The following is a 144179-nucleotide window of genomic DNA, read 5'->3' on the forward strand; positions in this document are numbered from 1 at the left end:
ACTAAAGACCAGGTCCTTCTCCAAAGGAAGAAAAAATAATGTTTAAGATAGGAAATAATTTAACTTGAAATCTTTAAGAGAGCATGTTCTCAGTTCTTTAATACATAAAGACAAAAGTAGAAAGAATGTTATTTAAAATGAATAGATATTTTCATGCAAAGTTGCCTGAACAATTCATCCAGAACCCAGGATCATCACTACCTTGGCAGTGAATACTGATGAAAGACAGAATACGTATAGAGAGTTCTTCTTTCACAAGCTATCCAGTCACTTAGAATCCAATTACAAATTTATATCCTAATTCTGGAGGCTGTTCTTCAGTGCATTTTATTGTAAAATAAACTTATGCATCACATAACATCCCATAACAGTGGGAAAATGAAGCAGCCTTGGGTAAATACCATTTCTATTATTTCAAGTAGACAGCATATTTGGGCCCTTTACCTTATCACCACCTATAAGAAATCTACACTACACAAAACTCTTTCTTCCATATCAACTCAGTAACTTGCAACATAGGCACCAATGTAAATGTAAGAGGAAAAGATATGAAAGGAAATAATCCCCAGGGACAGAGATAGGCACACACACACACACACACACACACACGCAGATGTCCTCAGAAAGGAAAGGAACACATTTCCAATGTCAACAGAAAAGTAAAAATATGTCTATCTATTAAACATTGCCTTCCATTTCTTCATATATTCATTCAATGGGCATTTGGGGGAAGGGCACTAAGCACAGTTCTGAGAATACAAAGATGAGTAAGGCACAGCCCTTCAAGGACATGGTCTAGTGGGAGAGGCAGACAGACAATTACAAGGCAATATTTTTACTGCTGTAAGCAGGGATATGTGAAGAAGTATGAGGGGGCATAGATAGAGGAGACTGTAACTACATTTGAGAAATCAGAAAATAAATACATAAACATTTGAGCTCAGTTTTAAAATTCCACATTATGCAATAGCATTAGTTAAAGCTCCAGAATTATGCAGTAGAATTTCTATTATGTCTGACATAGGAATATTAGCCATCAAAAGCAATAGCTGAAGGCACCAAACTAAAGATATGAATAGAAAGTAAGAAAGGTCTTGTAAGGTACACACATTTGAGGAAATGAGAAGAGCTAACAAGCTCAGAACAAAGCAAGAATATCCACTCTTGCCAATTCTGTTCAACATTACAATAAGAACAATGAAATAAAAAGGCAAAAATTGGAAAGGAAGAAATAAAATTATCTTTGTTCACAGATGACACAATTGTGTACATAGAAAATCCTAAGGAAACTACCAAAAATACTAGATGCCAGGCACAGTGGCTCATGCCTGTAATCCCAACACTTTGGGAGGCTGAGGTGGGAGGATTGCTTGAACTTAGGAGTCTAAGACCAGCCTAGACAACATGGCAAGACCCTGTCCCTACAAAAAAATTTAAAACTTAGCCCAGTGCAGTGGTGCGTGCCTGCAGTCCCAGCTGTCAGCAGGCAGAGGTGGGAGGATCGCACAAGTGCAGGAATCCTAGGCTGCAGTGAGCCATGAGCATGCCACTGCACTCCAGCCTGAGCAACAGAGTGAAACACTGTCTCAAAAATATAGATATACATATATACTAGAATAAGTAAATTTAGGTCAGTGTACATAAATTAATTGTACTTTTATATAGCTACAACAAACAATTGAAAAATTAAGCAAAACAAATTTACAATAGCATCCAAAATTTTAAATAATTATGAATAAATTTGACAAAGGTTGTCTAAGACTTCATGTTGAAACTACAAAATATTGCTGAGAGATATTAAAGACTTCCCAAATCAATGAAAATATATACCATGTTCATGGATCAGAAGACTTGACATTGTTAAGATGTCAATTCTCCCCGAATTGATCTATATATTTACTGCAATCCAAATTAAAATCCAAAAGTGCTTTATAGAAATCAACAATTTGATTCTATAAGAATATGAATGACACAGAATACTCAATACAACAATGAAAAGGAAGAATGATGTTGGAGGATTTGCACTACTTCGTTTTAAGATTTCCTATAAAGCTACAATAATCAAAACACTGGTATTTATGTGGTATTGATTGCCTCTGGATTGACTGGAAAGACATTTAAGGGAAATTTCTGGGACAAAGTAAATGTTCTATATCTTAATCGATGTGGTGACTTCACAGGTGTATAGTTTGTCAGTATAAACATTTGGATAACCATAACGTACCAGTTTGTCTTAACCACTTGAGATGCATCAGTAAAGAACAACAAAGAAGGAAAAGACAGAGATGTTGTCATGGAACATACATCTTAGCAGGGGTTAGGGAAGAAAGAGAGACATGTAATAAAGAAAACATATAATATAGAACATATATGGCTTTTTAGAGGGTAACAGTACTGTGGAAAAAGAAAAAGTCCAGTAGGTTAAAGGGCTGGGAGAACGCAATTTTATACTACGCTGTCAGAAAAGACCTCACTGGGAAGGTAACAGTAAAGCCAAGACTTGACAGAATAGAATGAGTTAGACATGCTCTTACTCCTTAGGGGAAGGAGTGTTCCTAGGAACTGCAAAGAGACCAGTGTACCTGCAGAAGAGCAGCACCACTCAAATCGAACTGTTCTCTAAAGATATGGCAAGCACCTCCCTGACTGGCTCCACTCGAACTTAGCACAGTGAGATTTACATTCATCAAATCTCATTCCATGTACTTTTGACTTACTATATTGAAGCTGCATGCATGAAGCAGGAGGTAAATTCCCTCACTGTTGAGTTCTGGTCAGCAACCTAGGATGGAAGGACATTGGTACATCCTCAATATGTCTGATTTTGTTTCTGAAAGGTAAAAACCAAAACCAAACCAAACAAATACAAACAGTGCTCATTTCCCAGTGGCTCTTGGGTCCTGCATTGGAGGCAGAGAGAGGGCAATTGGGGATAAATAAGAATGCTCTAATTTCTTGAGAGCTCTCCAGGGAGAAGTAGGCTGCTCCTGAAAGAAAACAGTAGGACAGGACCATAGCCAGGATCTACACAATTTTGAAAAGAGTTGACACTTACTGAGGTCCCAGAATATTAGTGCTGTGTGGTCATGCAAAGTGGGAATTTATTATGTTGTTTTTCAGGGTATTCTGGGAGACAGTCTATTTATCTTGTTTTGTCCAAAAGGGGCAGCAGTGTTATGACTACACACATTATTTGTCTACCCAGTTTGAACAGCTTCCCTTAGGACATAATTCAGATGACACAGTGGGTGATACCAGCCTTTATCCCCCTGACACAAGACAGAATATATAGATAGCTATCCACAACCAGAATAGCCCTGAAAGAGCTCAAAGGCCCATTAAAGATCTTTTATGTGTGAATATTCTTTTTGTTTTGTTCCACTGTGTTCCATCTATAGGAAGACAGCATGCATCTCTGCTGAGATGAGGGCATCTCTGAGGCTGCACTCCTCTCAGCCACATCTTAGACACCACGGCCATCACCATAATGAGCTAGTTCACACTTTGGACCCTGGAGCTAAGCTCTTACTACACACACCCAAACTCTGGACTTCAGCTCAGCCACCACAGAAAGGTAGGCTCCAAGCTAACCTTGGAGCCACTGTAACTCCGTCTCAGTCTGTGCTCCTATTCTGGTTCCCTGGCTACTTCACAAGCCTCCACACCTTACATGCTATTGGCAATGTGGCAGCAGGAGTGCTTGAACCCTAAGGACCAGTGCCATAGCTGCCCCATATCCCAGAGCTGTAGTCTCTTCACATATGGCCATGCTTCAGGCCTCAGCCATGTAACTACTCCATGGGCAACACACTTAAGACACTGGTGCCACTGCCACTTCAGGTGGGCCTGCAAACCAGACCCAGTGCCAACAGGAATCCCTTTAGCCAAATGGAAAAAAAATAGATCAGGAGAACTTTAGTAATCATCACCATCATAGACTCCAACAATCTTCATCACCACTGCAGACATCCACAACATTGAGTGTTGAGGATCTCTGCAATAATTGTCAACACTAACCTTGGCTGACAGAGCTGCACAACGACTACACAACTGTTTCCTCATTGGTGTCAGAATCACTGCACCCTACCCAGCAAGCACCTCACACCCTTTCCCCAGAAGAAAGTATTTTCATAGCAAAATTAGCCTTTAAAGTCTGCAATAGGTTACTGCTCCACCAAACAGGCAGATATCAACATAAGAAAAGAAGAAACATGACAAGTCAAAAAGACATAACACAACCAAAAGAACACAACAATTTCCGAGTAGCAAGCCTCAAATAAATGGAGACATACAAACTGCATGACAAAATATTCAAAATAATTGTTTTAAGGAAGCTCAGTGAACTTCAAGAAAATACAGAATAATACTTCAGTGAAAGTAGGAAAACAATAAATGACCAAAAATAGAAATCTGGCAAAAAGATTAACATTATTTTTAAAATTAAATAGAAATTCTGTAGCTGAAAAAATACAATGAATGACATGAAAAAAATGAATGTGATAGTGTCAACAGCAGAATTGATCAAGCAGAAGAAACAATCTGTGAACTCAAAAATAAGTTATTTGAAAACATACAGTCAGAGCCAGGAAAAGAAAAAAAATGAAAAGGAATGAAGAAAGCATACAGGATTGAGGGGACTGCATCAAAGAGTGAATATTCAAGTTACCGGTGTTAAAAGAAGAAGACAGGAAAAAAGCAGAAAGAATACTTAAAGAAATAATAGCAAAAAACTTTCCAAATCTGGGGGGAGATAGAAATAGCCAGGGATAAGGAGATCAAAGGTCTCCGATCAGATTCAATAAGACTACACCAAGACACATTATAACCAAACTGTAAAAATCAAAGACAAAGGGGGAATTCTGAAAGCAGCAAGAGAAAAGAAACAAATCATATATAAGGGAGTTCCACTAAGGCTAGCAGCAGAATTCTCAGCAGAAATGTTACAAGTCAGGAGAGAGTGGGATGATATATTCAAAGTGCTGAAGAAAAAAAAAAGTAAGAATAAGTAAACCAAGAATATTTTATCCAGCAAATCTGTCTTTCAGAAATGAAGGAAAGGTAAAGATTGTCCCAGATAAGCAAAAGCTGAGGGAGTTCATTACCACCAGAACTGTCTACAGGAAATGCTACAGGGAATTATTCAAAATAAAAAAGATGCTAATTAGTAACATAAAAACATAGAAAAGTATGAAACTCACTTGTAAAAGTATGTACACACTCAAATTCAGAATATGCTAATATTGTAATGATGGTGTGTAAATCACTTATATCATTACTATGACAGGTTAAAAGACAAAACTGTTAAAAATAGTAATAGCTACAATAATTTGTTAAGTAATATACAATACAAAAAGATGTACATTGTGACAACAAAAACATAAAATGTGTGTGAGAAGAGTAAAAGTGTAGAGTTATTTTATGCAATCAAAGTTAAGTGTTACCAGCTTAAAATAGTTTGTTATAACTACAAGATGTTTTATGTTAGCCTTATAAGGCTAACCACAAAATAAAAACCTATAGTAAGTGCACAAAATGTAAAAAGTAGGGAATCAAAACACACCAGTAGAGAAAAATCATCTAATAACAGAGGAGGAAGACAGGAAGAAAGAAACAACAAAAGAGGAAAAAAAGAAACAAAGGATCTACCAAACAACCAGAAAACAATGAACAAAATGGCAGTAGTAAGTCCTTACCTATGAATAATTATCTTGACTATAAATGGATTAAATTCTCCAATTAAAGACAAGGAGTAGACGAATGGATAAAGAAAAAAAAAAGACAACTCTTTGTTACCTACAAGAGAATCACATCACCTTTAAGGACACATATAGATTGATAGTGAAAGGATGGGAAAAGATGTTCCACGGGAACAGAAAACAAAAAGAGCAGGGGTATCTATGCTTATATCAGATCAAATAGATGTAAGTCAAAATATGTAAAACAAGACAAAGAAGGTCATTATATAATGACAAAGGAATCGATTTATCAAGAGGCCATAACAGTTATAAATATATATGCATCCAACATCAGAGCGCCTAAATGCATAAAACATTATTAATAGATCTGAAGAGAGAGATACTGCAATACAATAATAGTAGGGGAATTCAATACCCCACTTTCAGCAATGGACAGACCATCCAGACAGGAAATCAATGAGGAAACATTGGACTTAAACTACATATTAAACTAAATGTACCTAATAGACATGTATAGAACATTCCATCCAACAGCAGCAGAATACACATTCTTCTCACGCACATCCAGGATAGTCTCTAGGATAGATCATATGTTAGACAGATCAGTCTTAATACATTTGAGAAGACTGAAATCACATCAAGCCTACATCAAAAAGAAAGATCCAAAATAACCAACTAATGTTACACCTCAAAGAACTAGAAACAGAAAAACAAACTAAGCCCAATGTTAGTAAAACGAATGACATAATAAAGATTAGAGCAGGCCAGCGTAAGGTTCATGCCTGTATCCCAACCCTTTGGGATGCTGAGGCAGGATTGCTTGAGCCCGAAGTATGAGACCAGCCTGGGCAACATAAGGACACCCTGTCTCTACAAAATAAAATAAATCAGCCAGGCTTCGTAGCATGCACTTATGGTCCCACTACTTGGGAGGCTGAAGTTGAAAGATCAGCTGAGCCCAGGAATTCGAGGCTGCAGTGAGCCATGATCATACTACTGCACTCCAGCCTGGGTGACAGAGTGAGACCCTATCTCAAAAAAAAAAAAAAAATCAGAACAGAAATAAATGAAATAGAGAGTAGACAAGCAATAGAAAATAGAAACATAATTAAGAGTTGGTTTTTTGAAATAATAAATTCAGATACATTAAGAAAAAGAGAGGAGACAAATAAAATCAGAAACAAAATAAGAGATATAACTGATGCCACAGAAATACAAAGGATCATAAGAAACTACTAAGAAAAATTATACACCAACAAATTGGATAACCTAGAGAAATGAATAAATTTCTAGAAATAGAAAATCTGAACAGACCAATAACAAGTAAGGAAATTGAATCAATAATTTAAAATCTCCCATTGAAGAAAAGCCCAGGACCATCAGGCTTCGCTGTTGAATTCTACCAAACATTTAAAGAACTAATGCTAATTCTTCTCAAATTCTTCCAAAAAAATTGAGGAGGAGGGACTACTTCCAAACTCATTTTTTGAGGCTGGTATTACCCTGATAGCACCCAGACAAGGACAGTACAAGAAAATAAAATTACAGGCCAACATCCCACATAAACATAGATGCAAAAATCCTCAACAAAATACTATAAAACCAAATTCAACATTGCATTAAAGAATCATTCACCATGCAAACCTGTCCAACTCACCTTATTTTGTTGTTGTCCTTCTGCTTCGTTTCATGTCAGGTTTTTAGCAGCCTGAAGCCATGGTTTTCACTTTCTGTCTCTAGTGATAAGCAGAAAAGAGAAATGAGAAAGGGGCTTTACCAGCCCTGCCAGAAGCAGAAGCTAAGAACCCATGACAGGGACACCTTTGGACATCCCTGTAAGGGATTTAATCCTGGGGTACAAAGATACTTCAATGGATGCAAATCAATAAAATGTAACACATCACATTAAAAAAAGAAGGATGAAAACCATGTGATCATCCCAATAAATGCAGAAAAGGCATTCTAAAAATTCAACATTCTTTCATGATAAAAACTCTCAAGAAATTATGTATAGAAAAAATGTACCTCAACCCAATAAAAAGTCATATAAGACAAATTCATAGCTAACATTATACTGAATGGTGGAAGATTGAAAGCTTTTCCTCTAAGATTAAGACAAGGGAGCTAGGCACGGTGGCATGTGCCAGTAATCCCAGCTACTCAGGATGCTGAAGCAGGAGCATTGCTTGAGCCCAGGAGTACAAGACTAGCCTGGGCAACATAGTGACATCCCAACTCTGAAAAAAAAACAAAAAGAACAAAATAAGGATGCCCATTCTCAACACTATTCACATAGTACTGGAAGTTCCTAACCAGAGCAATTAGGCAGGAGAAAGAAATAAATGTCATCCAGATCAAAAAGGAAGAAATTAAATTGTCTCTTTGCAGATAACATGGTCTTATATACAGAAAAATCCTAAAAATCTCACCAAAAATTTGTTAAGACTAATAAATGAATTGAGTAAAGTTGCAGGATATAAAATCCACATAAAAAAAATCAGTAGCATTTCTATACATCAATAATGAGCTAGCTGAAAAGGAAATCAAAACAATCACATTTATGATAGCTACCAAAAAAAAAAAGAACTTCAGAATAAATTTAACCAAGGAAGTAAAAAACCTGTACACTGAAAACTATAAAACTTTGATGAAAGAAATAGCAGAAATGAATTAATGAAAATATTATTTTGTTCATCCATCAGAAGAATCAATATTGTTACAATGTCCTTACTCCCCAAAACTACAGATTCAATGCAATCTCTATCAAAATTCCAATGACATTTTTCACAGAAATAGAAAAGATAGTCCTTAAATTTGTATGGAACTACAAATGACCTTAAATAACCAAAGCAATCTTGAGCAAAAAGAACAAGGCTGAGGGCATTACACTACCTGATTTCGAAATATACTACAAAGCTATAGTAATCAATACAGTATGGTACTGGCATAAAAACAGGCACATAGACCAATGGAACAGAATAAAGAGCCCAAAAATAAGTCCATGCATTTATGGTCAACTGATTTTTGACCAAGATGCCAAGAATATACAATGAGTAAAGAACAGTCTTTTCAATAAATAGTGCTATGAAAACTGGATATCCACATGCAGAAGAATGAAATTGGACCCATATCTCACCTCATATACAAAAAGTAACTCAAAATAGATTTAAGACAGAAACACAAGACCTGAAACTATAAAACTAATAGAAGAAAATGTGGGGAAAAGTTTCTTGACACTTGTCTGGGCAAAGATTTTTTTGGTTATGACCCCAAAAGCACAGGCAACAAAAGCAAAAATTGACGAATAGATTACATCAAACTAAAAAGCTTCTAAACAGCGAAGGAAAACAATCAACAGAGTGAAGAGGCAACCGAGGAATGGAAAAATAAATTTGCAAACCATACAACTATATGAGCTAGCTGAAATATGAGTTCACTGAAAAAGAAATTAAGTAAGGGGTTAATATCCAAAATGTATAAAGAATTCATATACTCAATAGCAAAAAACAATCTGATTAAAAAATGGACAAAAGATCTGAAGAGACTTTTCTCAAAAGAAGAAATACAGATGGCAAATAAATAGGTATATGAAAAAAAATGCTCAACATCATCCTCAGGGAAATGCAAATTAAAACCACAAGGTATCACCTTACACCTACTAGAAAAGCTATTATCAAAAAGATGAAAGGTGTAAGTGTTAGCAAGGATGTGGAGAAAAGTAAATCCTCGTACACTGTTGGTGGGAATGTAAATTAGTACAACCATTATGAAACAGTATGGCGTTTCCTCAAAATATCAAAAATGGAACTGCCATACTATCCAGCAATATCACTACTGGGTACAGATCCCATGGATAAGAAATCAGTATGTTGAAGAGATATCCCACATGCTATGTTCATTACAGCATTATTCACAATAGCTAAAACATGGAATCAACCCATGTGTCCAATGACAGATGACTGGATAGAGAAAATGTGGTATATATACACAACAGAATATTATTCAGCCTTAAAAAAGAAGGAAATGCTGTCATTTGAGACAACATGGATAAACCTATAGGACATTATGTTAAATGAAATAAGCCAGGCACGGAAAGACAAATACCACATGAGGTCGCTTATATGTGGAATGTAAAAAAAGTAAAATACTGCATAGAAGCAAAGTAAAATACTGGTAATAGGCTGGGGCCAGGAGGAGGGAGATAGGGAGATGTTGGTCAAAGGATACAAAATTTCAGCTGGATGGAATGAATAAGCTCAAGAGAGCTATTGTACATTCTAGTGACTACAGTTAATAACAATACATTGTATACTTGAAAACTGCTCAGAGCAGATTTTTAAATGTCCTCACCACACACACCAGAATGATACGCCAGGTAATGCATAGGTTAAGTAGCTTGATTCAGCCATTCTAAAATGTATACATACATCAAAACATCACACTTCACACCATAAATATATACAATGTTTATTTGTCAATTAAAAAAATTTTTTAACAGTTTCCCTAAGCAATGCCTTTCCTTTTTTTTTTTTTTTTTTTTTTTAGCTTGGGCCTTCCACCTTCCTAAAGGCAGACAAAGAGTAGTTGGAAATAACTGAACTGACACTATGAAGTATCCCACAGATCCCTAAGTAGTTCAACATCAATGCCAAAAACAAAAGAAAGCACAAATATTAGACACCAACTCCTATTTTCAGAGACTGAGCCCCACCTAAGAAAGACATGTCCAGAAATCACAGCAGTAGTGGCGCCTGTGTGTGGAGGTAGGAAGTGAGAGGGAAATTTGGCTACTATTTTATAGTTCAGCCCTGTTATACATTATACACTTGAGTCTAGTTTTAGCCAATTCCTGTCAAATTGTCCTGACCCGTCATAGCAAATTTAATATCAAGCTACTGATGGAGTTTAATTACTTGGTAAGAAATACAGATCCATCTATTTCATGGCAGCTGAGCTGCAGTTCTATTGCTTTAAGGAAACATTTGGTATTGACTTAACATGATGCTTATTAAATCTAAATCAAATGTGAATTAATCAACTTGAAAATACTGTCTAATTTCCTTATTGGTGTTAATGCTGATACCCCATAACAAATGCTTTGTAGTGAAAACACTTAACCTACATATATCGCCCCAAGTTTCCTGTATTCGATTTTAATTTAACTATATTCAGTTTTAATTTGCGTGACAAGTTTCACCTCACAAGGTGCTTCCTCCTGTTTAACTATTTCTAAGTGCACATGGAGGTCTATTTACGTATTAATTTCTGCTGGAATTACAGATATATCCACCTTCATTTCTCCTCCCCAAAGGACCAAAAAGGCCTCTTGAGTGGCTATAAATGTCTCATTATAAACACTTAATTTAAAACTGCGTCACAGTTAGAGTCAATCTGGCCTACACTCTCATGCCAAAAAGCAAAACCTTTCAAGCTGTGCATTTTTACTATTAAATTTCCACTGTGACTTTAGAATCTCAATCATTTCTTTAAGAAATGCAAATGCTCTTTTTTCTTTGGCTTAGCAGTAGCCACTGGGAAATACATTTGTATAATTCCTTCCTGGCCATGCACAGGCTGTAACAATAATCAAAGCTACCAGGGCAGAGACGATATTCCAGAACATACTCAACTTTTTCCAACTTACTGTCAGAAGCCATTGAACTTTCAGCTTTCCACTTGGCCCAGCCAGGAAGATAGTGAAAGTGCCTCTGTCCAAATCCAAATGCAGGCTGTCTACAGGATTATTATTTTTTATTATTTTTTATTTTTTTAGATGGGGTTTCACACTTGTTGCCCAGGCTGGAGTGCAATGGCATAATCTCGGCTCACTGCAACCTTCACCTCCCGAGTTCAAATGATTCTCCTGTCTCAGCCTCCCAAGTAGCTGGGATTACAGGCCTGCGCCACCATGCCCAACTAATTTTGTATTTTCAGTAGAGATGGGGTTTCACCATGTTGGCAGGCTGGTCTCGAACTCCTGACTTCAGGTGATCTGACCACCTCGGCCTCCCAAAGTGCTGGGATTACAGGCGTGAGCCACTGCACCCAGCCCAGGGTTAATCTTAATCTGTTTGTCCAATTATATTTCCACTCATGCTACTGAACCCTTGCCCTCCAATCCACCCTCTCCTCTCTTGTTAGGGTGCTTTGGGGCCCTTCATGTGCTGACCCAGACAGCTTCTCCAGGCTCCTCATCTGCACTCTCCCCACATACCTAAGCTCATAACCCCAGTAACCCACTTGCGCTCTACTCACGGTATCACAAACAGTTCCCAAACTCATCACGGTGTTGGTGCCTCCCTGCCTTTTACACATGTTCCTTCTGCCAGCAATGTCCTCGTGCTCCTGGCCATCTCCCACCCAGCCTTTCAAACTCAGTTCAAAAGCCCTCTCCTCTGTGAATTCTTCACTGATCGCACTCCCCAGCCCTACCACAGTTGAGCATTTTCTCCTCCGGTTCCCGTAGCACTGTGGGACCTTCTCTATCCTAACATGTAGCATATCATATTTGATTATGTATTTACATGGCTGTCTCCCACTGGGCTGTGAGCCCATTAAAAGTGGGATCGGCTTTTATCCTTGTATCCCCAGCCGCTTGTACCATGCCTGGTATCTGGCAAATAATCAAGAAATCTTTATGGAATAAACAGAAGAAGGTGATATAAATGTAAGAGGTATAAATTTCTCAGCACTCCCATGCATGTGAAGGAGGCAGGTGAATTCCACATTTATGGAGATGGGTGACCTCTGCTTAGAGTGGACCTCAATCTCTGACCAAGAAAAGAAGTTTGGAAATGACACCATTATTTGCAGATCCCCTCTCACTAGTTGTTATGTCTGTGCCTCATGGGATGTGGGCAAGGATCATGGAAGAATTTACACACACACACACACACATATATATGTGTATGTATGTATATATTTGTACTTGTGTGCTTGTGTGTATATGTGTGTATGTGACTATATATAATACACAGAGCACAAAGAGGAATAAGTTCTCTCCTATTAGCTGTTTGGCTTCCTGGTGGCTGGATCTCAGGATAAGGGGATTGAAAGCTAAAAACACCAAAACAAATATGGAAAATAACAGAACAAAAAAAAATGACCGAATGGGGAAAAAAAGCCCTCGACCTTAACACAGTTCCTGATTCTCTGTGGTTATTGGATTGGCAGAACTTGGATAAACTAAATCAGTGGAAAATCCCCATATCTTATTTCCGTTTCCAGCCTCCTACCAAAAAGGCTTTTTCCTAGCTAATAGCACCGACCTTCCCTGTCAACCTTCATGTAAAGATGCTAACGAGCAATAAAAAATGCAACAAAAGGGAGAAAGAGAATCAAAAGGAACAGAGCTTTCCATAGCTGGGCCATTTCCTCCCATGAAAATGCCTCAATGTCTGATTTCTGCTCCTAAGCCACAGGGACCATGATGCTGGTCCAGACCAGTCGTTTCAAAGTGGGTTCTCTCAAGTCTGTGAGGTGATTCCCAGTAGCACTGGGGGTGACAAAGGCTTTCCACTCCTCACCTTCAACCAGAAAGTGCCAGCTTTTTTTCCGTTTCAAAGTTGGGCTTATATGGAAGTTTCTGTGTGAAGGGAGAGTTCTGTAGCTAAAACAAACAAAAACAAAAACACCAGTCCAGAAAAGGAGGCCGTTTGCTCTGATAAGATTCCATCTGGGTTTTATATAGTTAAAAGGGCCTCAGACTGCAGTCCAGCAGGCTGGGAGGTAACCTGTAGCTCCCCCTCTGCATAGTATAAGAGAAGGAACCCCAAAATCAGAGACAAGAGACCAGGACCTCAGCCCTAGATGTGATTCACTCACTACATGTGAACATTTTCCCTGCAAGAGTTCCAGGCTCCATGAGGGCAGCAAGCCTGTGTTGGACCCCATGGGACTCTCAGGTCCTACTGCAGTATGTGGGAGATGTTAGCTACTCAAAAGCTAGCTGTTGAGCTATTGAGAACTAGCTCAAATAACAAAGTTTCCTATGCTTGTTTCTGAAATTCTAGATTCTCAACTTGCTGTAGTAACCTTTCTAAGCTTTAGTATCTTCACTGAGAAAACAGCCACAATAATAATACTTATGCCAGAGAGTTGTTGTAAGGATTAAGATAATTCATGTAAAATGTACGAGCCCAATGCTAACATAAAATTGTTTATTATTGTTGACAAAAAGAATAAAACTCTGTAAAATATTTGAAGAGATTTATTCTGAGCCAAATGTGAGTGACCAATGGCCCATGACATAACCCTAAGGAGATCCTGAGAACATGTGGCCAGGGCGGTCGGCATACAGTTTAGTCTTATACATTTTAGGGAGACATGAGACATCAATCAAATACATGTAAGAGGTACATTTGTTTGGTCTGGAAAGGCAGGACAATGCAAGCAGAGGCTTCCAGGTCATAGGTAGATTCAAAGGTTTTCTGTTACGCTGAGTTACATTATTGCCTAAAGACTTAGGAATGACTGGGGTAAGATAAGGGGTTGTGGAGACCAAGGTTTTATCATGCAGGTGAAGCCTCCAGGTAGCAGGCTTTGGAGAGAATCGATTGTAAATCTTTCTTATGAGACTTAAATAGTCTGTTCTATCAGTAATTCTAAAAAGGAAGAGGGTATAATGAGACATGTCCAACTCCTGCTTCCCATCATGGCCTGAATTCATTTTTCAGGTTAGCTTTGAAATGCCCTTGTCAAGAAGAGGTGTCCATTCAGATGATCTAGGGACTTAGAATTTTATTTTTGGTTTACATTATTTTTACAATGAATATTACTATTAGTACCTCCTAAGCAGGACTGAAGTTCCTCCTTAAAGCACTTTCTTTTTAACCTCTTAAAAGCAAGGCAGATGGAGGCTGGGAATCCTAAGCAAATTCCTTAACTTCTCTGAGCCTATCGTTCCTTACCTTAAACAGCATGGTACTGGCAAAAAACAGACACTTACAGCAATGGAACAGAATAGAGAGCCCAGGAACAAATACACACACCTACAACCATCTGATCTTCAACAAAGCTGACAAAAACAAGCAATGAGAAAAGGAGTCCCTATTCAATAAATGATGCTGGGATAACTGGATAGCCATATGCAGAAGACTGAAACTGGACGCCTTCTTTACACTGTATACAAAAATAGACTCAAGATGGATTAAAGACTTAAATATAAAACCCAAAACTATAAAAACCCTGGAAGACAACCAAGACAATACCATCCTAGATGTAGGAATGGGCAAAGATTTCATGAGAATAACATAAAAGCAACTGCAACAAAAGCAAAAATTGACAAATCAGATCTAATTAAACTTAAGAACTTCTTCACAACAAAATAAACTATTAACAGAGTAAACAGACAAACTACAGAATGGGATAAAATTTTTGCAAACTATGCATCTGAAAGGCTTAATATCCAGCATCTATAAGGAACTTAAACAAATTTACAGGAAAAAAACAAACAACCCCATTAAAAAGTGGACAAAGAACATGAACAGACACTTTTCAAATGAAGATATACATGCAGCCAACAAGCATATGATTAAAAGCTGAACATCACCGATCATTAGAGAAATGCACATCAAGACCACAATGGGATGCCATCTCATACCAGTCAGAGTGGCTATTATTAAAAAGTCAAAAAATAACAGATGCTGGTGAGGTTGTGGAGAAAAGGGAACACTTATGCACTGTTGGTGGGAGTGTAAATTAGTTCAACCATTGTGGAAAGCAGTGTGGCAATTCCTCAAAGAGCTAAAAAGAGAACTACAATTAAACCCAACAATCCCATTACTGGGTATATATCCAAAGGAACATAAATCATTCTGCCATGAAGATACATGCACGCAAATGTTCATTGCAGCACTATTCACAAAAGCAAAGACATGGAATCAACCTAAATGCCCATCAGTGATAGACTGGATAAAGAGAATGTGGTGCATATACACACATTTTATGGAATGTTGTGCAGCCATAAAAAAGAACAAGATCATGTCTTTTGTGGGAACATGAAGGGAGCTGGAGGCTATGATCCTCAGCAAATTAATGGAGGAACAGAAAACCAAATACCGCATGTTCTCACTTTTAAGGAGTTAAATGATGAGAACCCTTGAACATATAGAAAGGAATAACAGATGCTAAGGCCTACTTGAGGCTGGAGGCTGGGAGAAGGGAGAGGACCAGAAAAAGTAACATTGAGTACTAGGTTTAGTGCCTGAGTGATGAAATAATCTGTAAAACAAACCACTGTGATGTGAGTTTATCTACATAATGAACCTGCACGTGTACCCCCCAAACCTAAAATAAAAGTTAAAAACAAACAAGCAAAAAGGGTAATAATGCCTTCCTTTCAAGGTTGTTGTGGGAATAAACAAGTTAGCATAGTGCAATGGTTAATTTTATGTCAACCTGACTGGGGTAGGAGACATTGAGATAGTTGGAGAAACTATTTCTTGGTGTGTCTACGAGGTGTTTCAGAAGAGATTAGCATTTGAATCAGTGAACTCAGTAAAGATGATCCCTCACCATGGTGGGTGGACATCATCCAAACACCACAGTGGGTGGGCATCAACCAAACTGTTGAAGGCCTGAACAGAACAAAAAGGCAGAGGAAGGACACATTCTCTCTCTGCTTGAACTGGGACATCTTCTTCTGCCCTTGGACATTGGAGCTCCTGCTTCTTAAGCCTTCAGACTCCAGGACTATACCAGCACCCTATCCTTACCCTCACCCCTCGTTCTCAGGCCTTCAGACTCAAACCCAATTACACCACTGGCTTTCCTGGTTCTTCAACTTGCAGACAGCATATGGTGGGAATTCTCAGCTTCCATAATCACATGAGTCAATTCCCATAATAGATCTCCTCATCTATATCTAGATCTGTATCCATATTCATATCTTTATCTATATCTATGTATCTATATATATCCTATTGGTTCTGTTTCTCTAGGGAACTCTGAAAAATACACAGATATTAATATAGTTGGCTTTCAAGAATGATTAGTCAATTGTCAATCAATAAACTTATCTCAATGGTGACAATGCTGAAGGCTGCACTCTTGAAGTCTATTCTGAGTCAACATAGATCTTTCCATTCTCACCAGCTAAGCATAATTGGCCTAATTTTATGATGAAGAAGCTAAGGCTCAGAAAGGTTAAGAAACTTGTTTGACATCAGCAGCTACTAAGCAGAGTAACGGGATCAACACTGAACGGCACCTCAGCCCAGGCACGCACAACCTCTTCCCTACTTCAATCCTAGCACTCCTGGAAGCCCAGCCCTGCCTACACCTGCCCAGCCCCATCTGTACTGCCCCCAGGAGGGATGTGTGTGTGAACAGGAGCCTTGCCCAGCACGCTGAGGTTGGGACCCAGAGCACCTGTGCCCTTCATGAATCCCTCAGCGTGGAGACTGACATGAATGCCACAGCAGGCAGGGGGAGGAGCGCCCCTTAGGTTGCCTGTGAGAGAGGCGTATGTGTCATCCACCCATAAGCAAGCATGAAGATCATACCATCTGCATTTTAAATTGGCCTCATTTCTACACTCTTTTGTTTCCACTTTTACTTCTCCTCTTTCTTTCTCAACTTTTTCCAATCCATATTTTATGCATGTTTGTTAGATACTTTAAATTATATTAGGAATAAGTTAGGAGTGACATAAACAAGCTGGCAAACAAGCTCTGCACAAGGTCCACTTGAATGCGCCAGGAAAACCGAAACAGACCAGGGTAGAAGCTGCCCTCCCTTCTGACAGATCCCCATGCAGCCCTGCTAGAGCCAGGTGAGTCACCCAGGAGAGCCCCGCATCCCACCTGCCTCACAGAGCCTGGAGAAACTGAACGAGCTACCAGCTGTCCCGGACGTGGGGCCTCCAGGCAAACAGAAGACAGGGGAACCAAGGCTTGGCCACCTAACCTTGTAAAACAGAACAATTCAGGTAAAAGATGGAATCCAGGAGGCAGGGCAAGGAGGAGCTAGGAAGAAGGTACTGGGGGGTGTCCACAAAGCCCTCCCCTGCCTGACAGCCACCGGCACCCTCCAGACGGCAGAGGGGTGGGAACACAGGAGGCTTGTACCTAGTGCCCTGTCCCAGGGAACAGGACTTAGGCATTGTTTACAGAATGAGGCGGAGGAAGTGTCTACCTCAAATCTTGCTAACTGTTCAAGGGCCAGTGTCATCAGTGCATGGCCAAATTTGAAATTTTGTCTGAAACCAGCGTAAGCTTCAGGTTTGGGTGGATGCTGGTGATATTTTATTGCACAAGGTGGGAGGGGGTGTATTTTTAATATGTAAATTGAATCATGTATCTCCCTTGCCTAAAAGTCTCCAACAGCTTGCTATGTCACTTAAAACAAAACCCCAAGACCCACAGCTTGGTCTGGTCATGCCTGTCTCTGGGAGCCACCCTGTCAGCCTCACCCCTTTCTCACTGCACTCAAGTGAGCACCCTGTTTGCCTCTCATTCTGGGTCATCGCCCACCACGCTGATCTTCTCCAGGATGGCTGCCAGGACTCAGCTGAGCCAGAACCTCCTCCATGGGGTCACCCTAAAGGAGTTCAGGACACACCACCCCAAAATATGCTGCTTTGGTATATTGATTACTTTATACCAGGAGAGGATGCTAGAAGTCCACACCGCACCCAGACAAACTGGCCCAAACTGTCATTTCTCCCGCCTACTCTTCCAAGGTCTCGTCTGTCTTTCCTAAAAACCATTTAATCTGCCCTAAGTGGCTTACCTCCCCTTCCCCTTCCCCTAGGGAAACAAGCTCTCACATCTCACTGCTTTTTGGGGTATTCAGTTATTATCCTGGGATGCTCCTGTGCACGTACTATTTTAAATTACTAAATGTGTTGATTTTTTTCTCCTGTTAATCTGCCTGTTATTCGTTTGTTTCATAGGCCCAGCTATGGAACCCAGCGGGGGAGACGGGAAGTCTTTGCTTCCCCTAACACCCACCCTCAGCCCCAGGAGTCACTGTCCCGTCAGCTCCTGGGTTATTTTTTCATGGCAGTGTCAGCATCCGAACTTATCCTGTCTTCACTGGGCTCTTCCCTCCGGAATATGAGCTCTATGAGCGCCAGGCCTTGCCCCTTCGCCTTTTCAAGCTGTCACAGTGTCCAGCCCAGAGTCCACTCGCACTTCACAGGTCCTGCTCATGCCACCCTCTCCCCTTGGAGAAGCCTCATCCAGCAGAGGAACTCACCCAGCACCACGCTGCCCACATGGGGCACTCAAACTGAGCAACCTGGCCCCACAGCAGGTGCTTGGTCTCCATAAAGTGCTGCCTCTGCAAATATTTGTCTCAGAAAGGCAAAAAAAAAGAAAAAGAAAAAAAAAAACAAAAAACAAGAAATCCAGAAGTGTCAGGGTTTATTTTTGTTGTTGTTTTTTGTTTTTGTTTTTGAGACAGGGTCTCACTCTCACCCAGGCTGGAGTGCAGTGGTGCGATCTCTGCTAACTGCAACCTCCACGTCCAGGGGTCAAGCAATTATCCTGCCTCAGCCTCCCAAGTAGCTGGGACTACAGGTGCACACCACCATGCCCAGCTAAGTTTTGTATTTTCAGTAGAGACAGGGTTTTGCCATGTTGGCCAGGCTGGTCTCGAACTCCTGACCTCAGGTGATCTGGCCGCCTCAGCCTCCCAAAGTGCTGGAATTACAGGCATGAGCTATTACACCCAGCCTGTCTCCTCCTATTTCTACAGCTGTCCACATTTCTAGCCATACAGACTCTGTCCCCCACCTGCAGGCCTCCCGGCCTTCCCTGATTCGGCTGAGGAGCCTTGGCAAGGTGCCCACAGAGGATGCTGGGTCTCTTGGAGCTTGGACCATGTTCTTCCTGCTCATCTGCACATCGGCCAGGGTGCATCGAGCACATGGCATGGCATCTGGCCTGCAGCCAGCCCTCAGTAAAATTCTTGTTGAATGAATGAATACGAGTGAGCCTGGAGGAAGATGGGTAAGCATGATCAAATGCCTCTGATGCCTGATAGGACAGTACATCACGGCCCCACTCAGGACCACTTCAGCAGTCCCCAAACTTAAACATGCCCCCAAGTCTCCCCAGGGAGCTTCTTAAAAATGCACATTCCTCACCCTGCAGATTGTGGAGCTGAGGCACAGCCAGGTTTGGGAATCATGGCATCCAGTATTAGGGGCTGATAGATGATTGGACACTATATGCTTGGCCCAGTGCAGGCAGGAGGATAACTTGTGTCCAGGAGTTTGAGACCAGCCTGGGCAATATGGTGAGACCTCATAAGAAGGAAGGAGAGAAAGAAAAGAAAGAAAGAGAGAAAGAGAGAGACAGAAGGAGGAGGAGGAGGAGGAGGAAGAGGAAAAGGAGAAGGAGAAGAAAGAGAAAGAGAGAGAAAGAAAAAAATTATATACTTATTATCTCCCTTTAATTGGCTCTGAATTTCTGCATCGTGATGAGGCTGTGTCACTTTCTGTGCTGTATGGAGCCAGTGCCCTCTTAGGCACTTGGTAAATTGTGAATGTATATTAATAGTCATAAAGCTTTTCCCTTTATCCTTCCAAGCTTCTTCTAAGGGGGAATCCAGTTCTTCCTTCTCACTGTGCATGGTGGGCTTACAGGTCTTGAAAAGAGCATAAAGGAATTAGCCTGGTGATGACAGGAAAGTGAGGCATGCTTCCTCAATGCAGCCAGCAGCTGCTGGGAGAGACTCCAGGAGACCAGCTCGGGCTCAGAGGAAAGTGAGTGTGTTCTTCAATCAAACCATATCAAGTGCTGCAAGAGTCACTTGAAAAGGAGGTGACAGAAAAACACCAAGGGAAAACTGGTCCTAAGGTAATGTGGGCCTGAAATCGAGTCTTAAAAGAGAGCCAGTTTGGGAAAAGGTGAGGTATGAATGGAGAGAAATCAAACACTGAGCATGACCTCCCAGCAGAGAGTTGAAAACAATACAGCAGGCTTTCCAGCAGGGAAGAGTTTATTAATAACACTAACAATATAATGAAATGTACAGCTGTGAGGCACTTCTCCTTCAGAGAGGTCAAAGCATTTTCCCGTGTAGCCAAATCCCTCTGCAATCTGATTCGATGGTTACTGTGGCTGGGACGGAAGGAAGGAAACTGAGGCATGGGGAGACAGGGTGAAATTAAGCTGCCTGTACCATTCACAAAAGATCAGACCCATGTGACCGATCTGCATTCGAAGCCCAGGAGTCTTTCCACCAACACCTGCTGACATCTCATAATCACAGTGATGACACGCGAAGATCAGTAAAATCAGAAAAATAGAAAACTTGGATTAGGAGCCACTCAGACTGGCAAAGCAGCTCAGATCTCCAGGGTGGACTCCCCAAATGCCGCCCCATGAACAAACACGTCCATCTCTCAGCTCAGCCCTGGGTCAGTGGGACTGGGCAGCCGGGGGTGGTCCATCTGGTGTGACCCCTGGATCCCTATCAGGGCCTCAGCCATGGGAAGGTGGTGACACAGCCAGGTCTCTCTCAGCCCTGTCTTTGCTCCACACTTCACACAGGTGACTCTGTCCACACCAGCGAGGAGTCTGAGTAAGTCCCCTAAGTCCTTCTCATGGATCCAGGTCCCTGCAGGATATCTCTATGGAGAGGTTTCATCAGTTCCTCAAATGCAGCAGGTTCCAAACACCACACGACCTTCTCTACCTCCCCTTCCTGCCTTCCCTTTTGCAGTGAACACTGCCAGGATTCAGCTATTACAGTTCCCCAGGCCATTCAGCTCCCCTGCCCACCCTCATCACCTTCTCCTCAACAGCGCCTCCTCCTGGCCTGTCTCCCTATTCCTCAGCCACAGCCCTGATTCTGGGGCTCCTTGAGCCCAGACTGAGTAGGGTGGTAGCCTGTGCAGAACATCGGTGCCTCCCTCCCTGAGCTTCTCCCCTTGCAGCAGTCTCTGCTAGGCTGCCAAGGGGGCAAGTGGGCTGTACTGATGTTCCTTTGTACTGGCATTGCTCTTAGAATAAAACCCACACTCCTTAGTATGGCATCAGGCCGAGGTCTTCATGATTAAGCAACACCCTCCTCTCCAACCTTTGTTATAGCAGCAACTAGGAAACTAATACCTGACTCAGGGGTCATCCAGGGGTAGAGAAAGAGTGTCCTAGTCATTTCCTGCAGCAATAACAAAATACCTGAGATTGGGTAACTTATAAAGAACATAAACTTTTTGTTTCTCACAGTTCTGGAGGCTGGAAAGCCCAGGACCTGGGCACTGGCAGATTCCATGTGTGTCTGGGGAGGGCTGCTCTCTGCTTCCAAGTTGGTGTCTTGTTGCTGCATCCTCCAGAGGGGAGGAGTGCTGTGTCCTCACATAGCAGATGGGACAGGAAGGATGAAGTTGCCCCTTCAAGCCCTTTTATAAGGCACTAATCCATTCATGAGGGCCAAGCCCCCATGGCCTACTCACCTCCTAAAGGCCTCACCTCGCAACACAGTTGCATTGGGAATTAAGTTTCAACAGGAATTTTGGAGAGGACACAAACATTTAAACCATAGCAGAAGGAAAGGGTCTCCCTTCTCTCCAGCCCCTTCAGCCTCAACTACTACCATGGCCCCCCCTGCCTGTTCCCGTTTTTCAGTTATACCAACAAGTGCACCAGGGTCCCCGTCTCCACACCAGGGTTGGGAGTGTCTGGCCCTCTTTCTCCACCTGGATAGACCCTGAGTCCTTGTATTCATTTCCTAGTTACTTTCTAAAAATATACCTCAAATTGGGTGTATTAAAGCAACAGAAATGTATGGTCTCAGTTCTGGAGACCAGAAGTCTGAAATCAAGATGCTCGCCAGGGCTATGCTCCCTCCGAAGGTGTGAGGGCCTCTCTCCTAGCCTCTGGTGGGTCCCTGGTTTGTGGTGGCATAACTCCAATTATCACCTGGCATTCCCCTTGTGTGCAGTTGTTCCTGTGCCCAAACCTTCCCCTTTTTATAAGGACACCAGTCATATTGGGTCGGAGCCCATTCTAATGACTTCATTTTAACTTGATCATCCCTGTAAAGAACCTAACTCCAAATAATGGCACATTCTGAGGTACTGGGGCTCAGGATTCCCACATATCTTTCTTGGAGGGAACACTGTTCCACTCATAATGGTCCTAAAAGCCATAATTTGAGCATCATCCCTAGGCCGGGCTGGGCTGAGTGCCCTTCCCCTGCACCTCTCTGGTGTCCTGCCTGGTCCTCATCACACCATACTATGAAGCCCACTTGTCTGTGCTACCCACTTGCCTGTGACTCTGAGAGAAGAAATGGAGGCTTCTCTCAGATCCTACTCAGGTGGGTACATTGTGGGCATCAAACATGTTCCAGTGAATGAACAAAGATGGTGATGCATCTTGCCAATGGTGGTGCTGGCTCCAATACCCGCCATCACCACAGGAGTACAGGTGGACACGTGGTCAGCAGGCTTGAATGACCTCTGTCCCGACTCCGGCCCTCAAGGACAACGAGGTGAGCTGGTAAATTTAATCCATTTGTCTCATGCCAGCCTGGTCCCGAAAGCTGGAGACTTCAGCAAAGACGGGAACCCACAGGATGGCATTTCAGGAGCTCCAAACCATTGTCCTGAATGTCATCTTTCAAGCTGTGGTCATGAATGGTTGCCAAGATGAAGAGAATTTTTTTTTTCCTAGTTGTTTTTCTCCTTGATCTTTCTCAGCACCCCATGGACCCATTCTTCTAGATGAGAGCCCTTGAAGGGGAACAATAGCAGAAACTCAAAGCTGCTGCTAAAATGTGCAGCTTGCTTCTGTCCCAACACGCAGAGCAGTTGCAGGGCCGCTATGCACCCATTACTTTCTCATATTCACACTGCTGCAAGTCTAAGGCCCACTCGGGGCTGGCTCAGGTCCCTGTTGTGGCTGGACCAGTCAGGACACTGCTCAGTGCTGGGTTTCTGACTGTAGCATCTGGCCTGTTCAAAGCAAGTTTTGAAATTAAAACCACTATCTTTCTATCCAGCTGCGGTAAAAATGCTGAAGATTAATTTGGAAGCATAAGTCACAGCTGTTCTTCAATAACTGGCACGTCTGCGTGGACCCTCTCACTTCTGTCTTAGTTCTTTCCTACTGCTCTAACAACATACCTTAGACTGGGTAATGTATAAATCACAGAAATTTATTGCTCACAGATCTGGGCATTGGGAGGTTCAAGATCAAGGAGCTGGCAGGTTTGGTGTCCGGTGATGGCCCATTTCTCACGATAGTGCCTTCTAGCTATGTCCTCACATGATGGAAGGAGTATGCAAGCTTTCTCAAGCCTCTCGTATGCGAATACTAATGCTATCTACTGGGCCTTTACCCTCATGACTTAATCACATCCTAAAGGCCCTGGCTCTTAACACTATTATATTGGAGATTAGGCTTCAACATATGAATTTGGGGAGGACACAAACATTCAAACCACAGCAAACTCCAGTTTAATGAGCTATAAGATAAAGCTGTTTTCTCCAAGCTGGGCTGCTCACTCAGCGGTAGAACATCCATGAGCGTCGCATTTTGTTCCCTGCGTGCTCTGGTGGGTTTGTGGTGGCATAACTCCAAGCTGTCTTATCTATGTCTTTTTGCTGTGCTAAGATCCTTCCCAGGGAATACAAAATACGTGAGCAGGGTGTGGCTGGAAGTGCCAGCACAGGTGGGAAGGATCCAGCCACTTCCTTTCTCCAGCAGTTCCTTCATGTTCTCAGGGATATGAGTTTCCCATCCCTAGAGTACAGCCTTTGCTTTCCATCGCTGGTTGTTACACTAATAATTAACAATAATAGCAATCATTTACTGAGCAACTTCACAGCACCCTCTGAACTAGGCCCCCTTGTCCACACTCTATTAGAGAAGAAGCCAAGGGGTTATTTGCCAAACACCGACATGGTCAGTAAGTGGCAGATCTAGGAGTCTGGCCCCAGGTGGTTCAATTGAGGGCCTATATTGTTGGCTGAGTCACCATCAATTCCTACAGGTCTTGAGAAATCAGAGTCAGAAACCAAACTTTGAATTGAATGAGATGTAACCCTGTCCTCTGCACATCCGGCACAAAGCACATGAGCTGATCTTACTGACATAACTGGACTGAATCTTCCTCAATTGTTTTTCCCATTCCTGTCCTCCAATCATTGACGCAGATGGTGGGATGAGGCAAGAAATCCACCTGAGTAGAAGCACAGACTGAAGCAGCACCAAAGAGAAGAAAATAACCTCCTTGTACCCAAGTAAGCCTCCAGCAGATTGGGCCCTGTGGGGATCCTTGCACAGTCTCATTGTAACAGCTGTGCCCTGGGTTCTTGTTTCTGCACTATCTATAGACTGTGCACAAATGACACTGGTTCCTGTATGCCTCACAGGGAAAGTAACTCAGCTCCTACCAGGCGAGCAGAGACGAAAATATGTCATAGGCTTCTATAGAAGTCATTCCTATGCCAAGGCCAGAGGACAGGCTAGATAGAAGACCAGGCTTTGTAGGAACTCTATATATGGAGAGAGGAAGTGAGAAATGGCCTCAACTGACTCCAGAGACCAGACATGTGAATGTTTTTCATTTTAATCGACTTCTAATTCACACACATGGACCCAGGAATGTTTATAAAACCCCAATTCTGACGTGGACTTAAAGCCTCAGTGACCCTGCCGGAGGAGCTGGAAGTGCTAAGGAAGGGTGAACCCCCTCCACTGCCTAAAGCCTTCCAGTGGTTCCCATTGCCTTTGGGAGGAAGTTCAAGCTCTTTGACCAGTCATGAGGTCTGCACAGTGTGACTTCTGCACCAGTCCAGGTCACTGCCACACCTGTGCTCTTGGGCTTCTGTAGATTCTCTAACACATCTTTCCTCTCTCCAAAGTAGCCATTCCCTATGCCAAGCACCCTCCTTGCCTGCTGACACCTGCTTATCCTTTACATTTCTCCTGCTGAGGTTGTCTGAGCTCCCCAGAAACCCAGGTCAGTACATTTCCTAGGTTCCCTCCTAGCCCCTCTGCTCCCCTATTGAAGCACTCATCAGGATGCTGGAAACTGCTTGTTCCTCAACAGAAAGCTCCCTGGAGGCAGGGTCCAGATCACTGTACCATTACTGTACACAGAGTGGACAATAGCATAGAGAAAACATTAACTGAAAAATGGATGGAGTAAATGAGCACAGGGGTAAAGCTTGATTTTTTCCTTCTGTCCCTGAGAGGCCTCTTCCACTCACTGTTTTCTTGTTGACAGGGTCCATCCAAGAAGGGAACGCCAAGGATCCACCCAGGTTCTCTGGGTTTTGACTGTATCATATCAAAAAATATAATCTGGCTACTATAAAAAAGACAAAAGAGAACAATTTTTAGTGAGGGTGTGGAGAAAAGGGTACATTGTTGGTGGGAATGTAGATTGGTAGAGCAATTATGGAAAATAGCATGGAGATTTCTAAAGAAATTAAAAATAGAACTACCATATGGCCTAGCAATTCCTCTTCTGAGTATATACCCAATGGAGATGAAATCTACCTTGTAAAGATATCTGCACTACCGTGTTCATTTTAACTTTATTTACAATAGCCAAGACATGGAGTCAACCTATATGTCTGTCGATGGATGGATAAAGAAAATGTGGGTCTGGGGCCGGTGACTCATGCCTGTAACTCCAGCACTTTGGAAGGCCAAGGCAGGAGGATTGCCTGAGCCCAGGAATTCAAGATCAGCCTGGGCAACATAGTGAGACCTCATCTCTACTAAAAATACCAAAAAAAATTGGCTGAGTGTGATGGTGCATGCCAGTAGTCCCAGCAACTCAGGAGAGGCTGCAGTGATTGCACCACTGCACTCCAGCTGGGCAACAGAGCAAGACCATGTCTCAAAAAAGAAAAGAAAAAAAAGTGACATATATACACATATATATGTGTGTGTGGGTATATATATATATATATATATATATTTTACTGAGCAACTTCACAGCACAGCATTCAATGATAGACTATCATTCAGCCTTAAAACAAAAAGAGATTTTGTGATTTGCCACAACATAGATGGACCTGGTGGACATTATCCTAAGTGAAACAAATCAAACACAGAAAGAAAAATATGATCTGACTTAAAAGAGCTCAAAAACACAGAGATAGAGAATGAAACAGTGGTTACCACAGTCGGTGGAGAATAAATGGTGGAGATATAGGTCAAAGTGTACGAAATAGCAGACGTGTAGGATGAACAAGTCTAGAGATCTAATGTACAACATCCTCATGTTAATAAAATTGTAGTGCATTAGGGCTGTTTGTTAAATAAATAGATCTAAGCTACTCTTGTCACAAAAGAGTAACTATGTGAGATGACAGATCCCTTCATTTGTTTCACTACAGAAACCCATATGTCTATATGTATCCCACAACATCAAGTTGTAAACCTCAAATATACACAATAACGTTTACTTTAAAAACAAAACATTGTTAGCAAATTAAAAAAAAGGAAAAAGAAAATACAATCCATAAATCTGGGCCCAGGCCCCATCCATCAGACACCAAAGGCCACACCTGCCATCATCAATCATGGGGCTAATCCTGCCATCAGCACCAGGAAGTGAGGACAGGGATGCAGGCCCAGCAACTCAGGGACACAAGCTTTGGCAGCTTGCCTTTGGATACTCAAATAGAGTGTCTAAGAAACAAAGAGGGCTGGGTGTGGTGGCTCATGCCCGTAATCGCAGCACTTTAGGAGTCCGAGGCCAGAGGATTAGTTGAGCCCAGGAGTTTGAGACCAGCCTGTGCAACACAGGGAGACCTCATCTTTACAAAAATGAAAGTAAAATAGCTGGGGGTGGTGGTGTGCACCTGTAGTCCCAGCTACTCAGAGGCTAAGGGGAGAGGATCACTTGAGCCTGGGAGGTCGAAGCTTCAGTAAACTATGATTCTGCCACTGCACTCCAGACTGAGCAACAGAGCAAGACCTCCTCTCAAAAAAAAAAAAAGGAAAGAAAAGAAACAAAGCCGACTTCTGTATATAGTGGATGGAGAGATCATAACAAATGTTACTTTGTCATTTAGACATATATGAATTTTTCATCTGGTTTAAAGATATACTAAATTTTCTTTATGAATAAAAACATGCTGCCAATTAACATTGACCTGCTGAGAAGAAGGAAAGCCAACTCTGATTCTTTTTAACATCTGAGTAAGGTGGCAAATCGGTCTCTTTATTATTATGGTTAATGCGATCAGGCCAGAGGCTATTTCAGCATTTTCTTGCCTTTGGAGTTGTCTGATTAGGACTTTGGGGGAATAGCAGCAACATGCCTGTGAGTCCTAACTGCAGCGTCCGCCCTCATAATAACTACACTGGAGGACTCACACCCTTGACATCCTCCAGAAGACAGGCCCAGGGAAGACACCTTTGAGGCTGTCCACCCATTTCTCAACAATCTCTCTTCTCGGAAAGCTAAGTGTCCCAGACATGTTCACACTCTGTGACCACCCCTCCTGGTACTGGGCAACTAGATTGGGCTAGAGCTGGAAATTTGGAATCAGGTCTATGAGCATCCAGTCTCAATCTGGGCTGGTCCTGTGAACACAAGAGATTTAAAAATACACACACACACACACACACACACACAGAAGAAGAAGAAGAACAGGGGCTCTGAGGACAGCCAGCTTCTACTGAGTGGACCAAGCAGCAGAGAAAGTCCATGTGGAGAAATGGAGCAAGAGGCAGCTGTGAAGGAAGCAACAAGGAAGGAGAGAGAGGAGGACTTCCTGGGTTCCCTCACTGCTCCCTCCCTGACAACGCTTTCCACTCTAACCCCTGGAGCCCTGTCCATGGCAAACCAATCACTCCACACCCTCAAACTCTATAGACTTCTGCCTCCTGCTGACTGACATCCCTTGACGTGATTGACAGCGGCTCATAAAGTCACTGACCTTGGTACTGCACCATGTTTATCTCCCAGATCATAACTGCACGGAAACATTGCTTTCCCAGCACCCAGCTCAGGATTTAGTGCAGCAGATGTGCTCAATAAATATTTATTGAGTGAGTATCAAAATAACTTTCCTTGAAGGCCTCTCAAGTGGAGGTTGTTCATTCACTCCCCTCCCACACACCATGAAGACAGATGGACATTCTTCCTACTTCTAGACATCACTCCTCCCCTCTTATTTAAAAAAAAAAAAAAAAAAAAAAGTATTAACAAAAAACCAACAACTACTCCTCTCTGAAGTTTCTGACATCACAGTCATCCACCCATCTCAACTTTATTCCCCAAATCAAGTTCTCCCCATCCTGCCAGGCACCTCACAGCCTGTGGTTTGATTCCTTCCCCAACAATTCCTCCTCAAGGTTTCACAGAACCCATTTCAGAACAACACTTGGGAATGGCCTGGTGAGAAACGATGTGCCAAATCTCAGGGTTACTCCGCGACTGGGACTAGGTATGCCAAAGAAGAGGAGAGGTGAGTCCATTGTGTGAGTGTGGCTCATGCAAGCAGCTAAAGTGGAAAATCAGCTTTGAAAAAAGGCTGTTTCTTTTAATAATAAGTAGAGTTCTTAGTTCTCTATTAAAATTGAACTGGGTAAACATTACAGCTGTTAGCACTTCTCTAAGACAAGTACTCATTCAGCACCGTGGACCGTGGATAATACTGTGGACCGTGGATAATACCCTGGACTTTTTTTTTTTTTTTTTTTTTTTTAGACAGAGTCTTGCTCTGTTGCCAGGTTGGAGTGTAGTGGCATGATCTTGGCTCACTGCAACCTCCCCCTCCCGGGTTCAAGAGATTCTCGTGCCTCAGCCACTGGAATAACTAAATACCCTGAATTTTTATATTCCATCAAGTACCAAGACAGAACTACAGCATCTATTTATCTCCCTTTTCACACTGTACAAAACAAAGATAAGGGAGATGCCTCTGGAATGATGATAGGTGTGTTGGTTCATTGATCTAGTCTCCTTTTATAAGGCTCTGATTAGTTCTGTGTGGCTCAGTTAGTGCAGTTACATCCAAAGGGAGAAGTCCTACAAAGAAAACTACAATTAAACACAGTAGAGCTACCTTTGCCTCTCTTTGAACCCCTTGCATTTTTTGGTTTCTGCATAACTGACAGCTGTGCATATGGAGAACTTAGCACAGAGAGCAATGTTAGCAATTGCTAACTAACATTGCTAAGGAGGACTTAGCAGTGTAAGTGCCAGAGAGCTTCTTCTTGTAGAATCAGAGAGCAGGTCAGCTGTACGATCCCCTGCTTGCAGCAGAGGCTGTGAAGGAAGAAGCCTCACATGCCCAGCCTGGCAAGCAGGGTGCAACTGCCCCCTCTCCCAACAAAAGACACCTGGCTATCACCAAATCACAACATCCCTGATTCCAACCAACTTGATAATTCAGACCTAAGCTATTTCTAGGAAGCTTGAGGTAAATTTATCAGACTGTTGCCAAAGTCTATGCTTTACTTATAGGCAGGAACATATGGGCTGATTGAACCATTTCCAGAAAGACAGTCTGGTCATTGGGAAATCTGACTGATGAGGGCTGGATGGGAGAAGTGACATCGTTGACAGGAAAAAGGAGAAACTTAAAGGAGCAGCAAGACTCTCCTCCTCATGGAGGAGAGTGATGGATCAGAGAGAGGCATCCCAAGAGTGACTGGAAACTTTCAGGAATGTCAGTGCCTTTAGAGTCATGGCTTTGTTTTTTAATTTTTAAATGCAAATTACAATTGCGATATATTTATGGGGTACAAGGTGATGTTTTGATATATGTGTACAATGTGGAATGACTAAATCAAGCTAATTAGTATCTCCATCACATCACATCCTTATTTTTAATGGTGAGAACGTTTGAAATTTACTGTCTTAGCAATTTTGAAATATGCAATACATTATTATTAACTTTAGCACCACGCTGTGCAATAGATCTCAAAAACTTATTCCTTCTGTCTACCTAAAACTTTGTGCTCTTTGACCATCTCCCCATGGATATAGATGCAAAAATTCTCCACAAAATACTAGCAAACCAAATTCAACAGCCATTAAAAGAATCACCCACCACGATCAAGTGGAATTTATTCTTAGGATGCAAGGATGGTGTTTTAAAGCCCTAGGCCTTGCTGAAGAGCACTTGAACTTGTTTTGATAGAAACCGTATCTTCTTAGTTTTAGATTAAAATAATCTGCACAGTGATATTCATCTTATTCTGTTTATAACAGGGAAAAGTTGGCATTCTACATATGAGAGAACATAATTAAATAAAATAAGGTAACTTCACTCAATGGAATATTATGATGTAATCAAGCCAAGGATTGGAAAAGGAACATTATACAATGGAAAATGCTTAAGATGCAATGCTAAGTCAAAACGCGGAGGGAATCAAAGTGTGCATAATGTTTATTATGATTTCTCATTTTTAAATAAAATTTAAGCCAAAAAGATATGGCCTGGGACAGTTCATGGCCTGGCAGTTCACCAAAGTACCAAATGGTAGATATGTTTAGATGGTAGGATTATAGACTTTTTTCTTCCTTCTGCATATCTGCATGTTTCAAATTTAATGAGCATGCACAGTTTTTAACGGATATATTCTATAAAAAATAATTACTTGAAAATATTAGTAAACTATCTCAATGGCCACACTATAAAAATCACAGGGAATCAAAATATGAAGGTAAGGAAACCACTCTATGAAACTAAACTATTCACCTGTTGGAAGGTGAAGGAAAGCAGAAAAGACTTACAAGTTAGCAGGGCAATTCCTCTCTGGAAGAAAAGAAAAACATGAGACTGATGCTTCAGACAGTACTCCTCTTCTGCTTTGCCACAAGGAAAAGAAGGAGCAAACAATGCTTCTCTTCTGAGAACTAGAATCAGGTGAAAAGACTGTCCTTCGCCTGGTGCGTTTTTTATTTTGATTCCCCTGGACTTACAAAGGTTTTCATACCCTTCCTGTTCTGAAACTCCCAGGAACTAGAGTCGGAACCCAGGCAGCACATATATCCTGAAACAACTGCAATTTCAAAAGAGGTTTGCAGTTCATTGGGAGAGTGTGTTACTGCAGATGTGAGCTCTCTGAGGTCAACTTTGTCTTATTCACTATAGCAAACCCAATGCCTAGCATGATGCTTGATTCCAAAGGATGTCTCAAAGCACGTTTGTTGAATGAATGTTTTTTTTCCCCAATATTTTCTCAGAATCAGGATTTGCCTAAGCAGAGACCGAAGTTCAAGGTTAGTGGAAAATTATATTTTATCCTACTTACGTATTTCGTTTTATTTTTTTAATATGCTATGGCAACATGTTATTTAGACAGATAATTTTACTATTTTAATTAGTTTAAAAATTGCTCCAATTAACATGTGGTGTTACCTTCAACCTAGTTATTCACCCGTAGGAGAAAGAAGTTGAACCCCGTCAGCGCCATCCACCTAGTGCAATTTATCTGGATTATAGACAGGCTGCAAAGAAGGACATCAACAGCCTCTGGGATACTACACTTGTAAACCCCAGCCTACCTCGTGATAACAATCGTTCCATTAACCCTAACCATTTCTGGGAAAGATGCCTGTGGGACTGCTGTTTGGCACTAGCGCTGGGAGGAAAACAGGAGCCGCCATGTTTAAACCTCAGAGACGGTAGGTGGACCAGGAGATCTGGTGCCAGACAGCATCTCCCATGATGCCCTGCTCTGGGACTCTTCCCACAGGCACCACTGGAAGCCCAATTCAGTCAAAATTGCTTTTGTGTTAAACTGCTTTTGCTATCACCAGTTTACAACACGTCACTGGTTCTTGTGCTACACAAATTCAAAGATTTCACTGGCTTTTTCCTGTCCTGTCAGCTATCCAACTGTCTACCATCTCCACAGTGAAGGGCTCTGCAGCTCCTCGGAATGACTATAATAGTAAAAATGCTTTAAGTAAGTAAGGTCCTGTCAGGGTTCAAGGGCTTCCTCATTCAGTATCAGACCTTCACGTTAACCTTCACAGGGTCAGAATTGAGAAATGAAACAGAAAAACTTCTAAGGAAATGGATTGTTGAGTTTAGCAAGAAGAGCCACGTTAACAAAGTCAAGTGTGGCTTTTACACTGTGAAGAACTAATTCTTATCTCCTCTAAACCAAGAACAAGAAGAGCCTTGTTCAAGAGCAGTGCATCATGGGAGACACTGGCTGGCACCAGTTCTCCTAGTCCAGCCACCAGCCCTGAGATTTAAACAACTGAAACAAGAAGAGTTTCAGTTGAAACTTGAGGGATTTCATGTAGATTTCACTAGCCTTTGGTTCTGTGACGTTCTTTCCCTAGGATTCTCATCTTTATGAGAAGTTTTTAAACAATTCAGTCTGAATGCAGAAGATGGAGCCGATGGCCTTTAAGGACCTTCATCTTTAATATGATGGACAATTAAAGAGCTTCAAGAGGAAACTGTATCCTGTCTTTTGATGGTCATTTCAATTCTAACAAACATTTCTAAAACACCAGGCACATATTCTCATACAGATGATGGCCTGGCAGCATTCTCAACCATTTCAACCTACTGATTGATTTCTTCTCTTCCTTATTGATTACTGTCCACTTTTCCTCCAACTGGGGCTCTGGCCCTTTCATCCTATTCAGGTCCCTGTGCACTCACACTATTCCCTCTGCAATAAAGGAGGGTCTATTCTCGTTAAATTATACAGTCCCCTTAAAAAGGAAGATTATTAACCACTATGTCTTGGTCAACGTCTAACATGGGAAATTATTTTGTCTCCCTACAATTTCCCCTGTCTTTCTAATTAGAAATTCTATTTAATATCCCACTCAAAATAAAACCTGTTACAGAGGGGGCTGCCTCAGAGGGACCTGCCTTTTCCAGCACAGGGGAGGCAACATTTCCGAGATGCATGACTAATACTCCTGGGGCAGAGGCTGAGTACATTGGGATCCTTTGGGAGCAAAGGTACCTCCAAAAGATCAAATTAGTTTTCATTATATGCCTGAGGGAGGCAATCCCACAAGACAGACTTTTTTTCCCCTCCAGCATTTTGCAGCATCTTCTCAGATTAAGAATCAAGACAAGAACTGCTTGGTAATATTGTGTGGATGACGCATTACACGGGGCTGACTCTGTGACATCACGTCATCTTGTTCTGTTAGAGCAACTCGATGTGCCTTCCCTGTGCACCCAAGCTCTGTGAGTCACCGCGTGATATATGTCCAGGAAATGCAAAACGGTGCTGAAGACTAAAACGGTGCTAAAAACTCAGGATTAAAAAATTGAGGCTTCCGGCCTGGAAATGGAGAGTGAAAAAAGTAAACTCTGAGGCGGGGAGCAGGTCTTCATTTCCGTTTTTCTTTTCATTTGCCTCCCTCCTTATTTTTGGTGTTATTTAAGTATAGGATCCTCAAGGGATCATAGTTTATTAATAAGCACTGTAGATAGTAACTGTTTTTGAAGTTTTATTTGCCTCAAAAATGAAGTTTATTTTCACCCCACATCCTAAGAAGATTTGTTATCATAAAATGACTGAATATCTATGTGTAGATTATAGGATGAATGCTAAATACCATTGGCTAAATAAGCTCCATTCATGCCTGGAGAGTCCTGTAATACAAAACAATCTCCATATATACAAATTTACAGCATATTTGAATGATGATAGAATGAACAAACTATCAAAAATAATCTAACAAAGACCTAATATAAATTTCGTCTTATCCGAATACTTTTAATAGAAAAAAATTATGTGCTGAACCCCAAACAGTGAAAATTCAAAGTTTAAAATCTTAGACCAAGCCAGGAGGATGACCTGAGCTCAGGAGTTTGAGACCAGCGTGGGCAACATCGTGAGACCTTGTCTCTATTAAAAAAAAAAAAAAAAAAAAAGAGTTTACAATATTTTCTTCTTCTGCCTCTGTCTTCTAAATTTCAGTAAGTAAAAGAATTGGTGAACCTAAGATCCGGTGAGCCAAACTTGCAGAAAAAGACAGAAACAGTAGAGATTAATCAAGCCAAGATGTTAACAAGGATAGAATCTCTTTCTGTCACAGTTGACCTTTCCAACCTAGTGCATAATACTTCTCACTCCAGGATCTTAAGGCACTAGGACAGCCACACAAATTAGCAGGAGCCCAGACCTGTAGGGTTGAAAAGCAATCAGACAGAGTACATGATAAATACCACCCACTCCTCAAAACCACCATCCTTCTCCTGTTCGAAATATACTTTAATGGGCAGGGCAGCATCCTTCTGGGCTTTGAATGCTACAGGCCTGATTTAGACCAAAGTCTAAATCCAAAGAGATTTGGATTTATATTTGGATTTTGGTTAAATCCAAAGAGGTCTGCCCATTAAGCTGCCACTGTGTTCCATGGAGAGTGAATTACTCAGGGTAGTCACTTCAGCAGGCAAAACACACTGGAACCATTATCGGGTTTGGAAGTCAGCAGACTGGGCAGAACCTGAAGGATCCTCTGTACCCAAACACTCTAATACACCCCAGAGGAACTTCCATTCTCTCTGCCCCACACTCCACTTGTCTGACAACATGGAGCAATGACCGTCACTCAGGTACCCTGTACTGGGCTGGGGCTGAGCACCCAGTGGGGTTGCCAAAGAAACGTCATGTTATGAATGCACATGTGCCTTTACAACGCATTTTCTTTGGCTTGGCAGCTGAAGTGTGGTATGCACAGGTGGCAGGTGGTGGATGGCAGGTGGGAAACTAAGAACCAAATTTGCTTTTTCCCAATTTTCAGGGCCAGCCATGGGAAACATCACTAGTAGTCCCATATGAGTTCAAAGTGAGTGCCCTGGAGGAAATAGTAACTATTACAACTATAAAATAGGTTCTTAACATTTGGGAGTTATAATGATGTTCATCCAAGAGCTTAGACATCATGGCAATGGCATGGCCTAAAAATCAATGTACAAGACTAAATGATATGTGAAAAAGTCTGAGACAAGATGACTCCCAGGCCTGCAGGTTTAATTATAGCTTGATTGAAAGTAATTATTGTCTTAAAAAGCCATGTCAATCACAAAGATTGGTCAGTCATGGAAGGTATTGATGGTATTGATATTTATAAAAGGTAATTTAATCATTGCATAGATAGACATCACAGATACCTGGAAATGGAATGCCATAAACCCATGTTTTCTAAATGACCCTTGGCTAGAAAAGGTAACTGAAATCAGAGGCAATGATTCTTCCTTAGCTATTTTTTTCTTAATTTTGAGATAACTATAGATTCACATGAAGCAGTAAGAAACAATAGAGAATAATCCCACATACCCTCTACCCAGTGTCCCCCAATAGTAACATCATGCAAAACCATGGTGCAATATCATAACCAGAATATTGACACTGACAGGGTCAAGATAACGTCTTCACTACAAGGATCGCTCATGTTGCCCTCTTACAATCACATCCACTTCCTTCTCCCTTGTACCCTCCCTTAGCCCCTCCCACAGCCCCTCCCACCTCTGCCTCATTTACCCCTGGCAACCACACATCAGTTCTCCAGTTCTATAATTCTCTCATTTCAAAAATGTATATAAATAGAATCACACAGTATGTAATCCTTTGGATTTTTTTTCCACTCACAATAATTCACTGGACATTTATCCAAGTTGCTGCCTGTACCAGTAATTTGTTCTTTTTTACTGTGTAATAGTATGGATATACCACAGTTTGTTTAACTGCTCACCCATTGAAAGACATTTTTTATTATTTCCAATTTGGGGATATTATGAGTAAAGCTGCTATGCACAAACATTAAGAAGTTTTCATTTCTCTGGGGTAAATGCCCAAGTGTACAATTGCTGGGTCATAGGTAATTGCATGTTTAAGAAACTGCCAAACTTTTCCATAGGTTCTGTACCAGCTTACATTTTCACCAGCAATAGAATCCGGTTCTTTTCATCTTCTCCAGCATCTGGTATTGTCACTATTTTTTATTTTAGCCATTGTGATAGGTGTGTAGCAGTATCTAATTTTGGCTTTAATTTGCATTTCCCTAATACCTAATGACGTTGAACACATTTTTATGCATTTATTTTCCATCTGTATATCACTTCAGAGAAATGTCTTTTCATGTCTTTTGACTACTTTCTAGTAAGATTATTTGTTCTTTTATTATGCTATTGAGTTTTGACAGTTGTTTATTTATTCTAATACTAGTGTTTTGTTGGATATATGGCTTGCAAATATATTCTCTCAGTCTGTAGCTTTTCTGTTATTGGCTTAACAGGGTCTTTCACAGAACAGAAGTTTCACATTTTAATCAAGTGCAATATATCAATTTTCATTTTATGGACCATGCTTTGGTGTCCAGCCTAAGAACACTTGGCCTACCCCTAGATTCTGAAAATCTTATCCTGTGTTTTTTCTATAAAAATCTTATCCTGTGTTTTTTTCTATAAGTTTTCTATAAGTTTTATAGTTTTGCATTTTACATTTAAGTTCACAATCCATTTTGAGTTAAATTTTGTATAAGCTATGAGGTTTAGATGGGGTTAATTTTACCTTTTGTCATAAAGTGTATTCTCCCTGCATTGAATTGCTGTGGTACCTTGGTCAAAACCAGTTGGGCATATTTGAATGCATCTTTTTCTGGGTCTTCTATTCTGTTCCATTGACCTATGGGTCTACTCCTCCCCTTCTGTTCCTCCATGAATACCAAGCAATCTTGATTACTGTTGTTACATAATTAGCCTTGAAGTTGGATAGCGATTTCTTTCACCTTATTCTTCTTTTTCAAAATTGTTTCAGCTATTCTAGTTCCTTTGTCTTTCCATATAAAGTTTAGAATAATTTTGTCTATATATTTTATGAAAAGTCTTGTAAGGATTTTGATAGGAACTGCATTAAACATGCACAGCAAATTGGAGAAGATTGACATGCTTTCCATGCTGAATTTTCTAATTCATGAACATGATATGTCCATTTATTTTGAGCTTTGATTTATCAGTGTTTTGTTTGTAGTTTGTGGAATAAAGTCCTGTTTATGTTTTGTTATATTTATGCTATTTTTTATTTGAGCAGTTGTAAATGACATTTTTCTTTTAATTTCAGCATACTTTTAGTGTTCATTACTAATATATAGAAAAATAATTAACTTTTCTATGTTGATCTTGTATCCTGTGACCTTGCTGAATTCAATTAATTGTTCTGTTCTATGAGTTGAGGCCTCCTCCTCCTCCTCCTCGTCCTCCTCCTCCTCCTCCTCCTTCTTCTTCTCCTTCTCCTCCTCCTCCTGCTTCTTACGTAGGTTCATTGGGATTTTCCACATAAACTTTCATGTCATCTGCAAATAGGGACAGACATATTTCCTCATTTCCAGTATGTGTGTTTATTATTTCTTTTTCTTGCTTTGTTGCACCAGCTAGAACTTCCAACACTATGCTAAATAAGTGGTTAGAGCAGACATCTTTGCCTTGTTCCCATTTTTAAAGGGAGGCTTGTAGTCTTTTACCATTAAGCATGATATTAACTTTAGGATTTTGGTCAATTTACTTTATCAAGTTGAAGTTCTTTATTCTTATTTTTCTGAGAGATTTTTTGAACAAAAAATGGGTGCTGAATTTTTTCAAAAAACATTTTGCATTGATTGATATGATTATGTGATTTTTCTTCTTTAGCCTGATTCTATGGTGGATTACATTGTTTGACTTTCAAATGTTGAACCAGGTACGCATTCTTGAAATAGACCTTATTTGGTCATAGAGTATGATAATTCTTTTTATAGAATTCCAAATTATATTTGCCAATACTTTGTTAAGATTTTTGTTTCTATATCCACAAGGGATGTTGTATTCATCTGCAGTTTTTTCTTTTTTGTACTGTCTTTATCTGGTTTTGGTATCAAAGCAATATTGGTTTTTCATAAAATGTTAGAAGTGTTCCCTTCTCTTCTATTTTCTTGAAAAGATTGTGTAAAGTGGTGTTAGTTCTTCTTTAAACACTTGTTAGTAGTCTCTGATGAAAATTTCTAAGTCTGGAGATTTACTTAGGACTTTTTAAATGAATTTGAATTCCTGAATAATTACAGGGATACTCAAATTGTCTATTTAATTTGGGTGAGTTATGGTAGTTTGTGTTTTTCAAGGAATCGATCCATTTAATCTAAATTGTCAAATCATGCAGAGTTGCTCATAATATTCCCTTATTATCTATTTGATACCTGCAGGGTCTTTAGTGGTATCCCCTGTTTCATTCCTTATGTTGGTAATTTGCATATTATCTGTTTTTTTCTTCATCACAGTTGCTAGAAATTTGTCAATTTTGTTGAGCTTTTCAAAGAACTTTCTTTTTGTTCAATTGGTTTTCTCTATTTTTATTTTTAATTTCATTGATTTCTGCTCTTTATTATTTATTCTATTTTGTTTGTTTTGGATTTATTTTGCTCTTCATTTTCTAGATCCTTGAGGTGATAGCTTAGATTACTGATTTCAGACTTTTTCTCTTTTCTAATGAAAGCATTTAGTGCTATAAATTTCCCTCTCAACACTAATTTTTTATGTCCTACAAATTTTTATACATTGTACATTAATTTTCATGCAGTTCAATTGTTTTATTTCAATATAATATTTGACCCATGGATTATTTAGAAGTGTGTTATTTAGTTTCCAAGTGTTTAGAGATTTTGCTGTTGTCTTTCTTTTGGTGATTTCTGGTTTAATTTTATTGTGGTCAGAGAACACATACTATAGAAGTTCTATTCTTTTAAATTTGTAAGTTCGTTTTATGGCCTAGCATATGGTCTATCTTGGTATATGTTTCAGATGCATTTAAAAAAATGTGTGTACTCCTGTGGTTGGGTGGAGCTTTCTGTAAATATCAATTAGATTCTGTTGGCCAATGATACTGTTGAGTTCTTCTATGTCCTTGCTAATTTTTTGTCTAGTTGTTCTATCAATGTTAATAGAGAAATATTGAAATCTTCAACTATAACTATGAATTTGTCTATTTCTCTTTTCAGTTCTATCAGTTTTCACTTCACATATTTTGCAGTTCTGTTGCTTGGTGTCTACATCTTCAGGATTACTATCTTTTCTTGGTAGATTGACCTTTTGTTATTATGTAATGTTCCTTCTCTGTAATTTTCTTTGCTCTGAAATCTACTTTATATGCTCTTAATATAGCCACTCCTGATTTATGTTGGTTAACATTTGCATGACATTATCTTTTTCCATCTTTTTACTTTCAACCTTTCTATATTATATGTGAGGTGTATTTCTTATAGACAGCATATAGTTGGGTTGTTTCTTAATATACTCTGCCAATCTCTGTCTTTTAGTTGGTATATTTAAATGATTTACATTTAATGCAATTATTGATATGTTATGGTTTAAGTCTGCCATTTTATTTTTTGTTTTCATTTCAGTTTTTCATTTCTCTTTCTTTTTCCCATTTTCCTGTGGGTTACTTGAACATTTTTTAGAATTCCATTTAGATGTATCTATATATATATTATCTCTGTGTGTGTGTGTGTCTGTGTGTGTATAGTTAAATGTATCTTTTTGTATAGTTTTTTTAGTGGTTGATTAGGTTTTACATTATATATTCATAATATATACCTCTACTGACACCATGGGGTTCAGAGATGTGGTCTCATCACCACTGAGGGTGATGAAAGTCCTGACTGTCTTCTAGGTTTCTTCTGACACCTGCCCAGGTGAAGTTCTCCTTGTTACAATCTGGTGAGGATGAGAGTCTTTGTCATAGTTTTTCTGTGGTGTTTAACTGGAATAGAGTAGTTTCCTAAAAGTTTTTTGTCTTGCTAAGATGCCCTGTTCCTGGTCCTTTGGCTAAAGAAAGCAGTTTTGTGTGTTGGGGCGTGTGTGTGTGTGTGTGTGTGTGTGTCAGAGAGAGAGAGAGAGAGAGAGTGCACGCATGTGCACATGGTGTTTCCAGGTTGCCAGCTTGTTAAAGTCTGAGACTTAGGCCAAAAAAAAAATCCAAAGAACCCACCGCTATGTTGTTTCTTGGGTTCTGAGATCTCTAACTGATCTGCCTTCTTCTTCCATATTTCAGAATCTTCTTATGTTAATTTTATGAACACTGTCTAGGGTTTTTCAGTTGTATTTAGCAGAAAGAATAGGGAAAAGTATGTCAACTCCATCTTCCCAGAAGAAGAAATGCTTCTCCTTTAGCTACTTCATGAAGAATATTTAAAGAAATAGAAAGACGATTGGCACAGGTGTTTTAAAAAGACAAAGCACCACTTAGTCATTATATTGGCAGGTGAATAATATACTAATTATCATAAAATTCAAGTTTAATCTGTATTTATTCTGATATGTAGCATCAGGAAATTGGGTTTCTTTTTAAGGCAAAGACAAGCTTTCTTGTTGAATAGTTTGTTTCAATATTTAAAAACTTGTTGAATTCTAATCCTGACATCATAAATATTGTTATATGAAAGTCCATTTGCACTAGCTTGCTAGTAAATGCTTATATTTGTGGCAAGTTACAGATAAAACAAGTCTCAGATTAAATTTTGCCACAAATATAAGCATTTATTAGCAGCTAGCACAAAGCGATTGTTTTTTAGCTGGAAGAAGTCCTAGGCTCCGTCTTTTTAAGTGTTCCGACTATACCTTGCAATTTTTAAAATATCAATAAAAATGTGAATTCCAGAAGCAAAATTTGGTTAACCTCTCAGTCAGTATCAAGTGACCAGAATCTTCTAAATGTGGGAATTTAAGAGCATGTCGTATTCAAATCTCAAGCACCAACGCCATATGTAAAGGGAGATGGGCTTCCTAGCTTCTTACTCTCTTTTGTGCAGAGTGGGAAAGCATCTTTAAAATATTTTGGTCAGTCCATATATCTTAAACACCAATAATTTTAGGGAAAGATAAACAATTTCTAAAAGCCATTGTACAAAATAGCAAACCACTAATTATTACCCCATTTACAATGTTAACAAAATGTCTGGTCCCAGAAGTAAGTTCAAGAGATCTGTTGTACACGATGATGACTACAGTTAACAACATGAATATTGTTTACGTGGCAATTTCTGAAAGTAGATTTTAAGTGTTCTGACTACATAAAGTGTTACGTAAGGTAATACATATGTTAATTAGCATAATTTAGCCATTCTACAATATCTACATATGTCAAAATATCATGTTATACATAGTAAACATATACCATTTTTGTTTTCAATGAAAAAAATTAAAAATAATAAGATAAAATAAAAATGTCTGTAGAGTATGTTGTCTGCTTAAATATAAACTAACCATCCCTGGAAACACACATTTTACTTGGGGCGAATGACTGCCCAAATTTGAGTGGAGTCCAAACAATTCAAATGCATGTACATATATAACATGTATATGTTGAGGTATTTAAAACATAATTATTGACCCCCTAATTCAACATTGTTTTAAATAACTTATTATTCTTGTTTTCAACAACCCACTTGGAAGAAGCAACATATTCACATGAGGAATGATCCATACGACTCCTCCACACCAAAAATTGTGAAGCACATTACTATCATATTTGTATGCTATTGAAAATCTTTCTGCCCTCTCTCTCTCTCTCTCCCCCACACACACCATTTTTGTTTTGTTTTGTTTTAAGACACGGTCTCGCTCTGTTGCCCAGGCTGGTAACAATCATAGTTGCCCAGGTGGCACAATCATAGCTCAAGGTAATTTCAAACTCCTGAGCTCAAGTGATGAGCCTGCCTCAGTAGCTGGGACTACAAGTAGTGAGGACTACAGGTGCATGCCATCATACATGGCTAATTTTTGCATATTTTGCAGTGACGGGGTTTCACCATGTTGCCCAGGCTGGTCTCGAACTCCTGGTCTCCAGCAATCCTCCTGTCTCAGTCTCCCAAAGCACTGGGATTACAGGCGTGAGCCACTGCACCCTGCACCCAGTCCCTTTTCTCATTTTTTCATAAAAACATCCACTAGCATCACTCTAAGCGCTAAACTGACTCATAGACTGCAGAGTCAATCTCAGAGGTGGGAAAGGACAAGAGGAAGGTAGTAGTGAACAAAGCATTTTACCCTTTCCAGCAACGCAGTAGCTGGTGGCCACCTTGTGTTATAGAGTCACCTCTTATAAGCCCCTGGTTCTCTGTAAGCTTCTGAAAGTCAGTGCTTTTCTGAAGCTTATGTTAGGGTGGAATACACAGAGCATTCTTTAGAATGGCTATTTTCAGACTTAAAAAAAATTCTATTCTAATAGAATAGAGAAAGGGGTTGTTAAAGCCCACCCATAAGCCTACCACTATCCAGGCCCCTCCCCATGTGCTATAGGCTAAACAGTTGTATTTCCCCCAAATTCATAAGTTGAAACCTAATCACACAATGTGACGCTATTTGGAGGTGGGGCTTTCGGGGGTTGAGTAGGGCATGAGGGTAGAGCCCTTGTCAGTGGGATTAGTGCCCTTATGATAAAGAGATCCCAGAGAGCTCTCTCACCTCTTCCACCACATGAAGTTAAAGCGAGATGACAGCCATCTATGAACCAGAGCAGGCCCTCCCCAGACACTGAAAATGCACCTTGATCATAGATATCCCAGCCTTCAGAACTGTGAAAAATAAATTTCTGCTATTTATAAGCCACTCAGTTTATGGTATTCTGTTATAGGAGCCCAAATGCACTAAGACACCAGGAAAGTGGTCCTTAAAATGTGGGTGCTGTCACACATTTACCAAGTCAAAATCTCTAGATTTAAGATCTAGAGCCAGCATATTTGTCAAGTTTCCAGGTCACTTGAGAAACCTCACCCTTCAGGTCTGTGGATCATGGTTTGAAAATCACTGTTACAAAATTAGTTTAATAATTAATACAACACAGAGAAAAAAATCAAATCTTTATGGGAAATATTAAATAGAAGCAGAACAACCAAAAGTTCCAGTCACAGTGAACAATTAAACGGCAGCCACCACAGACAGCATCCTTGGAGCCCAGAGCAGCCCCAAGCCCAGCCCCAGGTGCCTTCCTGACACTTGCTTCGCTGAGTTAAGAAGTGAATAGTAATACAGGAAATGGTAGGAGTATTTGTCCTTTCAAACTCCTTTCTTTACGAAATAACCTTTTTTAAAAAAAAAGTAACTAACAAAGTCTTATTGAAATATTTTATTATGGATACTTGGCATTTAAAGGGAAATCTATTAGTCAAGCAATGGCATTAATAAAAGGCATTCCTTCTGAAGTTGACAACAATTATTCAATGGATCAGCACCATCAGCTAACATCGATCACTGCCAGGACATGGATAGCATTCCAATCAGAGCACAGAAAGGGGGGTGTTTGGAGGAGTGTACTGTGTAAACCAAATACAAGTAAACAATTACCTATGTTCTCGCACCTGTAATCCCTGTGCTTTGGGAGGCTGAGGTGGGCAGATCATGAAGTCAGGAGATTGAGACCATCCTGGCCAAGATGCTGAAACCCTGTCTCTACTAAAAATACAAAAATTAGCTGGGTATGGTGGTGCACACTGTAATCTCAGCTACTCGGGAGGCTGAGGCAGGAGAATGGCTTGAACTTAGGAGGCGGAGGTTGCAGTGAGCCGAGATGGCGCCACTGCACTCCAACCTGACGAAAGAGTGAGACTCCATCTAAAACAAACAAAAACAAAGCAGTGTGTCACCTCCATTTTACAGATGAGTAAAGCACCGTACAGGGAAGTTAATGCTAAAGTATTGTCAACAGGTAATGTTAACGTTAAGTCGATTTTACATAAACTAGCCATGTCTTCAATAAGTTTTCCTCCTTTTTGCATCACTTTGCTTGTATGCAGGGATTTAACAATTTGGCATATAAAAACATAGGAATATTTAATCATACACTTAATTCTAAAAATAAACCAGAATGTCCAGGAAAGGAATAAATTTTAAAATATACATTTTCAAAGAATATTTAGTGGAATGAGGAAATTTCTTGACACAAGCATAAGTAACAAAAAAGCAAAGATTATAAAACTATATTTTCAATTTCAGCATAATTCATTTGATCCCAATTTTGTAAAAATGAGCACATGTTTATGTAGCAACATGTTGAAAAAAGACTGGTAGGAAATATACCAAAACTGTTAACAGTACTTGATTTGGGGTATTGAGAGTAGGGTTTTTTCTTCACACATTTTTTGTTTCAAAATTATCTATAATAAATGGATATTCATTGTATAATTAGAAAAAATGTAATGTGTTTTAAATGACCAAGCTTCTATTCTTTGAAATAATTCTAGTATCCTGTCCACTTATTTATACATGATTCATGTCCCATGCCGCAATAAAACTACCCCCAACCCATTTCAAAATTTCCTCCAAGCACAAGGACATTAACCCCAAAATTAAACAAATTGAAGCTTTAAAATTCTATAATCCTTAGCCTCTATATGTATTGCCACATTTACTTCATACATAGTGAAGATACAGAAAAATACGGAGTTTTACCACAGACTGGTGTATCTGCCATGTTGTCATTCACATTCTGTTGTATTAACTTTAGGCTTTATAAAGGAATATTTCAAATATTGACTATTGAGATTTCACCTGTTAGAGAGGCATTACTTGGGGATATAAATCATACATACATCCTGTTCCTAATTAAGGAGGAAGACTGTCACATGTCATTGGAGACAACAGAATGAACAGCTGCTTCTGCAATGTCAGCTCTTGTATCAGTCAAAATGTTGCTTAGAAACGCTTGTGAGGATTAAGATGAAGTTATATATACTGTTATATATACCTCAGTCTCTGGGGCTGAGGACAGCCGCCAGACATACCTGTACAAGACAAGGAAGTTTGTGACATTAAATCTTTATTTCAATGGCACACTGTCCATGGAGGATAGACATATGCAAACCTACCCCCAAAGTCCAAGAAAACTGAGAGGCTAAAGAAAGAAGCTGGTAAGTCCAGTTTCTCCAAAAGAAACTTTTAATAAGGACTTACAAACAGAAGCCCTGTCTGTGTCTTCAGCAGTCGCAAGACAAGAGGGTGGTTTGTTTTTTGTTGTTTTTGTTTTTTGTTTTTGTTTTTGTTTTTTTTGAGACTGAGTTTCACACCTGTTGCCCAGGCTGGAGTGCAATGGCATGATCTCAGCTCACTGCAACCTCCACCTCCCAGGTTCAAGCAATTCTGTTGCCTCAGCCTCCCAAGTAGCTGGGATTATAGGCATGTGCCACTATGCCCAGCTAATTTTGTATTTTTAGTAGAGATGGGGTTTCACCATATTGGTCAGTCTGATCTCGAACTCCTGACCTCAGGTGATCCCCCTGCCTCAGCCTCCCAAAGTGCTAGGATTACAGGTGTGAGCCACTGCGCCCGGCAAGAGGATGGATTCCAGTGCCATTACCTCCCAGACACAGAGCTTATATACCACAGGGAAAGGGTGCATATGATTCAGAAGGGATGTGTCGGACAACTGAAGTATGATAATCTCAAGGTTGTTTAGACTTAAGGACAGGATTCGTGGCAAGTACGTGCTCTTACACAAGGGACAATAGATAAACCAGAAATCTTAGAGGGCTTCCTAGAACAGGGTTAATCAGGGTTAATCAGGTGGGTTAGCAACCAAGATGGAATTGTTTTAGCTTCCACAAATATATAGCAAAGAGAGGGCTTGGACTTCGTGAAGGGAAATGAAAAAGTAATTCAAGTTCCAGAATTGCTGTATAGGAGAGGTTTGTGGGTGGGAATCTCATCAGGACCAAAAGCACCTTGTCCTGAAGCTACAGTCAAACAGTCCTGGTTTAAGTTCCAATTATCGCACTACTTACCTCTGTAACTATTGATGAACCATGTAACTTCTTTGATCCTTGTTTTCTTCATTTGTGGAAGGAGAATTGAAATATCCAAATAAATAGGATTAGTATGGATTTATGTCATTATTGCAGGAGTGGGTTTGTTTAAAAAGTGAGTTTGGCCCCTTTTTGTCCTCTCACACATTCTCTCACCATGTAATGTCTTCTGCCATGTTACAACACAGTACAAAGGCCAGATGTAGCCCCTCGATCTTGGACTTCCCAGCCTCCAGAACCATAAATCATGTACTTTTTTTTGTTCCTGTGGAATACCACAACATACCAGTCTGTGATATTCTGTTACAACAGCATAAAATGGATCAAGACAACTGATTAGTGGGATGCATATCAATTTAGTGTGTTGTGATTAGCATTTTTAAAGTGAAAAGTAATGGACTAATTAGAGTTCATCAAATGCAGTAAAGGTAAATTTCATGAAATTCTTGTTTCAATGTTATACATAGGCATACATTGGTATATGTATACTGGATTGTGATGTAAAATGTGTTTCTTCCTGAGTCAAGGTCAAAAAACTATGAAAACTTCTTTAGAGAAAACTAGATTTCAAAGTCCCCATCCAAAGGCTCACATCACAATGATTCAGAGTTTGAAGGGAATAGAATAAGAACTCATTAGAAATAGTAAGGACAGGATCTCAAGTGATTGCTGGGCCAGCCTTGAGTGTGTCCACACTCCGCTGGACCTGCTGATAATTTGTAGTGAGCCAGGTTGGCTTATCACTGGCAAAACAAACCCTCAGATTGAAGAGATTTGGTTTCCAGGAATCTGGGTGATAGTGGCTTCCTTCATATTTTCCAGGAAAACCACTAGCCCCCTCAACTGGGGTGCCCCACATTTTGTTCACCTCTTGCTCTGTGGCACTCTTCACCTGGGACCTGATTTCTTACCTCCCTCCTGCCATAACACACCCGGTGTTGGGCCTTGTTCTCACTCTTCCCTGCCTGAGCTCACTCAGTTCTGTAGACTTGGCTGCTCTGCCTCCAGCTTCCCCATAGTTTCTACTCTGTGCCTCCAAGTCCCCAACCCCATTACATTCTCTGGCCCAGGCCCAACACTTTGCCACCCCCTCACATCCCATAATCTGCCCCAAAATGAAATTGATTTTCCCAGCTCAACTCACGGAATGAGAAAAGATGAAACTCCTCTCCAACATGAAAACCTTTCAATAGTTTCCTCATGTTTACATTTAACTTAGCTTGTGTGTCTTCACTTATCACCAGAACAGACCAACAAGATGGAGCATTACCAGAAACCCGCTTCTTGTGGCACTGGCCTTCTAATATTGCCACCAGCAGCAGACCAGGAGTTCCACTCTTTGTAGTACCTCCCAGCTTATCTGTGCCCACCAGAATCTTAGGCATGATTGGGCAGGGCCTTGCTGAGGTCCCAACAGCCTGTGTCTACCACTGTCATGTGGGAAATTATCTGGATGTATTATAGGCTCCAAATATACTACCAGGATATCATGGGATTGTTTATGAAAATTAATTTATAACACACAGTGAGAAAGAAGGGGAAAGAGACCACAATAAGTTAACACACTCAGGGATGGGTATTAGAGAGGATAGGATGACCTTACTGCTTGAATCCTGGAGGTTAGCAGTGTTCATTTGTTGTCTCTCTCTCTCTCTCTCCTCTCTCTCTCTCTCTCTCTCTCTCTCTCACACACACACACACACACACACACACACCCCACATATACATCATTAGCCTTTCCTACTGATGGCATGGTTACAAGGACTAGAATGGAGATCTGAGCAGGAGGACTCATGGATGGAAGTTTCCCTGGGCCAATGACACACAATTGGCTGCATTAAAGAGATTCAGCTGCTGCTCACCATTTAGCTGATGAACCAACCTAGGTTTATTTGTGTTTCTTGGGCAAATGGCACATGGGCAGAATGGGTGCTAAGAATTAGGACCTCATGAATATTAAGTGTTCATCAAATGTAACCTGAATACATGTGCTTTTTTATATTTAGAATCTCATATGTCACACATATGTAGTGTATAATGAATATTTAGAGTCTGTAGCCTCATGAATATTAGGGATCTTTTGGTCTTTTTAGCCCTTCTTATCTCGGTTTAGCCCACACATGCTCTACCGACTGACTGCTAATCTATGTCTAACATCCCGTAAGATGTGTCACCTATGGTTTATAAACATATTCGTCTTTTACAATAGAATTGAATATTGTCAAAAGCAAATACACATTGTAACCACATTGCCCCTAATTGCCACCTAGTAATTCTGATCAAAGAAAGAAATGAGTTTAAGCCAACAGCATTTATCTGCATAGACACAGCGAACTGGCCTGGCATCCAGGGCAAGTCAGCTGGGTTTAAACCTCTATGAGCTGTGTGACATAAGTCAAGTCACTTAACCTCCATATGTTTCAGTTTTCTCAGTCATAAAATGAAGATAAGAATGCTAGCTACCACCTAGGGCTGTTATGAAAATTAAATGAAATAATCTCGGTGAAGTACTTAAAATAGTGCCCACAACATAGTAAATGTCATTTAAGGGATACTATTATTGTTTTCCATAGATCCCTCACATAGTCACCTGAGAATATCCCTTCCCCTAAGCCATCATCTCGACTTGATGTCATCTCTAGGTCTGGAATCTACTTCCATCCCCTTTAAGAAAGTTAGGATGGTGCTTGTCTTATCTCGGGTTGTGTTTATAAGGCAAGATAAATGTAAATACGACACAATTGTAGTACAATGAGGTCAGCCAATGAAAGGACAATGCAGTGTTATAATTTCCAGATTCCTCCCCTATTGTTTCTCCTGTGACACACTACAAATTTCCACAACTGTACCCTTCTCTATAGAACTCACAATTTCCATTTTCTATAGAACTGATTTCACTGATTTCTCTGTAGTTTTCTGTTCTTTTCCTTTCCCTATTCAGTTTAAAGCTGTTAGCTAGCTTCTGAGCAAATGAAATTCACCCCTCCATCCACTCTCTACTCTCAGGCAAAAATGCATCATCCTGGTGTCTTAAACTAGGGTTCACACATCCAAACCCTACTTGTCAACACTACCTGCATAGCCAGTCACTTCCCTCTGAGATCTTCCTCTATCATCCAAGTCTCTTCCAAAGGTAAAAAGGATGACTAATTATAGTAGTCACTATCTTAGTCCATTTTGTGCTGCTATAACAGAATACCACAGACTGGGTAATTTACAAGCAGTAGAAATGTATTTCTTATTATTCTAGAGGCGGGGAAGTCCAATAACATGGTGCTGACATCTGGCGAGGTCTTCTTGCTGCATCATAACATGGCAGGAGGCATCACACAGTGGAAGGGCAAAGAGGGCAAGAGGGAGCAAGAGATAGAATTTGCAGCCTCATGCCCCTTTATAATTGCTATTAATCCACTAATCAGAATGGAGCCATCATGACCTAATTGGCTGTTAATGGTCTCACCTCTTAATACTGTTACAATGACAATTAAATTTCAACATGAGTTTTGGAGGGGACATTTAAACCATAGCAGTAACTATTTGCTGAATGCTTGCTATGTGACAGAGAATATGTTCAGGACTTTCCACTCTTGATCTCTGATCCTGGCACCACAGGCATTATTGTTAGCCCCTATGGGCTTTCTGAATAAGTGTCCCTCATAAACTCAGAGACAGGAAAAACTAAAATATATTCAGAATTGAACTGTAAAATCAATACATAATAAATCAGAGATATGCTGTCACCTTCAAAACCCAGAAAGTGAGGAGTCTTGCATTAATTGATTAAAATCATATAAAATGTGCAAAGTTATCTAATGAAAGAATGTGGCACAAAAGTTGTAGTAAAAAGAAGTCAGCCTCTGTTGATTGTCTCAACTCCCTACTCCCTTGTCACTTTTCACTATATGGGATAGAAACGCCAAACACTTGCCTTCCCAGCTTTCCTTGCAGCTGGTGGAGGGGATATAAGGAGCCATATAAGAGGGTCGCCTAAGGGGTCCTCGTAATACAATTCTGGTCAGTGGGAAACAAGCGGAAGTCTGCTGGGGTTGTCCAAGGTAGTTTTTTCTTTTCTCATAAAAGGGACAGATAAGTATGGTGCTACTCCCATCTTTTACTGCCTTGAATGAGGGATGTAAAGGCTGCAGCCAAAAGAATATGACATTCAGATTCAAACTAATCTTAGTTCAAATCTCAGTTCTCCCAGTTACTGGATATATGATATTGGGCAAATTCCCTAATATGCTTCATGTGTCAAACGGGTTTAAAAATACCTATAGGTGTTCCAATGAGTAGGGAATGGTACATCACATGTTCATATGCTTGAGTCCTCAGCTGACACAGTAACTTCAAGTGGCACTTCCTTTCCCTTTATGTCTGTTGATGACCTATAAATTACCAAGAAAGTGCCCTAGTCTCCCTCTGGAACATCATCTGTCTGCCTCAGGGACAGGTAGTCCCACCTGTCCCACCCCCATCCATCCCAACCTAAAAAAGAAAAGGAAGGAGCATCCAGGCAGGGTTGATAGCTGCATTAAACTGTCAAAGGAGTAAGGAAAGAGCAGAAAAAGCCTGAAACAAGTTAAATTCCATCTAATATCATGTTATAGGCCTAAAGCCTAGGATAGTGCAGTCACTGGGCTCAATAAACGTTTGTTCAATAAATCAATCAATCATACATGGAAAGGACTTCTTCTGTACACATTTTCACACCAGCCCAGGAGAAGAGGAAAATCAGAAGTGAAGAAGAAAGTTCTCCCTTAAAAGTGTGCTGGAGAGAAGAAGGATGGGCCAATAATTATTAGGTAATCCTAACATTCTGGAATAATCTTCTGTTACATGTCAGCATGCATGCCCTTCACTAATTTTTATCAGTTTACCAAAATCTTGAATTTCCTTATTTCCATTTGATATTACTCCCCTTATTTTATCTTGTATTTCTTCAGAATTCTGACACACTGAGCTACTAAGAAGCAACTTTCCTCAAGGTTAGTGGCATCCATTCAACTTTTAACAAGAAGATTAATGCAGCAGAGTCCCAGTGTCTGCTGGAATCATGCTCTCTGTTTCCCTACCTCTTAGTGGCCTTGGGTTTCCAAATGAGGTTTTCCTTCTGGGCTCCCCTTGCCAAGTGGCTTGTTAGGCTGCCTTGGCAATCTGGGCTTCTCATCCAGGCATCCCAGCACCACTTACAGCTTTCCATCCCTGCTTCTGCTATCTTGGGATATGCCATTGCTGCTGCCAGGACAGCCAGTTGCTATTGCCAGCAATTTACCAGCAATCAGCAGCAATTAGCAGCAGTGTAAGTTAGCACTTACATTAGAAACCACTCCACAAACTCAGAGAGAAAAACGTCTGAGATTTAGAGAATGGCTTACCTCTTCCCATCCTCCAGTAGCAGAGAAAAACCTCACACCTACCTCCCCAGAATAAAGAGCCTGCCTGTGTATGCTAGATCTTGCAAACTCACAAGAAGTCATACCTTCTTGGGGGCTTGCAATATATCTTTCTGGAGCTCCCTTCTTTATATGTGGTTTAGCATATTAGGTATAGCCAGGTGGCAAGTGGCTAGTTTCATGCTGTCCTCGGTGGTGAAGGCTCAGAAGCCATTCCCTCTGAGCTCTTTCCATTAGGAAAGTAGCACTCAGGGGCTTTCCAGGAGCTGTGAAAGGAAAGACAGTGTCATCTCTTGGAAATAACTATATCAGCAATCTATCTACATATCATTAAACAAACATCTATTGAGCCTCTTCAGAGTTGAGGAGCTCACAGCCTGGAAAAAGAGAGATCTTAGTAGACAGTTACAATACAGTGCAATAAACACTGTGATAGCAGGAGGCATTGGGTGCTGGGGAAGCTTATAAGACAGCATCCAAGAAAATCTTCAGAAGTTGATGCTCAAATTGAGCCTTAAAAATAATAGGATTTATCAGGGTAAAGAGAGCAGGGGGCACATCATGTGCAGATGATCTCAGACAAAAAAAAAAAAAGAACCTGGGGTATTTGGGGAATTGTGCTTTCAGTTCAGCCAGTAGGTCAGGAAATAGGATGGGCAGAAAGAGGCAAGAGGTGACACAAAAGGAGAGTCAATGGAAGCAAAGGACGAGGATTTTGGTGAGTTCTAAGGTTCTTTCAACCACTATCTCTATTATCTTGAAAATGAGCTATGGAAGAGTAAGTAAGCTAAAGCCCAGGGAGATCAAATGACTAGGTCAATGTCACACTAATAGTAAGTTAGGATAAGAGACAGCACAATGAGATGATGGGATGATAGTAGTTCATATATGTGTAATATTTTACAGTCACCAAGCTCCTTCACTCATCACATTTCAACAACATAGAAGAATGTAAACAAATCAAAAGACCTAGGTTGTAAACATGTCGGAACCACTGCCTGACTGTAAGTCCTTCACGGCTCTGGCTCTCACTTCTATCAGTATATGATGAAGAGGCTGGCTCACTAATTCTCCTTCTGGTGCTAACAGTTTATATTTTTAGAATCTGATACTAAAGAGCTTTTCCTGCCACGTTCCTGCCACCTATCAAAAGGTGACTTCTCCTACAAGGACCTAAAGTTACGATTTTCTGAAGGTTTTCAGGACAAAGCTAATTCACATTTCTAATCAAAATCCATTTCCCACTTAAACCCACCGGTCACAATCTAACATCATTGTGATGGCTAATTTTAATGTGTCGACTTGACTAGGCCAGAGGGTGCCCAGATATTTGGTTTGGCATTATTCTGGATGTGTCTGTGAGGGTGTTTCTGGATGAGATTGACATTTAAACTGGTAGACGGAGTAAAGCAGACTGCCTTCCCCGGTGTGGATGGGCCTTACCCAGTTTGTTGGAGGCCTGAATGGAACAAAGTTGAAGGAAGAGAGAATTTTTGTCTCTATTCCTGTCTCCCAGCAGGGATATTTGTCTTCTCCTGACTTCAGACTCAGACTCAGACTAGAACTTACACCATTGACTCTACTGGTTCTCAGGCCTTCAGACTCAAACTGGAACCCAGGTTATCCTGGGTTTCCAGCTTGCAAGCTATAGATCTTTGAACTTCTCCACCTCCATAACCACATGAGCCAATTCCTTATAATAGAGGGACAGATCAAGAGATGGAGATGAAGATACTAGAGACAGAGATTAGACATAGAGACAGAGTTATATTGCCTATTATTTCTATGTCTCTGGAAAGCTCTTGCTAATACAATCACCCTTATCAAAACTTTCTGCAATTAAGCCAAAAAACAAGGTGCATTCATAATTTCCAGAAGCTCCTCTGATCCCAAAGGAAGCATTATCTCACTCCAAACAAATTACTTCATGATATGAAACCAAAGGCCCAAAATGATGCTTTTCTTTTTTAGTTTAGATTTGGGCACTGAACATCTACAAGGACTTTCCATAATAAAGAAATAAAAACATTGTGCTTTTGCCTTTCTTATCATTTATTATTAAAAACATTTACAAGAGAGCAGGCTCACATTCCTTAGGAATCCATCCAGTCCTGCTGGTAATTCTCATTATGAGGTCAGGAGCACGATACTAGAGGCCCTTCATCTTGCCCTGAATGGAACAAAGGCTATCACCTCCGTAGGATTAAAGATGCAGGCAGGAACTACTCAGCAGGAGCAAAAGGATTCCTCAGCAGCCGAGACTATGTTTCATGCAAATGTTTTGAGACACAGGGGAAAAGAAAAACAGAAAATGTAACTAGCTAAGTTTTCAACACTGGTATTCATTTTAAAAATAAGGGTTATGTGCTTCAAGGGACTGTACTCCAGGGTGGGATCTAAACATGAAAAAACTCAGCCCTTGTCCTCAAGGAGGGTATTAGTCCATTTTCACAGTGCTATAAAGAACTGCCCAAGATTGGATAATATATAAAGGAAAGAGGTTTCATTGACTCACAGTTCAGCATGACTGGGGAGGCCTTAGAAAACTTACAATCATGGTGGAAGGCGAAGGGGAAGCAAGGCACTTTCTTCACAAGGCAGCAGGAAGGAGAATGAATGCAGGACGAACTACCAAATACTTATAAAACCACTGGATCTCGTGAGATCTCACTCACTAGCATGAGAACAGCATGGGGGAAACTACCCCCATGATCCAATTACCTCCACCTGGTCTCTCCCTTGACACACGGGGATTATGGGGATTATAAATCAAGATGAGATTTGGGTGGGGACACAAAGCCTAACCATATCAAGGAACTTGCAGTTGAACAGGGAAGATTAACAACAAAAATAGAAGCCAGAAGGAGAGAGGTGCCACAAAATCAGAGTGAGCTGAGTTCAGAGAGGAGAGAAATCCCATCAGCCTGTGTGATCAGTGACAGCTGCTGCAAATGGGGCAGGGCAGGACTTCAGCAGGAGGTGAGGGTACAGCATCTGCTCTCCAGGTTGCCTGTTCCCTCCACCACAGCCATCAGTTATATAACTCTCACACCAAACTCTCCTCGACTTAGTTATTTCTATCATAGCACTTGCAGGCACACCTCGTTTTACTGTGCTTTGCTTTCATGCATTTTGCAGTTAACTGTGTTTTTTGCAAATTGAAGGTTTGTACTGAAAGGACACAAAGATAGATGTGTACCCGCCCCCCACCCGCTACACCCTTGTTCTGCTCTCTAATCTTTGCACATACCAGAGATTTCGTAAGTTCTGTGAGTACCTGGTTTTCTGCACATACCAGAGATTTTGTTTTGCACATAACAGAGATTTTGTAAGTTCTGAGGCAAGGTCACAAGACGTGTTTAAGTAAGATAAACTCTTGCTGCCATAAACCTGCTCTCCCGCCTCAAAGTTTGAACCAAAATATCAGAAATGGCGGGAACCAATCATAGTTAGCCAAATCGCCTTGTTCAAACACTAGCCAATCATATATCTGATTTGTATAATAACTCTATGCCCACTTTTCTTAGACTATATAACACTGCTCGGAGCTCAGTGGGGGAGCTCTCCTGCCCGTCTCATTTCACGAGCGAGGGAGAGTTCCAGGTTCGAACCTGTAATAAAGATCCTTGCTGCTTAGCTTTGACTCTGGACTCTGGTGGTCTTCTTCGGGGAATAAACGGTCTGGGCATAACAGTACCAACCCTGTATTGAGCAAGTCTACAGGCACCATTTCTCCAACAACATGTGCTCATCTGTTTGTATTTTTTAGCAAGAATATATTTTTTAAGTTAAGGATTTTTTTTTAGTCATAACGCTATTGCACACTTAATAGACTACAATACCGTATAGTGTAAACATAACTTTTATATGCACTGGCAAACCAAAAAATTCATGTGACTCACTTTATTGTGATATTCATTTTTTTGTAGTTATCTGGAACAGAACCCATCATCTCTTCAAGGTATGCCTGTATTACCCTCTAGACTTTCTTTTTTCCTTTCTTCCCTCCTTCATTCCTCTCCTACTTTCTTTGTTTATTGTATGTCTCCTCCACTAGAATGCAAGCTCTATGACAGCAGGACTTTGCCTTGTTCTCCTCAGCACCTAGAACAGTGTCTGGCACAGAATAGGTGCTCAATAAATGTGGAAAGGCAGAAAGACAAGTTAGACACACAGGAAAGAAGTAAGAGAGCGTAGGCAGGAGATAATCCACGGAAATTGATTCACGTCCCTACTCATCTTTAACTTAGATTCTCTTGTCTTGCCATTCCAAAATTTGATGTGTATTACTTCCACTGAGGGATCTGCCCTGTCTTCAGCTCACCTAATTCTGGACCTGGCCCTAAATTCTTTTACCTCTTTATGTCTGGCCATTCCCCACCAAAATACACAATTGCTTGCATGTCATTCCAGCTCTCCATGCCTGTGCTCCTGGTGCTCCCTGTGCCTGGAATATCATCCCTCTTCACACCTGTCCCTGCCAAACAAACTCCAGCTCATTCTTCAAATTCTAGAACAGTGTCTCTGGCAGAGAATAGGTGCTCAATAAATGTGGAAAGGCAGGAAGACAAGTTAGACATTGCTCTACAATGTAGCAACTTGAAAGGATCTAACAAAATGTGAAACATGCATTCCCTTAGACCCAGCAGCAGCTCTACTTCTATAAATGTATCCTTTGCATTTTCTCCTGGCACAGAGCAAATGTTACCGCCCCAGGGAAGTCCTCTCTGCTCTCTGAAGCACACAGAGCCTCGCTTTTGGGTGTCATTTATAAAGTAAGTATTTCATTTGTTTAGAAGGTCCACTTTTCATACTGAACCTGAAATCTCATGGAACTTACATTCTTGTGGGGAGACAGACGAGAATGTAAGTAAGAGCAAATAAATATTTAAATGCACACTTAGAGCTATGAGGAAAATAAAAGAGGGTAATGCCATCTCTAAGGAAGGAATAAGAATCTCTCTTTCCTAACTTATTATGTGTTTACTGTGGGTGGATCATGGTTGCTGTCTTTTAAAATCTGAACTCTCCTCTAAGTGTCTGCACAACGCACTTTGATATTCTGTAGTATCTTGCAATAACCTGTCTGCCGAAGTACACTGTGAGATTTCAGAGGGCAGAATGCATATCCTCCACATCTTTGATCTGCTCCCATGTCACCCAGAACAGGTCACACAGCAAGATTTCAATTACTATCTGGTTGACAGGTCATAAAAATAACTTAGAGCACATGCGCTACTGACAACCAGTCAGAAGCATCGTCTGTGAATAAAAAGATCACACATAGAGAGTGATGAATCCAAAAATGAAAATGCTGACTATCAAATTTAACAGAGATCTGTGCCTGGCCCTTGAGTGGTTCAAATAAAAACCTATGAGGCTATAGAGCAGTATCATTCTTATATGTAATTTGAATGTATTGTCTTTAAAGTACACATGTGACTTAATAAGAATCTTAATTTTCAAAGACTATGGAAACCTATAGAAAGTGAATTATGTACAACCTCTGATTTTATAATTTCCATTTTCCGTTTCATTATGGCCTTATATAAGGGAGATAATAATTGCTATCATTAAGAAAAGCATATTTTTAAAAATAAAATGTTAATAAATTCCCTTACAATATTAGAAAACGTATTTTTAAAATATTTATTTAGGTTATCTTTGATTTTTCTTTTTTCATCAGCATTTTATAATTTTAAGTATACAGATGTGGCCATGTTTTGTTAGATTTATACGTAAGTATTTCATTTTCTCTGGAATAATTATAAATGGTATTTTACAAGAATTTTCGGTTTTACATAGTCATATGGTATATAGAAATACAAGTTATTAAAATAACAATAGATTATGTTACTACATGTTTTGTATTAATATTACAGGTTAAGATTAGGACAATAATTTTTCTTTTTTAAGAGACTTTGTTAGCCATGCATGGTGGCTCAATCATGTAATCCCAATACCTGGGAAGGCCAAAGGTGAGACCATCACTTGAGGCCAGGAGTTTGAGATCAGCCAGGGCAACATAGTTAGACTTTGTCCCTACACAAGGTAAAATAAAATAAAATAATAATTTTAAAAAGAGATTTTAAAGTGCACAAGATGGCCCAAATCTTACTCATTTAGTAACATCAATTTCCTGCATTATTCACAACTAGCATTCTGGAAGAAGCCAGTCACAAAAGTCTACATATAGAGGGAATAGCTAAGGGTACAAAGTTTTCCTGCGTTGATGAAGATGTTCTATAATTGACCGTGGTGATGGCTGCACATATGTGCGGATGTATGGAAAACCATTAAATTGTACATTTTAAATAAGTGAACCATGTGGTATGTGAACTGAATCTTAATAAAGCTATTTTTTTTAAGTTTGCTCTGTAAAAGACCCTGTAAAGAGGACTGAAAACGCACAGACTGGGAGAAAATATTTGCAAACCACGTAACCAACAAAGGACTTGTACCTAGAGTACATAAGAGCTCTCAAAAGTCAACAGCTTTTTAAAAAGCCAGTTTGAAAAGACATTAAGAGACATATTTCACCGAAGAGAATATTCAGATGGCAAATAAGCACAGGAAAAATGTTCAACATCATTAGGCCCTAGGCAAATACAAGTTAAACTACATGAGATGTCACTACACATCTACCAGAATTCATTTTTAACAGTGATAATCCTAAGTGATAGCAAGAATGCAGAGAAGCGGGATCACTGATACACTGCTGATAGGAAGGTAAAATGGTACAGCTGCTCTGAAAAACAGTTTGGTAGCTGCTTACATAACCAAACAAGTGCCTACCATATGACTCAGCAGTTTCACTCTTGGACATTTATTCCAGAGAGATGAAAGCTAATGTTCACATAAAAATCTGTACACATCTTCAAAAAGCTAAATATGGAATTACCATATGACCTAGAAATTCCACTTCGAGGTATACACCCAAAAGAATTGAAAATAGGGATTTAAACAGATACTTGTACAACAATATTCATTGGAACATTATTCATAATAACCAAAAGGTGAAAACCTACATTTCCATCAACAGATGAATAGCTAAACAAAATGTGGAATGTACATAAATGGAATTTTAGTCATCAAAAGGAATAAAGTTCTGATAAATGCTACAACATGGGTGAATCTTGAAAATATGCTAAGTGAAATAAGCTAGACACAAAAGAACAAACATTGTATGATTTCACTTACATGAAATATGTAGAATAGGCAAATTCAAAAAGACAGCAAGATTAGAAGTTACCAGGTACAGTGGGGAGTGAAAAGTAGAGAGTTATTGCTTAATAATTACAGAGTTTGTATTGGGGTGACGAAAAGGTTTTGAAATAGATAGTGGCGGTGGTTGCATAGATTATAATTAGTGCCATTAAACTGTACACTTTAAAATGGTTTAAATGGGCTGGGCGTGGTGGCTCACGCCTGTAATCCTAGCAATTTGGGAGGTTGAGGCAGGCAGATCACAAGGTCAGGAGTTCGAGACTAGCCTGGCCAACATGGTGAAACCGCCCCCCCCCCGGTCCCTACTAAAAATACAAAAAAAGTTAGCTGGGCATGGTAGCAGGTGCCTGTGATCCCAGCTACTTGGGAGGCTGATACAAGGAGAATTGCCTGAACCTGGGAGGTGGAGGTTGCAGTGAGCCGAGATAGCGCCACTGCACTGCAGCCCGGAAGACAATGCCAGACTCCATCTCAAAAAAAAAAAAAAAAGGTTTAAATGGCAAATGTAATATTTTATCATAATACAAAAATGTAAAACAAAGCAAACAAACACACAAAACTAAATATCTCCCTACCATATGACCTATCAATTTAACACTTGGGTATTTATCCCAGAGAAATGAAGACTTACATTCACACAAAAAAGTGTATATGACTATCCATTGCAGCTCTACTCAATAGCCCCAAACTGGAAACAACCGAAGTGTCTTTCAAAGGGTGAGTTGTTTAAACAAAGTAGAACAAACACACCATGGAATACTACTCAGCAATAAAGAACTACTGATACACACAACGTCCTGGAATAACCTCTAGAGAATTATGCTGAGTGAGAAAAGCCAGTCCCAGAAGGTTACATTCTGTATGATCTCATTTACATAACATTCTCAAACAGCAGAATTATAGAGATGGAGAAAAGATTCATGGTTGCCAAGGGTTGTGGGGGAAGGAGGGAAGTGGCTATGTCTATAAAAGGGTAGTACAGGCCAGGTGCAGTGGCTCAGCCCTGTAATCCCAGCACTTTGGGAGGCCGATGCAGGCAGATCACCTGAGGTCAGGAGTTCATGACCAGCCTGGCCAATATGGTGAAACCCCGTCTCTACTAAAAATTCTAAAGTTAGCCAGGCATGATGGTGGCAGGCACCTGTAATTCCAGCTATTTGGGAGGCTGAGGCGGGAGAATCACTTGAACCTAGGAGGCGGAGGTTGCAGTGAGCACAGACTGCGCCATTGCACTCCAGCCTGGGCGACAAGAGAGAAACGTCGTCTCAAAAAATAATAATAATTCTTAAAAAAGAGTCCTTGTGGTGGAAGTATGCTGCATCTTGACTGGTGCTGATCACATGAATCTACATATGTGATTAAATTGCCTAGAACTAAACAGAGGCACACACAAACACATGCAAATTAGTGCATGTAAAACTAGTAGAATCTGAATAAAGTGGGTGGATTCTATCAGCATCAATTTCCTGGTTGTGATAGTGTACAATAGTTAGGTGGGATGAAAACATTGGGGAAAACTGGCTGAAAGGTGTACTGAATCTCTCTATTATTTCTTACAACTATGAATCTACAATTATTCTAAAATAAAAAGTGTCTTCAAAAAGCATACATACAGTATGAGTTCACTTGTGTAAGATTCTTGAAAGGGCAAAACTAATCTATGGGAAAAACACAGAATAGCGGCTGTCTCTGAGGGGGTCACAGGAAATGGCTGAGAAGGAGCCCGAGGGAAATGTCTAAGGTGATGGTTAATGCTCTTCTGTTGATACAGATGGGGTGCATACGTTAATCAAAAGTCATTGCATGTTACATTGAAATTTTGTGAATGTCAAAGAATATAAAATTTACCTCAAGAATGACTAAGAAATATGGAATCTACAGTGAGAAATAACTGAATAAATATTGAACTCTAATGATAGGCATACTGAATGAAGTACTTAGGGGAGAACTGCACTACTGTCTGCAATTTACTCTGAAATGCATAAAAAATTACAATGAATATACAGACAGGTAAATGGTTAGGTGGTAAAGCAAATTTTAAAATATTAAATATGGAATCTAGGTAGTGGGTATATTAGTATTTGCTATAAAATTCCTTCCATCTTTATGCATCTATATGCAATTTTGTATGATACAGTGATGGGGGAGGTTAGCTGATACTCAATAAACATTAGTTAAATTGGATAATAAAAATGGCATGGTATCAGAGACATCTGGTGGTAATTAATTAATTTTTTCCAGCTCCCCGCCAAAAAAGTTATTTTCATCTACTGGAAACTTTTCTGACACTGACAAGCACCTTAAAAACAATGACTTGTCTATATTGCTTTTATTTATAATAGAATGCTTCAGGAATGTTCAGGCAATAGCCAGAAGACAGTGAGGCAGTGATTATTCTTAATTCCACCAGGAAATAATGATTTTTGACTAAAATTTTTCCAAAAATGAGACATAGTAATAATTATTGGACAAGGCCCAGGATAAGAATGAATTCCCATACTAAGGGCCATACATTTTAGCCAGATAATTGACACTTAGGCCTAGAAATAATTTATCAACCTTTTTGAAAGTGCAGAACCATATTCTCTCAAATTACAGAATAGTATACTTAATAAGTAGTCAGCTCAAACATAAAGCCAATCTTAGTTTTTCTTTTGGAGCAGGTGGACTTTGACTATTTTACCTCATTTGGTAACTGTACTTAACATTCTACAAGTCAGGAAATTTTATTCTATTAGATTTATGAATCAGGCACCTAGCAAAAGCAAAAATAAATCTTCTCCAGAGAAATATAACTTTATCTTGTACCTCAAAGAATTATTTTAAAAAATAAATATATTCATACTTATATACATATACAGATTACAATCAAAAAACACAAAGCACAGAGGGAAAAAATAATCAAAATTCACCAGAAAATGTAGACATTAAAAAACAGATCTATAAACACTTCAGCTAAAGGAATTATCTGAAGAATTTTTTTAAAAACTCTGCTTGTTTTGTTTAAAGAAATGGAAGTCAAACTTGAAAACATTTACAAGAAATAGGAAAATGTGTTAAAAGGTACCAAGCAAATGTGAAAAAGAACAGAATGAAACTTCTAGAAAATTGTAGCAATTGAACTTCAAAACAAAAGGGATGGGTTTAAAATTAGAGTACAGAGAGCTGAAGAATAATTAGTAAACTGGAAGACAGAGCAGAAGAAATTACCCAGAATGCAGAATGAGGAGAGAGACAAGAAAAATAAGAAAGACTAAAAGACATAGAAGCTATAGTGGGAAAGTCCAGCAAACATTTAGTCAGAGTCCCAGAAGAACAAAACTGTCATTATTGGATGATATAATTGGTTTTGTGGAAAATCCACAATCACCTAAATTAGATTTTTAATAATCAGAGAATTAATAGCAGGGTTGCTGGATATAAAATAAATAAGCAATTACATTTCTACATTCCAACCAAAAAAATTACAAAAAGTAAGCATAGAAACATCATGTACAATAGCATCAAATGTATGAGGTAATTAAGTCTGTCACAAGTTATACAAGACCTTTATAAAGGAAATTACACATTTTATTGAAGAACACTAAAGAAGATCCATATAAATAAGGCATATACCATGGATTTGAAAACTAAGTAAAGATTTCAACTACTCTTGATTTTAATCTGAAATCCACAAGTGAAAAATCACAATCACAATCCCAAGAGTTTATTTTTGTGAAAATCTATAAAGAGATCTAAAATTTTTGTAGAAATGCAAAGGTGCAAAGGACCCAAAATAGCCAAAATAATTTTTCAGAAAAAGAACAAAGTTGGAAGTCTTACATACAATACTTACTATAAAGCTACAGTAATTAAGATGATGTGGTATCAGGGCAAGGATAGACAAATAGACCAATGGGGTACAATAGAGTCCCAAAACAAGCCAAAACACATATGGACATTTGATTTATGACAAAGGTAACACTGTACAACAGTAAGGGAAATAGTCTTTTCAATAAATGGTTCTGTGTCAACTGATTACTCATACAGGTGCAAGGGGAGGGGAGAATCTTGATCTTAAGCAAAAATCTGTCCCTGATGAATTGTCGATCTAAATAGGAAAGGTAAAGTGTAGAAAAATATCTTCATAGTATTTTGATAGGAAAGAATTTCTTAAACAAGACACAATAAGCATGAACATAAGGAGAATGATCAATAAATTCTATTAAATTAAATGACAAGTTGAAAATCTATACTTACCAAAAGCCACCATAAAGAAAGTGAAAAAAAAAAATCACGAGGGGCGGAGTAAGATGGCCAAAGGAGCGGCTCCAGTCTCCAACTCCCAGCGTGAGCGACACAGAAGACAGGTGATTTCTGCATTTTCAACTGAGGTACTGGGTTCATCTCACTAGAGAGTGCGGGACAATCGGTGCTGATCAGCTGCTGCAGCCCGTCCAGCGAGAGCTGAAGCAGGGCAAGGCATTGCCTCACCTGGGAAACTCAAGGGGGAAGGGAATCCCTTTTCCTAGCCAGGGGAACTGAGACACACAACACCTGGAAAATCGGGTAACTCCCACCCCAATACTGCGCTTTACCAAGGATCTTAGCAAACGGGCACACCAGAAGATTATATCCCACACCTGGCCAGGAGGGTCCCACACCCACAGAGCCTCCCTCATTGCTAGCACAGCAGTCTGCGATCTAACGCCAGGGCAGCAGCGAGGCTGGTTGCTGAGGCTTAAGTAGGTAAACAAAGCCGCTGGGAAGCTGGAACTGGGTGGAGCTCACAGCAGCTCAAGGAGTCCTGCCTGTCTCTGTAGACTCCACCTCTGGGGACAGGGCACAGCTAAACAACAACAACAACAACAAAAAAGCAGCTGAAACCTCTGCAGACGCAAACAACTCTGTCTGACAGCTTGAAGAGAGCAGTGGATCTCCCAACACGGAGGTTGAGATCTGAGAATGGACAGACTGCCTGCTCAAGTGGATCCCTGACCCCTGCGTAGCCTAAATGGGAGACATCCCCCACTAGGGGCAGACCGACACCCCACACCTCACACGGTGGAGTACACCCCTGAGAGGAAGCTTCCAAAGCAAGAATCACACAGGTACACTTGCTGTTCAGCAACATTCTATCTTCTGCAGCCTCTGCTGCTGATACCCAGGCAAACAGGGTCTGGAGTGGACTTCAAGCAATCTCCAACAGACCTACAGCTGAGGGTCCTGACTGTTAGAAGGAAAACTAACAAACAGGAAGGACACCCACACCAAAACCCCATCAGTACGTCACCATCATCAAAGATCAGAGGCAGATAAAACCACAAAGATGGGGGAAAAGCAGGGCAGAAAAGCTAGAAATTCAAAAAATAAGAGCGCATCTCCCCCTGCAAAAGAACGCAGCTCATCGCCAGCAACGGATCAAAGCTGGATGGAGAATGACTTTGACTAGATGAGAGAAGAAGCCTCCAGTCCATCAAACTTCTCAGAGCTAAAGGAGGAATTACGTACCCAGCACAAAGAAACTAAAAATCTTGAAAAAAGAGTGGAAGAATTGATAACTAGAATAATTAATGCAGAAAAGGCCATAAACGAACTGACAGAGATGAAAACCATGACATGAGAAATACGTGACAAATGCACAAGCTTCAGTAACCGACTCGATCAACTGGAAGAAAGAGTATCAACGATTGAGGATCAAATGAATGAAATGAAGCAAGAAGAGAAATCTAAAGAAAAAAGAAGAAAAAGAAATGAACAAAGCCTGCAAGAGGTATGGGATTATGTAAAAAGACCAAATCTACGTCTGACTGGGGTGCCTGAAAGTGAGGGGGAAAATGGAACCAAGTTGGAAAACACTCTTCAGGATATCATCCAGGAGAACTTCCCCAAACTAGTAGGGCAGGCCAACATTCAAATTCAGGAAATACAGAGAACACCAAAAAGATACTCCTCGAGAAGAGCAACTCCAAGACACACAATTGCCAGATTCACCAAAGTTGAAATGAAGGGAAAAATCATAGGGGCAGCCAGAGAGAAAGGTCAGGTTACCCACAAAGGGAAGCCCATCAGACTAACAGCATATCTCTCAGCAGAAACTCTACAAGCCAGAAGAGAGTGGGGGCCAATATTCAACATTCTTAAAGAAAAGAATTTTAAACCGAGAATTTCATATCCAGCCAAACTAAGTTTCATAAGTGAAGGAGAAATAAAATCCTTTACAGATAAGCAAATGCTTAGAGATTTTTGTCACCACCAGGCCTGCCTTACAAGAGACCCTGAAGGAAGCACTAAACATGGAAAGGAACAACTGGTACCAGCCATTGCAAAAACATGCCAAAATGTAAAGACCATCGAGGCTAGGAAGAAACTGCATCGACTAACGAGCAAAATAACTAGTTAATATCATAATGGCAGGATCAAGTTCACACATAACAATCTTAACCTTAAATGTAAATGGACTAAATGCTCCAATTAAAAGACACAGACTAGCAAACTGGATAAAGAGTCAAGACCCATCAGTTTGCTGTATTCAGGAGACCCATCTCACATGCAGAGACATACATAGGCTCAAAATAAAAGGTTGGAGGAAGATCTACCAAGCAAATGGAGAACAAAAAAAAGCAGGGGTCGCAATACTAGTCTCTGATAAAACAGACTTTAAACCATCAAAGATCAAAAGAGACAAAGAAGGCCATTACATAATGGTAAAGGGATCAATTCAACAGGAAGAGCTAACTATCCTAAATATATATGCACCCAATACAGGAGCACCCAGATTCATAAAGCAAGTCCTTATACACTTACAAAGAGACTTAGACTCCCATACAATAATAATGGGAGACTTCAACACCCCACTGTCAACATTAGACAGATCAACGAGACAGAAAGTTAACAAGGATATCCAGGAATTGAACTCATCTCTGCAGCAAGCAGACCTAATAGACATCTACAGAACTCTCCACCCCAAATCAACAGAATATACATTCTACTCAGCACCACATCACACTTATTCCAAAATTGACCACATAATTGGAAGTAAAGCACTCCTCAGCAAATGTAAAAGAACAGAAATTATAACAAACTGTCTCTCAGACCACAGTGCAATCAAACTAGAACTCAGGACTAAGAAACACAATCAAAACTGCTCAGCTACATGGAAACTGCATAACCTACTCCTGAATGACTACTGGGTACATAACAAAATGAAGGCAGAAATAAAGATGTTCTTTGAAACCAATGAGAACAAAGATACAACATGCCAGAGTCTCTGGGACACATTTAAAGCAGTGTGTAGCAGGAAATTTATAGCACTAAATGCTCACAAGAGAAAACTGGAAAGATCTAAAATTGACACTCTAACATCACAATTAAAAGAACTAGAGAAGCAAGAGCAAACACATTCAAAAGCTAGCAGAAGACAAGAAATACCTAAGATCAGAGCAGAACTGAAGGAGATAAAGACACGAAAAACCCTCCAAAAAATCAATGAATCCAGGAGTTGGTTTTTTGAAAAGATCAACAAAATTGATAGACCGCTAGCAAGACTAATAAAGAAGAAAAGAGAGAAGAATCAAATAGACGCAATAAAAAATGATAAAGGGGATATCACCACCGACCCCACAGAAATACAAACTACCGTCAGAGAATACTATAAACACCTCTATGCAAATAAACAAGAAAATCTAGAAGAAATGGATAATTTCCTGGACACTTACACTCTCCCAAGACTAAACCAGGAAGAAGTTGAATCCCGGAATAGACCAATAGCAGGCTCTGAAATTGAGGCAATAATTAATAGCCTACCAACCAAAAAAAGTCCAGGACCAGATGGATTCACAGCCGAATTCTACCAGAGGTACAAGGAGGAGCTGGTACCATTCCTTCTGAAACTATTCCAATCAATAGAAAAAGAGGGAATCCTCCCTAACTCATTTTATGAGGCCAACATCATCCTGATACCAAAGCCTGGCAGAGACACAACAAAAAAAGAGAATTTTAGACCAATATCCCTGATGAACATCAATGCAAAAATCCTCAATAAAATACTGGCAAACCGGATCCAGCAGCACATCAAAAAGCTTATCCATCATGATCAAGTGGGCTTCATCCCTGGGATGCAAGGCTGGTTCAACATATGCAAATCAATAAACGTAATCCAGCATATAAACAGAACCAAAGACAAAACCACATGATTATCTCAATAGATGCAGAAAAGGCCTTTGACAAAATTCAACAGCCCTTCATGCTAAAAACGCTCAATAAATTTGGTATTGATGGAACGTATCTCAAAATAATAAGAGATATTTATGACAGACCCACAGCCAATATCATACTGAATGGGCAAAAACTGGAAAAATTCCCTTTGAAAACTGGCACAAGACAGGGACGCCCTCTCTCACCACTCCTATTCAACATAGTGTTGGAAGTTCTGGCTAGGGCAATCAGGCAAGAGAAAGAAATAAAGGGTATTCAGTTAGGAAAAGAAGAAGTCAAATTGTCCCTGTTTGCAGATGACATGATTGTATATTTAGAAAACCCCATTGTCTCAGCCCAAAATCTCCTTCAGCTGATAAGCAACTTCAGCAAAGTCTCAGGATACAAAATCAATGTGCAAAAATCACAAGCATTCTTATACACCAGTAACAGACAAACAGAGAGCCAAATCATGAATGAACTTCCATTCACAATTGCTTCAAAGAGAATAAAATACTTAGGAATCCAACTTACAAGGGATGTAAAGGACCTCTTCAAGGAGAACTACAAACCACTGCTCAGTGAAATAAAAGAGGACACAAACAAATGGAAGAACATACCATGCTCATGGATAGGAAGAATCAATATCGTGAAAATGGCCATACTGCCCAAGGTGATTTATAGATTCAATGTCATCCCCATCAAGCTACCAATGAGTTTCTTCACAGAATTGGAAAAAACTGCTTTAAAGTTCATATGGAACCAAAAAAGAGCCCGCATCTCCAAGACAATCCCAAGTCAAAAGAACAAAGCTGGAGGCATCACGCTACCTGACTTCAAACTATACTACAAGGCTACAGTAACCAAAACAGCATGGTACTGGTACCAAAACAGAGATATAGACCAATGGAACAGAACAGTCCTCAGAAATAATACCACACATCTACAGCCATCTGATCTTTGACAAACTTGAGAGAAACAAGAAATGGGGAAAGGATTCCCTATTTAATAAATGGTGCTGGGAAAATTGGCTAGCCATAAGTGGAAAGCTGAAACTGGATACTTTCCTTACTCCTTATATGAAAATTAATTCAAGATGGATTAGAGACTTAAATGTTAGACCTAATACCATAAAAACCCTAGAAGAAAACCTAGGTAATACCATTCAGGACATAGGCATGGGCAAGGACTTCATGTCTAAAACACCAAAAGCAATGGCAACAAAAGCCAAAATTGACAAATGGGATCTCTTTAAACTAAAGAGCTTCTGCACAGCAAAAGAAACTACCATCAGAGTGAACAGGCAACCTACAGAATGGGAGAAAATTTTTGCAATCTACTCATCTGACAAAGGGCTAATATCCAGAACCTACAAAGAACTCAAACAAATTTACAAGAAAAAAACAAACAACCCCATCAAAAAGTGGGCAAATGATATGAACAGACATTTCTCAAAAGAAGACATTCATACAGCCAACAGACACATGAAAAAATGCTCATCATCACTGGCCATCAGAGAAATGCAAATCAAAACCACAATGAGATACCATCTCACACCAGTTAGAATGGCAATCATTAAAAAGTCAGGAAACAACAGGTGCTGGAGAGGATGTGGAGAAATAGGAACACTTTTACACTGTTGGTGGGATTGTAAACTAGTTCAACCATTATGGAAAACAGTATGGCGATTCCTCAAGGATCTAGAACTAGAAGTACCATATGACCCAGCCATCCCATTACTGGGGATATACCCAAAGGATTATAAACCATGCTTCTATAAAGACACATGCACATGTATGTTTACTGTGGCACTATTCACAATAGCAAAGACTTGGAATCAACCCAAATGTCCATCAGTGACAGACTGGATTAAGAAAATGTGGCACATATACACCATGGAATACTATGCAGCCATAAAAAAGGATGAGTTTGTGTCCTTTGTAGGGACATCGATGCAGCTGGAAACCATCATTCTCAGCAAACTATCGCAAGAACAGAAAACCAAACACCACATGTTCTCACTCATAGGTGGGAACTGAACAATGAGATCACCTGGACGTGGGAAGGGGAACATCACACACCAGGGCCTGTCATGGGGAAGGGGGAGGGGGGAGGGAATGCATTGGGAGTTATACCTGATGTAAACAACGAGTTGATGGGTGCTGACGAATTGATGGGTGCAGCACACCAACATGGCACAAGTATACATATGTAACAAACCTGCACATTATGCACATGTACCCTAGAACTTAAAGTATAATAATAATAAAAATAATAATAAAATCACAAAGAGAAGGTATCTAGAACACATATAATTGACAAAGGACTACTATCTAAATTGCAATTTTTTAACTTCTGAAAATCACTTAAAAAGGCAATCTGTTGAAAATGTCCCAAAGACTTCGAGTGGGCAATTCAAAAGAATATTCAAATAGCCAATAAACCTATGAATATATTCTATTTTCTTATTATTCAATTTCATTAGTAATAAGAAAATGCAAATTAAAGCAATTATGGAATATTACTGCACATCCACCATCAAAATCTGACATTATATGGGTTTTTCAGGAATATGTTTCATTAGGAAATTTCCTACACTGTTCTTAGGCATATAAATCTCCAACTACAGTTCATTCTTTTTATTTACAATTGTTATATTCTATGAAGTTGCCACAAACACTGAATTAACCAATATTAAACCACTGCTGTTAGGGGGAACACAGGGTTAGATTTCTCAGAGGCTCTAATCACATTTTCATCAATCAATCAACTTATACCCTTGTTTTATGTGATTTTCTGTTTAAAGACACCTTATTTAATATATATTCTTGATTTCTAAACCTTGAACTCATGTCCAACCGCAGTAAAACTCATCCATGAATGAAGCTTAACTAATAAGACATTTATTTTCTTCTAAGACACCTCACAGTTTCTTGCACTTAGAAAGTCTAGACTGCACTTCAGCACTATACTTGAGGGCCATTTTAAAAATTATTATTATACTTTAAGTTCTGGGGTACATGAGCAGAATGTGCAGTTTCGTTACGTAGGTATACACGTGCCGTGGTTGTTTGCTGCACCCATCAACCCGTCATCTACATTAGGTATTTCTCCTAACGCTATCCCTCCTCTAGCCCCCACCCCTGACAGGCCCCAGTGTGTGATGTTTCCCTCCCTACGTCCATGTGTTCTCATTGTTCAGCTCCCACTTATGAGTGAGAACATGTGATGCTTGTTTTTCTGTTCTTGTGTTAGTTTGCTAAGAATGATGGTTTCCAGCTTCATCCATGTCCCTGCAAAGGACATGAACTCATCCTTCTTTATGGCTGCATAGTATTCCATGGTGTATACGTGCCACATTGTCTATCACTGATGGACATTTGGGTTGATTCCAAGTCTTTGCTATTGTGAATAGTGCCGCAATAAACATATGTGTTCATGTGTCTTTATAGCAGAAAGATTTATAATCCCCTGGGCATATACCCAGTAATGGGATTGCTGAGTCAAATGGTATTTCTTGTTCTAGATCCCTGAGGAATTGCCACACTGTCTTCCATAATAGTTGAATTAATTCACACTCCCACCAACAATGTAAAATGTTCCTATTTCTCCACATCCTCTCCAACATCTGTTGTTTCCGAAGGCCATTGTAAACAGTGTAACAGCCAACAAAAGCACCACAAAGCAGAAAAAGTGGCAGTAATAGACATGTAACAACACTCGTTTACAGTAAGAAAATTAAAACAAGAAGGCAAAGTTTTGCCTCGTTCTATCTCAGCCAGGAATGTGTAAATCATGCAACTCAAATTTTTTTTCACTCTGCACACATAATCTCCAGATGACCACAAAAGCACAGTCAGTGTTAATTTGGGGGTTGTAAATTAATTCTATCAAGTAGGAGAATTTGCAGATACATAATTCACAAATAATGAGGATAGACTGTACTTTGAAAAACTGGCATTTAGAATAATTATTGTAGTAAATTTGAAAGAGAGCATATTCTGTGACCCAGCATTTCCTTCCTAGGTGTAAACTCTACAGAAATTTTTCCACATAGTGGTTGAAGTCATGTACAAGTTTATTTATAGATGATTCATGATAGTAATAGTCCTAATCTGGAAACAAACTAAATAGACATCCATGAGAATAGGTAAATATATTGTAGTATTTTTACATAATTGGAATACTATATAGCAACAAGAGAGTTTAAAACTCCCACTGCATGGAGCAATATGAATTTCACCATGAATTCAACAGTGTTGAATAAAATATGATATACATAATGTAGTGTTGAAAGAAAGAATACTCACTATATTGTCTCATCTTATAAAACATTATAAAGTAAGTGGAGCTGGAGGCTATTACCCTTGGCAAACTAATGCAGGAACAGAAAACCAAATACTGCATGTTCGCACTTATAAGTGGGAGTTAAATGATAAGAACTTCTGAGTACAAAGAAGGAAACAACAGACACTGGGGTCTACTTGAGGGGAACGGTGGGAGGAGGAAGAGGAGCAGAAAAGATAATTCTTGGGTACTGGGCTTAATACGTGGATGATGAAATAATCTGTACAACAAACCCCCATGACACAAGTTTACCTGTGTAACAAACCTTCACCTGTACCCCCAAACCTAAAATAAAAGTTTAAAAACTAAAAAAATAAAATAAAACATTTGAAAGTACTTTACTTTTTATTGAAGAATAAATAATAATAATAAATAATATACTGGTGGTAACACTATAAAGAAAAGCAAGGGAGTTATTACAATAATTATTTAAAACGTGCCTACAGGTTTCATATACTTTTCTGTGTGTAAGGTACACTTTACAATAAAAAGAAAAAGTAAATACTTTTTAAAGAGTAATAATGCTCCCCAAATAAAATTAATGAGTCACCACCCCCAACCTCTGGCAGTTGGGCCCCCTTCGTCAACCTCACACATTGCCTCTTAAATCAGTCACACTTCCCTCTTTCTTCCAACTGTTAAATTTGATTGTCCACATCAATCCAGCAGTTCACAGCTCTTCCTGTCAACCTGGCCACATAAACCTGCTCCAAAATATACCTGCATCTCACCTACTCAACCAATGCACTCCCAAAACCTGTTTATAATCTCGCTCAACTAAACACCTTTCCCCCAATTCATTGACTCCACCCACACCATCACACCCAGGGGTGACACCCTCCTTCACCTCATGGCCTCTAAAACTAAACATGTTACAAGCCCAATTCCATGAAACACCTCTTACCAACCCCTCCCCTCTCTGCCAGCGCTGCTCACCATGTATCCAACTCAAGGGCACTCCCTAGAAAAAAAGGCACATGTATTAGTCAGGGTTCTCTAGAGAGACAGAATTAATAGGAGATACATATATATATATGGGAGTTTATTAAGTTTTAACTTACGTGATCACAAGGTCCCACAGTGGGCTGTCTGCAAGCTTGAGGAGCAAGGATAGCCAGTCCGAGTCCCAAAACAAGAATTTGGAGTCTGATGTTCGACGGCAGGAAGCATCCAACACGCGAGAAAGATGTAGGCTGGGAGGCTGGGCCCATCTCTCGTTTTCACGTTTTTCGCTGGCAGCTGATCAGATGGTGCCCACCAGATTAAGGGGTGGATCTGCCTTCCCCAGCCCACTGACTCAAATGTTAATCTCTTTTGGCAACACCCTCACAGACACACCCAGGATCAAGACTTTGTATCCTTCAATCCAATCAAGTTGACACTCAGTATTAACTATCACAGCACACAATTCCCTCAACTGCAACCTTTATCCCTCTGCCCTGTCAGGACTGCAATGGCTATCAGTTAACAAAAACCTATTTTCTTCTCTCTCCAAAACCAGACACCTTTTGCCTCCTCCCTCACCAACACTCCCTATCATGCCCTCCCAGGGGCTACCCTTGCTAGCAGCTGTTCAATTTGGAAAAACAAAAAGTTGGAACAAAAAGGCTGTCCAGGATTCCACCCCCATCTTCTCATGGCTTGCTACCTTCAGTTACAACTTTTGCCTGTCAAACCCCAGTTTTGTCTGTGTGAAACAAACGCTTATCTTTGCCTGCCGGCAGGTAGGTCAAAAACATATACCCTGGTGTTTCAATCTCTAAACATTAGACCATTCAGGGTCCTTTAGTAATCCCTATTTCCCCCTTCTCCACACACACCAAGCAACCTATACACTTCATTCCCCTGTTGGCAGGACTAAACATCTCTGCTGCACTCAGCATTGGGATAGCAGGTTGCCCCGTTCTTAGAGCCCCCAATATTCCTCCTCCTAATACTAATAATTAGCCAATGTATACACACCTTCATATCCCGCTTTATCTCCCAAAGGCTGAACTCTCTTGTCCAGACAGCCACCCAGAAACACAGTGATACCATCCTTCTCCTCCACCAAGTCCAGTATCAGCGCCTCCAGGAAAACAACTCTGAAGTCGGACACCCACTGCTTCAAAACCCAAACCCTGATTACAGAGCCCCTATTCAGCAGAAAGCAGCCAGATAATCAACAATGCCCCTCTTCCTTTTATGCTAAAGTAGAAGGCTAGAATATTAGTCCAAATGTACCATTTTGTAAGCCCCCTGCCATTCCTCAGACCTTGGTCAAAGTGAAACATCCCACAGGGGTTCGGGCCATGAGAAACACCCTGCCTAACCACCGGACCACAAGCCAGACAAAGACCCAGCTGAAGAAACATTCTTATCAGACCCTACCGGGCAAAGGTCCAAGGAACATCCTATCACATCCCACCTGAAAAGGGGCCAAACCACCTGATCATAGGAACGTCTTATCAATATCTTGCCGGGCAGCAAGCCATACTGCCTAGACCCCTCCTGCCCATACCGATAAATACCCTAGCCTGTAAGCGGCGGTGGACTCTGGCATTAACCTGGTCCCCCACCTCCGTAGGTGTCTGCAATATACCTGTGTTATTGTTGAGCCGCCGTGTGTGTGTGTGTGTGTGTGTGTGTGTGTGTGTGTCTTTCTTTAACCCTCGCCTTCCCTTCAAAACCTAATAGATGGGACAAGATCTTCCTACAGAGAGACTTAAAAAGCCTTTCCTAATGTTTAAAAGATTACCACCTAAGAGCATACATCAATTCACTAGACTTTTCCTAATATTATACTTGGGTTAGGAGGGCTTTATCACATCGCTAGAAGAAAATACTTGATGAATAGAGCATATTTACACCTATTCATGAAAATGGAAGTTACCAAATAAGGTTATATTGGTCAATCTAATGACGGATCCTGAGCCTTTTGGCTTAAGCTCACACATGGGAATTACAGCAGTCATTAAACTAACCAAAACCGTAATCTCAGCTCCAAAAGTTAATGCATGAAATTGCATCTGACAGAATTATCTAGAACCTTTCATCCAGAAGCATACTACTGAGAGCTCTAAGCACCCTGGAAAACAAACATCCAAAGTAGAGCTGTCTGAACAACAATATCAAAGCCCCAAATGGTAAAACAAAATAATCCTCACAGTAACCAACTTGTCTTTAAGGTAAGGGACAGAGTCTGACTTGGTTTTTGCTCATCATATTCAGTGGTGAGGACTTTCGTCTATTCATCCAGAAGTTCGCCTCTGCCCCTCTAGAGATGAGTGTCCTTGAGCTAAATATGTAACTTCCCTTGTCTCTAGTTTTCTCATATATGATGCTGAGAAACAACAAAATCCTAAATCACCCAACCCTCTTGAATGAATGAATGAATCCCCCAACCCTATTGGCCAAGAAGACCCCAGATGATCTTAAAACTGATTTCCTAGCCCTGAGAAAATGAGAGATTGAATACACTTCTTATATACCCCTCTCGCTAATGGCCCTTAGGCTTTCTTCCCTAAAAGTTAAGTAGAAAGCAGCCCTTTTGAAAGACTCTTTCCACTGTTGATATCAACCAACTGCCTGATGCTGCCCCTTCCTCTTGCATTTGCCACACTACAATCCACCAGCATTCCTTCCTGATGAGAAACCACCAACCACACTGTTTCTGGGCAGTTTACAGGGGACGTGCAATGAGGGTTTTTGTGTCCTCTGCTTCACCCTTTGATGTCAGAGCACCAAAAACTCCATCTCTGGATCATACTAAGGCCGTAATTTTTTTTAACCTAGAACCCACAGAAAGGCATGAAGTTCCATTGTGCATGTGTTTGTTTCTCCCTTCATAAATATTAATGACTCCTTGGCTCACGCCTGTAATCCCAACGCTTTGGGAGGCCAAAGGGGGCAGATCACCTGAGGTCAGGAGTTTGAGACCAGCCTGGCCAACATGGTGAAACCCCGTCTCTGCTAAAAATACAAAAATTAGCCAGGCATGGAGGTACATGCCTGTAATCCCAGCTACTTGGGTGGCTGAGGCAGGAGAATCCCTGCAACTCGAGAGGCGGAGGTTGTGGTGAGCCAAGATTGTGCCACTGTACTCCAATCTGGGCAACAGAGCAATACTCTGTCTCAAAAATAAATAAAAATAAATAAATATTTGAGACTCTTCTTACAGCTTATTGAATATGTATATTTGGCCACCCTGTCCTGCATAAATCCCTGTTTTACTCTTCCAACCCCCAAGGTGTCTGTTTCCGGCTGGAGACCGGAGGTTAAGCTTCCTAGCCTGTCAGAATGGCTGCCCTGCAGGCTGCAACCCTTTATAAGAAATAAAGCTTTCTTTTCTAAATTTGAATTTCATCTGTTTTCAGTTGACATGATAGAGGGTTCAGGCCAGCAGATCTCTACATTCTTTTCCAGTGCTGAGATTCTCTGAAACCTAGACCCATGTGTTTTTAAAGAAAGAGATCTCCTCCTTAACTCTCCACCTGCAGATGCATCTGCATTTAAGTGATACATGACCTGACAATCAAAGGAAATTTTAGGATCAAAAAGCAATCAGAATCTCAAAGGAATTACTCTAATCATATATATAATATCACCTTATATAAATTGACTTTAAATGGAGGTTGTTATCCATATATCCCTCGGCATGGAAAGCAGAAACCCAGACCTCAGGGGACCAAAAGGCAGATATGATTAAGTTGAAAGAAAACCTCACATTTGATGTATAATCACTTTTCATAAAGTTTCTGAAGGGTCTTTTTTCCAACCTGCTTCTCGATGTCCCTTCTGACACTTGGCAGAGGAGCTCATTTGGCTTCCAGAAGTACAGGTTGACATTTGTAATCTATGTTTCTGATTATAATGCTAAATGTGAAGAAATAAAATCAATGACCTTTGATTTAAGTAGATCCATAATCATATCCAGTTGCCTGATCTGCTTACCGCAACAGCTACAGATTACAAGTTTCACTGCACACCTTCAAAAGCATTAGTAGAGTGATTAGGTCAGAAGCCTCAACAGTTAATGGCTTACTGCATCACTTTCCTGTTAGCACTGGCCTGTGGGTTCTGTGCCTCAACATTGGGTCTAGGTGAAGAGAAAATGACCCTGAAACGGAATCTCCGAACTTCACAGCCTAGTGGAACTAGCAAGTACAGAAGTGATTTTTTAAGGGCCTATGTGGAGATCGATGTTAAATCTACTTTGCTGTTTTAATAAGCTGTTAGAATTGAGGATCAAATGATCCATGAATGCTTTGGACTTGTTTAGATCATATCTCCTCAAATTTGAAATTCTCCATCACACTAAGCCCTACTCCCTTCCAGAAGTTACCTATCCTAAGAAAGTCCTGATGGGATTCTTTATTTTACTAAAGAGAAAAGATATTCTAGATGGAAATTCCTTAGATTTGATTGCAAGACTGATGCTAACTGACAACCACTGAGTGCTTACAATGCCAGGCACCGTGTTTAGTGTTTCACATGCGTTCTCTCATGTAAAACTTGTAACAAGTCCAAGTAGTTGATACTATTGTGAATCCTCACTTTGCAGATAAGGACACTAAAGCACAAAGAGATTAAGTTGTCTTCCCAGGATCACACAGGAAGGAAGTGCTGAGTCTGGGACTCGAGCCCTGGCATCCAGACACCATGTCACAGTGCACATCTTTTCAAAACATCTCTACACATAGTGTAACATTCTTGTTTCCAGTCCTGTATTATAGCAAATATGATTTGGGTTACCATCTCAACCTTTAGAAATTCCCTTTCTCCAAGAACTGCCTCCTTCCCACCCACAACGGGGGTAAGGAGGACCCCCATTGACTGTGTACCTCCCATTGACTCTACCCTTCTGATCATAGCTGAGTGGGTCATGAGTGAACACCCAACTAAGCCGGGTCAATCAGAACCTCTCTCAACAATTTAAACAGAGAGCCAAAGTCCCAGAGCATTGAGAACTGATTCACATTAAAGGCCAAGTTCTGGAGTGAGGATGGAGTTGCTGAGGTTCCCAGAGCCGCCTTACTTAGCCCCTTCCTGCATTCTGGTTATTCGGGTTTTCTCCCCATGAGTTTTCTTCCCATTAATCTAAGTTCAAGAGTCCTAACTAAAACATAGTCATTTATTCATTGAACAAACATTTTGAGCATCTATTATGTGCCAGGCACATAGTTGAAAATATAGTGAGTAGAGGCAAACATTAAAACAAGTAAGCACATAAATGGTTATGTAGTTACCAGTTGTGAAAAGTGCTATAGCAGATAAGTATGGCTGCTATAAAAGGCTCCTGGAAGGGGAATTACTTTTGTCATAAATGAGATCCTGAATGTAAAGTACTTAGCCCAGGGCTTGGCTCTTGAAAGGCTTTCAGTGTACATTCTTTGTTCAAATTATTTCTAAATAATAGTTCTGGCACAATGCCTTCCTGGTTGAGGCCAATATCATACCAAACTACTCTAATTGGCTGCTAATTTACTCCCTGCCTTTAGTTTCTACTGCTATATTATTATTCCCAAAATATCTCTTTCATTATGCTGCCTATTTGTTTCCCATGCCAAAGAATTTGGACTGTTTTCTGTAAGCCAACCTCAGGTCTCAGATGGAAGAAGCATAGACAGGCAAGACGGGTGGTCACCTGCACCCCTACTCCAGGGGAAAATAAAGATGCTTGTACCACCAGGGGAAGGGGGAATGGAGGCCAGGAAGGTCACTACAGCAATCATTATTTCCATTGAGTTAATTAAGGAATTCTGTAGTCCAAGCTGCCCAGATAGGTAGGGGAGGTGAGGAAGGAAGGGGAGAGGACAGGTAAGTCCATTCATCTTCAGCACTGAAAAGACAGCTTTGATCACTCAAGCAAATTTTTACAGAGATGGTCATTCAATGAAAATGCTCTGCCATCTCCTCCATCTCCCTCCCCAGAGCTCCAACAGGTATGTGCTGTGTTGAGACATTCTTTGTTGGGGGGCCCACCAGATGTCACTCGGCCATTTTCTCTCCTCTTGCTTTCTTTCTTGTCTTTCATCTCTCACTCTAAAGTATTTTGTAACATTTAGTGTGGCTAGACAAGACAACAATCAATGATACAAGGACCTAGCTGGTTTACAATAGGAATGATTGCTACAGGAAATCAGGTTTATTCCTGGAAAGGATAATTAAGGCATAATAGCTTTATTTTATGAATCATACCATCCTGGGTGAAAGTAAAGCACATCTTATTAAAAAAACATTACTGTTCATAAAACCAAATCCAAGTCTGCCCCTGAAGAAGTAGTAAGTTTGGTGGAAAAACACTCCTCTCCTCTCTGGAGAAATACTATGAAATGACCCAGGATCGAGAAAATGTGCTTATAAGCTAACACTTGGGTGTCAGCTTCCCTGGTGATCAGCTTTTCTTTCCCTTCCAATTTTTAAATATAAGTTAAAAGCAATCCTTTGAGAAAGTTCACCAGATATGGTAGAATTAAGGCAACATTCCCCACCTCCATTCTGGCCTGTCCACCCAGCTCATTCATTTTGTGTTGGGCACCTCTCATCCTAAGTCCAAAAGCCTCTGCTGTCTTCCTTATCACCAATCTGAATTCCGGCAGGTAGAGAGGACATTTGTCCATGGGTTCATGGCATTTGTATTCCAGCTGCACGCTCCCCCGTCCTCCCATCACTGACCCTTACATTCTGGCATCCCTTCTTCAGGATGCCAAGTGAAAAGGATTTAGATATTCTCAAAGACTTTCTCTGGTGAATGACAGTTTCAAAATCTATGATGCATTTTTTTTTTTTCATCCTTGAAGCCCTGGGGAGCCTGACAGAATAAAGTGCAGACACTTTAGAAAGGATAAATGCCACTCAAGATAGACCTCAAAATAAACCCATAGCTTTAAGACTAAGGGCAGGAATGCCTCACTTCACATTTATTGAGCCAAGCGCTTGCCTCGGACCTAAGGATTCAAAGATTAATACCACACAATACTTGCCCTTAAGGAACTCACAGTCTAGTAGAAAGACAGGCACCTTAAATATCTTTAGGAACAATATGGGTCTACAAAACTTGAAAAGTATACTTGCTGTTTTGATGCCCAGTGTTCATTTCAAATTTTGACTTCCCCAATGAATTCAATCTGGGTAGAATGACTAACTCATGGTATTCTACCCAAGACCCAAGCTCAGTCAACTAGATGCCAGTCACAGAGAATCACATGCAAGGTACTACGGTAATACAGGAGAGGGATTCATAACTGTCAGGAAATGCCAGGGGTGGCCTCCTAGAAGAAGCAATGCTAGAAGTGAGTCATGATAGCCAATTAACAGTTAGAGAAACAGGGTCAAACTCAAGGACATTCTATGAAAAGCATGCACAAAAGAAAAGACAGAAAAATTTTAAAACAGCACATTTGGAGACTAGCCAGTAGCAGGAGTGAAGGGAGTAGAAGTTGAACATGAACGTATATTACATCTCAAGAAAAAGTTTAAAAACAATTCTAGTGCTCAGGCCTATTGAATCTCACACCTATTGAATCAGAAGTTCCCCCAGGTAATTTTTTTTTTTTTTTTTTTTTTGAGACAGGGTCTTTCTCTGTTGCCCAAGCTAGAGTGCAAAGGCCTGATCTCGGCTCACTGCAAACTCCGCCTCCCAGGCTCAGGTGATCCTCCCACCTCAGCCTCCCAAGTAGCTGGAACTACAGTTGTGTGCCATTACACCCAGCTAATTTTGTATTTTTAGTAGAGACGGGATTTCACTATGTCGCCCAGGCTGGTCTTGAACTCCTGGACTTGAGCGATTTGCCCACCTCAGTCTCCCAAAGTTCTGGGATTACAGGCACGAGCCACTGCGTTCCCCAGGTAATTCTAATTGCAGTCTAAAAATCCCAGCACCCCAGGCAATAAAAGGCAAACGCCTTTGCTTGCACAGCAGATCCTTCAGTCTGGTACTTCACTTTACTTTCCGCTTCTTTTTTCATCTCTTGTTTCTTTTGCTTTTTCGTGCCAACAATACTAAAGTTCTTATAGATCCACAAACTTACCATGTGAGCTTGTCCATTTACAGCAGCTCGTCCTTCCAGAAGGGCTGGCCTCCTCCTGGTTGGCCATCAGGAAAGTTGTCATTCTTTAGGGCACAACCAGAAGCCCAGCTTCTCTGGAAAGCCTTCCCTGACTCCACCGCACATAAAGGAGTTTCTTCTTCCCATACCCCCAGCACCTTCTCCCTCTCTCCACTGGAGTGACAGTCTTACTGTTTCGTAACAATTTCCACAAGTCCCTCCAGAATAGACTCTGAGCGAGGACCTTGTCTTCTCTTATTTTGTATCTCTAGCCTAGTGCACGTGATCAATACCCAGCAAGTATTTGTGAAAATATGGCAAGGAGGAAGAAATCCACCCACCCCTTGTCCTGAAAGTACCAGATGTACTGGTCATCATTTCTTTCGCTCAAGTAAAAAACTTTAAGGTTATTAGAACTTCTTTTGGGAACAGTCAGGGAAGAGGAATCCTTGCTTAAATTTGGTTAAGAACTATCTAATTAATCCAAAGCTAAGGAGGTGGGACAGACTGCCCCAAATCAGGTCTTTTCAATGTTTCATATAACAACTTCTTGGCCTTTGCCGGTGTTGGAGAATACACAGTTCAATAGTTCTGTCTTCTCAACTAGACCACAGGCTGCCTGGGGCCAAAACTGCATCCTGCTCACTTCGAATTCACACGTGACACACAATATCTGGTTCGGAAGAGGAACTCACTAAGTGTTTAGGAAGCAAAATAGTTAATGAATTTTAGTCCTAGTCCTATTGCCCAGATAGGCAACATATCTTAAGAATTCAATCTGCTCTCATGTCCTCCTTACAGCTGTCACCATCTTTTATATCTCTTGGAATTTCTTCTTTCCTTCAACAACTTTGTACTAAGAACCTATTTTTTCCAAGTGCTGAGATGCAGCAGTAAATTTTTAAAAATGAAAATAATAATCTCTACCCTCAAAGAGCTATATTCTAGTGTGGGAAACAGACAGTAAAAAAGAAAATCAATACATAAATATTACTTCAAATAACAAGTACAATGAAAGAAATAATGAGGATGTTGGGATATAACATTTCTGGGTTGAGCATGCCCAGTAGAACCAGCAAGAAGAATCCATCTGTGCTATGCTGACAATAAGTGGCCAAGGAAGGGCTTTCCTAAAAAGGCCTAAGAACCCTCTCTGAAACACAACTGGCACCGCAGACATGGCCCTAGAGGTGTCCTTTGTCCTAGAGGTGGCCCTAGAGGTGTCCTTTGTCTCTACCAGGCCTGAGACCTCTCCTTCACCTAGAGCCACCAGCCCGTCATGCAGACCTGGGGAAGCTACTTCCACCACCTCAGGCAGGACCACCAGAGATCAGCTAAAGCCACAAGGGCACCAGATAATCCAAGCAGACAAAAATGGCACCACAAAGTCTCTGCAAATTAAGTTGCTATTAAAATCATAGGCCATCCATAACCATTGCTTGGTCACAAAATGAAAGAAAAAAAAAAAACTGTAGCCCACAAAAGTAGACCAGGACTTGCATGCTAAACCTAAACAGGGTGACTGCCTGTCAAAATAAAATATTTAAATAAGATCCAGTACTTCCTGATAAAATAGCCAGGATATCCAGGATACAGCCAAAATCACCCATCATACGAAAAAACAAACAAAAATTCACAACTTGAATGAGGAAAAGACAATCAACTGATACTGACATCTGGATAAATCAGATGTTGGAATTATCTGACAAGAATTTTAGAAGAGCCATCATAAAAAGAGGGAGAAAAAGGAAAAAAACAGAGCATCTGGCACTTGTGGGGCAACAACAAAAGATGCAACATCAGTATCATTGGAATCTTAAAATAAGAGAAAGAGGTGGCTAAAAGGGTATTCCAAGAAATAATGGCTTAAAACTTTACTAATTAGGTTAAGATAACATGAAACTGTATATTCAAGAAGCTTAGTGAATTCTAATAATTGGGTTTCTGGGTTTCCAAATAAATCCATACCAAGAAATATCACACCTAAACTTCTGAAACCTAAAGACAGAAAATTTTTTGAAAGCAGCCAGAGAGAAAGGACACATTACCTATAAGAAGCACCAATTTAAATGACAGCATATTTCTCAGATTTCTCCTCTGAAACTATAGAGACAAAAAGGAAATGGAACATTTTTCAAGTGCTGAGAAGAAAAATACTGTCAACCATGAATTTTGTATCCACAGAACTATCCTTCAGGGATGAAGGAGAAATTAAGATATTCTCAGATAAATGAAAACTAAAAGAATTTGTTGCTGGCTGACCTACCATTAAAGAATGACTAAAGGAATTTCTTCAAACAGAAAGGAAATGATTTTTTTAAAGGAAATCTTGTAGCATCAGGCAGGAAAAAAGAATAACAGCAGAAATATTAGCAAATATAATAGATTATCTTCCTTGTAAGTTTTCTAAATTATACACGATTATCAAAACAAAAATTACAGCACTATCTAATACTTAAGACAATGTACTTTTAAAATGGAAAAAGGCCCAAAGCAGTGGCTCACGCCTGTAATCCTAACACTTTGGGAGGCCAAGGTGGGCGGATCACTTGAGGTCGGGAGTTTAAAGCCAGCCTGGCTAACATGGTGAAACCCCATCTCTACCAAGAATATTTAAAAATTACCCAGACATGGTGGGGGGCACCCATAATCCCAGCTACTTGGGAGGCTGAGACAGGAAAATCGCTTGAACCCAGGAGGTAGAGGTTGCAGTGAGCCAAGATCATGCCACTGCACTCCAGCCTGGGCGACAGAGCAAGACTCCATCTCAAAAAAATAAAAAATAAAAAATAAAAAACCATAAATAAACAAAATAAAATAGAATCAAATGGAAAAGGTAAATGGACCTAATGGAATTGAGGTTTCCACACTTCACTCAAAGTGGTAAAATGCTGATATCATTAGACTATGATAAGTCACGTGTATATTGAAATACCCAGAGCAACCATTATGAAAATGATATAAAATGATACACACGGTAACGCTATAAACTGACAAGCTTATCATTTTTCCAAGTCACTGAGTCTGCTTCTAAGAAACACAGTGTTAATGTTTAAAACCTGACTGTGTTAATTTGTGAAAAACACGCTAATGGCAAAATGTTTGTATGTTTGACTCAAACCAGAAATTGCTTTATAATCTATATATAATCTGACAGTATATAAATTACCCAATGGCCCCCTTGATGTGTTTCTCCTGAATAGTATTTAAGAGGATTTTCTTTATCTCAGGATTGACTCTATGTTACTCATTTTTTTACTAACATAGGTTAAATTATTTTGTATCATATACACAAGATAACATTTTTCTTGAAAATACATAAAAATAAAATTAAAATAAAAACCTTTGTCTCTTTATTGGAATAAAATTAACCAGTGAGCTTAAAAATATAAGCTTCTGGGTGAGGTGATTACTGTAGAGAGAGGAGTTAGTAAGGTCTCTCCTTGAAGGTGGTGTCTGAGAAGATCATAAGAAAATGATTTCAAGGTAGAATGAGTAATCTATGCGGAGATCTTGAGGCGGAAAAGAGCTTGGTTGGTTCAAGTCTTCTGCCAAGTCTAACTCATTCATATATGCACCTTTCCTCATAGCTTTTGCCCCCAGATTCTTTTTTCCATATGAGTTTTACTAACACTTGCTATATTGAGAAATACCCATGCAATAACAAAATCAGCAAAATATGGGGAAGTTACTGAGAACCCAGTAAACCCAAAGAAGTCTCAGAATAAATGGGGCATGGATGCATCTTGTGCCTCTTCTCTGCATCTCTTTGTAAATAACTCCATAGAGGGTCCTACCTTTCTACCCTACCCCTCTACAAGGCGTGTGCAATGCACATGCACACACACACACACAAATTCAGTCTTCCAGCTCACTCTCCTGTCTTGACACTTTTCATTTGGAAAATGAATGTCAATTTGTGAACTTTTTAAGTGACCTTAAATTAGTGGTCCTCAACCAGAGTAATTTTGTCCCCCGAGGAACATTTGGCAATGCGTGGACACATATAAATTGTCACAAGCTGGAGGTGGGTGCTACTGGCATCTGGTGGATAGAAGCATCTAGTGGTGCTGTCAAATGCCCTACAATGCACAGAACAGACTTCCACAACAAGGAATCATCTGGTCCAAAATATTACCGGCCTTATTGATTAGTGTAATTTCTACCTCAAGAGAATTCTAAGACCTGTCTCCCAATCCAGCATCTGATCCCAATTTCTCCTTGAAAAATCATCTTAGTCATTCCCAGGAGATCTAAAATACTGCGAGCAGTAATTCCCAAAAGCTGCTCTGTGTGTCATATGACAAAATTGTTCTGAGGTCAAATAAGTTTTAGAAATGTTTGGTCAAACAGAGATAGGTTTCTTTTGTACAGGACTTCTTTGAAACTGGCTAGTAAGGCCACAGGTCAGAATGAAAATGAGCACCCAATGTTACAGCAAAGCTCTTTAATGACTACTGAAGAGGAAGACAAGAAGACAAGTCTAGAAATTCTGCTGATGGAGGCTGGAACAAAACACCACTTTTTTTTACCCACACCTATTATCTTCACCTAGGAAACTAACTGAGGAAAGTCAGGGAGACACATGGTAACAGTGGTAACAGGGGCAATAGACACCTAAGTAGGAATCTAAATCCAAGGTGCATTAATTTCCTGGGGCTAACAAAGTTAGCAAACTGTAACAAAGTTCTACAAACCGAGTGGCTTAAACAACAGAAATGTGTTGTTTCAAAGTTCTGGAGGATAGAAGTCTAAGATCAAGGTATGGGCAGAGTTGGTTTCTTCTGAAGGTTGAGAGGGGAAGATATTTTAGGGCTCTCTCATTGGCTTACATATGGCCATCTTCTTCCTGTATCTCTTCACATAGCATTCCCTCTATGTCTGTCTCTGTGTCCAAATTTCCCCTTTCATAAGTACATCAGTCATATTGGATGAAGGCCAATTCTAATAAGCTCGTTTTAATTTGATTACATTTAAAAAGACCCTCTCTTCAAATAAGGTCCCATTTCAAAGTACTGAGGGTTGGGACTCCAGCATATCTTTTTGGGGGATGACAAAGATTCTCGGCTTGACTAAATTTTAATCAGTCTCCTGAACCTTCCCCTAGGCCCATCTGTGCACTTCCTTGTAGAATCCAGTTTTAGCAAGAACTCTAAGTCAGTTTAGTAACAGCCCCCTACCCTCAATATCTGGTCGCCCTATCATACCTCTACCATACCTCTGTTGACCACCCTGGCCTGATCTTCAGCAAGAATCCTATTAGGTTGGTTTAGGCAGAATCCCCCCTTACCCTTGATGTTTCCTCTTAGTAATTTTTTATTCACCAACTCCAACCCTGCTCTTGGCTATAAATTCCCACTTGCCCATGCTGTATTCAGAGCTGAGCCCAATCTCTCTCCAAATATTGCAGCGGTCCCTATGTCTATCTCATTTGTTCTAAATAGAGTCTTGTTTACCATGCTTTAACAAGTATCATTGAATAATTTTTTTCTTTAGCAGGGAACACAATTCAACATATAACACAAGTCTAGTCCAAACTCTGTATCACCCCGTGGTTGTAGTTTCATGGCCTAAAATCCTTTCTTCAGGCTATTAGTGAGTAGTGAAGGAACATATTTGATTTTGGCTACTCGGTGTAGGGGCTGTCAAAAGCTATACAGTAGGAGAGAGGAAGGAAGAGAAGCCACATGTTGAATAATTGAGGGCTAATTATGGACTTTTGTGCTTTACAAGGTAAATGAACCGAGCTATCAAAAACATGTCAGCTTTTACCTTCAGAGTTAGTGTAACAAGAGTTTAGGAAAAGGCAGCCTGTTCTTCCCACTGTCACAAAAAATTCCAGAGTCTGTCAGGCCTCAGACATGAGGCTCACGTCTGCTGGGAGCCCACCTTCAGTGGCCCCTTCCAATCTCTTCTGTTCTCTACACCTGCTGACATTTGTTCATGTGAAATGGCACTGCAAAATGTAGCCAGCGTGTGGATTCCGACCTGAAAGTTGTCAGTACTCATGCACCTCCCTCACAGACACTGCATTTCCCTAGAGAACAGGCTGCATCCCTCAGGAAATTTGTGTCTCAGAAACTCTTTGGTGGCAGGTGTGGACAGACAATAAATAAGCTAGTGAAGCTGATCTGCTCCGGAGTTTGACTGGGGCCATGACCCAGAGAGAAGGCATTCCATATCAACTGTCACTGATAACCACATGGTGTCATTCACTTCTGCACATTTACTTCTCTCTGAATTTTTTATTTTATTTAAAAACCATTTACAATGTCCTTACTATGTGCCGGGGACATAACAACTCTATGGTAGATACAACTTCTAATCCCATTTTACAGATGGGCAAGCTAGAAGGCACTGAGCAGTTAAATAATTTGCCCAAGGTCACACAGCCAGTAAGTGGAAGAATCCACCTTTGAACCAGGCAGCCTGGTTTCAGAATCCACGTTTTAACCATGTGGCGCTGCTGCCTCTGCATTGACTTTGAGGTGGGAGAGCTAGGGTAGGAGGTTTCCAAAGATACATGACAAAATTTGTTTAGAGATGATTACTGAGGCAACCCCTGAGTGTTCCATTCTAAATTCCAAATGTATGGACACCATTCACAGAAACTCCATGAGATAATAGAAATACTATTTATATTCCCATTTTATAATTTGGTAAACTGAAAGAAACAAGGATATGAAATTACCTGCCCAAAGCAGGATACTTATAATGGTTCCAAAAATAGTGCTACATATTGGAGATATAACCATGGTAAGTGGGGTCCAGTAAAAGAGGTGACCAGGGATCCTGCCCTAACTGAGTTTTCACCACATTCAGGGACACAGATGAGTAAACAGGCAACTGCAACACAGCATGGGAAGAGCCAAGGTAGAGTTCTGTGTAATAGGCAAGCATGGGGAGGCAGCCTTTCACTTTCCCTTGGGATCTTGAAATGATTTCCTTGAGATCTGATATTTTGGCTTAAACCTGAAGATTGACTTAGATAGACACGGAGGTAGAGAAGAGAGGACACTGTTCCAAGGGAGGAAACTGACTTGTAAAATCAGGAAGCAAGATTAAGAAAAATGTTCATTCTAGGAGCTGAATGACCTTTGATATGGCTTGTTGTGTGGAATGCAAGGAAATGGAATGGCAAGGTGTGAGGTGAAAAAATAGTGTTACACACTAAGAACAATGAGGACCACCAAGTTAGGAGGTAAAGTAATATGAGTAGACCTACAGTTCAGAAAGACAAGGCTGTAGAGCATGGGTTGGTGGGAGGAAGATTGAAGACAGAGAGATTCTTCCTGCTCCTGAGAGTCACTGCTGTAAACAGCTTAATAGAATAGTGGCCAGCATTGAAATCACTAATTGATGGTCTAGAGCGGGTGAAAGAGAGAGAAATGTCCAATGTGATTCCTGAGTCTCTGGTTGGAACAATTAGGTAAATAATGGTGCCATTTGCTAGCTGAGGAACACCAAAAGAGAAACAAGCTGGGGCACAGCAGTAAAAATGAGTTCCATTTTGGATGTGTTTGGTTTCAAGAGCCTGTAGGTCCTCCAAAAGGCAAATGGATAGATGGGTCTGAGCTAGACATAAATCTGGAACTGAGATGAATATTTAGAGTTACCAGCAAACAGGTGGATATAGAAGCCAAGAAAGTGAATTCATGACCAGGAAGAGTGAACTAAGGAAAGAGAAGGGGGTCTCAGGGGATGTATCATTTAAGGGCTGGCCAAGAAGAGGCGCCTACAGAGTGGATTGAGCAGGGTCATTCAGAGAGGTAGGAAGGAGCCCAGGCAAGTGGGTATCATGGAACTAAAGGGAAGTGAAAGGAATGCTTTCACTTTCGCTCTAGACAGGTCAATTAAGACAATAACTGGAAAGTATCCACCAGAGTAAGCCATATTGGTACAGAAAAATTCTTGTTTCTGAGGGTTTAGGAAAACAAGAGAAAGCCATCTGAAGAGAAATGAAAAACTCAGTAAGCAATGGCTTCTAGTCTTCACTGTTCTGGACCTGGCTGGTAATTGGATGGATGAGTCACTCGAGACCTCTGGGTGACACTTGCAGCACAGGAACACATCTTCAACTTTATTTGGGGGCATTCACGTAATAGTTTCTAATGTTGAACTAATTTTCTATCTTTGGGCTCTTTGTCAGCAATTTCTGAAGAAATCACATTATAGTCAGGAACAGAGTTGGACAAAATTGCAAAGGAGAAAATTTGACTTACGGATCCTTAACTTCCACCTCCTGCCAACACTCTAGTGTCCTACATTTCATCTCCCGAGTCACCACGATCCCTAAAGGCAATAGTTTCAACAGCTGTGTGGGCTGACAGCCGCATTAAAACTTTTCCCAATATACCTTCCTCCCTCTGCGGCATATCAGATACATCTTTCCTCTGACTCTCTTCTTTAGAGCCCCGTGAGCATGAGGTAAACCACCCAGAGGCATAGTAATGTAATAAACAAAGTGATGGCATTAGAATCAGAAAAACCTGCATTTCACCACTTATCAAAACTATACAACATTTGGCAAGTCATTTGTCCGTTAATCTCTCTGAGCTTCAGAATACCTACCTCTCAAAGGTATACAGATTAGTTGAAAGAATATGTGTAAAAACTTTTTTTTAATGCAGTATAGATTATATGCAATTTCCCAAACTGTATCTCATAGAATTCTATGTAGAACAACAGAAGTTTGTCTTGCATGGAGCCAGATTTGTTTCGGTATTTGGTGAAATTATGGACCCTTTTCACGCAAGTGTCTGTGAAAATGTGATTTCTGTCTGAAATTCTTGGAAGAAAGAAACATCTCATTTCTGGGTGGGAATAGTTCTGGGTCTGAGTCTGAGAGGTGATGAGCCTCAGGAGGAATTTCCTGTTACTGCATGTTTTAGCAGCCCTTATAGAAACAACAAACACCTAGCATTTTGATGGTGCTTTATTTTGTCCAAAGTACTTTCATGCCCATGATTTGAAATTACCCCAGGGTATCTGTTCCAAAGTGTGATAGCACAAAAGATTGAAGACAGAAGTAAATATGAAAAACCCAACTGTCTTCTATTAAGCTAAAGGGGAGAAAGCAATAATTTTCGCAAAACCTGTAAGTCTGTAGTGGGCGAAACTGCCTTTGCAAAGATTATGACAGTGAGAGAGTTTAGCATGGCTGACCCCGTCCTGCTTCTAGCCTCACAGGCTGGCTGTCCTTACTCATTCCAATAACCCAAGATAACCATGGAAGGAATTTAGTTTATAGTTTAACTTTCAATCAAGGATAACAATAGTCCCTCCCCAAAACCAACCCCTTCCTTGCTCAGGAAATTGTAAAACTAATGAAAGGCCACAAGATTAGGATTATGGGGGTTCTGCTAAAATCTATGCATGGTTAAATGATAACTAGTCATTGTTTGCTGCTGTAACTTTCCTAATCGCCCCAATAGAAAACACTGTCATTGTAAAACCTAAGATTAGTATTTGAGATATTTTTCAGACTTTTGCATTTAGGCAGACCAACTGATGCCACCCAAACCCTCCAAGACCTGTGACTCAATTGGTCGCATAATGTCCCCCCAGAAACTGACTCAGAGCATGAAAATAGTTCCAACACTCCTATGATTTTATCCCCAACCCATCAGCAGTGCCCATTTCCTAGACCCTGCCCACTAGATTATCCTTAAAAAGCCTAGCCTCCAAGCTTTTGAGCTTTCAGGGAGGCTGATTTGAGTAATAAACCCTCATCCTCCTGTTTGGCAGGCCCTGTGATAAACTCTTTCTCTACTGCAATACTGTTTTCTCGGTACATTGGCTTTGTCTGTGCAGCAGGCAAGAACCCATCGGGCAATTACACTAGGACAGATTCCTGTTAATAAACAGCAGAATAACAAGAAAAAAAAGCATTTCTATTTACATGTGCTGTGCTCATAACACAGGAGAAACTTCAGTTCAAAAGTATCTCACACAATGGTGAGTCAGGGTCCCAGCTTACATACCATCTCTAACAAACAACAATACATCTAGAAGTGAGAAGACAAAGGCATAAACAGCTTCAGGCTCCCAAAAGGTGGGAAAACAATGGGAATGTGGTAAAGTCTGCTCCCAGATTTTTCTGCCCCAAGTGACATCAGTCTCTGAGCTAATCAGGCAGAAAGGGGAGAAAGAAGCACCCCCTGCATATTTTTCACAGGAATTTTTATGGCCTGACACATGTGAGAAAGGAAAGTTCAGAGAGTCCTTTTTTATAACTGCTGCTTCCAAATTGTCTCTAGCTCAAAAATGTTTATGTCAAAGAGGCATATTTGGCAATGAAGTACTCTGGTTTCCTTCAATGCCAAACATAAAGCTGAGAAATAAAAATAAAATCCTAAGCCCCCCAACCAACTCTTCTTGGCCCAGAGTAACCTTGAAAACTGAGTTCTCGGCCATGATAGGATAGGAGGTCAGAGAAGCCTCTTGTTATACCCCCTCCCTCACTAACTAGAATTATGCTTTCTTCCCCAAGGGCTAAACAGAAACCAACCCTTTCAAAAGATTCCACTGGCATGGTGGCACACATCTATAACCCCAGAACTTTGGGAGGCCAAGGAGGGAGGATTGCTTGAGCCCAGGAGTTCAACTCCAGCCTGGGTGACATGGCGAAACCTGTCTCTACAAAAACTTAGCTAGGCATGGTGGTACACACCTGTAGTCCCAGCTACTCAGGAGGCTGATGTAGGAGGATAACTTCAGCCCAGGAGGCAGAGGCTGCAGGGAGCTATGATCATGCCACTGCACTCCAGCCTGGTGACAGAACAAGATCCTGTCTCCAAAAAAATAAAAAAGGACTCCACCACTGCTTTAACCAACTGCCTGACGCCGCCCTTCCTTTTGTTGTTCTGGCAGAACAACCAACAGCATTTCTTCCTGCTAAGAGACCACTGACCATGGAACAATTCTGGCCAGCCTACAGAGAATGCATAGTAAAGGTTTTTGTGTCCTCTGCCTTGCCTTTTTGTGTCCTCTGCCTTGCCTTTTGACATCAGAGGGCCAAAAATTCCACCATCAGATCATCCTAACACTGCCATTTTTTTGTACATGGGACCCATGAATGAGGCATGAAGCTCAATTGCACATGTGCACATTTCTCCTTTCATAAATATTCATGACTCCTCCTCTGTCTCATATATGTTATATATATCAAACCATTCCCATCAGCATAAGTTTCTGCTTCCTTTGTTCCTCCCTTGAAGTGTCTGTCCAGCTTCTTACTGAAGGCTATGCTTCCCAGCCTGTCAGAATGGGCCCCCTGCAGGTTGCAACCCTTTATGAGAAATAAGGATCTCCTTTTCAAATTTATGACTCTTATTCTTCAGCTGACAAAGCAAATTGGCAAAAATGTAAAACAAGGTGACTCCTCTCACAAATTTGTATTTGGACAAATATAGTTCGATTTCATAGAAATGGGTTAATTATATTAACACAAAATGAGTTTTGTTTTTTTTTTTTTTTACATTTAAAAGCATATTTAATGATACAAAAGTAAAAAAACAACAAAGGTAATGCTATTAACTAAAATATGATAGTGATGGGGGAAATGAGTCTCACAGATCAATTAAAAATATTATTCAGATTATATTGCACAGCAAGATACAACTTTATTCTATAAACCAGGAACAAACCTAAATTAAAGTGACAAAGAAAAGTTAAAAATAAAAAGGATAAATACAGTTATAGGAAGCAAATATAAACAAAAAGGAAACAGATATGCCAATTATATTATCAGAAAAGGTAGGCCCAAACCATTACACTGGACACAGAAGTTTACTTTATACAGCTAAATCATGTAATTCACAAGGAAACTATAGTACTGGATATTAAAGAACAAATAATATTGTGTCAATGTCTATAAAAACGAACCATTGGTAGATTCAGAATTAGAATATACTGAAAGGAAAGTTTAATTAATATCTCCCAGTCCTTGAGAAAGTGAAACAAAAAGTATTAGTGTAGAGGAAAATCTAAATAACATATACATAATTTGATATTATAGAGATTTATATATCAAAATTTATATTCTGAATCTAGAGAATATGACCTCTTTTCAAATGTCCCAAAAATAGTTAAAGAAAATGACCATATCTTAGGCTAAAAAAAATAAAAAACTCAAAGATACAAATATGGCTGGAAAAATTTCATCGTAATGCAACACAACCATATTTTTTTTTAAAAGAAAAAGAAGCATCTTCCATTTTTTTTTTTAATTTATTTATTATTATTATTATACTTTAAGTTGTAGGGTACATGTGCATAACGTGCAGGTTTGTTACATATGTATACTTGTGCCATGTTGGTGTGCTGCACCCATCAACTTGTCATTTACATCAGGTATAACTCCCAATGCAATCCCTCCCCGCTCCCCCCTCCCCATAATAGGCCCCTGTGTGTGATGTTCCCCTTCCTGAGTCCAAGTGATCTCATTGTTCAGTTCCCACCTATGAGTGAGAACATGCGGTGTTTGGTTTTCTGTTCTTGTGATAGATTGCTAAGAATGATGGTTTCCAGCTGCATCCATGTCCCTACAAAGGACACAAACTCATCCTTTTTGATGGCTGCATAGTATTCCATGGTGTATATGTGCCACATTTTCTTAATCCAATCTGTCACTGATGGACATTTGGGTTGATTCCAAGTCTTTGCTATTGTGAATAGTGCTGCAATAAACATACGAGTGCATGTGTCTTTATAGCAGCATAATTTATAATCCTTTGGGTATATACCCAGTAATGGGATGGCTGGTTAATTAATGTGTAACTTTTTAAATTTCTCAGTTTTAAATTTCAATATCATAAATATCAATAGATATAACTCACATCAACAAAAGCAGAGAGACTCAATAGTTTGTAAGAGTGGACTACGGTCTTAAGAGAAAAAGTTTGAAGACTGCTGCCCTAGTGTAATGCCCAGCAAAATGGAATTTTAAATATTCTTTATGGAAAGAATCATCATTTGGAAATTGCCAATTGTTGCTTGGTTTTTGATAGTAGTGAGAGTGAGTTGCCCTGAAGCCTTGCTTGTTTCTGGACAAGTCATCAAAATGGCCCCTTGAGTCACTCAACAAACATGCTAGCACCAGGGCCCCACTCCCTATCCCCAAACACATTCCATTAATGGATTAAGCTTGAAGATTGCCTGAGGGGTGGATAAGTTTGCATAACAAGCCCAGTGGCTTTGTGAAAAAGAAGGAATTGGGAAATCCATCTCATTTGCTTCCTGCTTTGAAGTTACTATAGTTATGGAAGTTATGAAAGTTAGGGAAGCAGTACCCTCAGGGTCACCCTGGCATTAGGGCTCAGATGGTCAAAGGGAATCTCACCAGGCCGTAGAGGCAACTAACCACAGGGAAGTGCCTATTGATCCATGAACGGACTGAAAAAGCCACGTTGTTAAAGGACGTGCTCATTGAGAACCTTGGGCTACTTAGGCATGAGGCTCCTATGGGTGAAGGAGGCACTGCTCTCCCCACCCTGCCTGAGTCAGTACTGCCAGAGCAGCTGTGGCAGTGCCAGCAGGCTTTGTATGTGGCAACCTCCACACCACCTCACTTTCTGCAGCAGACAGCCCCTGGATGACCCTACTAGATGCCCAAGCCAGGGCAGTGACAGTGTGCTTAGGGTACTGAACACTTTTCTGTCTCCAAAGCAATATGAACCAAGGCTCACAGCCTGGATTAAATCCCTGGGAATCAGGAACTGGTCACAGGAGGGCTCACCTCCCACCTTCACCTCAGACCCAGAACCTCCTATTCCAAAGGCAGATCAGGCCTCAGGTGTACCAGTTAGGGGTGACATCTGAGTCTCTATGGGGTGATGTTGTTTGCACTCTAAACTGATGACATCAGACATCTCATTTTCAGCTTTATTCCTGTGGTAGGCAGAATAATCTCCCCCTTCCCCAGAAAATGTCCATGTCCTAAACCCTGGAACCTGTGAATATGTCACCTTACATGACAAAGGGACTTTGCAGATGTGACTAAGTTTGAAGCTCCTAAACCAATAAGGCAAACCCTTAAAAGCAGAGACCCTTTCCCACTGCCGTGAGAGACAGACAGGATGACAGAAGGAGGTGCAGAGGGAGACAACGAGAGGAACCTCTACCAGCCACACGGAGGAAGGGGCCATGGGCCAAGGACACTGGAAAAGGGGTAGAAACAGATTCTCCCCTGGGGCCTTCAGAACTGAATGTAGTTCTGCCAACATCTTGATTTTAGCCCTATGGGACCCACATTGGAACTTCTGACATCCCAGAACTGTAAGATAATACATTTGTATTGTTTAAGCTGTTAAGTTTGTGTTAATTTGTCACAGCAACACTAGAAAACAAATACAATTACCAAAAAAAACCCAAAAAACCAAAAAAAAAAAAAAGACAAATACAATTACCAATCAGTGCCTTGCTCAAAGTGAATTCCTAAACTCTGTTTGAGAATTGTGTGTGGAAGTAGCCATAAGGGACCAGCTGAGCCCAGGTGAATGGAAGCCTCTGGAGTGGCTGAATCGCTGGGATCCGATCAGCAGGAGACACTGCAAAAAATGTGGCAGGGAGCCCTGTGACCGGTCACCCCCAGGCCCAGGAGCACATGATGCTAAACATTATGTGAAAGATTATTGACCTCTGCTGCATACACTCTCAAGTCTTCATTAATTTGTTCTTTTTCTTGAGACAGGATCTTAACTGTTACTCAGGCCAGAATGCAGTGGTGCGATCACAGCTCACTGCAGCCTCAACTTCAACCTCCCTGGCTCAAGCAATTCTCCCACTTTAGCCTCTCAAGAGGCTAGAATAACAGGCACGCACCACCATGCCTGGCTAATTTTTTATATTTTTTTGTAGAGACAGGGTTCCGCTACATTGCTCAGGCTGGCCTCGAACTCCTGGGCTCAAGCAATTCTCCCACCTTGGCCCTCCCAAAGAGCTGGAATTACAGGCACGAGCCACTGCGCCTGGCCTAGGTCTTCATTAAGTATTGAGGTTACCTTATGAATCATCTAGTCCTTGCATCTGCTTGATTCCTCCATCAAATGGCAAAAGTTATTTTTGTGACACTGTAAACATTTTGTTTGCAAGTGGAGGCCTTGCTCTTGGCTTCCCAGAGGATCTAGGAGAGGTCTTCTCATATTTAACAGTGAGAATAATTAGGACTTACTCATGGAATCCTCATAAAGATTTAATAAATGATGCATATCAAGTACCTGGCACATCTTAAGTCCCTAATAAGTGTTTTTATTACGATGGAGCCTGGGTAGGTCTTTCAATGGGCCCAAGAGTTACATTTACTTCATTTTAAACCAGGCAAATGATCCTTAAGGAAAGATTCATCCAGGTGTTTGTGCCTCTCTCATCAATGCAGCTGATGGAGCAAGTCACAGCTGCCAGCCAAATTAAAGTTGGATCATGGCCATTCCCAAGAGCAAAATTTATCCTCAACAACTCAAAGAATAACATTTAATGCTTACTGGGTAATATGGTTTAGCTGCGTTCCCACCTAAATCTCATCTTGAATTGTAGCTCCCATAATTCCCACATGTTGTGGGAGGGACCCCGTGGGAGATAACTGAATCATGGGGACAGTTTCCCCCATACTGTTCTCCTGGTAGTGACTAAGTCTCACAAAATCTGATGACTTTGTAAGGAGTTTTCTCTTTCACTTGACTTTTATTCTCTCTTGTCTACTGCCATGTGAGACGTGCATTTCACCTTTCACCATGATTGTGAGGTCTCCCCAGTCACATGGAACTGTGAGTGTATTAAACTTATTTTTCTTTATAAATTACCCAGTGTCATGTATGTCTTTATCGGCAGCATAAAAATGGACTAATACACTGGGGACTGGCCATGTGGCTCTGTCTTACAGACCTGGAGTAAAGCACAGTGCAGAGAGGTTAGCAAATTGCCCCCAATCACACAGGTGGAAAGTGGTGGAGCCAGGGCACAAACCCAGTCAGTCTGCTCAGAAGTCCGTGTCTTTAGTCAGTGAAACATACTATCTCTCGATCAAGCCATAATATGAAATAGAAATCGTGATAAATCACACCTATTATGTACTGATCTCCTCACCAAGAAAGAGACAAGTATTAATTGCCTATTAATGACTTAAAGGAGCCTGCCTTCTCAAAAGGTCAAATATTTCCTGGCAACTTTTCAATACCACAGTGTGGGACAGGTTTAACTGACCTTACTTAACTGCTTCTGTTGGGTGTTAAGCAGTGTTTGAAATTTTTGAACAAAACTAACACAGATGCTCCTTGGCTTACAATAGGGTTATATACCAATACACCCATTGTAAGTTGAAATCACTGTAAGTGGAAAGTGTATTTAATACCTTTAGAAACTCATTATAAAGCCGAAAACTTCTAAGTCAAACCATGGTAAGTTGGGGACCGTCTAAGGGCTGATGAGGTTCGGGATATGCTACCCAAAATATGGCATATTGAATATTTTATGCTGGAGGAATTTGAGAGATAACATATACAGGAAGGTGTCTCTGAATTTCCCTCCCCTCTCCCCTGCAGCAGGTCATAAATCCTAGAAAGAGTTTTCTCAACTTCCCCTGAAGCAGGTCATAAGACTCTCATGTGAGAGGTGCCTGCCCTATACCCAGGTGAAAGGAGCATCCTTTTCTCGGAAGACACAGAAGAATCTGAACCAACAGGCCCTGCTAAGTTTCCCCCAGTTTATTACCACTGATCACAATCTTTGTCCTATCATTTCTCCATGACCGTGGACTCTTCATCAAGCCTACTATAAAAACACACTCGGGTTTAACAGTTCCTCAGGGTCTTCACTTTTTATAAAGGTTCTTGTGTCACATAAAACTTATATTAAGTAACTTTGTGTGGTTTTCTCTTGATGATCTGTCTTTTGTTACAGAGATCTCAGCCAGGAACCTAGGATGGTGAGAAGAAAAGATAGTTCTCTCCCACATACCTTTTAATATTATTTCAGGAGGAACATGAGAAGTATCTTTCAGATGAGTTATTCTGCTTGGCTCTATAGGCCCAGCATATTGTGCAAAGAAGGAAGTGGTTTGAGAAGGTATGGAAAGGAAATACTAATCCAGACATAGACCTAGGACTTGAAGGTATCCATTTAATCCTCTCTCCTTTGAGTTTCTCCCTAGGAATTCTGCTAACACCGTTTCCTTGCTGGGTAATTGGTTGTCTTCCTTTTCAGTGGCTGCCCCAGTGAACCCAGCGGTGTTGGTTGATCTCATCCCTAAGCCATTACTTTCTACTTTGCACTTTTCCTGGCTAGATCTCAAGAGGCTATTTAAACAATAATTACCTCTCGTAGTCCCTCAGGAAGGAAGCCCCCTCTGAGACCAGGGAAGAGTCATTTGAGGTGTAAATGAGAGAAAATGTCATAGGAACAGGAGATTTGAGCACCTTCCTCCCTGCCTGAGGCTTTGTCTTTGTAGCTGCCCCTCCAGTGCCAGTTTGTCTGGGCTTCCCTGTGATTTCCTTTCTTCTTCTTGTGGAGTTTCTTAGTACCCCTGTAAGATCGTCAGGGCATTTGGGAGAGACTATGAAATTAAAAGCCTTTACACTTAGTTTTCTTCCTTTCCCTACTCCTCATTCCACCATCTCTGCAAACACCATTCCTGCAAAACTACTCTAGAAATATCTTAATCAAAGCTTTTCCCCCAGATGAGGCAACGTAGCTGAGTCTGTCATATAATTTGGCGGGTAATTGGTCCTTTGTATCTAAGCCAACCACCTCCTGCCTGCATCACAGATAATATAATTAGCAGCACAGGTAAGAAAATATGAGTAAATTATTTTTTAGATGTACATACTCATAGATTTAAAGGTGAAATGATATGATGTCTATAAGTTACATTTAAACAACTCAGCAAAAATAGATGAAGCAAATATGGCAATGTTAATTAAAAATCTAGATGTGCATACTACATGTTTATTATACTATTTTCTCTCCTAGTTGGAGTATTTGATTTTTTTAATAAAGATTTTTTAATGAATAAAGAAAATTAAGGAGGAAAAAAGAAAAATACGGTGGTAAAGGACTATTTCTGATGTCCTGCAACATATTGTTCCCGTCAAGCCTATACCTTGAGTCTACACCTTCAGCGTGTTGGTGTTCATTTCCAAAGGCTTCATTACCTCAACAACATTAAAGGATGCAACCTTCTGTCTGCTCATTACATTTGGCAGGGCCTGCAAACTGTCAGATTCCCTCTTCAGTTGCCTCTTGCAGATCCTCAATCAATTACAGCCCCAAAATTGCAAACTGCAGCACTCCAAGGTGGAGTCCTATGTGTGCCCCTGAGCCTCTCACCTGTGCATTTGCCTAAAAGGGCCAGGTAGGGTCAGACAGCCACAACTACAAGCACTTCATGGCACCTGGCAAAGGCTGCTGGCACCCTGCTAGGCTGTTCTTCACACTGTCCATGCCTATTCTCACCACCTTCTTTTGTTCAAGCTGTTCTGTTACACTGGATACTCTACATCCTTTTCTCAATTTCTAAATTCTATCTTTCAGTAGTCAACCAAGTTAATATACTTCAATCTCTTAATAAATCCAAAATGCTACCTGTCCATCTGAGTTTCTGCACTGTAGCCAAGTTTGCTCTCACTTGTGGACAAGGCAGCAGTGGTCACTCCCCACTTAGTGACTACAGTTGGATCGCCCAAATCTAACTGTTGACCGCCAGCTAAAGAGCCCTTGAACTTTCATCTAGAGGGGGACGATACAGTGATGGTAGGTAGGCAAGATTATCATTGTACAGCAACTTTGTATGGAAGTTAGGGCCAGGTGTGTGAATAGGTTTCCTCTTGGAGGCTGACGTGGTGTCAGTAGTCATGACTCAAAGTGGAGGAGGATTTTTGAGACTCCTATCAGGACTTGGGAAAGGAGTGACGTAACTAATTTGTGATATTTGCCACGGATACAGGGATGGGGAAAAGTGCCAGACACTATGTATTTGGATCCCTGGCTCAGGTCAGTAGGATACCAACAGTTCACTACAGCCTATAACAGATAGAAATTTAAAAAGCCAAGAGCATTAAAGCATCTACCAGATGATGCACTTTGAATTCAAGATTTCTGGAGGAATGCAAGTGTAATTAGGGAAAAACAGAATCTTGAATCTTAAATAATTGTCAGCCACCAATAATGTGACTGTCGCCTCATTGCACCATTTTATTCATTCATCCACTCATTTATCCATTCAACAAATGTTTTCTGAGAACCCCTAAATGTACCACATACTAACATAAAAGTATAGCAGGTGTTACAGCATAGTGTTTAAGCATGGGCTTTGAATGTCTTAGCTTCAAATCCTGACTCTACCACTCACTAACAAGTTTTCTAAAGTTACTTAGAACAGTGTCTAGCACATCAAAAGCCCTCAACAAATGTCAGTTTATGATCATCATCATGATCATCTGATAGTGGTAATAAAAAGAAGCTAGTGATCTAAGAAAGGAATACAGTACAGGAGTCTTCATGGGAGAACTAGTTATGTATTCTGATAGCACAATGCACTCTTTTTGTAACATTTATTTTACTCTAAGTATTCAGTATTTGTCTTTCCTGTTGGCTTGTAAATTTCACAGGGGCAAACAACATGTCTGCTTTATTCTCTACTATATCCTTGGCCCACAACAGATGCTCAGTAAATATTTCTCGACTGATTATGCGAGTGAATTAGTATACAAGAACCATAAAGATGCCGATACCACTCGCCAGTCAGCCCGCTCTCCCCTCTCCGAGAGTGTTACTGTGCTTAATACATCTTTTGCTGTTTTGCTTTTAAAAAAAAAAAAATCTGTAAAGAGAAGTGCAGCACAACAGTCGGACCACTCAGGGGTAGTAATCATTCAGCCCTTGCATGAGGGCAGGTTTGGGATTGTCAGGGACATTCGAACCAGAGCGACTCCATTTTGAGTGAGGGCTAGCAAAATGAGGCTGGTACTTGCTGGGCTGCATTCCCAGAAAATTAGGCATTCCTAGCCCCTAGATGTTTATGGTTAAGGGAACAAATTAAAAATCTTTACTGTAACAAACTCAGACTTGGGAGCGTCCAGATATCCCGATATCTGGAGAACAAAGGCATTCCTAATTTTGCTTGAAAGATAATATTATCAATTCTTGCAAAATATAGTAATGAAGAAAATTAATCCTTTATCACAAACCTTTGTAGCAGAACACATCTCCCCATATATACAAGCATTGTACCTAGGGTGGATGCGTTCCTCCTCTTACTTTCAGGAACGTCCTACTCTGTCTATGGAGTAGCTGTCCTTTCACCACTTCACTTTCTTAATAAACTTGCTTTTACTTCGCACTGAGGACTCGCCCTGAATTCTTTCTTGCGCGAGATCCAAGAACCTTCTTTTGGCGCCTGGATCGGGACCCCTTTCGCGTAACAGGATGAAGAGTTTTAGTCACCAGAAGAAACACAGCCCACTTCATAAGTTTTGAATTAAAGCAATCCTATTAAATGAACATAAGTTCAATAGATATTTAAATACCAAAATTAAAAAGAAAAACTTTAATAACAAAGTTTTTCTGATTTTCCATGGATTTCAGTGAAGAGGGAATTCTAGTATAGATGTTATAATAAAACGCAATGAGCCCCTTCCCTTCTCTTCTCTTCTCTTCTATAAAGGCAAAGATATATTTTCCAATTCATTTTTGCTGCAACTTCCCAAAGGAGACTCAAAGCTTGCCAAACTCAAATATTGTTAGAACTCGAATAATTCCAAAGCTCACAGGAAGGCCAGTTTTTAATCACCTCTGGGATGTTCACTTTCAGTAAAGATATTTAGGGCTAAGAAAGAAAAAGCCCAAATATAGCTCTAAGATGTTGAGCTGTCTACTTTTATAACTCCCTTGGTGATAGAATTGTTGTTGCTTTTCAAATCCTGCTGCAGTTTGACCCTTCCCAGCAGGAACTTGGTGATTAATAATGCCTTTAATTGCTTTTCCTCCTGCCCTCGCAGCTGGTAGGAAAAGTGATATATGTATCACAAAGAAATGCTGAACCAAATTTTAAGGACAGAAAGGTAGGGATGTAGCTGTTGGGCTCTGCCTTCTTCCTGCATGATGGGGGGGCCTCCAAACCCCTCTTTGTTAAGGACAGCAGATCAGCCCAGGTGCCAGTGAGTGGCCTTGGTCCCCATTGTCATTGCTGCTCCAGCTTGTGACTGACAGGGAAGACTTCCTAGAGTCCCAGCCTTTGGTCCAGCTTTCCCCATCTGCCTCAAAGCCCTGGGGAGCGTGAGTTAATGAACCAATGAACTGTGTTGCCTTCCTGGTATCCTTTGCTGATAATTATTTGATGCAAGAGCTCAGGGACTCAAAATGCCTCTTTTAGGTCACAGGGAACCACGGCTTTTCTGATGCAGTCAATCAACTTGGAGTGCGCAGTAGGAGCTAAGGCTGTATGAATGGTGTCCTGCCTCAGTGCCTCTGATGGAATCTGATCAAATAGGGAAGCGTGGAGGAGGGGAGAGGGTGATGATGGGCAATGAATGTGGCTTTGACTTACAAACTGACTTTTATATCATTTGAGATGATTCAGTAATTTTCTCAAAAGACAAATTGAATTTATATAATTAGGTTCCCCCAACTAGTGAAATCCTTTCTGATAACTCTATTCTTTTGCTTTTGATACTGACTCCTTAGGAGAACTGGTATGGATGGGGAGGGGATAGAGGCATTGGGACAGCCTCAAGCAGTAGATTGCCTTGAACTTTAAAAAGCCAAGGATCTAAAACTCCAAGGGACTCTTGCTAAGAAAACACATGCAAGATGCACAGAGACTTAATGACTGCAAAATGTATCATTGGGGTAATAGATGTCATTTGTTCCCTCTGACTCTTGCTTCCTCTTTGATGTAGTTTACTTAAGGTTTCATAGAGGAGATTGAGAAAGGAGGTTACATTATATACCCTACAGGATTCAACTTAGAAATACTCAACTTGGGAATAAAGAAAATGTGGTATATATACAAAATGGAATATTAGCCTTAAAAAAAATAAGAAAGAAAATTCTGTCTTTCAACATCCAACAACATGGATGGACCTGGAAAACATTATACTAAGTGAAACAAGCCAGATAAGTGATCTCACTTATCTATTAATCTAAAAAACTGAAACTCACAGAAGTAGAGAGTAGAATGGTGGTTACCAGGGGCTTGGGGCTGAGGGGAGTGGAGGGAGGGAATGGGGAGTTGTTGGGCAGAAGATAAGAACTTTCAAATAGACAGAAGGAATAAGTTTTGAGATATATTACACAGTAGGGTAACTATGGCCATTAATGTATTTCAAAATAACTAAGAGAGTAAATGTCAAATGTCTCACAACAAAAAATAAGTGACAAGATAGATATGTTAATTAGCTTGATTTCACATTGTTTACATGTATCAAAACATCACATTGTACCCTCATAAATGTACACAATTATGACTTATCAATTTAAAATAATATTAATTTTAAAAATAGAAACTTTTTAAAATTATCCGTTTGATATTTCAGTTTCCCCCAAGTCCCTCTTCTAACTAACTACCCCTGGAGCATTTCCCTCTGATCCTGGTGTCTTCCTCCACAATTATGAATTTCGCTGCACTCCAGTTTCTGCCACCAAGTTCACATACCCCAATTCATCTCGGGTTCTGCTGAACAGATAGTCTTCCAGTTAACAGAACCTCCCCCCATTAAAAGTAATTGCTCAGCATTTATCATGACTTGCACAAGTGCTTCAGGTTAAAATAAAAGAAGCCATCTGGATATCACCCAGTTTCTGCTGTGTGTGGCTGGTGAGGAGAGTTGAGAAGCAGAATAGAGAGATGGGGAGGAGGTAAAGTCCTTCCCCCAAAAATCGGCCCAATAAACTAAATATTGTACTTATTTCTGAGTTGCTTCAGGAATTTTAGTTTTAAGTTTTCTAAAGACCAATCCCCTTAGGAAAATTGAGAAAACAAAATATACTATTTCTATGACAATAGAGAGATGTCTAAATCTATATGCTGACTTCGCTAAGCGCATCTTCATGTAATGGTCCAAAGTCTCATTTTACTAGATGAACAGGAATTTAAGTGTTTAAACATGAAAGTAACATGTTTCAAAATGTTGAATTTGCATGAGCTACTGGCTCCCTACCACAAAATCAACTCTGAAGGACAAAAAAAAAGGAAACTTAGATTTACAAAACAGTGACTATTCTCTTCTTGCATACTTAGAATATTAACAAAAATTGAACATGTGTCAGGCTATTAAAATAACAATAAATTCCAAACAATTAATACCTTACAGACTTGGCTCTCTGACCATAACCCAATAAAATGTTAAATCGTAACAGAAGAATAACTTTTTCAAAAAATCTCACATGATTAAAAAGTAATGTATTACAAATAAGTCTTTGGTTAAAGCAGAAACAAGTATTTAGAACTGAATTATAACGATACTACAAGACAAAATTTTGTGGTATGCAGCTAAAGCTGTACTTGGGGAAAAGTTATAGCTTTAAATATATTTACTGGGAAACAAATATCTAAAATAGATGAGTTAAGGATTTAACTCAAAAAGGTGCGAGTTACAGAGCAAACCCAAAGAGACAAGAAAGAAGCAAATAACAAAAATAAAAGAAGAGATTAAAAAAATTTAAAATAGAAGACAAAAAAAAGTTAATTTTTGCAAGATTAATAAAATAGGATATTGGCAATACTAATCAAGAGAAAATGAAAATAGGCCGGGTGCGGTGGCTCAAGCCTGTAATCCAAGCACTTTGGGAGGCCGAGATGGGCAGATCACGAGGTCAGGAGATCAAGACCATCCTGGCTAACACGTTGAAACCCCATCTCTACTAAAAAAAATACAAAAAACTAGCCGGGCGACGTAGGGGGCGCCTGTAGTCCCAGCTACGCCGGAGGCTGAGGCAGGAGAATGGCATAAACCCGGGAGGCGGAGCTTGCAGTGAGCTGAGAGCCGGCCACTGCACTCCAGCCTGGGCGACAGAGCCAGACTCCGTCTCAAAAAAAAAAAAAAAAGAGAGAGAAAATGAAAATAAACAAAATGCATAAAGAAAGAAAATATCTAGACCCAACAGAGGATTACTTAAGCAGCTATACATTGACAAAGTTGAAAATCTAGATAAAATGGAAAAATACCTAGAAAAAGGTAAATGGCCAAACTTGGTACAGGAAGAAGTAATGAACTTGAATATATGAATAAGTATAATAGAAATTGAATCCAAAAAAATCCCAGTCCCAGATAGCTTTACAGCTAAGTTCCAACAAATTGTCTTATAAAAACTGTCTTCTAGGCTGGACGCAGTGGCTGACATCTGTAATCCCAGTACTTTGGGAGGAGTTTGTCAGGAGTTTGAGATCAGCCTGGCCAACATGGTGAAACCCCGTCTCTACTAAAAAATACAAAAAATTAGCCAGGCGTGGTGGTGAGTTCCTGTAATCCCAGCTACTTGGGAGGCTGAGGCAGGAGAATCACTTGAACCCAGGAGTCGGAAGTTGCAGTAAGCCAAGATCATGCCATTGCACTCCAGCCTGGGCAACGGAGTGAGACTCCATCTCATAATAAAAAACAAAACAAAACAAAACTATCTTCTACAAGTTAGTACACAAAATAGAAAATGAGTAAAAGATGCCCAGCTCATTTTATAGTGCTAGTGTAATCTTTTACTCAAAACCAGATAAGAACAATGGAAAAACCAGGTAAGAACAATGGAAAAAAGAGAAATTATAGGCCAGTTTCATTTATAAACATAGTTGCAAATATGCTAAATATTAGCTAACTGAACTCGACAGTGTATTTTTGAATGCATAATAATCAAGTAAATTATATCTTAGTTGATGGACTTCATGATATGCTACTTGAAAATATGACAGCTTGGCATACTGAATATTTTCAGCTGAAAAAGTTTGAGAGAAAGCATATGCAAGGCCGGGTGCGGTGGCTCATGCCTGTCATCTCAGCACTTTGGGAGGCTGAGACAGGCAGGTCACGAGGTCAGGAGATCGAGACCATCCTGGCTAACACAGTGAAACCCTGTCTCTACTAAAAATACAAAAAAAAACTGGGCGTGGTGGTGGGTGCCTGTAGTCCCAGCTACTCGGAAGGCTGAGGCAGGAGAATGGGGTGAACTGGGGAAGCAGAGCTTGCAGTGAGGCGAGATCGCACCACTGCACTCCAGCCTGGGTGACAGAGCGAGACTCCATCTCCAAAAAAAAAAAAAAAAAGAAGGAAAACAAGAAAGCATATGCAGTAAGTTCTCTCTGACCTTCCCCTGACCTTCTTCCCTGAAGCAGGTCATAAGACCCTCATGTGAGAGGTGCCTTTTCTGTTCCCGGGGGAAAGGAACATCCTATCTCCGAAGACACAGTCACAGAGAAGAATCTGAACGGGCCTTACTACATTTCCCCCAGTTTATTACCATTAAATTAGATCATACTCTTTTAGTTCTACCCTATTTCTCCATGACGCTCCACTCTCATCAAATCTAGCATAAAATGCATCGGTTCACCTGTTTCTGTGTCCTCATTTCCTTTTGAAGGTTCCTGTGTCACATAAAACTTATACTAAATACATTTGTGTGCTTTTCATGTATTAATCTGTCTTTTGTTATAGGGGCCTCTGCCATAAACCTAGGATGAATAAAGAAAAATATATTTTTCCTCCCCTACACAGGGATGCAAAGGAATCTATCCGTGCAATTCATCACATTACAGATCAGGGAGGAAAAGGCATATGATCAACTAAATCAACTTGTAAAGCATTTGAGAGTATGTATTCAAAAAATTTAAACTCAGAGTCTTGAAAAGACATTTGTCCACCCATGTTCATGGCAGCATTGTTTACATTAACCAAGAGGTAGAAATAACTCAAGTATCCATCAATGGTTGAATGGATAAACAAAATGTGTTATTTATTACACAATGGAATATTATTTGGCCTCAGAAAGGAAGGAAATTCAGACACCTGCTACAACATGGGTAAACTTTGAGGACATTCTGTTCAGTGAAGTAAGCTAGTCACAAAAAGACAAACACTGTATGATTCCACTTATATAAGGTATCTAGACAAGTCAACTTTGTTGAGACAGGAAGTAGAATGGTGGCTGCCAGGGGCTGGAGGGAGTGTGGAATGAAGAGGTTTTGTGTAATGGGTAAAGAGTTTCCCTTTTGCAAGATGAAAAAGTTCTATAAATTGGCTGCACAACAATGTGAATATACTTTACACTACTCAACTATATACTTAAAAATGGTTAAGATAGTAAATCTTGTGTTTAATGTACTTTACCACAATTAGATAAATAAATACGTACATGTGTATATGTATGTGTGTATACATGTATGTTTTTCCTCCCCACTAAAAAATAATAAGCTACAGAGATAGCATTGCAGGTTATGGGGGGAAATAATAGATTTTTTTAATAGACTTTAATTTTTAGAGTTTTAGGTTCACAGCAAAATTGAATAGGAAGTAGAGATTTCCCATATACTACCTATCCTGGCATATGTACAACCTCTCCCCCATCAATATCCCACACTACAGTGGTATATTTGTTATTATCAATGAACATACATTAACCTTATTACCAAAATCCATTAGAGTTTTACATTAGGGTTCACTCTTGGTGTTGTATATTCTATGCATTTTCATGAATGTATAATAACATGTATTCACCATTATAGTGTTATACAAAGTAGTTTCGCTGCCCTAAAAATCCTTGTCAGCATTTTTTGTTGTCAAGGCATAGATTTTTAGGACACAGAAATCACTAACTATTAAAGAAAATATTGAAAAATTGTGCTTCAGGCCAGTCTCAGTGGCTCACACCTGTAATCCCAGTACTTTGGGAGGCCTAGGCAGGTGGATCACCTGAGGTCAGGAGTTTGAGACCAGCCTGCCTAACGTGGTGAAACCCCATCTCTACTAAAAATACAAAAATTAGCCAGGCATGGTAGCACCCACCGGTAATCCCAGCTACTCAAGAGGCTAAGGCAGGAAAATTGCTTGAACCCGGGAGGCAAAGGTTGCAGTGAGCTGAGATTGCGCCATTGCACTCCAGCCTGAGCAACAGAGTGAAACTCTGTCTCAATTAAAAAAAAAAAAAAAAAAAAAAAAAAACACGAAAAAGAAAAGTTGTGTTTCATAAAAATGTAGAAATTCTGCTCATTAAAAGATATAAAAAGTGAAAATGTGGCCAGGCGCAGTGGCTCACATCTGTAATCCCAGCACTTTGGGAGGCCAAGGCAGATCAATCACCTGAGGTCAGTAGTTCGAGACCAGCCTGTCCAACATGGTGAAACCCCATCTTTACTGAAAATACAAAAATTAGCTGGGCTTGTGGCGGGCACCTGTAATCCCAGCTACTTGGGAGGCTGAGGCAGGAGAATTGCTTGAACCCGGAAGGCGGAGGTTGCAGTGAACCGAGATCCCGCCACTACACTCCAGCCTGGGTGAGACTCTGTCTGGGGAAAAAAAAAAAAAAAAAAATGAAAATATTTATGATACATATATCCAACAAAGCACTAATGTACAGAATATCTAAAGAACTCATGAATTAATAACAAAACAACCAAAAACTATGTAACAGCAAAAGATTTGAATTGACACTTCATGGAGCTACATATACAAATGGCCAATAAGACATGAAAACTGTCTCAATCTCTTTAATCATTATAACAATATAAATTAAAACCACAATGAGTTACCGTTTCATGCACTAGGATGGCTAAAATTAAATGACAACAGCAAATGTTGGCAGATATGGAACAATTGAAGTATCATATATTGCTAGTAGAACTGTAAAATGATACATTTTGCAAAACTGTCAGTTTCTCATAAAGTTAAATCTATACCTACCCTTCAACTCAGCAATTTCATTCTTAGGTTTTACCCAAGACAATTAAAACATATGTCCACCAAAAAACTACAAGAATATTTATTGCAATGTTATGCCCATCAACAGAAGAGTTCATAAGCAAGTTGTGGTTTAGTCACATAATAGAATATTACTAAGCAGTAAAAAGGAATAAACTATTGATGCACACAGCAACGGAGTGAATCTCAAAAATATGTTGAGCAAAAGAAGCCAGACACACTGAAATACATACTGAACAATTCCATGTATGTGAAGTTCAAAGACAGGCGATTAATTTATGGCAACGGAATTATAACATTTTTGTGTATGGGGGTTAAGAGTTGACTGCCTGGTGCATGAAGGAACTTTCTGGGGCGATGGAAATGTTCTGCATCTTTTTTCTTCTTTTCTTTTCTTTTTTTGAGACATGGTTTCTCCATGTTACCCAGACTGGTCTCAAGCTCCTGAGCTTAAGCGATCTTCCCGCCTTGGCCTCCCAAAGTGCTGGGATTACAGGCATGAGCCACTGTGCCCAGCACAGTGTTCTGTATCTTAATTGGGATGGTATTGTGTGAGCACATGCATTTGTCTAAACTCATTTAATTGTGCACTTAAGATCTGTACATATCACTGCTTGTAAAATCACCTCAATAAAAAATATTGGGGTGATATCATCAAGAGGAGGAAGAGATATGATGTTGAGTAAAAGCTGTAAAAGTTCACTGTGGGGAAAAAAACACAGTGATCAAGAGGATCAAAGTAGGCACAAAAATCACACATCTCACTGATGAAAACAATGTTCATTGAGCTTGACTGAAATGAAGCTTTTCCATTTTATTTAGCTGCAGAAAATATTTTCTGAATCCTATAGGATGAATCTTGACCAAAATTGATTTTTTGAAACAAACTGGTCTTTAGTGATTTTATTTTCTTTTTCATGTATGTATATGACTGTTAAATAACCAAAATGAATATAATAATCATTTCTAAATAATCAAAAATAAACCTGAAAATAACTTTATGTTACTCTGGTTGTTGTTTATGAATAATTAATATGATCGTTTTAAATGCATTTTGAATTAAAATTCACCCAGCAGCCTTACTACAACCTCCTACAGGTATCCTGACATAGCTGCAGCATTGTCTTGGGAAAGCTACAATGTCCTGTTCATTTATTTTAAGACCATTTTTCATTCAGGTAATTAAAGGAAAGATTCGGCAAGCATGAGGCAAAGCACTATTAAAAAGCTGTGAATTCCTGGGTCTCTAAGCCTAAGTGTTATTTTTATTTTACATTCTAATACCTTGTCTTTTTCTATTCCCTCTTTATTAAATTCTGTATTCACCTTTTCAGAACTCACCTGACATATATTACAATCAGATTTGCCAATGTGCTAAGTCAAACAGTATAAAGTTTGTCATCAAAGTCTCTCCCAGTCCTGTCTTCAATCACTGGTAAATCTAATACATTCTATTTGTTTGTTTGTTTGTTGTTTTCCTGAACCTGATAATAACTGAACAAATTCCTTACTTTAGCTGAAATGGTCCATGTTTACTCTTGGGCAAAAGGAGTAAAACATTATGTTCAAGCATAAGTAAAACCCTTAACTCATATCTCCTTTTGTAAAAAAAAAATTGAAAGGATTAATTTCACTTGCTGGTATTCAAAAATGAGTAGCATCAATTTTCCACATTCAATAAAATTTGTGTCAAATTTTAAAAAACAAAAATCTGTAACTCATTTCAAAACCCTCAAAGTTGGGGATTCTCTGCAAATCACTATTGTATTGGACAGGAAAAAAACTTTGCTTCCCAGTTTAGGTCAATTGAATGTGAGTTGCAGGAGGCCCAGGGCAGTATCTTCTCAGTTCATCATTGGTAGCATCATGCCTGGCACCTAGTAGGTGTCCGTTAATACATATTAAATGAACAAAGTAGCAGTCATTCTCAACCAAAGGGATGCCATGAGACGTTGCAGTGTCATGATCTATTGAGAGATATGTTGAAAGTAATTAGACCCAATGATAAAGAAATCTTTTTGCTCTAATAACTGAATTGTTTTAAAACTTTTAATCTTGACTTGTGTTTGGATTAATGGAAGAGTTGCAAAGACAAAACAGACAGTTCCTATGTACCCTTCATCCCATTTCCCCTAATGCTAACTTGTTACATAGCCATGGTGCATTAATAAAACTAAGAAATTAACATTAACAATACTATCAACTATAGAATTATGCAGATTTCACTGGTTTTTCAACTGATGTCCTTTTCCTGTTTCAGGATTTGATTCAGGATACCATGTTGCATTAAGTCATCCCATCTCCTTATAAATTCAGCTCTGACAATTTGCCAGCCATTCCTCATTTGCTTTTCATGATCCTGGCTTCATTTGGATTTGTCTGGTGCTTTCTCATTATTAGACTGAGCTTATAGATTTGGAGGAATAATACCATATACCACAGAGGTGAGGTGCCCTTCTCATCACATCATATAAGGGATACATCATGTCAATACGACTTATTACTGGTGACGTTAACATTGATTGTTCAGTTAAGGTAGTATCTGCCAGTTTCTGTGCTGTAAAGGTATTTTTTCCTTTCCATACTCTAGTCCTTAGAAGCAAGTTTCTAAGTCAAACTCACCATAAAGGAGAGAAAAATTAAACTTCACCTCCTGGTAGAAGAATTTGGGAGTACATGTCAAAACCCACCATTAATAGTAATTAATAAATGTCTTTGGGAAATTCCTTTCCAGCTATGCAAATATCCTACTTCTCCTTAAAGTCTCACCGACTAAGAGTAGTATTCATCAATGGATTTTGCCTATAGTAACTATTGTGGTACCAGAACACCTTTTCATTTATTTATTTTATATAAATGGTATAGCAATTGGAAGTTACTCCTCTAATGTCACTTTCACTCCAACAAACAGTGTCAGTTGCCTACCTGTTTTTTGACTGCAAACAGATCTTTAGCTTCAGAAGAGCTAATCCCCTCTGCCATTTCCTTTGCAAATGTTTGGTTTAGGACTTGTCCTGTGACAGAATTCAGACTAATGAGACATGAGAGTAAGTCTTTTCCAGGAGGTTCTAACAGATTCTTCTTCACTCTCAAAAAGAGTCACAAGAAAGGGATGTTCTGTCTTCTAAGCTTTAGGCTTAGTAAGTGAGGATTTAGTCTGGCACTGCTGCAGCCACCTTGAGGCCATGAGGGAATAAATCTGAAGATAAAAGCAAACACACTGCTGAAGATGGCAGAGTTGAAGGATGCAAAGAACCCGGTCTTGACGCTGTGGATTTGCTAAATTAACCAACTCTGAATCACTCTAAATCTTGATTTCATTTTGTGACATAATCAAGCCCCTTATTATTTGACTGATTTTGAGTGTGGCTTGCAGCTGAAAGCTCCCTAATTGATGCACTCACTTCATTGTGAGAGCCTTTCTTGAGACGTGGAGAAAGCGACAGATTTATAGCCCTTAGTCATGAATTATACACAACCCTGGATATGCACATGGGTCTTTGTCCTGGATACAAACTTGACTGGGGCTTGTGTCACTATATCAGGCGAAGGAAAGATTGAGAAATGTAGCTATATGTAAACATACATGCTTCCAATGTGAACTTCTAAGAGCTGGCTTCATAAAGATAGGTTCAAAATAATTCTTTCTGGAATTTTTGGCAAGCAGGTACTTTCATTATCCTCTGTTTCTCTTTCTTTTTGTTATATTTTCTTTCATACTATTTTTCAAAATTTAAAAAAATATATAAGGCTCAGAATAGAACTAGAATTATGCTAGGTAATTAAAGACACAAGGTGTAATATGGGACCATTCTTTTTCTTTAATCTATGTGTTTAAAAATACTTGTGAATCTGTTATCATAAGTTAAATGAAGTCCTTCATACTCTTTTTTAATTTTTTTTTTTTTTTTTGAGACAGTCTCACTCTGTCGCCAGGCTAGAGTGCAGTGGCACAATCTTGGCTCACTGCAACCTCCACCTCCAGGGTTTAAGCGATACTCCAGCCTCAGCCTCTCGAGTAGCTGGGACTACAGGTGCGTGCCACCACGCCCAGCTAATTTTTGTATTTTCAGTAAAGACAGGGTTTCACCATGTCGGCCAGGATGGTCTCAATCTCTTGACCCCGTGACCCGTGCGTCTCGGCCTCCTAAAGTGCTGGTATTGCAGGCATGAGCCACGACACCTGGCCTTTAATTTTTTTTAAACCCAACACTATTAGTGGTGTTAGGAACCTCATACAATCTTAACTCACTGGGTGATCTCATCTACTCCTTGTTTAAATAATTATAGGCACTACCTAATTCTCTTCTGAAAGAAGTCAAATTATAATTGCTACCCTCATTTAAAGGGTTACTTTTAAAACCTTATTACATTATTTAAATGTACTCAATGCTCACCACTAGTCAGTTCATATCACAGCTTTTCCATTCCTAATTTTTTAAGTGCAATGTATCATTTAATCATCTATATCTCATCATCAAATATATTTTTCCAAGCAGGGCTCATTAATATGCTGAGATTATACATATTACAAATGTCTTTCTGTTATACTTATTTGGCAAGATAACTTGACTGGGTATAAAATTCTTACCTTTGAGTTCTTTATAAAAGTAATTTCATTCTTTTCTGCATTTAATGTTGCTGTGAAAAACTCTGAGACCAGATTAATATTTTCTTCATTGTAGTTCTTTCTTAGTTTCACTGGCTATTGGAGACTTTTCTTGATCTTGAAATTTAATAACTTCATCAAGATATGCTTTGTTAATCATTACATATTCCTTTTTATGTCGATCAGATGCTTTCTAAATTTCAAGAAAAGTTTCTTCTACTGTATATTTTTATATTTTTCTTTCTTTACTTGTTTTATTTATTTACTGAAATAAATTATGCTATGCTTCTATTGAATCATTTTTCTGTCTTCCATAGCTACCATCATCTGTTTAATTAATGATATTTCTTTGGCAGTTTTTGTTTTATTTTGTTTTGTTAGATTTTCTTAGGACTGTTCCATAAATCCTTGACCATCTTTTTTCCCATCAGTATCCTATTTGTTGCTGCTTCCAAGGTGGTTTTAATTTTTGCAGTGGATTCTTTAAATAAATTCTTTGCAGAGTTCTGTCAGCTCATTTACTATGTGTTTGAGTAATTATCACTTCCTTGAGCTCCTTTTTCTTTTAACAGTCCATTTTCCCATTAATTTCTCTGAAAGCATGGAGGTGTTTGCCTGAAATCTTCTCTTTACTAGGATAATTTAGCTGAAGTATAATCTGCATTGGTCTTTTCTGTGTTTTATTACTTTCTTCTCTTTTATGGTGGCTGTGAATACATCTCATGCTGAATCCTTTCTGATTATTATTCAACATTGAATCAGTATAATTCTCATCAGCAATGATCTTTAATAAAATAGTATGTGAATGAGTGATCTTGTTGGCAAATTTAATTTTCATACATTTTGTTTAACACCTTCTAATCAGTTATCCTGGGAAGAGAGATCCTTTCAAGTTTGAGGCTTGTTCCTTCAGTGCGGGCACCCTGTTCTGGAGCAAGTCAATGAAACCTAGCTGCTCATCTGCCCAGCGATCCATGACTGGGCTACTTGGTGGACTATGGCCAGAGCCGTGAAGCCGACTGTTGCTTCCCCTGCCTCCCTCCACATAGTTTCCCCAGGTTAGGAAATCTAAAGAGCAATGTATTCACTTTCCAGAATCTTCCTCCATTGGATAGAGATTTCACTCTGTTTAACAGAAATGCTTCATAACCTGTTTGGCATTCTTTCCCAGTTTCATTATAGATGATATTTTCATAAAATTTTCTATACTTTATGATAGATTACTTCAAGAAGACGAGGGGAGTAAACATTACTCAATTCCACCATCTTTAACTGGGACTCCTCCTACCATTTATTATGTGTCTGTTTCTCTCACTACAGTGGGTGCCCTTTGAGGGCAGAAACTATGTCTAAAGTGTATATACCGTAAGTCTGATATAGAAGAGGTACTCAGTAAATATTCATTGAAGGAATGAATAAATTACTAAGACACTGAATGATATTGTTTTATGTACTAACAGCTGTCCTGCTTATTCAGAAGAGTATGTTATAGAAGAGCAAACAAACATTGCAGGTAGTGGGAGATGAGGGCTCAACAGGTCTATCAGTTTTGTGTGGTGTACATCCAACAAAGGGAAGCCTAAGCCCTTTGTTCTCTCTGTATTCAGGCAATTCTCACTATTCACAGATTCCATATTTGCAAAGTCACCTACTCACTAAAATTACTTATAACTCCAAAATAAATATTCCAAGCACTTTCATAGTCATTCATGAACATGTGCAGAGCAGCAAAACTTTGAGTTCCCTAACACATATGTTCCCAGTTGAGGCAAACAAAGCAATTTCTGCCTTCTTGTCTCAGCTGTCATACTGCAAACAAGTGTCCTTTTAGTGCTCTATTTAGTGCCATATTTTTTAATTGTTAGGCTTTTTTATTGATTTAACCATTTAAAATGGTTAAATCATTTAAAATGGCCTCCAAGAACACTGCAGAAGTGCTGTGTAGTGTTCCTAAGTGCAAGGAGGTTGTGATGCACCCTACAGGGAAAATACATGGTTAGAGAAGCTTTGTTCATACATGAGATACAGTACTGTTGCCATGAGTGTAACATTAATGAGTCAACACTATACATTACAAAAGATGTCTTTAAACAGAAACACACATAAAACAAGGTTTTGTATAGATTGCTTAATGAAAACTGTGAACAGTGGCTCACAGGAACCTAACTCAGTATTTCCTGTAAAAGCAATAGTTCAGTATTTCCTAATTCAGTGTTTGCAGCAGCTTTATAGAATATAAGTACCACAGATAACAAGAATCAACCATCTTATACCATACATATGGGAAAACTCCAAAATTTATATCTTGAGCTTTAGAAACGTCCTGAAGAGCAGGCACACTTATGCGATTGCCTTTTGATATATTACTTAGATGTGTAATAAGCATCTCAAACTTAACAGGCTCGAAACAGAATTTTGATTTTTTTTTTCCTTCCCACAAACCTCTTTTCTCCCAGTCTTCCCCAAATCTTTACATGTCAATTCTTTCCACCTGGTTGCTCAAACCAAAACAATGAGTCATCCTCAATTCTTCTCTTCCCCTCACCTCTCATATTCATTCCAACAGCAAATCTTGACAGGTTTACTTCTCTCCCAAGTCCATGTCTCCATAACTCTGTCTCCATAACTACCATCTCAGTTCAAGGCACCATCATTCCTTCACCAGAATCCTGTGAGAACTGCCTACCTGCCTAACTGCTTCCACTCTAACTCTCTATGATCCACTCTTCAGGCAGGAGCAAAAGTGAAGCTGTTAAAATGGAGATCAGACCATGTTACTCCTCTTCTTAAAATACTCCAGTTGGCCAGGTGCAGTGGTTCACACCTGTAATCCCAGTGTTTTGGGAGGCCAAGGTGAGAGGGTAGCTTGAGCCCAGGAGTTTGAGGCCAGCCTGGGCAACACTATGAGACTCCTGTCTCTACAAATGTGGTGGTATGCATCTGTAGTCCCAGCTACTCAAGAGACTGAGGCAGGAGGATTGCTTGAGCCCAGGAGTTCAGGCTCCAGTGAGCCATGACCTCACCACTGCACTCCAGCCTAGGTGATAGAATGAGACCCCATCTCTAAAAAATAATAATAATAATAATTAATTAATTAAAAATCTCCTCCAGTGGCTTCTTGTTGCATTTAGGGTAAATCCAAACTTTTCACTTTGGCTCATAAGGTTCTAAACAATCCAGTCCCTACCAATTTCTCTAAGCACATCCCCCTCACTCTCCCCTTCCTTACAGTTTCCAGCAAAACTGGCTTCCTTTCTGTGGCTTCAACACCTCAGGGTAGAGTTGTCAGATTTGGCAAATAAAAATACAGGATGATGAGTTAAATCTGAATTTCAGATTAAAAGGAATACTTTTTTAGTGTAAGTATAACCTATAAAATATTTGGGACATGCTTATACTAAAAAAGGAGTACTCGTTATTAATACAAAATCCACATTTAACTGGGCATCCTGTATTTTACCAGGCAAGTCTCATCCCTGCCTTATCCCTTGCACTTGCTGCTATCCCCTTTTCCGGGGCGCTCTGCTCCCAGATCATTGTCATATGACTCAGCTTTCTTTGTCATCCAAATCACAGAGCAAATATCACCTCCTCAGAAAAGCATTCTCTACTCACCCAATCTGTATGGCTCCCAACACACATGTCCCCCTGACCTAGCCACTATCTCATTTCCTTTTTTTTTTTTTTTTCCTTTTTGACACATAAGCTCTATTAAGGCAGGAACCTTGTCCATCCTGTTCACTTTTGTATCCCCATTACCTGTAACAGTGCTTGGCATATAGCAGATGTTCAGTAAAATACTTGTTTAATAAATGAATGCCCTCCTAACACAGTAGCCTAGATAACATCTATAAATGTGAATAAACTGTAGGTCATAGAAGGTGACTCAGCCCTTTTCTTATTAAGGTGGAGGGAACCATCATTAGAAGAAGCCACATAAATTGAGCATACGTTACTTGAATTATAGCCCTGCTAGAATTATTTTAAAGTTATTAAATTTCTCATCAGAAATATGTTAAGAAAGAAAGGAAACAGCAATTCTAAATTTTGGAAGTGACGTGAATCATTCAAATTATCACCCCTTTAAAAAAAAGAAAAGAAAGAGAAGCTTAGAATTTCTAGGAAGCCAAAAAAAATAGTACCTAATTAGTTGTTTAATGATTATTTCTTGTAAGTAGCATATTAACTGTAGGTGAAATGTTTGAGATAATAAAGCTCTATTTTGCATAAGCTTTATGGATAGTTTGAAGTAATCCTCTTGAATATAAATTAATATACTCCTATTTCCATTTTTAAGAAGAATAGCTAGCTTTTATGTAATATTTTATAAAATATTTTCAAATATTTAACTCCACTTGATCACTCTAGGTGATAAACCACACTAGCATAAACCACTATTTATCCTATTATGCTAGATCACTCTAGCGTAAACCACAGTTTTTCTATATTTAGTTATTATAGAGGAATTAAATTTAGTATTACCTTTGCTTCTATGATACTGTCATAAAAACCCCAAATACAACATTTTCCTGATGGAAAATATCCTCTGATTGACCACAACCTGTTTACAATGCCATTTTCCAGAATGCTTGCTACAAAACAATAACAACTGCCTTCAAATGACTAGCTTTTTAAACACTAAATCCCTATTGATTTTCATTTGCTTGGCTCAAAATAGTGTTAATGCACTTTAATCTGAATTTCCTGATTTCCACTGTTTGCATTCATTGCAATAAGGGAACTAATTATTAGTTCTTTGAGATACCGTCAGTGAAGGAATGCCAAAGCAGCTATTGCATAGCACACATACAGATTCCTCAGGAGCACGGGTCGCACGTTCTCATACTTTAAACCCACATTATTTAGTTTCAAACTTTAAAGTTGAGTTATTTTTAATTCCTCTTGGAGGCAGTTACAGAGGGTAACTCTCTATAGAGTAAGTTGCTCCCCTGATGGTTGAGAGAGTGATTAATACCTTTGGCATAGCAATGACTTCATCCAGGGACCTGGCAACAGTCCCCCTTGCTTCCTCATCCTTAATCTTCAATTCTCTTGCACTGCTATGCTGAACTTCTTCAGCACAGACTGTGGGAAGTGAGCCACGGAGCCAGTGAATTAATTGCCATTGCTCCCAGCATGCCTGGTAGTCTGGCAGCAGACAAAATCACGTGACCGCAAAATGGCTAATTCAGGGCATCAGCCCATTATGGTGTGTGCCCAAAGGGAAAATGACTGGAAAAGGCCACAGTCTCAATTTTTCCTTGGCCTTTTGTGACCTCTCTGTAACACTTGACTCAATACATTTTTGTAGTCTCTGTGCCAAATAACACAACTACACAGCCTAGAGTGCTAATCATTCCAATTTACATGAGCTAAGGGACTGGAGTTTTTTCCCTAGGACCTTTGGACAATCATACACATTGCATCTCAGCTCTAAGCCTATACATTCACTATGCTACATCTTCCTATCTTTGTCTACATAAAGTAAAGCAAACCTTATTCTCTTGCTTTTAATTCGGCTATCCCCCTCCATATCACCCAGGCAACATCAGGCCTACCCTGAATTAGACAGGCAAGGTGGCTCCTAGCAGTTTTTTAGCCAGTTCAGATCAGGGAAACTGAAGACTCATTCATTCACTGACTCATTCAGTCTTCATTTATTAAATACCTACAAGGCATTATGCTAAGTACTGTGAGGAAATAAAGATGATTCCAAACAAGGGTTTATCCTAAAGAGGTTTACTGTCTACCAGTAGATATTAAACATGTATAAATAGCTACCATAATGCCATCAGAGAGGGTGACACAATCCATAGAGAAAGAGAGCCTCGGCTGGGCGAGCTGGCTGATGCCTGTAATCCCAGCACTTTGGGCAGCCAAGTTGGGTGGATCACTTAAGGTTAGGAGTTCAAGACCAGCCTGGGCAACACGTCTCTACTAAAAACACAAAAATTAGCCGGCATGGTGGCGTGTGCCTGTAATCCCAGCTACTCAAGAGGCTTAGGCAGGAGAATCGCTTGAACCCAGGAGGCAGATGTTGCAGTGAGCTGAGATCATGCCAACTGCACTCCAGCCTGGGCGATGGAATGAGACTCTGTCTCAAAAAAACAAAACAAAACAAAAATATAAAACAAACAAGCAAACAAAACAGAGAGCCTCCCTAGAGAGATAAAGACAGCTGCTGAGTGCCAGCTGGTGGGATCTGAGACATTTCATAGAGAAGGTGGTGCTTGAGAACAAACAGGGTGTGAACATTGGAGAAGGAGAGAAGGGTGTTTAAGCTGAGCTGCAGGGCCCTGGAGCAGACAGCATCTCCCGACAGTTCTGTAGGCTCCAAGAGTCCAGGCTTAGAATCAAAGCTTTGGGTCAAGCCCTAGCTTTGTTAGCTTTTAGACCTGTAACCTTCATCACTTAAGTTTTCTGAGCTTCAGTTTCCTTCTACAGATTGGGAAAGATAATTACTGTTCAAATCTGCATGCAGTTGTGCAAATAAAATAGGATAACAAAGAAGTTGAAGTTCATGATTACAATTAAACTCACGTTCCCTTTTCTCAAGACCCTTTTCCCCAGTTACCCTGTGTTTCTGCCTCCCAATTTGTTCCCACAGTTTTCCTCACCTTATCTTCAATATCCCATCCTCCTCCAATAGAAAAATAATAATATTAAATAACATTAAATAGCCATCCCTGCATTTTCTGAGGCTGAGTGCAAGAGGTATTGTTTCCCTTTTGAAGATGTCTCCAGATTGACACCCTAGCTAAAGCTATCCACAGAACTTTTACCCTTTGATAAGCTCCAGTGAGAAATAAAAGCCTTCCAAATTCCAGGACAGTGGAATTGGTATTTTGGACTTTTCTTTCAGTGCTATTTCACTGTATTAGATATGTAAATGAGATGGCCTAATTATGGGTTAAAAATAAAAGACATCACACCTGTAATCCCAGCACTTTGGGAGGCCAAGGTGGGCAGATCACCTGAGGTCAGGAGTTCGAGATCAGCCTGGCCAACATGGTGAAACCCCATCTCTACTAAAAAAATATATATATATACAAAAATTAGCCGGACCTAGTGGAGCACACCTGTAGTCCCAGCTACTCAGAAGGCTCAGGCAGGAAAATCACTTGAACCCAGGAAGGGAGATTGCAGGGAACTGAGATCGTGCTACTGCACTCCAGACTGGGTGACAGAGTGAGACTCTGTCTCCAAAAAAAAAAAAGTGAAGGACACGTGTAGATCCTCAAATTGTTTCTTCTAATCATCAAATAAGGATTTCTGTTAACTCTAAGTTATAAATCATGAGCAATTATATATGCATAATGAAACTATGAATACAAGGCTATAATGACAGCAGACCTGAGAAATATAAACATCCATGCACATTCAAATAATTACATTGTTGATCTTGATCATTTGAAATTCTGTATCAACAGAGGCATGTCTTACTGGGTCAAAAAGCTAGACATAGAAAAAGGGAACTCCTATGGACAGGATTTATGCTTTTCATCTTTATATTTCCAATGCCTGACGCCATGCCTGGCATATGCTAGATGCTCAAGAAATAATCACTGGACAAATGAATTAATTAGTGAAAATTACACCTCTAATCTTTCCTCTACTCCCAAATTCCATCACAAACTGGATGGTTCATTGCTACCTTAAACTCAACAAGATTCAATCCAGGCCAGGCACGATGGCTCACAGCTGTAATGCTAACACTTTGCAAGGCCAAGGTGTGTGGATCACCTGAGATCAGGAGTTTGAGACCAGCCTGGCCAACATGGCAAAACCCCGTCTCTACCAAAAATACAGAAACTAGTCAGGCATGGTGGCTCATGCCTGTAATCCCAGCTACTTGGGAGGCTGAGGCAGGAGAATCACTTGAACCCAGAGAAGTGGAGGTTGCAGTGAACCGAGATCACACCACTGCACTCCAGCCTGGGTGACAGAGTGAGACTCCGTCACAATAAAAAAGAAAAAAAAATCCTTTTTTCATGATTTTCTATTTCTATCAAAGATACCCCCATTTTCTGAGTTACCCAAGCTCAAGTCTGCATTTGGTTTTTCATCTCATACTCAGTCAAAACACTTTAGCCTGGCATGTTCAGCATGACCAGAACAGACCCCACATGATCAGATCCAGAATTACCTTTCCAGCCCTAACCTGTACAGGTATGTTACATATACTTTACCTCCTGATTCATCTGGATTAGTTGTCACCCTCTCCAGACTCTGCTCCTTTACTCGAGCCTGGAGAGTCTTATGTACCCTTGAGGTCCAGCTCAAATATTTTCTCATCCATAAGCCCTCAGTGACTGCCATCCAGAGTAAGTACCCCCTTGTCTTAATCTGCTCAAGCTGCTATAACAAAATACCTTAAACTGGGTAATTTATGAACAACAGAAATTTATTGTCCACAGTTCTGGAGACCGGGAGTCCAAGATCAAGCTGCCAGCAGATTCAGTGTCTGGTGAAGGCCTGTTCCTCATAGATGTGTCCTCACATAACAGAAGGGGAAACAGGCTCTTTCAAGCCTCTTTTTTTTTTTTTTTTTTTTATGAGACGGAGTCTTGCTGTCACTCAGACTGGATGCAGTGGCGTGATCTCAGCTCACTGCAACCTCTACCTCCCAGATTTAAGAGATTCTCGTGCCTCAGCCTCCCAAGCAGCTGGGACTACAGGTGTGCAGCACCATGTCTGCTAATTTTTGTATTTTTAATAAAGATGGAGTTTCACCACATTGGCCAGGCTGGTCTCGAACTCCTGGCCTCAAGTGATCTGCCCACCTCGACCCTCCCAAAGTGCTGGGATTACAGGCATGAGCCACCATACCTGGCCCAAGCCTCTTTTATAAAGGCACTAACCCCATTCATGAGTGTGGAACTCATGACCTAATCACTTCCTAAAGGCCCACCTCTTAATGTCACCAAATTGGGGATTTGGTTTCAACATGAATTTTGAAGAGAAATAAAATTCAAACCACAGCACCCCTCCATAAATTCCTAGACTATTTAAATCAAGTCTTTCTTAAGAAACTTACCACATTTGCCTTTGCATTTTTAAAGGTTATGCACTTATTTTGATCATCCTCAGTAGGTTGTAAATTCATCTACTTGTTAAAAACCATGCATAGAATACTTATTATGCTCAAGGAACTGGGATAGACAGTGATGCTTCAGCAAGGAGGAAGACAGTCACAGTCTCTTCCCTGATGAAGCTTCCTTTGCAGCAAAGGAAATGGGAATTTTCAAAAAACTGTAAAAAAAAGCCAGAGCAAATGAAGGAGAAAGTAAATGAGGCAAATGCAGAGATGTGGACAGAACCCATCTTTGAGGGGGCCTTACAGGTCATGATAAAGAATGTAGTATTCTTCTCAATGTGAGGGAAGCCGTTGATGGGCTTTCTGCAGAGGAAAGACATATTGGGCTTGGGTTTTTCAGAGGCTTCACTGGCTGCTATGTGGAGAAGAGGCTGTAGGAAAACTAGTTAAACAGACTGTTCCCATATCTAGGCAAATAACAATGGTGGCTTGCTCTAGAGTGGTAACAGTGAAGAGGCAGAAAAGTAGAGGAATCAGAGATAAAGCCTGCAGAATGTCTTCATGGATTAAATATAGGAGAAAGGAAAACAGGAATTAAGGTTGAGTCCTAGTTTTTTGACCTGAGCAACTCCTTGGATGCCATTTACTGAAACAGAATATGTTGAAGAAAGAACCAAGGTGATGAGTGATGAGTAGAGAGGCTTGAGCATTTTTGAATGCTGATGGAAATCAGCCATTGGAGAGAAGGCGAGCGAAGATACAGGGTAAAGAAGGAATCAATCTTTAGTGGGCCCCAGAGTTGCAAAATCTGGGCTACTTGCCAATCTGGGCACTTGGGGGCTAAGTGTCACTAAGTTCATGGAACCTTAGACCATAGACTTTGGCCAGTCAGTATGGAGGGAACAGTGGGTTATACACCCATGAAAGAGAAGATGAATCTGTTCAATGACCACAATTTTCAAACCTAATCTTGACATCTTGCAGAAGCAACACTAAAGGAAGAAATCTTAGAACATTTTTTGTCACTGTTGTCTATCCAGCCCTCTCAAAAAATGTGTCCTCACGTAGCAGAAGGGGACCAGAAATCTTCCTGGAAATCTTCCCTGGAAAAAGGTAGGTTGCAAAGCAGTATGCACTGAGTAACCTGCAAACATACACACTCTCATGCACGTGTGCACACATGCACACACACACACTTTATACATATTTGTAAATAATTGAGGACTGCTATTAAAATGTAAATGTCAGTATTTTGATAATTGGATTATAATTAATTTTTCGTTGTATGCACTTTATAAATTTTCTACAATGAATGTGCCATTTTTGTATTAAGAAAAAATTAATACTTTCTTGTTAGTATTTATTAGTAAATTTAATAAATGAACTTATTGGTTAAATATCTCAGCTCTCAGCCACACCCAAGTTGTATGTGATTCTTCAAGAAGGAAGAGACTGGCACAGGCAGCTGTGTGGTCTGACTCACGGCATCAGCTCTGTCCAGTGCGCTGGTCTCCCCTCCCTACAAGGAGTATGCACGTCCTCCCCAAGCCAGTTGCTGCAGTCCCAGCCTCCGTCCCCTACCTGTGAGAGCCCAGTCAGGGTGCCCACTGCCATTTCTCAGATCACCATTTATAATTTTTTATTTTATATGTCTTAATATGTATTATATACACATATTTCAAAATTCAAAAGTACAGCAGTTAGATAGTGAAAACTTCTTCTCACACCACCCTTGTTTCCCAAACACCCAGCTCCCCTTCTCTAGAAAACAAATGTTACCAGTTTCTTGTGTAACCTTCTAGACACAAATTGTAAAAGAAAGAATTTTAAAATTTTATTACATATAAATCAGTGTTTACTTTAGAAATATTAGAAAATGCAAATAACCACTAAGAGGACAATAGAGTCATCCCTCTCACACTGTTCATGTTTGGATATATGTCATTCCAAATTTCTATATGCTTAAATTAATACCTATGTTTATCAATTATTTATCAATATGCTCTGTCAAATTTAGATCTATAACCTTTTTTAAACAATATGTCATGAATATCTCTCCACATAACAAAGGTTCTACATATTACCTTTTACTGGTACAATAGTATTTCATTGTTTGAACACAACATTAAACAATTCATTTTTGCAGGACATTTAGATTGGTGTAAAATTTTTTTAATGCTGTGATGAATATCTGTGTTTTTCTTTGTATTTATCAGTGATGATATCTAGAGCATAAATTCCTAGGTGAGAATTGCTAGATCTTTTCAAGCCTTCATGAGAACTAGCCCTTTACTTTTGAAAAGCTACTGATTCCTGACTGACTGTGAGAAGAAACCCTTTTCCTCCTTCTTTGTCATTACTTCCATGCCCAGCACAGTGCTAATAATATGATTAAGAATTGACAAAATACTTTTTGGATGCATTAGCCAAATTCACTTTAAAATAGCTACAATTTCCTACCACACACTCCCTGTTCAAACCTCTCCTAGTACCCCTCCTTCCTCAACTCCCACCCAAGGAGGAAGCCAAATTTTTTTGAAGCCATGAGCTCAAACACAGAATTGGAGAGAACATAACTACTACAAGAGCTTTTTTCACAAAAATTCAGCTGAAAGTGACTGACCCTCATACATAATTCAGTTACCATTTACTGAGAGCCTTCTGTGTACTATGCCAGCTATGCTATTTATACGATCTCCTATTTTATGAGGGATATTTTATTATCCAAATTTTATAGGTAGCAGTTAATTTTTTTAAAGGTAGCTCACATTTACGGAGTGCTTACTATGTTTCAGGCACTGTTCTATGCATCCCATATTCATTCATTCAACAAATATTTAGTACCTGCTATGTGCCAGGCATGGTGCTAGGTGAGCACATAAAGAGCAGTGAGAAAAACAAACAAAATTCCATCAGAGAAGGGGAATCAATTACAAAGATAAACAAGGAAACTATAAAGTGAGCAAGATTCTGAAAGGCGCCAAAAGGAAAAATAGAGCAGGCAAGGGGAACATGAATGACACCCTCATGAATCCTTATAGGGGCTGTATGCAGTAGAGACTACTATTACCTTCATTTCAGAAATTTAAAAAAAAGAAAATTGAAGGAAAGAGAGATTAAGTAACTTGTCCAAGTTCTATGGAGCTAAAGTAGATGAGTAATGGATGCACCAAGGGGACCTCTGGAGGCTTTAGAGCTCCCATTCAATGTCCATCACCACCTCACCCCCAGACTTTGAAATGAGTAATTGATGTTTTTTTTAGTCTTGTGTAAACAGCCCTGGGGCACGGCCTCAAAGCTCCAACACCTACCATACCAACACACCACCACCATACAATCACCCAGCCACCTCTCTGTGAAAGTGAGCACCCCAGAAACCACTCTGGAAGTGATCACCCAGAAACCGCTCTGCGGAAGTGATCACCCAGACACCGCTCTGCGGAAGTGATCACCCAGACACCGCTCTGCGGAAGTGATCACCCACACACCGCTCTGCGGAAGTGATCACCCACACACCGCTCTGCGGAAGTGATCACCCACACACCGCTCTGTGAAAGTGAGCGCCCCAGGTGCCACTCTGTGGGAACTCAGCAGCTCCCACAATAGATGAAGAATAAAACTGATACATGATTTGCCAGTGACAAAGAATTATCACTCATCCCAAAGACAACCCTGGCAGACATGTATGATTAACCCAAAGGGAACACCAAAAGTTTTACACACAGCAAACAGAGAGAAGTGAAGCTCCTTGCCCAAGGTCATACAGGTAACAACAGCTGAGGCCAGATTCCAGCCCCCATCTCTCTGGTTCCTAAAGCTGAGGGAGATGACATGCGCCAAGGCTCCAGACTGTGCCAGGACACCCTCTCAGAGCCACAGCCTGCGAAGAGGTTGGCTGAAGGGAGAGGGGGTTTGAAGTCTGAAGTACTTTTCCACCCCCTAAACAATTTATTGGTCTTTTCACCCCCATACCATGATTAACAGAGCTTCAAGAGCTGTTCAGCCGCCAAGCCATTTTGCTTTAGGAAGCTTTGATTTGAAAAATGAGATAAGTAGTTTCAGGGCTGTCATCAATAGGAAATTAAGGGATAAAAAGAAATCTATTTAAATGGCTTTTAAATATTCACGAGGCGAGCCATCGGGTCTCTGCCCTGTTCCTCTGCTCTGCTCCCCCTGCCCAGATAACCTGTCACATCAGTATAATGAACACAAGCTGTGCCCGTAGCAGATGTCGCAGTGGCAGGAAGCACCGCCAACAATGGCCTGAGTTCCTGCCCCCGCAGGAACTTGTTTCTTTAGGGAAGTAATTCTATAAAGCGTCTTTGACAAGGCTTCTCTCAAACAGCCACAAGACAAGATGCACTGGAAGATAACAGACACGCAACATGGCACAAGTATACATACGTAACAAACCTGCACGTTATGCACATGTACCCTAGAACTTAAAGTATAATAATAAAAAATAAAAAAAAGATAACATGTACCCTAGAACTTAAAGTATAATAATAAAAAATTTTAAAAAAGATAACAGACACAAAGAAATGACAAACTGATTTAAAAGAAGCTTGTAAAGGAGTATAAACCTCTTTGGATGAAATCTGTGAAATGCAACAAAATTTAAATATGGATTCCCTCTGACCTCATGATTCCACTTCTAGGACAATTACTAGAACACGTGTATGTACGCATATGCAAGGAGACAGCAGACACACTTTGACATTTGTAATTTGAAAAACCGCAAAGTAATCGTGCATCCATACAAGCATGGTTAAACGAATTATATATATCGTACAATGGTATATATTGTTTAGTGAGTAAAAGGGATAAGATACATGTGTTTCAACAAGGAAAAAGGGCCACAAATATTATTCTATGCAAAAAAGTTGGGTGCAAGGCCGTATACATGATACAATCCCATTTATGAAAAATATACAGCTACATATTAATATCTGCATTCAAAACACCGGAATGATGTCCACCAGACTGCCAGCAGTTATTAATTCTGGAGAGTGGAATGGGGTTGGGGCTGAGGAAGAACTGCCTTTCACTCTTCACTTTAGGTAGTTCTCCATAAACTGAATTTTGACAAGCAGGTGATATTTTAAATTTTTTAAAGGACTAGTAGGCCTCATACTTTTGAGATCAGCTATTCTTAGAGAAAAATTAAGAAAATAAGACACAGACACATTAGCAAATGAAGCTTTAAGCTTATAATTATGTGTTTCATTTCAGCACTTTCAACTGAATAAAATTTAGTGTCATAAATAATAGAATTATGAAGATTTTACTTTGGGGTTTGCAGTCCCCATTTGATCTCAAACTGTTTAACTTAATATACACTTGGTTTTCAACTTTATTAATGCAACCTTAGTTTTATTTTACTTTCTGATCTACAAATCCCCTCACGAGCCTGCACACCTGCCTGATAGGCATTTCCACCTGGATGTTCCCACGGACTCAAAACTAACATATCTCCCCCTGTGTCTTCTAAGACATTCCCCTTCTACCCACCAGCTGAGCTTCAAACTCGCATTCTTTTTTTTTTTTTTTTTTTTTTGTAATTTTGTTTTTATTTGTTATTTTAGGCTCAGGGGATACATGTGCAGGTTTGCCACATGGATATATTGTATAATGGTGAGGTCTGGGCTTCTAGTGCACCCATCACCCAAATAGTGAACACTGTATCCAATAGGTAATTTTTCAACCTTCACTCCCCTTCCACCCTCCCCACTTTTGGAGTCCCCAGTGTCTATTATTTCCACCTTTACGTCCATGTGTACCCAGTGTTTAGCTCCCTTACAAGGGAGAATGTGCAGAATTTGATTTTCTGTTTTGAGTGAAACTCTCATTCTTGTTGAGTCACTTTCCTTCTGGCTGCCTCAGTAAACTGGTGGTGAAGTACTTCTTGTTCTTCATTCACAGTATCTTACATCACTTCCTTCTTTGCCATTTCCAAGGCCAGCTTCTGAATGCAGGCCTTTATTACAGTGTCTATAATAGTGTACTTGGGTGCACTCCCCACTACACCCCACCTCTACCCCTCCACCGCCATGACCCCTAATAGACCATAAGCTCCTCCAATGAAGGGTTCATGTTCTATTCATCTCAGCACCCAGCATCCTGACTAGGGCACAGTGGATGCTAGATTAATATCTTTTCAGTGAACAAATGGGTGGAAAGGAATAATCGATCTTTATTTCTAATAGGTTCTCCTCTTCTCATCTCCTCATCCCCTACCCATTTTCTGCAACATTCCTCCCTAGTTGATTATTCAATAGCAGCAGCAGAATTGGTAATTTGCCACTTCTCAGATGAGAGCATAATCCTTTCAAATTCAGCCATGAATGGAGTTTGGAGGGCTTTATTTTGATATATTCAGTGTTTTCAAAGAAAACTCGAAAAATTCAAAGCCATAGAAACTGAAAAACTCCAAAAGGCCCTAAATTTTCATTGAGACTCTTACAAAACAGTAGAAAAGTGCATTTATGAATTATCTGAGGGTTAAAGACCAAAGTCCCTTAATTATCCATTGTTAAATACGATTTTATGAGGGGAATGCACAGGTATTAAGAACAGAATCGTGTAATTTACGAATCACTTCTAAATAGTTCTCTATGATTTCAGCTTATTAGAGGTTGTTAATATTCTGTTGCTCAGAGGTCATGAGCACTTTCTGCTGGCGGTATAGATCACAGAAGAGAAAGTGACAAGGGGAGAACATGAAGTATCCCAATTATTATTTCTTTTAAAAAGGGCTGTCATGACCTTCTCCTTAGAGGGTGAACTGTATCTTGCGAAGTCTGACAATGCTACAAACTTTCTCCATTAGCCTGGCTACTGTGGGCTGAAGGGGAAATTACCTAAATAGAATAATAGCTAACATTTACTATATGCTTACTATGTGCCTGGCATAGTTCTAAGAGCTTTATAATAATTCACAAAATCCTGACAAAACCTTATGAGATAGGCTTATTATTCCCATTTTACAGATGAGGACACTGAGACCCCCCTGAGGTTACATAACGTGCCCAAGGTTACATAGCTTCCAAAAGGGGACCAGGTGTGGTAGACATGGAAATGCACCACCCAGCCCGCACTTGGAGGAAGGACTCGTGTCATCTTTGGGGAGTGCTGGCAGCCACAGCCTCCAGCTGTCCACTCATTCAGGGTCTCCCTCAGATGCAGAGAGACTTGCCCAAGAGCACACCCTTCCCAGGGCAGCCCAAACAAATGGCTGATTACAGCAGAGATATAAAGGTCTGACCTTTAGGGCTCTCTGGAGAACAGTTATAATGGGTTGTACACACTCCAGGTCTCCCCACAGAGTGGCCTGAAGCTTTGCTGAATCTTCTGCTCCTCTCCCTGTCCAAATCTGCTTCTTTCCTCTCCTGTTCACAAAGGTTGATCCCTGTAATACCCTACAGAATGAACTCCATCCAGAGATCCCAGCCCACAACATCAGAATTGGAACCAGACAACTGACTCCACAGCCCTCACTCTGAGCTCTCTAATGTCTCCCCAGATAGAACAGACAGAAAGAAATCCACAAATCATTCTAAAGCAAGCTTGTCCATTCCACAGCCTGCGGGCCACATGCAGCCTAGGACGGCTTTGAATGCGGCCCAACACGAATTCATAAACTTTCTTAAAACATTATAACTTTTCTTTGCGATTTTTTTTTTTTACCTCATCAGCTATCATTAATGTTAGTGTATATGATGTGTGGCCCAAGACAATTCTTCTTCCTGTGTGGCCCAGGGAAGCCAAAACACTGGACACCGATGCTCTAAAGCCTCATCTTAGCCAGTAATTTTCTGCCTCTGCATATACCAAGCATGTGTTATAACCGTTAGCATAAGCAGCTTGTGGCATGATTTGGCCCAAATTCTGGAAGAAGGAAAAAATACCTGAAATCTTGGCTAACCTCTACCCAATATCAACCCCAAAAATATAGTTTTCTGCATTTTGAATATCCTGAAATATACCTACCCATTATTCTTAATTCCATAAATGACACACCAATCCATTTGCTTTCTCTTCTTCTGTTCATCTTATGCTACCCACCACTTGAAGTGTGGACTATATGTAGGCTGGCTGACAAGTTGTAATGTTTCTGCTCACTGTAAATAGCTGATTGCACACTGAATGTCTTTACTCAAGTAACTTGAAACTTTTAACTTTTCTGTGGAAAAATGCTAGTACACAGAGGAAACAACAGTGAATTTATCTCACTCTTCTTTCTTACAATATAAACACCTCACAAAAGAAAGCTATAAAGACAAGGGGAGCCCCAGAAGTTCCCAGAGAGTTTTCCTAAAATCACAAGCTCCTAGGTAAGCACCAACAGGGCCTCCCAAATCCTAATCAATCTGATACTTGGGCATTGATCTATGTACATTAATGAGAACCTCAGAAATTCTTATCCCTTCATACACATGCATCTTTTGGATTCCACATTTCTAATATTTATACTAATAATGCAAATAGGGAAATAACTGCTGAACCTGCTGGTATCTATTCTTGCTGGCTCACCAGGAGTGTTTCCACAAGTCACTTCTTATTTCTGTCTCCTCTCTGTCAAGGAGCCCACAGCTGGCTCTGTTTGCCGCCAGGAGTTCACACCCACAGAGATTCTTTGATGAGAAACAGGGTAATGCTTCACGTCTTGACCTTGAGGGTCAAGAATCAAATATTAACACTAGAGATAATGCACCAAGATACAAAATGTGGATGACATAAATTTTTTAGAAGAATTAAAATGATATGCAACGAGACGGAAAGAGAATGGGAGAGAAGACAATAGCAGATAAGAGATTTCAACATATTTTGGAAATATGGAAATCAGGTAGAAGACAACTGTCATAAGTGAGTGGACAATGTTCCAGCCTTCATGCCTGTAAAAAGGGAATTCAGCCCAGAAAAGAACTCTGTGCGTTGCACAGCCCCTGAGAAACACAGCACTTTAAAGCAAGAATGGGGAATGAGGCCGAGAACAGGCAGATAATCTTTAAACCCTGGACAGACTGGCTGATTTTCAGCTTCCATTCTCTACTGTATAGCAGAAGGACACAGGATGTGGGAAAGAGGCCTTGGGGAGACAAGGGAGGAGAATGGAACTAACATATTGTCTGATATGTTGAAGATTTTTGGAAAAGATTATTGCTAAGTATTTGTCATGTGGATTATGACATATATATCCTGGCAGCTCATAGCTCAGTTAATAAACATAGCCTGCCGCCACAGCCAGTGCCCCTTCTCCCCAGCACATGACCCCAATTCCCAACCTCACCCAAGTCTCATGCATTGAGCTCTGCTTGTCACAGAGGGATTTTGATTAAATTTGTCCTTGACAGACCTTATCAAACATACGTAATGACTTCTTTTGAAAAAAAAATTGTTAATGCCAAAACTAAAATAGTTTTTATCATACATTCATTAAATATATACAAATACAAAATTAACTCTATGTAGCTTATGTTTCTAGCTATTGTAAAAGTATAAAAACAAAATAAATGTACAAAATAAATAAAACACAATAGGTAAGAAATTGGGCACTAAAACCAGAATGTCTGAGTTCAAACTCTACTGCCACCATTTATTAAGTGTGTCTTTTTGAATGTTACTTAAACTCCCAGACCTTGGTTTCCTCATCTGTGAAACAGAAATTATAATAATTCCTATTACACAGATTGCTTCAGGATTAAATAATACACGTAAAGTATTGAGTACTTAGTTAATGTAAGCCACAGAGTTTGCTACTTTTATTATTACCAAACCCAATAAAATGCAAATTGAATTAGTATAATGAAATACATGACATTTTGCCGAAACCAAATAACCAATATGAATATGGTACTGAGCTTGGCACAAGGTCTATATTTATACAGGCTGTGTATCCCTTATCCAAAATGCTTGGGACCAGAACTGTTCTGGATTTCAGAGTTTTCTGGATTTGGGGATATTTGCATTATCCCAAATCCAAAAATTCAAAATCTAAAAGCTCCAATGACCATTTCCCTTGAGCATTATGCCAGTGTTCCAAACGTTTCAGATTTCAGAGCATTTCAGATTTTAGACTTTCAAATTTGGGATGCTCAACCTGTACTACCATCTGTATAATGATTCAATTTACACACTGTATTCCTACTACTGGGAAAACTGCATTTGCTCAACACAGCATGTTTGCATATGACCTTTTGCTGGAGTGAAATTCAACACTGGCGCATTGTTTTCATCTATTCTACCCTAATCAGGTTATATCAAAGTATTAACACAAAGGGAGGCTCTGAAATTGTGCACCTGTATTTGGTAATAAAATAGTCAAATTAGTCAAAATCACAAATGTTTATATCATATTTCTTTGATTGTCATTAAAATGAAAACACAATAAAAAATCTACCACCAAAACGTCTAAGGATAACTGGCCTATGATAGGAAGCCAAGAAGAAAACGAATTGGGCTTGGTGCCAGAATTGAGATCCTAAATTGCATGCCAACTATAGTAAAATAAAAATTCATAAATATAACTGCAAACTCCTACACTTATGTCCTAAAAATAAACCATACAAGTATAGTTGGGAAGACATATCCCGATAAGACCACATATTTTAAGAACCCGGGGATTGTTTGATTGTCAATAGTGTGATGCATTTGCCAAAAAACTAATGAGATCTTGGATACACTGACAGAAACACAGTCTCCAAAACAAAGGGAGTTCTACTCTGCTCCGTGCAGATGGAATCATACCTAGAGTCATGTATTTGGCTCCAGATAAGGCCCTATAATAAGCTCACAGACAATTTAGAGCAAATGTATTATGGTGATTAAAACCATGGAATTCAGAGTTTGAAAGATGGAAATCGGCATATCAGCTCCAGCGACTCAGCATGTCGGTTCACCACTCCGAGCCTGAGCTTTCATGTCTGCCAAGTGGAGATATTGATAATGCATATCTCCTGCTATTGTTGTGAGAATTAAATAAAAAATTCCTAGTGATATTTACTGTACTCTAAAGGTAGAGTGCTACAATGTCTAGCAAAGATAGTAAGGTTCTCAAAAAAATAAATAGTCTAAGCATTTTCAAGTACAAATGGATACCTTTAAGTACAAAGAACAATGAATTTTCTTTGATTTCATATAAAAAGTAATAGAACTTGGAAGAATAAGCTGTGAGAAGAGTCATCTTAAAAATCACACGGGGTTGCTATGCTCAAATATTTGAAGGTTGTTGGTTGTCACGCAGATGAAAGAACTACTACCAGGGAGACAGATTTTTTTTTTTTAAACTCACCATAGGAAGAATTGTTCAATGAGGAGCTCAAAATCTAAGTTGCTGCCATAAGAAGTGGTGAGTTTCATAGCAGTGGGGAGTTCCACAACTACCCTGAGATCCTCCAATACTCCTCTACCCCATGAAGTTTCTCTGTGGATGTGTCAATCAATTTAACATTCACTTCAAGGTTGGAAAATCTGAAAACCAAAATCCTGTATCTCCCAGTCCCAAACCCTGCCCAATGTTCCCTAGGCCAAATGCTCTTTTCTGTTACAAACTAAATGAGCCAAAGATGGTTCTCATTTGGGGAAAAATTGAGAGGATGGCATGAGCCCAAAGCAAGGTCCTCAGCTCCTTCAGTATATAGCTCAAACAAAGCCCAAATCCCTTCTGGATTAATCTGACCCCATTCTGTGCAAGTCTTTCACTTCTAACCCAGTGGCACTTACATTGTCAATTGAAAGACTATTATTTTTGCCATTGTTGGCATATCGTACTCTCGTTGATCCAGAGAGTGAAGCCAGGATCTATGGGTAAAAGTTTTATGGTAGCAGCTTTTCGTTTAATAAAAGAAATAACTTTCTTTGGTAGGGGTTGGGGGGAACAGTCTTGCTGTGTTGCCCAGATTGGAGTGCAATGGTGCGATCTCAGCTCACTGTAACCTCTGCCTCCCGGGTTCAAGTGATTTTCCTGCCTCAGCCTCCTGAGTAGCTGGGATTACAGGCATGTGGCACCATGCCCAGCTTGTTTTTGTATTTTTAGTAGAGATGGTGATCTAGGTTGAAATGATACACACCTGCACTTGCTATAAACACTTTAATCTAGAAGATAAAACAAAACCTCAATTTTCTTTTTTTCTTTTTTTTTTTTTTTTTGAGACAAGTTCTCACTCTGTTGCCCAGGCTGGAGTGCAGTGGTATAATCATAGCTCACCGCAGCCTTAAACTCCCAGGCTCAAGTGATCCTCCCACCTCAGCCTCCCAAGTAGCTAGGACTACAGGTGTGCACCACCATACCCAGCTAATTTTTTCTATTTTCTTGTAGCTATGTTGCCCAGGCTGGTCTCAAACTCTTGGCCTCAAGCAAAACTTTAATTTCAAATAGTGTTGTTCCTATTTTCTTTACCAAGGATTAGTGTGTTGTAATAATAAATGTTATCTTTACATCACAAGGAAACAGCTGTTTTCTAGGAATACACACACGGGCCAGGTGCAGTGGCTCATGTCTGTAATCCCAACACTTTGGGAGGCAAAGGCCAGTGGATCACCTGAGCCCAGTAATTCAAGACCAACCTGGACAACAAGGCAAAACTCCATCTCTACGAGAAAATACAAAAGAGATCAGCTGAGCATTGTGGCACACATGGCATGTGCCTACAGTCCCAGCTACTCAGGGGGCTGAGGTGGGAGTATGGCCTGAGCCCTAGAGGCAGAGGTTGCAGTGAACCAAGATCACACCACTGCACTCCAGTCTGGGTGACAGAGTGAGATCCTGTCTCAAAAATAATAAAATTAAATTAAATAATACACACATAAATGACAAAGAAAAAGTTTCTTTTATAAAAATCCATGTGAAATCCTGGAGAATCAATATCATCCTCCAAAAATGTATAATAAGGTTTGACTGTGGTTCCTGCTTTCAATCTCAAATCATGAAAAGATTCACCCAGTAGGACATGAAATTTAATGCACACAATGTAGGTGGACACAAAAACATATGTAAAAAGGAAGCTATCACCAGATCATCCCAAAACTGGACCTGTAGTAAAACTCTGCCTTTCTGACTTCCTTGTTCAGGGAGCAATCATGTCCCATGGAACAATCTTAATCTTGCAGTGTCACCAGGCACTTACGTGAGATGCACAGAGAGGCTCTTAACACACTTCCTTCATATTGTTAAGAGTATACACCCCCTCCAGAGAAGGTTCATTCTCTTCCTTTACAAAAAGCACGATGGTCTCAAACCCTAGCATTTCCTCTTTAATAAGAGCGATTTGCACATAAGCTGGAAAAAAATGTCATTAAATGCACTTGCTTTAGTCATGCAGTAATTTAGTTGCCATGGTAATCTTGGGTAAACTTAAAAAATACTTTGGATGGGTCATTTCTAATGCTTGTTTCTAAAACTCTAGCACTTTTTAAAGTCCTGGAGGCTAAAGAGACTGAAAAGCTTTTCTCTTCAATGCCTACCCATGGACTCAGCAAATGTAGCACAGCTCTTCACAATATGACAGCCATTACGTTCCTGACAATGATCACTCCATCACTTCCCACCTCAAGATAGGCTTATTCGTTATCCCTATCTTCCCAGTTCAGTGAAAGCACTAACTTGGGACTCCGTGGCAGTGAAGGGAATTAATTTCTGAAATAGGCACTTTCCCATAATAGCCCCCAAAGCTTTTCACAATTGAACACTGTCATTTTGGCCTACCATCAATAATAGAGTGAAAAAGTACACTCTGAGGCAGTTTAACAAAGGAACAGCAGACAACTCGGGACTTGAACACATTCAGGCTGCTACCCAAGAAAGCCATTGTCAGCTGAGAGGCTCTGATGATTCACGGCTCTCACTCACTCTGTTCATCAACCATGTCAGGGCTCAAAAGGTTTCAGGAAACACTGTCAGGAAGACTTTTCGGCTAACAGCTACATTTGACAACTGACCTTTAATCTTTATTTCATATTATCATCCTATCATTAGCCAAGGATAATACATGAGCATTTTTCAAATACGATTTCATGGACTGAAGATTTTCTAAAGGCTTTTCATCCAAAGAAAGACACTGTTAACATTAGCTTCACTAGACTCTGACTATATCCTGGATTTCTTAAAAGGTCTCAATTAAGTAAAATTAATGATTTCATTAGAGTTGAATAAGCAGTCACGCACTATTTGTTTCCTTCTTTTTCAAGAGGCTCTCTTGGCCACATCAAAATAGGATAACACAAACTAAAGCAGCACAGGCTGCATGAGGGAAAAAGCCCTGACCTGGAAGACAAGAGTCTGCTTTGACCTTCAGCAGACCATTTCATATCCCTTTGTCTATTGCTTCATCTGTAATATGTGAGGATTGAACTAAAAAGGAGGGCATGTGGCTCTGGTCAGTGTAGCTGGAGCAGAGGAAGAAGTGAAATATGAGCAAGATGAGTTTTGGACAAGTAGTCAGGGGCCAGACCATGCCCTGTAGGTCTCCTCAAAGATTCTGATATTTGCTGTAAGAGAAGTAGGATTTAACCCACTGAATGACTTAAGCAAGGGAGTAATATGCTATGATCTCCAATACTTTGGATTGAAGACCAGAGCAGAGACATGGAGACCAGTCAGTACACTACTTCAGTAGCCCAGGTAATGAATGGTAAGTGCTAAGACTAGGGTGATGGCAATGAAGATGGATATAAAAGGTGGATTTTATTTAGGTGGCATCTTAGTCCATTTGTGCTGTGACAACAAAATACCTGAGTGTGGGTGGTTCATAAAGAACAGAAATTTCTCAAAGTTCTGGAAGTTGAGAGTCCAAGATCTAGGTGCCAGCAGATTCAGTGTATGGCAATGGCCTGGTCTCCACTTCCAAGTTGGTGCCTTGTTGCTGTATTCTCCACAGGGGAGGAATGTTGTGTCCTCACAGGGTGGAAGGGACGGAAGGGCAAGAGACAGGCAAACTCCCTTTGTCAAGCCCTTTCATAAGGGCATCTAATTCTATTCATGTGGGCAGAGCCCTCATGATTCAATCACCTCCTTAAAGCCACACCTCCTAACAGTCTTCCATTGGGGATTAAGCTTCCACATGAATTTGGGGTGGGGACAACGAACCATCATTCAAACCATAGCAGGTGGTAAAATCAGCAGGACTTAGCAATGGAGGGTAGGGAGAGGGATTTGTCAAGAATGCCTCCAGGCCGGGCGCGGTGGCTCACGCCTGTAATCCCAGCACTTTGGGAGGCTGGGATGAGAATATCGGGCCTTAAATGTCTTAAATGCAGTAGAGAATACTTGACCCTAGATTTGCCCGCCTGCATCTTTCTCCTAACTCCAACCTCAGTTCGAGGCAGGCGGATCACAAGGTCAGGAGCTCAAGACCATCCTGGCTAACACGGTGAAACCCCGTCTCTACTAAAAATACAAAAAATTAGCTGGGCATGGTGGCGGGCACCTGTAGTCCCAGCTACTTGGGAGGCTGAGGCAGGAGAATGGTGTGAACCCGGGAGGCGGAGCTTGCAGTGAGCCAAGATCGCACCACTGGACTCCAGCCTGGGCGACAGAGGGAGACACCGTCTCAAAAACAAAAAAAAGAATGCCTCCAAAGTTGATGGCCCAAGTAACTGGCAGGTTGCTAAAGCCATTGGCTGGAATAGAAAACACTGGAAAAGAACCAGTTTAGGAGAGTTTTAGGAGGAAGATTGCAGGTTCAATTTTAGACAAATTGAGCTAGAGGTGCTTTTAAAACGTTCAAATGGTCACGTCAAGGCAATAAATGGGTCTGGAGTTTAGAGAAGGAATCTGAGCTGGAGTTAATTTAACAGTCATCAGCATATGGAAGAAAACTGAGGCCACTGGTATGGAGCAAGTATGGAGTTAGGAAAGAAGAGGCCCTGGAGCCAAGCTCTCCGGAGCTCCATCATTTAACCGCTGAGTATAGAAGCACGAGCTTTAAAGGGAACTGAGAAGGGAAAGGCCACATAAGTGAGAGGAAAACCAAAATGTAATGTTACAGAAGCTAAGGGGAAAAGTATTTTTTTGGACAGAGAGTTCAACAATGAATTAAGTGACTGGAGGTCACTGATGATCTTAACTTTTTCAGTGGAGTAATGAAGTCAAAAGCAAGATTAGAATGAAGTTTTTAAATTTTTTAAAATTAACCCAAATTTGCATATAGCATTTTACCCTAAAAGAATATCAGTTAAAGGGGAGTCACAGAAAGAACATTTGAATGAATCATGTCTCAAAAAGAAAGATGCATTTTGAGCAGGATTCTGGTAAAGACCCAAACTACTTCATTTAAAAAAAAAAAAAAAAAAAAAAAAAAAAAAAGCTCCCATGCAATTCTACATCTCAGGATCTCAGGGGCAGCACCCCTGGGTGGAGACTCCAGTTCAGTATAGGGCAAGCCTTCATGATTCACAAGCCCAACAAACCTTAGAGCTTTATTATATTATGTTCTTAGATTCTGTGCTAGGAAACCACAGAATTCAGGACACTGCCTTCTTGCAAGGACCTGGGGTACTTAGTCACCATCACAGACATTTGTAGAGCACATTCTATGTCCAAAAGATTATGCTTGGTGCCACAGCTCAAAGAAAAGGTCAGCAGATCGGTTTGAACCGAAGGAGGGACTCACCGGGGGCCTTTCCTGGGTATGACAGCACGCTTACTCTCTCCCAGTTCACAATCTGGGCCAAATGGCAGATGATTATGGCTTTTGAAAGTATTAGATCTTGGTTCAAACAGCTCCTTGAATAGGATAAAATTATCCTGGTGATAATGCCACCTTCCTCTCCCAATTCTTTTTTGGCAACTGTGCTTATTACTCATTCATTCATTCATTCATCACTTTCTAGTCATTCAACTACATATCAGGCTCTGGGACTGGTGCTGGAAATTCAGCGGTGAGCAAGATGGGCATGGTCTTTACTCTTGTGGAACTTACCAGATAGAAGATATCCCCCTGTTTAGGATGGATTGACCCACGCAGAGCTAAGAGATCAGTAGCCATGATTGATGGAGTAGGGCTATCAGCCTTTCGGAGATGGCTGTGTCATGCATCAGGGTCCATCTGTGGCCACTGTGCAAACTGTTTGGAGAAGTGAGAGAGACTCTGAGGAGCCAAGGGGAGGCTGAGGTGGGGTAGGGTGTTGAAATGTATCAACCCACTAATAAAGAAGGAGATCATACCAGTAGCACTTTATTTTTAGAATTATACATGCTGCAATTTGGAAGGGACCTCTGATGCCATCTAATCTCCTCCTACCTCCTCAACACAGGACTCCCCTCTACTGCAGCCCCTGCATTCATTCAGCCTGTTTTACAAGGCAGCAGCTTCATTGCTGAACAGTGGTGTTAGAATGGTCCCCACCCCACCCCTCTGCTTGGTCCTGGGATTACAGGTGTGTACTACCACGCCTGGCTAATTTTTGTATTTTTAGTAGAGACAGGATTTCACCATATTGACCAGGCCGGTCTCAAACTCCTGACCTCAAGTGATCTGCCTGCCTGCCTCTACCTTCCAAAGTGCTGGGATTACAGGCAGGCATGAGCTGTCTAGCCCAAATTGTTACTTTAATACCACAGTGAATCATATATAATGTTCCAGCAAAATACACCTGATATGCTCATTAAAACAAAGATCACATTTGCATAGTTGCTGTCCATAGAAAGATACACACAGAGGCAGCTGGAAAGCTAATGAGGTTGTCCAGATGGCAGCATCTTCCTCGTGTGGCACATGTGTTCCAGGAGCTTTCAGGGGACTCCACAGCTTCTGCCTGCCTCCTTCCCCTCCCTTCTCCTAGAAGGATAGTCTAGACTAGCACTGTTAACTGGAAGATTGTAGAGGAGGATGGAAGTAGCATCCTGATGAATACTGAAGCTCACTGTAAGAGAAGTACCATTACTGGAAAAGAGTATTTAAGACGGATATTACTAATAGAAGTTAGGCCAGGGGGAGCCTTCAGGCAGGGCATCATCTGATGTCATGGCTGGCTTCATGTATTTGAAAAAGGGAGCCATTTATTCAGTGCTGCTCCTGAGGGCAGTATGGAGCCTGCTGAACCAGGGCCCATCACGGTGGACCAGCCTGGAGTGTCCAGGGCCTGCGCCTGGGTTTCTCCCCTTTCTTGCTCCATATTCTTAGAAGTTACTTACTCTTTGTCGATCTTGGTTTTCTTTTTTAAAAAATGTTTTTACTTTCTTTTTCTGTGAATTTGAGATAGCATAGATCTTGGTTTTCTTATCTGTAACATGGAGATAAAGAATAATGCTTACTTTATGGGGTACTGTAAGAATTTTTAAAAATTTTTTTTGTGGGGGCCTACAGGATCTTACTCTGCCACCCAGACTGGAGTGCAGCCTCAACCTCCTGGGGTCAAGCGATCCTCCCACCTCAGCCTCCCAAGTAGCTGGGACTACAGGCAGGCAACACCACGCCAGGCTAATTCTGGATTTTTTGTAGAATCAGGGTCTCGCCATGTTGACCAGGCTGGTCTTGAATTCCTGAGCTCAAGAAATCTGCCTGCCTCGGCCTCCTAAAGTACTGGGATTGCAGGCATGAGCCACCACACCTGGCCATATTGTAAGAATTTAATGAGGTTCTACTTATAAAGCATTTGGCATAGTATCTGGGCAAATAAGTTGTTTATGTTATTAGAGGCCAGAACTACCAAAGGTGTCTGCTTTCTGTTCACTGTCTTAGATGCGGGAGAGAATACTTGACCCTAGATTTGCCCGCCTGCATCTTTCTCCTGACTCCAACCTCAGTTCCTCCTCGGACTGCCTCTCTCCATCTGTATTGCAAAACACCAAACTCTCTGCCAGAGAACACATGTAAGTGACCAAAACAGTAAGAACTGCTGATCTTATATTCTCACAGGCACTAACAGTTGCCTGGCAAGATCAAGGGGGAGCTTATTAAGAGGGAGGGATTTTTGTCATTACATACGGTTGGGTAGGAAGAAAGTATGGCCCACTGGAGGCAGAGCTCCAGTCATTCTCCAGAACACAGAAGGGGAGCCAACATATTCTGAGTCAGTCACCAGTACAACTTTTGGCCAAAATCCATTTTCCTGTCTTTGACTTCACCATATGACCCCTGCTGATTGCTCTGACCCTTCCCACCACAATGCACACTTGTACATTATTTCACCCAAATCACGTAAGGCTGGTAACAAAGAAGTAACACTATGGGCCACGACTTGGCCAGGTTACCTTCCTCCTCCTGACTCTAGAAAAAGGTACAATGGAGAATGCATAAATTTGACAATAAAATCAATGGAATAGCTACATTCTTATGACAAATTATGCCAAGTCTGAAGGCTTCTGAGCATTTCCTGTTGTCATAAAGGCAAAAACATATTTTATTATTTAGAAAATCTGAGCTTCAACAAGATAACAAGCCTGACCTCTGTATCCAAGCCCTTTATAACTTTGGGGCCAGAACTGATAGAATGGGGAAGAGTCCATTCTGTTCTCTTTAAGTTCTTCTGGAGAATTTCTGTTCAATTCACTCTTCTTAAAATGTCAAACTCCTTCTATCTATATATACAATCCTTTGCCTTATTAATTAAGGTCCTCTGACTCCTGTACCCTCAGTGGACCAATGACAGTTTCAGGATTTGCCCAGCTAAGCTTGAGTGTGAATTTAGTCTATGCTTTCCTCGGGTTTCCAAACTGCTGTACTTAGGCTTTTTTTTTTTTTTAATCTTTTCTTTTTTCTTTTTTTCTCCACTGTCTCACTTTCCCAATGTACTTAGGTTTATTAAATGAGTTTACATATTTCAAATACAGGATAGTTTTTGAAACTGAAATATCTTAAATTTATAAGAAAAACTTGGCCTTCAGATTCACAAATAATCCAAAACTTATAAATAATTAAAAGCCTCAACCTTCTCCTTCATGAAAAATTTAGTCAGAATTCTTAATGAAATAAAGTGATTTAAACTCTAGTTCATATAACACAGGATTAAATATTTCTAAATCAGATTGCTCAAAAAGATACAAAAAGCCTCAATAATTCATGGACAGTCAGGAATGAGGTTGAGCTGAATGAGCAGAGAAATGATGTATAAAGTTAGACACAGCTTGGTCTTCCCAAGCAGGTGGCACAGTAACACTTCACCTCTCACAACAGAAAAAGCAATTCATCATCATATGCTACTATCTTTTTTATTTAAGAATAGCATTTAACAAGCTTATTTTAGAATCTGATTCATTTTCATTTTTAGGAAATTTAAAGGCCTTAATTCTTCTCCATGCTGTGTGTGATTACACCTAATTAAAGTTCACATCTTTCGCAGAAAGGTGGGACATCAGTTCTAATTTTATGCACTGGTGTGATGGAGGGCACAGGGAATTAGGTTGCAGGTCAACAGACGCAAGTTTTTCCTGACTTGGTCACTACTTTTCTGGATTTTCTTAAATGCCTCAGTTTTTCCATTCATAATATATGAGTATTAATATCTGGCCCTTGTCAGATTTCTCTATGGCAAATTATGCTATCATCATTCATTTTAAAACTATTTAAACTATTGAGCCCATACTGTATGATAGACACCATCCTATCTGCTATAAATAAAGTAAGGAACAAGAAAGTCATACTCTAAAAGAGTTTACATTTGTTCCAAAAATTTTTACTGCTATCCAATAATTGATATGACACTTTCAGGAACGACTGAAGATACATGAAGTCAGTAAGTCAACCAACAAGTCAACAAACATTTGTTGAATATTTACTATGTACCAGACATTGTACCAGATACAATGATAAATAAAAATGTACCTCACTAGACCTATGCTGCTAGAGGATACAGGTCACATTCATCATTACACCCTGTATCCCCAAAGTCTAGCATAGTGCCTCGTACCCAGCAATGCTTAATATAGGATTGTTGAATAGAAAACTGTATGACTGTGGGAGTGAAAAAAACAATCAAGGGCCCTGCTCTCAAGGGATTAGAATTTAACAGTGAATTTAAAGCATGTGTGCATCCACTCATCAACTACAATAAATAATAGTATGTCATAAAAAGACACAAAGGAAACAAAAGAATTTAAAGCAGAAACTCTTAACAGATACTTGCACACCAATGTTCATAGCAGCTTTATTCACAATAGCCAAAAGGTGGAAACAATTCAAATGTCTACTGACAGATGAATGGATCAATAAAATGTGTTGTATACATAACAATAAATTTTACTCAGCCATGGAAAGGAAGGAAATTCTGACACATGTTACAACATAGATGAACCTTGTGGACATTATGCCAAGTTAATTAAGCTAGGCCCAAAAGGACAAATATTGTATTATTCCACTTACGTGAGGTCCCTAGAATAGTCACATTTATAGAGACATAAAGTAGAAGAATCGTTACCAGGGGCTATGACGGAGGGGGAATATGGAGTTATTGCTTAATGAATAAAGGATTTCTGTTTCAGATGATGAAAACATTCTGGAAATGGATGCTGGTGGTGGCTATGCAATGTGAACATATGTAATGCCACTGAACTGTACATTTTAAAAACAATTAATATAGTATATTTTATGTTATAGATTTCAGTACAATTTTTTTAAGCCATGAAGGAGCTTGGGAGGCACTGAGAATATCTTTCTGGGATAACCAAGGAGGGGGTTCCTAGAGATGGTCCCATTTGCACTTGCTCTTCCTGTTAATGCCTGCAAATCAAAGTTCATACTGTGGACAATAAGAAGCAAGCATTCATTTTCGTGTCACCTTCCTTATACAAGAAACTAGTAAGACGGGGTGCTCTGGGCAGAGGCACTAGAAATCTAGAAGTTTAGGGATTTGATGGCCTGGTGTAGAAAAAGACTTACTTTTCACTGTGCATTTATTCCTTTTTGTTTAAAATACAAATATTTGCATTTCCCTGATCATTAGTGATATTGCATTTTTTCATATGTTTGCTGGCCATTTATACATCCCCTTTTGAGAATTGTCTATTCATGTCCTTAGCCCACTTTTTGATGGGATTGTTTGTTTTCTCTTGCTAATTTGTTTGAGTTCATTGTAGATTCTGGATATTAGTCCTTTGTCAGATATATAGATTGTGAAGACTTTCTCCCACTCTGTGGGTTGTCTGTCTACT

The 144179-nt window shown here is 40.0% G+C and overlaps 1 long non-coding RNA gene across 1 annotated transcript; it reads right to left on the reverse strand.

Moving 5' to 3' along the window:
* Nucleotides 1-2713: 2713 nt before the first annotated feature.
* Nucleotides 2714-53360, reverse strand: LOC144330801 (uncharacterized). Its single transcript, XR_013397293.1, has 3 exons — nt 51868-53360; nt 7354-7432; nt 2714-2782 (listed from the first exon to the last, which is right to left on the reverse strand). It is a non-coding gene; the product is annotated as an uncharacterized LOC144330801 (long non-coding RNA).
* Nucleotides 53361-144179: the final 90819 nt, after the last annotated feature.

This window comes from Macaca mulatta, chromosome 8 (assembly GCF_049350105.2).
Source record: "Macaca mulatta isolate MMU2019108-1 chromosome 8, T2T-MMU8v2.0, whole genome shotgun sequence".
Lineage (NCBI taxonomy): Eukaryota > Metazoa > Chordata > Mammalia > Primates > Cercopithecidae > Macaca > Macaca mulatta.